At 46.3% G+C, this 135,074-nt stretch overlaps 3 protein-coding genes across 3 annotated transcripts; 2 read left to right on the top strand and 1 right to left on the bottom strand.

Annotated features, from left to right (window-relative positions):
• The first annotated feature begins 28,388 nt into the window (after positions 1–28,388).
• On the top strand, positions 28,389–88,881 carry LOC144270517 (exocyst complex component 1-like). The gene is made up of 18 exons (XM_077827016.1): positions 28,389–28,434; positions 33,587–33,716; positions 36,260–36,390; positions 42,398–42,557; positions 44,433–44,626; positions 51,606–51,833; positions 52,889–53,021; positions 54,711–54,820; positions 58,027–58,176; positions 59,949–60,042; positions 75,076–75,194; positions 76,622–76,732; positions 77,001–77,074; positions 80,454–80,694; positions 81,753–81,936; positions 83,142–83,341; positions 86,334–86,528; positions 87,153–88,881. Exons 2-18 carry the CDS (start codon positions 33,593–33,595, stop codon positions 87,306–87,308), a joined length of 2,604 nt encoding a protein of 867 aa, XP_077683142.1. The 5' UTR covers positions 28,389–28,434; positions 33,587–33,592; the 3' UTR covers positions 87,309–88,881.
• Positions 88,882–95,756: 6,875 nt separating this feature from the next.
• Positions 95,757–99,347, top strand: GLOD5 (glyoxalase domain containing 5). The gene is made up of 3 exons (XM_077827177.1): positions 95,757–95,900; positions 97,125–97,280; positions 99,198–99,347. Exons 1-3 carry the CDS (start codon positions 95,757–95,759, stop codon positions 99,345–99,347), a joined length of 450 nt encoding a protein of 149 aa, XP_077683303.1.
• A 27,659-nt stretch (positions 99,348–127,006) lies between these two features.
• LOC144269752 (cis-aconitate decarboxylase-like) lies at positions 127,007–132,122 on the bottom strand. Its single transcript, XM_077825550.1, has 4 exons — positions 131,856–132,122; positions 130,065–130,157; positions 129,482–129,687; positions 127,007–127,925 (listed from the first exon to the last, which is right to left on the bottom strand). The coding sequence occupies exons 1-4, from the start codon at positions 132,120–132,122 to the stop codon at positions 127,007–127,009; spliced, it is 1,485 nt and encodes a 494-aa protein (XP_077681676.1).
• Between the last annotated feature and the right edge of the window lie 2,952 nt (positions 132,123–135,074).

Here is a 135,074-nt window from a genome sequence, read left to right as displayed (position 1 = left end):
TTAATAAATTGTTTGCCCCAACTCTAACCCAAGCACTGTGTCCATCTGCACCAGAAAGAGCAAAGTTCTACCCTCTAAACACTCTGATCACTGGGTCTGAGTGCTCAGCAGCTTCCTAGCCAGGGAATGTACCTTCAGAGTCTTCTCCGTGGGCCTGATCCTACCATACCCATTAAAGTCAATAGCAAAGCTCATTGACTTCAGTGGAGCAGGATCAAGTTCTATGGTTTGCTGCAGCTTCCACTGTTATTTGCCAGCTGCAGTGTATTACAATGCACTGTTTACATACGCCTGGGCCCTGAAGTCTTTGTGTGAATTCCAACCCACCTCCTGCCTTTAAGGAATCTCAGCAATCATTGCCGAGTCCATGTAATGTATATAACTCGGGGGAAGAAGGGAGAAGCCGGGGAGGTTATCTTACCTACCCAAAAATATGACCAAGTCCTTTCAGGTTCCTATTGTTCTGCCAGATCTCACTCATGTGCAGGAAGACCCCTCACGGGGGATGCATATTTATGGCTGTGTTTAAAGCCCTCCCCTTCTGATGAGGAAAGATTTCTGCAGTGTGTGCACTTCAGTCAGACACTTGCAATCTCCACCATACACATATTAATCTCACTTATGCCAAAAATCACAGGCAGAGAACCCTGTTGTGATTACCATGGGTCTCCCAGGCAGTAGTTCGCGATGGGCTTATTCCAATTTCCATTCTGCTGCCATGGCTGCTTTACCCCCCACCATGCAACAGTAGAGGGAATAGGTGAATATCCAGCTCAACCCTCAAATGAGGGCAGAATGGGACTCACTCTCTAACTCTCACTCTAGTGATCTACTCCCTCTCGAATTAGGTCTCTAATCTGATTGTTTATCTATCTAGCTAACTGATAGATTGGAGGGATAAAACAGAATAATGAGCTGTATGTATTAGATTGATAGATGATGATTATGATTCATTATTTAGATTACAATAGTGTCTACAGGTTCAAGTTCCACTGTTCTAGGCACAGTACAAGCATACAACAAAAAGACAATTCTTGTCTCAAAGAGTTTTCAGGTAAGATTAGAGCTATCTATCTGTCTTTCTACCAGATAGGCTCCAATCACCATAACTTGTAGGTGTGAAACCCAAAATGAAACTAAACATGCAATTATTTGAACTGGAGTCTATTCTCCCTATCCTAGGGGTTAACCACTGTAGGATATAGGAATAGGGTAAAACCTGGTGAGCCCTCTGCTACTGCCCACTGAGTTCTGTGTCTAAGGTCTGGCTTGTACCTAAAACTTTGGTCCATCTATGTTGTTCAGGGGCGTGAAAAATTCAGATGTAGTTAAGCCAACCTAAGCCCTAGTTTATACACCACTAGATTGATGGAAGAATTCTCCCTGGGGGGGAAAGATGTGGATTTACTGCACAAATGAAAAAAACTCCTTCTGTTGCAGTAGCAAGCATCTACACTATAGCAGCATAGCTGCAACACTGCAGCTGTAGCCCGTGTAGTGTAGATATAGCCTTAGAAGCCCCCAGAAACCATTCTGAGCAGCCGTGTGCATGTAGGTAGGCCTCACACATTAAATACACAAGCTATGACTCTTTGGGGACATGTCTGTGTCAAGTTAGGAATTTCACATCATTTTCTGAAAACCCCATTTATGATTGTGACCTTTATAGTGGATTAGAGTATCCATCTGGAGGCAGGGATGTTACACCTAGTGTAAAGCTTATGTTTGGGAAGCTGTGATAGAGCCATCGATGGCCATCAACATTGAATGCTTATACTGTAGTGGAACAAGAGGTTTGCTGCCTGTAGGGGCCATTGTTTTAAACAACTTTCTACTCGGAACACCAGGGAGGGGTTGGTGCCTGGCAATTCCCCAGTGAAAGCACACAGGCAAGAAAGGTGACAGAGACTTTTTTAAAAGTAGGCTGCCTCTCTAAGCAACGGGCCATCCCATCACTAGCAGCAAGATGGCCAGGCCAAGAAGGCCAGAAGAGCTGTCTGGCCGAAGGACTCAGACCAAACCCGGGACTCATCGGGGTGGTGAGATCAGACTAGGATGCATTCAGGAATGCACCAGGGATGCATTTAGGACTGTTTGTTGTTTCCCATCGATCTCTATGTCTCTTGTGCTGTTTAAAAGTACTGGGTTTGTGGTTAAGAAATCCCTTTGCTCTGCCTCTGTTTCCTTGCTTTACTGTCCTGTTGTCCCGGAAAGGTATAATTAGGAACCCAGAGCTCCCACAGCCAGGTGGTCTCTGGGAGGAATGTGTCTAAGCAACTGGGTGTCTCAGGAAACTAAGGCATTGATTTCAGGATCTAGGTGGCAGGACTGCAAGCTTCCACTGTCCAAGAAGGAAGTCAAACACAGTGTCTCATCCGGAAGTGCACTTGAGAGACCCAACATTAGGAACAGTGACCAGTCTCCACCAGGACCCTCAGGACTTAACAGCATATGGGATTCAGCAGCTGGATCCCATCACAACAGACTGGTGTCCTTGCAGAGAATGGGTCTGGGTTGTGACAATGACTGTTCAGGAGTCAGCTGTTCCCCTGTGGCTTCCTCATATAGTGTAAAGAGGAAAGGATTCATCAGCCATTTAAATTCAGATTTTCTCCTCTTCTTCTTTTACTATAATAATTTACTTCACTTCACTACAGAGCCTCCAAATGGTGATCCCGAAGCACTTTACTAATTCTAAATCGTTCATCCTCACAGCCCCTCGATGAGGCAAGTAAATATTATTATTCTCATTGCACAGAAGTGGGAACAGCCACCTGGAGAGATGAAAAGAACATTTGCCAAGTCAAGTTTGACCCCAGCCTTGAGGCCCTGATCCTGCAAGGTGAAGCCAGTGGGGCTCCACATTGAAAAGAGCTTGTAGCATTGAACCGGAAGTGCTGAAAACAAGCTTTGGAATTAAAAAAAAAAAATCTACTGGACACAGATTTTAAACTAAATAAATATTGCCCACCCCAAACCCTGCAATTCTTTGGGAAGAAAATGGGGTTTGCAACCTTTAGCCAAAATACATTTTTTAATTATTTTTTGTCACCCCAAACTGAAAATGTTCAGCCCAAAACATCCAAAACCTCAACTTTTGTTGTTGTTGTTGTTTTGTTTTCAGACAAAAACATTTTGGTTTGGGGGTTTCTTTTCTCTGATAAAAAGAAGCTTCAAGGAATGCAGGCACTTTCCATAAAAATGTTTATTTAGTCAAAAAACCTAGTTTTTCATTGAAAAATAAATTTTGATCTAAAATATTTGATCAGCCCCAGTGAGCCAGGGTTGGAAAGTGAAATTGATTAGAAAATGGCTAGCCTATTTCCTTTATGCAAGCCGAGAGAAATACAAGGAGCATGAAAGGTCAATAGTAAAATTAGGATTCATATTTTTAATACTGTGGAGTTCGCAGAGATGAGGTCACTTGTTAGTCACAAATATGAAGACACATCCTCAGACAGCGTAAATCAGCATGACTTCATCTGAAGTCAATTTATAGCAGCTGACAATCTGGATCCATATTTTTAACATACTTAACATTGTCTTTTTATGTGGCTCTCCCAAGGTCACAGAGCAAGTTAGAGTCAGGGCAGAAACAGGATCCCCAACTCCCACATTTTATCTACTAGACAATGTGCACTTTGGCAGTCTATTGTGTTCAGTTTCAGCACTGAAGATATAATCACACTTGTAGCACAGAAACAAATTCCTGTCACCCCCATGGCCTGCCACAATAGTAACCTATTTATAGAACATCATTAAGGTCAACACAAAAGATAAACTTAATCCTACATTTAAAACACAATCCATCATAGTACAATTATGCTCGTGCTGTGTGTACGAGGAGATAATGATATCAAGATCATGGCCAACCTCCAACAAGACTTGTTCCCAAAAGTGGTCTCAGATATAATCAGCTTTGCTCTGCTCACCTACATGAGCCCAATCCTGTGAGGCACTGTGTGCCCCAGGGGAACTGCTAAGAGCCCACCCGCTGGGGTTCAGTGTGCATATAGGAAAAGCTCTAGGCTGTCTTTGTGGCATTTTATTCATGCTTCTATTTCTACCCTGTGAGGTGTGTTCCATTAAGAGATAAGGGCTATAGTCACGTATGTGCCCTTCCATTCTGGAAGCAAGCAGGGAAGAAAGCGAGGCTCCCAACCCCTTCCCGAGACTTCTTTTTGTATGGCACAACTGCGCACGGCCTCTTAACTAGGGCTAGGAGTTAAGCCCCCATTTAATCTTATGGTGTGAATTCAGGATTCTCGTTTTCTACAAATTTCAGAGTAACAGCCGTGTTAGTCTGTATTTGCAAAAAGAAAAGGAGTACTTGTGGCACCTTAGAGACTAACCAATTTATTTGAGCATGAGCTTTCGTGAGCTACAGCTCACTTCATCAGATGCATACCGTGGAAACTGCAGCAGACTTTATATATACACAGAGAATATGAAACAATACCTCCTCCCACCCCACTGTCCTGCTGGTAATAGCTTATCTAAAGTAATCTTCAGGTTAGGCCATTTCCAGCACAAATCCAGGTTTTCTCACCCTCCACCCCCCCACACAAATTCACTCTCCTGCTGGTGATAGCCCATCCAAAGTGACAACTCTTTACACAATGTGCATGATAATCAAGTTAGGCCATTTCCTGCACAAATCCAGGTTCTCTCACTCCCTCACCCCCCTCCAAAAACCCACCCCCATACACACACAAACTCACTCTCCTGCTAATACCAGCAGGAGAGTGAGTTTGTGTGTGTATGGGGGTGGGTTTTTGGAGGGGGGTGAGGGAGTGAGAGAACCTGGATTTGTGCAGGAAATGGCCTAACTTGATTATCATGCACATTGTGTAAAGAGTTGTCACTTTGGATGGGCTATCACCAGCAGGAGAGTGAATTTGTGTGGGGGGGTGGAGGGTGAGAAAACCTGGATTTGTGCTGGAAATGGCCTAACCTGAAGATTACTTTAGATAAGCTATTACCAGCAGGACAGTGGGGTGGGAGGAGGTATTGTTTCATATTCTCTGTGTATATATAAAGTCTGCTGCAGTTTCCACGGTATGCATCTGATGAAGTGAGCTGTAGCTCACGAAAGCTCATGCTCAAATAAATTGGTTAGTCTCTAAGGTGCCACAAGTACTCCTTTTCGTTTTCTACAAAGCAAACTGTCTTGCAGTATTGCACAGAGGAACCAATTTTTTCTGGCCAGGTCGTTGTTTTCATGCTTTCCCCCATCCAAATATTAACCAAAACAAGCAATCCCCAAATCTGTTTCTCAAAATGCCATTTTATAATGTTTTCAAAGTTATAATGTTTTAATTATGATTTAGAGAAAACAAAGCAATCCTTTCCAAATGAGTATGGAGACACTTCTTCCCATGCTCCTAATGGCTAGTTCCTTGTGGCTCTGTGTTACCACAGAGAGTGTAAAGTGGTGGTAATGCTACTACTGATATGCGTGACTCAGACTTTGCCCTCATATTACCCATTTGAAATGTTCAGCTGTCAGTCCTGCCATGTGTTTAGTTTAGATTATTACAAGAAATGGTGCCACGGTAATGCTAGGCAACCAACACCCTAGCACTGACTGCTCTGAAAATCTGCCACTGATAATAAAAATATTTAGCATTTTCCATCCAAAGATATCAAAGCGCCTTTCCAAAAGCAGGTCAGTATCAACACAGAGGCAAAATGGCACCCACTGAGTCAGCGGTAGAGAACCCAGGAGTCCTGACTCCCAGTCCGGTGCCCTACCCACTGGGGCATGCGGCCTCTGAAGAGGCCACTCTGCTTCTGTAAGATAAGGGAACGCAGATCATTTTATTAATAATTAATACTTTTCTCCTTCCAGCTGAGGTTCTGACAGTGCTTTGCAAACTGTAATTAATTAAGCTTCACTATCAGAGCTGGTCGGGAATTTTTCTGTGGAAAATATCAATTCATCAAAACTGAAACTTTTCAAGGGAATATAACCATTTCGATGCAACTTTCCTCAGGAAGGTTTCTCGGGTTTAGGATGGAATTTCTGGGGAGACAGAGAGAGAAAGCTACATCCAGAATAGCCAGCAGGATGGTGGGTAGGGTTTCTCAAGAATCTGGCTTTGCCACATCCCAGGAGAGTGCCCAGCCCACTCTTGGTTATTTTGGGGTGGGGCTCTATCCCTCTTTTGTACTTCATGAAAAATTTCAACAGTTTTTTGTTTCAGACCGATGCAAAATGAAACCAAATGCTGAAACTTTGAATTTTTGTGTGAAGCAGAATTCTTATTTTCTAGCCAGCCTTACTCACAACACTCCTGTGAGTTTAAGAAGATACACATAGACCTGCATCACTCGCCACAGAAATGCATCTGCTGCTGGGGCAGAACACAGCAGCCGTTAAAGCCCGCAACACACCAGTTATGCCAGTAAATGGAAAAGAGTGCTGTATTGAGCTAAAATTGCCAAGGAAACTTAAGGTGACCAGTGCAATCACTCTTTGACACATTTGAACAAGACATCTGGATGTACACTCCTGTCCTTTTCTTATTTATCTGCCATACCCGCATTTTTCCTCATTGTTTATATTCCAGTAGCAGTCAGAGGTTCCAGATTACATCAAGGCCCCATGGTACTAGGCTCTGCACTCACAGAATTAATCCTTACTCTGAAGAGTTTACAAGATAAAAAGACAAGTCATAATTCTTATTCCTATTTCACAACTAGGAAAGTGAGGTACAAGGAGACAAGGTCATACTGTGAGTCTGTAACAGAGACAGAAACTGAATCCAAAATGCCTGACTCTCACTCCAGTACTTCATCCACCAGACTAACCTTCCCCCAAATACTTGGTCCCTTTGTTACCTCTTTTCTCATCACTGTTACTTTTCTCTGCCAATCAAGACCTGGCAAGCATGGCACCAACAACAGTGCTTACGACAAGCTGAAAATCAAGGACAGAGCAGCCATCTTGCTGCAAAGTGACAATTTATTACACCCTGGCCGTGCTTGGGCCTAGTATCAGCAACTGTGAACCAGTTTCTGTCCAACTTTAATACCAGTTTAACGAGCAGAAGAAAAAGTTTATGGCTGAAATACTAAATCGTTCATGTAAATGGTGAGCAATAAAGCTAATTTTCTGTTGCACCGGTTTTAAGGCATGTTTTCTCTTTTAGTGCTGCTGCTATGCTGTAGATACTGAAGAAAACTCTGCTTAGATTGTAAACTCTCTGAGGCAGCTCTTTGGTCTGTGTTTGTACCACGCCTAGCGCACTGGGGCACTGGTCCATGACACAGGCACCTGGGAGCTATCACGTACAAGTAAATAATAACAACATCATTTCTAATAGGCAGCACGAATACGATGGAATCCCTGTGAAAGGGAATAATCAGGAATGCAGAGGTGTTCACACTATGACCTGCAGTTCCAATGCAGCCCATGGGATTACACCATTCAGCTAAGGTTGCCACCTGTCCAGGTTTTGCCAGGATCATTCCTTTATTGACATAGCTGACCTGGAAATCTGTAAGGGTGCCCAGTGCACACTGCCATCTATCCAGTTTTATGAGCTCTGGATCATCCCAGATGTCCTGTTTTTTGTACCTCACAGGTGCCAACCCTAAATTCAGTCCACTGCTGCCATCATCCTTAATATGGTAATACTATCATAGAATATCAGGGTTGGAAGGGACCTCAGGAGGTTATTTAGTCCAACCCCCTGCTCAAAGCAGGACCAATCCCCAATTTTTGCCCCAGATCCCTAAATGGCCCCCTCAAGGATTGAATTCACAGCCCTGGGTTTAGCAGGCCAATGCTCAAACCACTGAGCTATCCCTCCCCTTATTATGGCATGTGCAATCCAGTCAAGCCAAGCCACAGCGTTCTTATCAAAAATGTTCAAGGCATGAAGATCTCCAGGAAGTTGAGTCATTTTGTAGTGCAGTCCACGGACACTACAGTGCCAGCAAACAATGCTACATCTTGACTAAAGTGGCCAGGTCAGTTTGGAGCTTTGCATGGCCATTATCTTTGAAAACTCATGGCGATTGGGGGAGGTCCCGGGCGACTGGAAAAAGGCTAATGTAGTGCCCATCTTTAAAAAAAGGAAGGAGGAGGATCCTGGGAACTACAAGCCAGTCAGCCTCACTTCAGTCCCTGGAAAAATCATGGAGCAGGTCCTCAAGGAATAATTTCTGAAGCACTTAGAGGAGAGGAAAGGGATCAGGAACAGTCAGCATGGATTCATCAAGGGCAAGTCATGCCTAACTAATCTAATTGCCTTCTGTGACAAGATAACTGGCTCTGTGGATGAAGGGAAAGCGGTGGACATGTTGTTCCTTGACTTTAGCAAAGCTTTTGACACGGTCTCCCACAGTATTCTTGCCAGCAAGTTAAAGTAGTATGGGCTGGATGAATGGACTATAAGATGGATAGAAAGCTGGCTAGATTGTCGGGCTCAATGGGTAGCGATCAATGGCTCCATGTCTAGTTGGCAGCTGGTATCAAGTGGAGTGCCCCAAGGGTCGGTCCTGGGGCCGATTTTGTTCAATATCTTCATAAATGATGTGGAGGATGGTGTGGATTGCACCCTCAGCAAGTTTGCAGATGACACGAAACTGGGAGGAGAGGTAAATACGCTGGAGGGTAGGGATAGGATACGGAGGGACCTAGACAAATTAGAGGATTGGGCCAAAAGAAATCTGATGAAGTTCAACAAGGACAAGTGCAGAATCCTGCACGTAGGACGGAAGAATCCCATACACCGCTACAGACTAGGGACCGAATGGCTCAGCAGCAGTTTTGCGGAAAAGGACCTAGGGGTTACAGTGGACAAGAAGCTGGATATGAGTCAACAGTGTGCCCTTGTTGCCAAGTAGGCCAATGGCATTTTGGGATGTATAAGTAGGGGCATTGCCAGCAGATGGAGGGCCGTGATCGTTCCCCTCTATTCGACACTGTTGAGGCCTCATCTGGAGTCCTGTGTCCAGTTTTGGGTCCCACACTAGAAGAAGGATGTGGAAAAATTGGAAAGAGTCCAGCGGAGGCGACAAAAATGATCAGGGGTCTGGAACACATGAGTTATGAGGAGAGGCTGAGGGAACTGGGGATGTTTAGTCTACAGAAGAGAAGAATGAGGGGGGATTTGATAGCTGCTTTCAACTACCTGAAGAGGGGTTCCAGAGAAGATGGCTCTAGACTGTTCTCCGTGGTAGCAGATGACAGAGCAAGGAGTAATGGTCTCAAGTTGCAGTGGGGGAGATTTAGGTTGGATATTAGGAAAAAAATTTTCACTAGGAGGATGGTGAAGCGCTGAAATGCGTTACCTAGGGAGGTGGTGGAATCTCCTTCCTTAGAAGTTTTTAAGGTCAGGCTTGACAAAGCCCTGGCTGGGATGATTTAGTTGGGGATTGGTCCTACTTTGAGCAGGGGGTTGGACTAGATGACCTCCTGAGGTCCCTTCCAACCCTGATATTCTATGATTCTATGTTGGGATCTGTAGTCTCTGAGTTGCATTGCCATTGTAAACGTGACAGCAGCTGCAGTCTGCTCATATCATGCTAGGAGGGAGGGCCCTTGGGCTTCTAGCAAGTGGTCACTGTGGTTCTAAACTGGGTAAAGTTTGATAGGACCTGATTTATAGTGATGGGAAAGGATAGGAAGGAAATTCTCAGGCGGTTAGAATTTCTCTGACCGTGAAAGAAACAGGATGAAGAGCAGAAAATTCCTCTGATGGTAAATGAGACACGTTGGTCTAAATTTTGTTCTCGGCTACCCACATGGAACTCCTATTGGAGTCAACGGGAACTGCCAGCAAAATCTGTAGCAGCATTTTTCATGAGAGGCAATGTAGAAATGGCCAGAGCTTGCAGGCCAAGTTCCACAGTTATCTCAGTGACAAATACATCTCAGTGAAGAGTAGGAAAGGAACGTGGCAACTGTCAGTGTATGGAGAACTGCATAACAGGCCCGTCAGCTGGACATGTTGGCAGCACTCAGAATGCCCTATCAAACACGATAGGTTTGGCTGCCTGTAGAGAGCCTTTTGGGTGGGTTTTTGAATGGCAGAATGGAAAGGTTCATCAGCCAGTGAAGATCAGAATGAAGATCATAGGACTAAAGAAGTCGGGAGTCATTCGACTACCAGGGGTTTTTTAGTGGTATGTTTTTAATTAAAGTGAGGCAGTCAAGCCCTTATATAAAACCATGCTGTACTCTACAGCAGTTGGGAAGTTTTTAATGTAATGGTTTTTCACTGGAAAATTATTAAACCAAATGCCGATTAATCAAAACTGAAAATTTGCCCAGAAATGTATCCGTTTTGACAACATTTTCACTGTGCAGGTCTCTTGGGTCCAGAATGTAATTTCTGGTCAGAGAGAGCGAGAGAGCTTCACTCCAATACTTAGGGCAGCCAGCTGGGATATAGGGGACCCATGTTTGAGACCTGTTCTAAATCAGCCGGAACAGGAACTTGAACCCTTGTGTCCCACACATCCCAGGTGAGTGCTTGGTTTCATTCTGATCCAAAACTGGGAAAAAATTAAATCTCAAAAACTTTCATGGGACACAAGAATCATTTTCGGCTCAGCTCTGCCCAAAACCATAGCCATCCTGTAGGGGAGAAGGGTAGGCCCTTCTCTAGGCCTCCCTGATGGAGGCTGCCAGGTAGCACAAACTGGGTAAGAGCTGATGCGATGTGAACAGCTTGCAGCTGGAAGCTGGACAGATCCCCATCCCCATTTCACACAGACCTTACAAGAACCCTCAGACAGTAATAGCTGTTGGTCACTAGTCGCCTGGAGGTCTTTGGGAAACCTGCAACTGGCATTTTCCCCCAACAATGCTATCATCTCTGCTTTCATCAAACATCAGTTCCCACCTTCTCCATGCTATGGGCCAGATTCTGCCGTGCTTCCTAACACCAAGATGCACCCTGCTCTGTAATTGCAGCCCACTGGTCATGGGAGTAAGGTACGAGTGAGTGCAAGTAACACTGGCAGAATCTGTCCCAGTGTTTCTAATGGAGTTGAAACTGACCTGATTCTTTTCACTTGCCTCCCTTGATCGTCCATCAGCTTTCACTGAGCTCGGGGAAAGTGTTTCTTCTGCTGCAGAACAAGTACAGGGGGCTCACACTTTGGGTTTTTATAGGGGTCCTGCAAACATGGGTAGATGTTGAGAATGTAGGAAAAAACTGCTCAAGAACCTACACATCCCCAAAATACCCTCAACCACTTAACATGGACCCCTCATCATTTTATACAGCAGTCTACTGGCATCCGTTAAGGAGGGAATAAATTTCTTGGTATACACTGTGCTACAGGCTGCAGTTTTGCTTCAGCAGACCTACTAAGCCAGGAGGAAAGTGCATGTACAGCCCATGGGTGGCTGTGAACCCAGACCCCAGCTCCCCATAACCTGGTTTATTATTCACAGTTGTTTGATAAAGCTTTTGTGGAGCCACAAAATATGAAGGGTGAGATTTGTTCTGCTGTCAGCAGCATTCCAGGGCAGAGATGCAGAGCTCCCTGCGATGGAGATAAATCAGGAGTGAAAGGATGACAGAGAGGGCTTGCAAGGGATTGGAACCAAGGATTATTAAAGACATTGCAGATGGAGCCTACTGGGATTTCCAAAGAAAGTTGTCCAGCACCCTCTACTGGAAGCAGAGGGCTCAGTAGTTGTGCTTAGCATCTCTGAAGCAGAATAACTATATGGGGCTAGATTCTGCCCCCCTTATTCCTGTTAATTAGTACCTTACTGTATGAGTCGTCCGGCTGAAATCTATATCAACTCACATTGTAAAGTACTGGCCCTTAAGCAATAAGAACCTGGCACAGTCAGATGAGTGCTAAGGTGCTGAGCAGCAGGGAAGCACAGCTCAGTGGGCAGGCTGCTAGCTTGGGTCACAAGAGATCCAAGTCCAAGTCCTTGCTTTGCAACAGACTCCCCACGTGACCTCAAGCAAGTAATGTGGTTCCTGATTTGCAAAACAGGGATAACAGCCTCATGGGGTGTTGTGATGGTGAATGCAGTAATGATTGTGAGATGCCTCAGGTATTACAGTAACAGGTACCATAGGGCACTATGTGCCTGAAGCAAAGCTGACCGCCTCTAACATCCATCTCCACTGCAGCAGCCAACCCAGATTGTTACCTTTCACACCGTTGATAGCGAACCGTTTAATTAAGCTATTAACACTGGGTGATGAAGAGCCAGAGAAGTGACATCCCAGCAGGCGATATTTTTTTCCCCACCATCACTCACTTTAGATCCCATTTTTGCTCTGCTGGCAAGTCAAACATGAGACTTTTCAAGCTTTGAGCTGCAGCCGGTAAGTGAGCCTCCAGCTGTGTGCTTTGAAATGTATAGCAGCCACAACAATAAGGCGCAGACCTGAGCCAGCCCTTACACTCGGGGAGAGATAAAGGAAGTGCTCTGAGTGGCTGATGAGTGAGCTGAGTGCCATGTGGTGGAAGTCATCACAGTCACGCTGGGCCTGGTCCTCAGCTGATGTAAAAGGAACGGGCTTCACTGCCATCCGTCTGGTAGCTAACCCGCCTTATACCATGGTCCTGCACTTGTGGGTGATTAAAGGCCCTTGATGTTTGAGCCTCACATTTCACAACACACCTGCAGCTGAGCAGGGATCCAGTATAACTGGGCCACATGCTTATTGCTGGCATCTCCCACTGAAGCTTTAGCAACAAACAGGAGCACACATTGTCTCTTCCCTCAGCTTGTTTACTTTGTCTTGTCAATACCCAGTGGCTCAATGAATTGAAAGAGTTGTGGTGGAGGGGATCTGGGGAGAAGATAAGTGGTGCCCCACAGAAGAGCAAATGTTTTCTGAAAGGTACCAGAGCAAAGTCAGGACAAATTTCTACTCCCACAGAGGGTGGGCCTCAGCCTTGATAGTCCATTCTTGTTCTATCTGTGGAATGCCCCCATGCAGGGATAGCCAGATACCAGACTAAAGCGCCACCGGGGTGGACAGGGTTTTGTCTTCAGAGCAGATGCCTCAGAAAGAAGTAGGAGCTTACTGGAGACGGTAGGGTGGGCTGGCTGAGCTCTGGAAGGTACCAAACAGGAAATGGGCATAAGACAGATTTGAATTTTTCCCAGAGATCGGGATGCTTAGATCCCAGATTTAGGTTCCAACCAACATAGAGATAAGATCCAGCCATCACATTTGGATCTAAACTTTCTCTAAGTTTTGGGGTGTTCAGGCCTGGAGGTTTTGTTCGCTGTACAAAACACTTCAAGAAACTTCCAAATCACATCAAGCGATTGCAGACCCCCAAGCATTTCTGCAGAAGTGAAGGGAATACAGTAGATAAGGTGTAAACACCGGAGGAACATGAAGGACGCGTCCCAGAGACGTCAAACGTGGCACTAAAAAATGCAACCACTTTGTGCTTCAGTGCCCCACCTATAAAACTGGGATAACAATATTGACTTTCTCCAACCTTCTGTCTGTCTTGTCTATTTAGATTGCAAGCTCTTTGGAAGAGGGACTCTCTTTCACTAGGTGCACATGCAATGCCGAGCACAGCGGGGCCCTAATCTCAGCTGGGGCCTCTAGATCCTACTATATTGCAAATAATAATAATTACTATCTATCATCTGATTATATTGCCCCCTCCTGTAGTATGTAGAAACTGTGGGCTCAGATGCAAGGGGTCGGAGGTTGACCTATTAGGGCCCTTCCTGTCTGAAGATTCTATAGTAAAATCTTTTAGCTCAAGCAATTCTATAAAGTAAAATGTTATGAAAATATTTGGACAAAATACATAGCATAAGAATTTCCACCACAGAACAGAACACTGGTCCATTTAGCTTAGTCTCCCTTCTTCACCACTCTTTCCCAGAATGCCCAGATTTTGCAAAGCTGGACCACTGTTTACACTGAAGAGGTACTGCAGACTGGATGCTGTACGTTAGGAGCCAGCCCCAGCTGTGAGGCGCTTACAGTCTAAGGCCCTGATCCTGCACAGAATGACTCACATGCTTAACTTTAGACACTGTGAGTAGTTCCACTGAATTCAGTAGGACTGGACACAGTGCATAGAGCTAAACACATGCATAAGTCTTTGCAGGATTGGGAAATAATTCCTTTACCGCTGTATTATTCTTATAAATTCCTGTACCTACTTTGGAAAGTTACTGAGCCATTTGACCCAATAATACACTTAGGCAATGAGTTCCACAGGATAATTATATGTTGCCTAAAACTAAGTTTTGTTTTCTGCCTTATAAATATTTTGCCTGTTCATTTCAGGGAGTGCCCTTTTGTTCTCGTACAGCAGTTATGAGCACCACTGAAACGCCTAGAAAGAAATAACTTATAGAGACTTTATGCGATATATAGCAGCCTGAACAGCCTCCTCTAAGCCATTCTTTGTTTCATAAATCTCTGTGATATCTCTACTGCCATTCCTCCTTTCCAGCTAAGAAAAACTGCCCTAAATTCAACTGGACAGCTCTCTTCTTTTTAACCTCTTCTCCTGTGGAATTATGCCATATGAAGAATTACAGTACCAAGGCATGGCACCCCCACAGGGGTTCATAGCACAACTGAAGGGTCATCCTTGACCACAGTCACAGCTAGTGGCTGTTGGAGGTCTGCCATTTTGGGGAGCCTGCTGCCCATTCAAGCTCTGCTACCCACAGGCCAACCCCACCTACCTCTCCAGCAGTGGGACCAGAGGAGATAGATGGAGAAATCTTCATGCCAGACTCCCACTCCCTCAGGCAGCAAGACCTGAAGGGAAGGTAGTTCATTGCCTGATTTCCCACTCCAGTAGATTGCAGTCCCACACTTCCTTAGTGTGCTGCTATGGTGGATACCACTGATATGGGTATATTTATGATGTTAACTCCTGATCAATGGGTCAATGGAAAGACTCCTATTCAATGGGCTTTGGACCAGGTGTTAAGTTCAGAAACATACCAGCATCAATGGTAACTGAAGGGTTCATGTAGCGTTCATGCACCTGGAAACAGTCAGGGCACACCCTGACTGTTGTGTAGGAGCAATGCACACATTGCTCTGTTCTATCCAAGGACATGGACCATGAAAACATGGACCATCTGGGAAGTCAAAATAAGGACATCAGCCGTGGGAAGCTTCCTCGGCCGAAGCTCAAGGCCTGAGAATAAAGATTGTAGTAGATAGAGGCTAGTAAATAGGAATATTAATCAAAGTCATATTATTTCCTTTGTTGATGCCTTTTGCGGTCGGTTGGGGTATGTGATGCGCAGGGGGGAGAGAAATAAAAGAGGTGGAAAAGCTGACAGGGGTAATCCCATCAGCAGACCAGCCTGCTTGCTTGCCTAAAGCCGTGTCCTGTCTTGTATTGAACCGCCACAGGTAACCATTGCCCACTGCCCACTGAAGTCAATGTGAGTGTTTCTGTTGATTGCAGTGTCTATGGATCAGCATCAATGGGCTTTGGTCAAGATTTTACCCAAGAGCTATCGGCACAATGGTTTACTCACCAGTGCCTGAGAATGTGGAGCTGACGGGGAACATCCTGGCCTTTTACTTCCTTTATTCAGTCTTGTCCTAGAAAATGGAGATAGCATATGCATAGATCTTTAGATACAACTTATTCCAAGCCTCACATTATGGTGGGTTGCAGCAGTATTCAGGAGTATATTCAACTTGGTCTTGTCTCAGCACAGGGAGCAGATTTATGTCTTTGTTCAAGAAAGCAAATAGAGCTAAAGACAAACAGTCTCCCTGATTTACCAGAGAGATTAAGAGCATGTTAGCAGAACAAAAAGGAGTCTTTATAAAAAATGAAAGAGCAGGAAAGAGGAAGGAGCAGGGAAGAGGACGTTAAATGAGTTATCTAGGGCATGTAAGAGAATCATCAACCCAGCAAAAATGTAAGGAGAGAGCAGGGGAGGTGAAAACAACCAAGACATACTGTTTTATTAATAGTGATATTTTACATTTAAATAGCACTTTCCATCCTAGAGCTCAGGAAGAGATGGATGGACATACACAGATGTGTCTGTCTATGAATGGTACTCAACGCACCACCAGCCATTTCTGGGGTACAGGGCAGTGGCCAAGTGGCACACAGTATGGTTACTGGCCCAGATCCTTAAAGGTGTGTAGGCTCCTAGCTCCCAGGAGTTATCAGTGGGAGTTAGACATCTAAATATCTTTGAGAATCTGAGTGACTATTTTTATTTGAATTACAGTAGCACCTAGAGGCAGCAGCTGAAATCAGCCATCTTTAGTGTGTTAGCTGTTGTATGTGCACATAATAAAACACAATCCCTGCCCTCAAGAGTTTACAATCTAAGTAGACAAGGCAGACAAAGGGAGGGGAGAGGAAGTAGAGGCGTTGACAGGTGAAGAGACTTGCCCATGGTCATGCAGAAAATCCACGGCAAAGCTGGGAACAGAATACAGCTCTCCTGGCCAGGGCCGCTCTACATTTTTTGCCACCTCAAGCAGCGCAAAAAACCAACCAACCAAACAAAAAAATCTGCCCAATACGCAGCTGCCAGAGAGAACAGGACCATCGGAGGGAACTGCCACCGAATTGCCGCCGCCGGTGAGACCCGAACCAGAAGAGTTGCCGCTGAATTGCCGCCACGAGAGGAGCTGCTGCCGAATTGCCGGGGCTGCTGCTGGAGTGCCGTCCCAAGAACAGCCGGAGTACCACCCCTTTAGCAGCGCCACCCTAGCTGGTGCCTAAAGTCGGCCCTGCTCCTGGCTCCCAGGCCAGACCCTACTGCCTTTCTACGTTACTGTGGCCAAGGAGCCTGAAGCAAGGCCGTCCTTTGACAAAAAGTGCAACAGAATCTTTCATTCATTAGTTTTATTCCATACAAGAAAACTAAATTAGAAGAATTTACTTAAATTGGCAAGTCATGCACTGAAAAGCCAGGAGATGCCAGATTTCAGGTTGTCTGTGCAACCTTAATGCAGCCCCTTGTGAGTATGCATTTTAATGAGGTCTTTGATTACATGTTCCCATACTATTTTTAGCCCCAGTCTACTGGCCTCATACAGTGCATGGGATGGATGGTGCTCAGGAAATATTCACAGTTTTCCTCATTGTTGATCACTTAAATTGCTCATCCAATCAGGGAATATGTTTTATATAACCAGCCAATACAGTGCAAGCTGTGGATACTTGCAGCAAACATTTCATGATTAAGCCAAAGGCCAAGAATTTGCTGAAGAAAATAAAAATGTATCTCAAATGATGAATATGTTGGAGATTTTTATGGTCTGTTTAAGGCCAATCTGTGAAACACACAAAAAAAGGGGAAGTCATCAAATAAATTATTCACTCAGCTTTGACCTGAAAGATCCCACACTACTACTTCATGCTACTCAGTGGATCTATCTTGGGATGATGAACAGCTGAGTTACTCCTATTGGATTTGTGGGAATCAAAATATTCCCTACCTGATTCTTAAACTGCTGAGCAAGCAGTTGGGGAGAAAGCAAAGGGAGGCAGGTGGGGACAGAGAGGTCATGTTGCTGATGGATTATTGAAAACAGAACCATTAACTGGGGACATTAGACTAGCAGAGAAGCTTAGTAAAGTTTTCTCAAAGGTATTCCCATGGGAACAAAGTGTTTGTGGCTGCTGGTAACATAACTAAGACAACAGGTCAGAGCCTGAGCTGGTGTAAACTGGCGTAACTCCACTGATTTCAGCAAGGGGGTGAACTTCAGTGGAGCTGTGGCAATTTACACCAATTGAGTATCTGGCCCGATCAGTACTAGCTGTGGGTCTGATTCACCACTTGATTCCAGTTTTATGCCATTGATTTCAGTGATGTTATACCACCCCAAAGCTGGAGCAATTTGGTTGTGCACTGGACCCAAACTAACATTGTGTCTCTAGATAAATGTGTCCCAGGGATTAGTAGCTACGTACTAGCTCACCAAAGGGTGTCATGTAAGGTCTCTACTGAAAGCTTTACTGATCATCATAATCTCTGTGAAATGTGTGTATGGTTACTATGTGAGAAGTTATGTATCTATATTGAAAATTATATTCCTACGGTCTGTGAGTTGGGCCGTCATCAAAAGGTGATAAACAGGTTTCTTTCAGGCAGAAGATGCTTATCTACCTTTCTGGCTATATATAGATTGAGTATTGTATACTTAAAAGTATAGAAATGTAGGACTGAAGGGACCTTGATAGATCATCTAGTCCAGTCCCCTGCACTGACGCAGGACTAAATATTACCTAGACCATCCCTGACAGGTGTTTTGTGTAACCTGTTCCTAAACACAACCTCCCTAGGTAATTTGTTCCAGTGCTGAACTACCCTGACAGTTAGGAATTTTTTCCTAATGTCTAACCTGAGTCTCCTTTGCCGCAACTTAAGCCCATTGCTTCTTGTCCCATCCTCAGTGATTAAGGAGAACAATTTATCACCCTCCTTTTTATAACAACCTTTTACATACTTGAAGACTGTTAGCATGACCCCCTCAGTTTTTTCTTCTCCAGTCTGAACAAACCCAATTTTTTCAATCTTTCCTCATAGGTCATGTTTTCTAGCCCCTTCATCAATTTTGTTGCTCTCCTCTGGACTTTCTCCAATTTGTCCACCTTTTTCCTGAATTGCATTGCTCAGAACTGGACGCAATATTCCATAGAATCATAGAATATCAGGGTTGGAAGGGACCTCAGGAGGTCATCTAGTCCAATTCCCTGCTCAAAGCAGGACCAATCCCCAATTAAATCATCCCAGCCAGGGCTTTGTCAAGCCTGGCCTTAAAAACCTCTAAGGAAGGAGATTCCACCACCTCCCTAGGTGATTCCACCACCTCCCTAGGTAATCCATTCCAGTGCTTCACCACCCTCCTAGTGAAAAAGCTTTTCCTAATATCCAACTTAAACTTCCCACACTGCAACTTGAGACCATTACTCCTTGTTCTGTCATCTGGTACCACTGAGAACAGTCTAGATCCACCTTCTTTGGAACCCCCTTTCACCTAGTAAAAAGCAGCTATCAAATCCCCCCTCATCCTTCTCTTCTGCAGACTAAATAATCCCAGTTCCCTCAGCCTTTCCTCATAAGTCATGTGCTCCAGCCCCCTAATCATTTTTGTTGCCCTTCACTGGACTCTTTCCAATTTTTCCACATCCTTCTTGTAGTGTGCGGCCCAAAACTGGACACAGTACTTCAGATGAGGCCTCACCAATGCCGAACAAAGGGAATGATCACGTCCCTCGATCTGCTGGCAATGTTCCTACTTATACAGCCCCACATGCCTTTAGCCTTCTTGGCAACAAGGGCACACTGTTGACTCATATCCAGCTTCTCGTCCACTGTAACCCCTTGGTCCTTTTCTGCAGAACTGCTGCCTAGTTGCTTGGTCCCTAGTCTGTAGCGGTGCATGGGATTCTTCTATCCTAAGTGCAGGACTCTGCACTTGTCCTTGTTGAACCTCATCAGATTTCTTTTGGCCCAATCCTCCAATTTGTCAGTTGAACTTCACAATTAACATATATTTACAGTTTGAGCAAAATGCTAATCAAGCGATCGCAACATCTACAGGGAAGATTCTAGACTGGAAAAACCAAGCAGTGGGGAGTTATCCTGTTTACAAGGGAAGACAATGGATGATTGGTACTATATCTGGGGGTGCAGAAGTACACCCAGTTATCCTGCACTGAGAGGACAAGTTGCCAGATGGCTTGTCTTATGAATGGAGGATTACAGCCGGTTTGGGTGTTTGATACTGGGAGAGAACCTTTGGGTGAGCTAACCTTTATGAGACAAGGGAGTGGCTTGTTAGGTAAGTTTAGGCTCCAGAAAGTGCATTGTGTTTTAAAATGTAACCATGTGTTCTCATTCTTTCTACTTGCTTCTCAAATCTCTGCTCTTTGTTAAATAAACTTCTGTTTTTTATTATATTGAAGTGCTGTGTGTTAAAGCAGAACTGTGATGTAAGGTGTAACTGGTAAGCTGGGATGCACTGTTCCTTTGGGAGCAGAGGATCTGCCAATTCTGCGAGGGTCCAGTGGATCAGGGGCTGGACACTCCAGAGGGATGCTCAGAAGACAGTGGGTTGGCGTGTGCCTATTGCTAACCTATACAGAGACAGCTGGGCCTGTGGAGGCCTGGAAGACAGGGCTTGTGTTGCCAGAGGCTGGTGGTTTCAGGGAGCTGATCCACAGCAGGCACAAACAAGATTCCTTTGAGCTAAGGGCAGGAGGTAGCGAGGGGCTTCACAACCCTGTCACTGTGCCTGGACAATTCATGCCTAGAATTCCAAGGAAGCCGATAGAGCATTTTCTGAACACCTGCTGAACCCTTTCACCTCCCGTAGACATCTGTGGGAGATGGGAGCGCTAAGCAGCTTACAGGATTGGGCCCTGACACTAGTGTCAGGTTTGTGTATCCCTGACTTTATGAAGAGGAAAAGGTGTGAGTCAGACACTATAGGCCATCTGAACTAAGTTCAGTGCCAGGTAAAATGATGGAGCCTCTCAGGGATAGACTGATGGAGTGGGATGAAGAGACAGCGGTGTTAAGCGGAAGCTAGGAAATCTGTACCAAAAATAAATCATGCCAGTCCAGTCCAGCCTAATCTCCTTTTGTGAATGAAGGGGTCAAGGAGGCAATTGACAAGGGAAATCCTCATAAGGAATCTAGACACTAGATCTCAGCAAAGCCTTTGACAAGTCATCACATAACTACATGGGGCTAGACTCCGGCCTGGGCCACTTTTGCACTGCTCTCCACACCACAGAGCTGCTGGAGAGCTGCGCTGAAAGGAAAATGGGAATTCCTCCTGAGAGAGGGGCATCTTTGCTTGCAATTGAGCCAGCATAGCCAGTTCTATGCCACTGAGTGCCCCCATCTCCACCTAGGGGGCAGGGGAGGGCCAAGCAGGGTTCTGAGAGCACAGTGTTCCCCCTATTCCTCAGGCTGTGCAGCAGGTCCTATGGGACACCTCTACAGCTTGCATAATTCACAGCAGCCTTTAGGATGCTCTAAATTATGCACGGGGTCTCCACCCAGCTCATGATCAGGAGAGTGGAAAGGTAAACTCAATGCAACTGAGGACCTGGCCCTTGAGTCCCAGACCAGCTGAGAGATTAGCTGCCAGGATACAGACGTGAGGCAGTCAGCAGGCACCCTGAGAGCAGAGGCGAGAAAAAAGCGGATGCAGCCCAGCCCAAAGGCGGGGAGGCGATGATGGTGGACCGAGGGGTTTCCTGAGGAGAAACTTCCCAAATGTGTTACACAGTGCAGAAAAGACCTTCAGCACAGAGCAGGGCCACTACTTTACCCTTCTGCAAGAGCAGCGATCCCTTCCTGAAAGTAAGCAGGCAAAATCCTAAGGAAGAGGAAGCCGAGGTACCTCTCCCTGTGTGTGCCTTGCTTGTCATAACCTGTTGCTGTTACTCCTTCCTTTAGTCACTAGGAAAATCCAACTAAGCCATTTACCACTCCACACTGGGCAAGGACAAACTGCACATGTTATAGCTCCAGCCAGCAGTGGTGGGGGTCCAAAGTCTGACTGTGGGGTAATTGGACCTGATTCTTTACCACCACATGCTGTATGGGGAGTGCAGAGTAGGTGAGCAAAGCTATCGGTGGGGTGAGGGAGAAAGGAATTCCAAGCAGTTAGCAATCTGCACTAGCTTTGCACAGCCAGGAAGACCACCACATGGTGCAAAGCGGAGGAGAAGAAGGCCCCAGGGCCCCATTGGCTCACTCTGGCAGTTGTGAATCACTTCTCTTCAGGGACAAACAGGAAAGTACATCTGAAACAGAAATGTAGGGGTTTGATTGCCACTGATGCTCCAAGGTGGGTGTCCTGAGTGCTCCAAATCATAGCACAGGGCCCAAATTTGATGGTCTCATGTCAGTCGTCATCTGTGAACATCCCAACCCTCTCCCTCTTTGCCAAGCACACATTTCGGCACCATTGGCAGTTTCTGTGACTAGATCTGTGATGTCATAGGTCCTGAGGGGACTTTCTTAGAAAAATGCAAGGATTCATCTTTTACCAAGCCCAGCAACAGGGCCTGGGGGTTCCAGTCTGGATGAAGGATCTGCCAAGGCAAATGAAGGATGAGAAGGACAAAGGCTGGCTCAGGGCCAACAGACCTGAGAATCCCATCTGGTGAGGGCAAGCAGAGGCAACTAGAATAACTCTGGCCCTCTCCTGCTGCAACTTCCTGAGAACTTTTAGTAAAAGAGGAAGAGAAGCAGAATGACAGCTATGCATTCTCTTCCCAGCATAATACTCTTATGAAGAGAGGCAGGATTGCCCAATGGTTAGGATGCCAGCCTGGAAATTAGGAGACCAAACTTCAATTCCTTCCTGTGCAAGAGACTTTCTGTGTGATTTCAGGCAAGTCACTTTGGCTTTGCCTGAACTCCCCTCCTGTAAAATGGGGATAGCATTGTCCCTATCTCACAGAGGTGATGTAAGGATAAATGCTGAGATACTAGCAGGGTGGGGACTCTGCAAGTGCCTAAAATAAGATTTGCCACCAACCGTTGACTATGGATGCCTGCAGAAAAACACTACACAGTTTTAATTCTCTGCTGGGACTTGTAGCAAAAAGATCTCTGCATGATCCCTTTTGGGAAGGGGGGAGGGAGAGAAACAGCACTACAGATTCCTAGTCTTGAGCTGGGTAGATGCTTCTGAGACTCTTGGCTGGAATGTTTAGTTTGCAAAGCTCCTGCTGTATACAGTGTCAATATGGACATACATAAATAAATATTTCAGGGTACCGTTAAAACCATGTCTATGTCTTCCCTTTGTTTATTTGGCCATTTGCACAAGGACATAGAGTGAATCAAGGGGCATCTGATAAAATATGGTCCACATTTCAGGCCTGAATGGCTCCACAATGCTTATGGCATCCACGATTGATCTGAGAAAATTCACCAGATTTGCCATCGGAAATATACTAACCCTAAATGAGGTTGGGTACCAGGTTTCATTAGTCTGAAAAGATACAATGTTGCAGTTGCTGGGACAATTGAGGTGAGACTTATGAAAAATGGTCAACATTCTGTAGAGCACACAATTCTACTATAATCAGGAGGAACCAGCCATGTAAGCAGGGTGGCACTCATCTCCCATGCACTCTTTAATAAATCACTCACAATATGGCACCCTATTTCTGATATGCCAGGCTGATGCATTGCCATGGGCAGCTGTCCGTCGTTGTAGCCTACACTCCTACCGAGGAAGCTGGACACTAATAAAAATAAAGTCTATTAACAGCTAGCAGACACAATCTGTTCTGCCACAAGACAAACTTTATTATACTTGAAGATATGAACGCAGCACCAAGTTGTCCCAGAAATGGCTTTAAGGCTGTTCTTGGGCTATTCTGCTCTGGAACAATAAATGACAACTCTGAAATTTCTGTCTTTTTGCGCTTTTCATAACATTACCATCAGTGGCAGTAGGTTCAGGCACTTTGGTATCCACTGGGAACTCTGGAAATTCAACGATGGCTGGATGAGGAAGGAACTGGATCATATATTGGTCTGGAATCGGAGTTTAGGAAGGTCACATCAGATCTGCAGAGGTACAGATGACCCAACAAATACTAACCGTCGTCTCCTCGCTGCTAAAATGGCAATTGTGCCCCCAGATTTGCACGGAAGAGTGCACCTGTAGTGACACATAAGGCATACTGCATCTGTGAAAATTCAGCACTTGCTAACACGTTCTCTGTCACAGTGCATAAAAAAAAAAATCGACATAGAATCAGCTTGGACAGCCATAAGCACAGTTATCTGAGGAGCTGTAGATGCCTAAACTGCAATGCTACAAGTAATGCCCGGGGTTATCTGATGAGACATTTCACATTCTGCAGATGAAACCTGAGACTAGACTGCGCCATGGTGGCACTGAATGTAAACATTTACAAGGTATTTTTCGGGCAAGAGCAAAAGTGGATCGTGACACTTATTTTGAGAACTTGGCAGAAGATGGAATAAGATCTAATAAATTACAACCTTCACTCAAAGCTATTCAATCACTTTGATGCAAAACTGGACTTTGCATGGAGTTTATGCTGATAAACAGGCTGATGGTAAAACATGCTCAACCCAAGAAGTCGTCCTGCAAAGATGGAAAGAATAGTGTGAGACTGCACTTAACCATCCTGAAGTGACTTCATGCCCAAATCTGGACACGTTTAGTTGTAGGAGCTGCAGTCCCTGACCCCAAAACCCATGTAGATGTACCTATGTTGGAAGAGATTCAATCTGCCATAAAGAAACTGTGAAGCAGGCATGATGCTGGACCCAACAGCATAGCACCTGAACTTCTCAGATGCACCACAGAACCCATAAGTGCTGCAGTACAGCACTTTTTGTCAGGGCTTAGATTGTTAGGAAGGTATGAATGGAGTAGAAGGAAGAGATCGTCATCCTACTTTATAAGGGGAAAGACCCATGCACTGAGTACAGCAGCTACAGGCCAATAATTCTGTTATCTGTTCCTGGAAAAGTTTTTACACTTGTCCTACTCGTCTGGCTTCAGCCTCTTCTTGTGAAATGCTGTCACCCAGAGCTATCAGTTTTCACTGCTGGGCAATCTAGAATGGACACTCTACTTGCCCTTCATCTGAGATCCATTGCAAATTCAGTTGCCCCTTGAGAGCAGCATATGTAGACCTAAAGGCAGCCTTTGATTCTGTTGATAGAGCTGCCCCGTGGAAGGCCCTACAAGGCATTGGCAGTCCCAACATTCTCCTGAGGTTAATTCAAGGATCTACATACTGACTCAGGTGTACCAGTGCGATGGGGGACCCATAAGTCTCACATGTTTTAAACTAGATACAGGGTGAAGCAGGAATGTGTCCTGGCCCCAGCCCCGTTCTCCCACTCAGTGGATTGGTTCCTTGAACGTATCTCCGCAAATACCAGTATAACTGTTGGTTCAACCTCTTGTACCAAACTGGGTTATGTGGATGTTGTTGTCCTCATCAGTCAAAATGCAAACAACCTTAAAGATGCACTAGAGAGCTTCTAGCATGTGGCAGCTGCCCTTGGGCTAAGGATTTCTTGGGGGTATAAACAAAAATCCAGAGTTTTGCCACAAAAGTTGTGATATAAGACCTCTGTGCTGCCAGACAAACCATGGAAGTTGTGGATGATTTCATCTATCTAGCCAGTAAACTGTCATCACATGGGCACAGCTAGCCAGACATCCTAAGGAGAATTGCTTTAGCAGCCTCAGCAATGAAGGACCTGCATAGGGTCTGGAGCCAAAACAAGGTGAAATGATATACAAAAGTATGGATTTTCTCTAACTTGTGTGCTTCTGATCCTCTTATATGAATCTGAAACATGAATGTTGCTCAAACAAGACATCAGGAGGCTGGAGGCATTTCATATGCATTGCCAGCGGTGACTACTAGGCATAAAATGGATTGATGTTATCAGTAATAGGGATACATTACTGAGAACTGGCCTTGAGAGGACTGAAGTCATCACCCATCACCACCAGGTGGCACTTTTTGGTCCTACAGTTTGCCTTAGAGATAAAGTCACCGCACATCATGCCCTGAAGATCAGACTTGAGACCAGGAGGGGACATTGCCCAGCTATGGACTGGTGGTGGCCACATGGTCATCTGCAAATAACGTGTCTGTACCAGATTAGTAATAACCCCATGGAACTTTTAAATGCTGGAATAAAGCCATATAATATGCCATGGGCATTCGTTGCTGCAGACCCTCGCTGTCTAAGGGTGCTGTTGTTGAGATAAATTGGGTTAGTTCGTAACTAACAGCTGTTTTCTTCTATCAGCAGACTCAGGCGGGGAAATGTGTGTTGGTTATATTTGGTTGATTTTCTTCACAACAATAAGGGCTCAAATCTTACTCCTGAATAAAATAAAAGCTTAGATTCTACAGCATCTACATCTGTCATGAGGCCCAGATAAATAGCCGAGGGGGCCAGATCTCGCTTTGGGCTCATGTTTGACTGCTCAGCACTAAACAGAAGCTAGCTTTAGCTCCTACAGAGAATGCCTGAATTAACTATTGCTCTCTGTGCTGGCTGCTTCTTTCTTCAATTGCTCAGACTACATGTATTTTCCTTTTAATACCAGACAAATTATAGGGCTTCAAAAAAGCATCACCATCCCATTGGAGTCAGTGCTTGTGTTCAGAGTGAGTTATCCTACCTAACTGTGTTTATAGTAGGGGGGCCTATTCTCCCCTTTATGTGACTGTATGGAACACTCATTCCTGTTAATGGAGTTGTAAGCATGCAGGCAGGGAGAGCAGAATGCTCTCCCTGAGACAGAGGATGTTAAGAAGCCCTGATTTACAGAAAAAAATATTAAATCATGAATGGAAGGCCAACCTGTAGTTTCCTTGCAATCTACCAGTAAATTACAGCACGTTGATGGATTCCTGCTGTGCAGTGCTAGCATATTTTTTGCTATTATGGGTTGCCCCATCCAATTACACACCTCTATGCTTGTCATGTCCTTCGTGCCATGAACTAAACACGTTGTTTTTCCAAAGCACCAAGCACAACAATAATGTGGATTCTGCTTTCTCCAATCACAGGCTGTATATTACCCAACAGATATGACACCACTGGGTTAATGCCCTGAAGCCTTGCAGTCATGATCACCAGCCCACCATTCAGTTCTGATCACAGCCTAACATGGATGCAGGTGGGAAGACATAGTCTCAGCTCATGTGGCTTCTCAAGGGACCTGAGGACCTGATTCTGTTAGCATTTGGGAAATGAAATGGTTAACTAAAAGTCACCCCTTTCCAATGATCATTTATTTTCTTCCTGCCAGTTTAGATTTCTGTTGACTGTGAACTCTCTTGTGGGCAGGGGAAGGGTTGCCACCAATATATTTAAATGATATTCTAATGGATAGGCTTCTGCAGTGTCCACAGAATTAGACCTGAAAGGCTCACTCGGCCTGGAATTCAGTTTCCATCCTCAAAAGGCATCAGGGTGTTTTCCTGTGACCTCCTGTGGGTCATCCATGTTGCAACTGCAACAGCCTGTCAGACCTTTCACAGATGAAAAAGTTACAGGCAGTAAATGTCCTGGAGCATCTGTAGGCATCCTATTGCTGCTGGGCACTAGGAGCCTGCTCCTGAAGAGATCTACATGCACCTTTAACCGCTGTTGCAGTCAATGGGAATTGAGGGTGCTCAGCTTGTCTTTAGGAGACAGCCAACACCAAAATTGTTCAAGGCCTTGCCGCAGTCACAGCTTGGGACAGGATCTAGTGTGAAGTCTCCAGAGTCCTGTTGGACTCCGAATTAAGCCCGGATGACCAGGTTGCATCAGTATCTAAAAACGCCTTCTTTCACCTCCAGCTCTCTCGGAAACTTCCTCCCTTCCTCATGGACAAGGACCTGGCTACAGTGATCTATGCATTTGGTCACCTCCAGGCTGGACTATTGTAATTTGCGGTCTCTGAAGCTGAATGTGTAGATGAGGCATAGGCCCCAGCTGGTATAGAACGTGGCTGGCCACCTTCTCCATGGCTCGGTCACCACAAGAACATCAGGCTTAAGTCCCTCGCCTGGCTCCCAGTCAGCTCTCGATGCCAGTTTAAGGCCTTGGTCCTAATCTCCAAAGCAGTTAAAGGCTCAAGCCCCAGCCACATGAAAGACCAAATTTCAATCTCTGAACCTCTATGACAGCTGCGCTTCTCTGGGACAATGCAGAGCCCAAAACACGTGAGAGCTGGAGCAAAGCATTCTCTGTTAAGGGGATCTGGCTGTTGAACAATCTTCCAGAAGATTTCAGGCCGATCCAGACTCTGACCAACTTTAGGAAATGCTGCAAAACCTTCCTCTTTGAAAAACCTTTCCACCATGAGAATGACTCTCACAACACCGACACCCCCTTCTACTCCAAAACGTCTGCCAACCCACTGACTTCAGTGGGAAAAACACATGCTTACAGATAAGCATCTGCTCATGTGCTTTGCTGAACCAGGGTCTATCACAATCCCATCATTACTCTGTCTCATTCCAAAATCTATAGTACAACAGCCCTGAAATCACCCTTTTATAGGAGAAGAAATTGATGGCCATCTTTATGTGGTGAGGAGAAAAGCAATGTCCTATTGGGAGCTGTTCACACCATACCTCTCTTCCATTCAGAACTTCAAACCTTTTCAAACAAAGAAAAGAAAAGCCAATTTCACACCATTTTGCCTCCTGCCAACAACTGATTTTATCTATGGCTGCTTTGACACTTTGCTTATTCTAAGCCACACCTGCCTTGTGCCGCTCTCCGCTCTGGATGTTCGCATGAGCTATTTCCTGCCCCAACCTCAAGTCTGCTGCTTTCAGCACCATCACTCAGGTTCTTCAGACTTCCTGTTTTGCTCTTAAAGCTTTCATTTCGCAAACGTACCGTTTCCTGTTCTAAAGCTTCCTGCGACTGAAATCCCACAATTTGTCCTCAACAAGATACAGCTGGTAAAGTCTCAATGATCTTCCTCTTGCTAACGTTTATCTTGCTGTTTGTACCCTTTCTGGATTAGTGATCTGGATTTTTGTGCAGATCTCTGGGGGGTTTCAATGAGATCCTGCTACTCTGAAACCTTAAATATTACAGATTCTTTCTAGAACACAGGGGGTTAAAATAGGTAGGTTACAGATTGCTCTTTGGTTACATTCAGATAAGATATTGTGCTTTCTGTATTAAGTTAGAGAGGAGATGATGGTCCCTTTATTAGCTTGACTTTCAATCATTTCCCTTAAGGGGTTGCTTAGATCGTATTATAGGGGGGTGAGGGATAGCTCAGTGGTTTGAGCATTGGCCTGCTAAACCTAGGGTTGTGAACTCAATCCTTGAGGGGCCCATTTAGGGATCTGGGCCCAAAATTGGGGATTGGTCCTGCTTTGAGCAGGGGGGTTGGACTAGATGACCTCCTAAGGTCCCTTCCAACCCTGATATTCTATAATTCTATGTATTAACGAGTTCAAAATAGCAGATGTATATGGTCTGGTCTCAAGGCTGTCTCTTTGTAGGTGAATATCATTAGCAAGGCCTGAAATGGAGAGGATTGAAAAGCCGTCAGGAATGGGGAGGCAAAGAAAACCTAGCTAGAGGATTTGCATTCAAAGTGATGGCAGTAGAATGATTGTAAAGATAAATCTCTTTCTTACTCCAGCACCAGAAAAAAAGTTTAAATAATCATGGGAGTGATTGCAGTCTGTGTAAATAAATAGTTGAGCTGAAAGGTTAATCACTGTCTAAGTAAGATGTACATGAAGGGTTTAATTTATTTGATTTAGCTGCACAATCCCTATTTATGTTAAGAAATTGCTGATGTCTCATGGGAAACTTTCAAAATCATTATTTTAAAATCAATGCTGTTCCTTCAAAATAGTTTTGTTTTTACACGGTTTCTTTTCTGGTTCTTAATTACTAACACATTTGCATCAAACACAATCTTTGCTTCCTGGATTCCTTGCAGCTTATTACTGAAATTGATAGACTGTTTACAAAGTCACAATCGGCTGTTGCCGAAATGATGATACAGTCATTAACTGGCATCCCCTCCCTTTTATTGTCAAACAGTATTTATATTAGAAATACAGAACCAGGAACCTGCAGTTAGAGAGTACAGATGCTCGGGAATTTTCCAGCAAAATATATTTTCGATAGAAAATGCAGTTTACCCATAAGTGCAATTTTCCAGGAGAAAATTTCAATTTTTTTCTGAAATTTTTCAATGTTCCGTCAGGGAAATTGAAACAAAACATTTCCTTTCAAGTTGGGGCAACCCACATCGAAACATTCTGGTTTGTCAACCTGAATCAAAATGTTTGTTTCTGGATCAGTTTGATGTTAATCTGTGTCGGCCTGTGCTGCTGCCACGTCTCTGTAGTCATGTACCCATCTTCGTCTGTGGGCTGGGCTAGGGTGATCAGATAGCCAGTGTTAAAAATCAGGACAGGCCTGGGGGTAATAGACACCTATAAAAGAAAAAGCCCCAAATATCAGGACTGTCCCTATTCCCTATAAAATCGGGACATCTAGTCACCCTAGGCCGGGCTAGCTGTCTGGACTACATCTACCAGGACAAACCACCTCCCACGTTATAGGAATTGTGATTTTCAACCAGCTCAATATCCTCAGTTAATACCAGGCATTCAAGTTCAAGGGATAATGATCCTGACATCCTTTGAAAAATACTTTGAGATCTACTGATGAAAACAGCTATATGAGAGCTATGTATTTTTATTTTGAGACTTGATCACACATCATGTTTCACATTTAGACCTTTGTGTGCTGAGAAGTATGTTCAGGTGCACAATCAACAGTAGCAGATGAAAAATTAAAATGTCTCTCTTTCAGCTTGACTGGTACAACTGAGGATGTCAACGGGGCATGTTAGCAATGTAATTGGGAGGAGAATTTAAACACCCCCCCACCACCATTTTCCTAATAACAAAGATCAAAGGAAGAGAAATACAGAAACAGGGAGGAATACCCAGGATTCCATAGTTAAAGCTTCTACTTTTACTTGATTTTCTACTCCTTTGTTTTTACCCTTTCTAATTTCTGACTGGAGCAGCTGATTTGTTGGCACATTGGGATACTTAAAATAGTATTAGAGAAGATATTTCTCAGCAAGTTTGGAAAGTGACCAGTTACAAGTGTTTATTTGCTAATCAATCAAAAATTGCATGCATGTTAAAATCCCCTACCGGTGTCTCATGATTTTCAGCCCATCCATACTCAGTGGCAGCCATTTTTCAGAGTCCCAGTGTCTCACACAGCCTGGGGGCCTCTCAGTCTCTGCACAGGGCATTTACTGTGTAAGATTCCCCCTACAGGAGAGGGTCTTTCTGAACCCTTCCTCCAGTGGATTGGAGCCATATAATGCTGGGAGGGAGACTAGAGAAGCCCATTTCACTCTCTTGGCAAGTGCCCTGCCTGTTCTCTATGATCCTGGAAGACCTGCAATAGCCCCCAGGCTTGAGGGAGAGGAACCCACTAATTCAGTGGCGGAAGGAACTGGAGGAGAGGAGTTGTGGTGGTGGCTGAGACTCTGTCCCCTCCTGATCCTGCAAGCCAATCCCCTTCACCCAAACACCGACCCAGCGGGGCCTGTGGAGGGTGCCGAGGGGGAGAGCAGCCAGCAGGGGAGGGAAGGAGAAGCAGCCACCGGCCCAGCAGCAGCAGGGAGCCGCTGAGCAAGGAGTACTGCCTTGTATGCAAGGGGCCTGGAGGGGTTATGGGTGGGGGCGCAAACTGAGGGGTTGAGGGGAGGAGGGTTGGGAGGGCATTGGGGAGTGCTAGACTGCAGGGAGCGATAGCATTAATGGGGCAGAACATTAGCAGAGGGGAGAATACAGCCTGTGGGGGAGACTGCTGTGTCTGGGGGAATGGGGGAGTATTTAACCATGGGCACCTGATCTGGGACTTCAAAATTGCCACATAATGCCAACTGGATGCAGCTCTTTCAGAGGTGTTTTGCTAAGCCAGCGTAGGGTAGCTCTGGACAGATCCAGTGTAGATAGGCCTCGGTGGGAGTGTTGGCTTCATTCCCCGACCCCTAAGGGCCTTGGAGGCCCAGTCAGTCCCCAGGAGCCTAGTTAGGCTCACTGAGGTAAAACAGTCAGGTGGACAGCACAGGGGGCGACCCCCAGAAGCCTGTAAAGGCTGCAGTAAGTAGGAAAGCAGGGCCCTTCAGCTGTCCAAGTAGCCCCCACTGCCCAGTATGTGTTCTCTGCGCCCCTCTGTGCCTTATCATTGCCCAGCCTGGATACTCACTTTTTAGGTCAAACTGTAGAATCTCATGGTCTTAGCTCTGGTGGTCCCAGGGTCACTTCCTGGTAATGACCAAGATGACCAAGTCCTCACGTTGCCCGATTGCTCCCAAGGCCCTCCAATATCTAGGACAACCCAGAGGCATGCTGCCAGTCTACATCTCCCCCTGTACTCTACCTCTGCTCACCCTCAGTGCTCTTCTTCTTTCATTATGCTGCCAAATGCCTTTCCTAAGCATTTATTTGCTGCTTAAAAACATGTCCAGAGCCTGCATGTGTGCAGATTCACAGTGCGTTTTTTAAGGTTGGGTTTGGGAATTCTACAGTTAACCTTAGCTGGTGATGTCCACAGCTGTTAATGTTTAAATGATGTGCGTAATGGTAAATGTTCTTTATTACGCCATTCATAAAAACTAATATTTTGTATGAAGGTCGCATCTAAGAGTCCCAATCATGAACCAGGCTCTCTACAAAATAGACCAAATATTTCTGACTAAATATTTTTTTTAAAAAAAATCAACATTTGGGCTTTTATTAAAGGTTGGAAAATAATTTTTTACCAAGTCACTTTAATTTAAAAACCAAACAAAACAAATAAACAGCCCCTATCTTTTGGAAGGAAACTTTACATGGGGAAAAAAAGTAACCTGGTGGTTGTTCTGGGTCTTTGCATTTTGATTTTCCAGGGTTCCCTCCCCCAATACTGCTAGTTTTGATTGGTAAGCTTAGTCACATGGTGGGAATTTTCAAAATCAAAAAGTTTGTATCCCTGAGTCCCCAAGCCTCTTGGAACTATGCCTGGGTAGGTGCAATTTATGCATCATCCCTTGCTTAGGGCTGTATTTAAGGACACTTTCTAGTCCTATATGACTATATACACACTGGGGCTTGATTGTCATCACTGTTATGCAAGTTTTAAACTGGAGTAACTCCATTGACTTTGATGGATTTAATCCTGATTTATACCAGCATGAGGGGAGACATGCTCACAGTTGAAACAGTTTGATATTCCTGGGAATTGAAATTCCTATACTAATGTGAGATAGTCATTACAATGTTGTGCTAGTGAATCTTTTACTCCTTGCTCTGTATTTGAAATATATTGAGAACTGGGAAATATTTAAGATTCTTCTCAAATACTAGGCCTGACTCTCCAGTGCTTTGAATTTTTGGGAGTTATTTACACCAGGTCACAGTGAGTATGAAATACTAAGGGTTGCACTACACTGAAAACATACATCAGCATCGCTACATCTCTCAGGCGCATGATAAACCCCTGAGACTTGTAGCTATGCCAACCTAACCCCTGCTGTAGACAGTGCTAGATCGGGGAGGTGGATTAACTACAGTGATGGCAGAACCCCTCCCATCGCTGGAGTGCATGTCTACACTGAACTGCTACACTGCTGCAGCTGTGTCATATAAGTGTAGCCATAGCCTAACACTCCGATCTGGACGTCTCTCGAAAAGACAATCAGGAGTTATGTACTTGATGCAGGAATCACTGTTAAAGCTATTTTGGTCTGTGTTGTGCAGGAGGTCTGACTACATGATCATAATTGTCCCTGTTGGCTCTAAAAAAATCTATGACAACTTACTTTGCACTCACTTTGAACACAAGGTGCAAGGCACTGAAGACTCAGAGCCATAGAATCACAGTGTCTGTGTAATAATGCATATTTATCAAATGCATATTTATCAAAGTGCATCAAACAGACAGGGCACTTATCTATTTATTTTCATACTCTGGGAGTGGAGGGCCAAAGGGACCGTCACCCAGGTTCTGATGACAGACAAATGTAAGGGGAAAGAGCTCAATTGTTGTTGCTTACTGTCTCATGCACAGCTCACCATGGCCTCTCCCTGGATCTTACTGGAGAAGGATGTGTTTAACCCCCAGAATGAGAGACTGCTGGAAATCGTCCATGTCTGGAAAACAGGAAAGAAGAGGAAGAACTCCATCCTCTGTGTAGTTGGTAAGTGCCTTGGTAGCACAGAGAAAATGGCACACAAAAGGCTGTTGTGATGTGGTCAGGTATTTTGGAGGAACTGTTGATTTAATCTCTGGTGGGTAATTTCCTGGTGGGTAATTTCCTGGTAAGTTTAATTACCGCAGAGAAGGTACTTGTCTTTTTTTATATGATACTTTTAATATTAAAATCAAAAAGTACCTGGACCTTAGGGTGGGAACTTGTGTTTATCACAAGATTTCACATCATAGCATGTTAAGAGCTGGAGATGAAGGAGGCAGGGGTTCGCTTTGGCTGCATAAAGATCTCCCAACAGCCTATAGAAAGGCTAACAATTTACAGGGCTACTCCCTATATTAGTAACTATTATTCCCATTAATGTCTCATTGTGACACTTTGGGGTTCAACCCAGACCAGTCAGGCGTCATCACCTGCCTTGCAACCCTGGAAGCCTTAAATGCTGGGCTACTGTGGCTCACAGCCCTGACTATGCCTGCCAACATACAAGCATGCAGGCCACACCCTGGCTTCCACTTCCCAGTTACTCTTTGCAGGCTGACCCCAACACCCTCCCAGTCCCAAATTTCCCCCAAACCATCTGCCAATATGACAATCCGCTGAGGTTCCCAGAATTGTGAGTTACTGTGTTACCCCTTTCAGCCTCAGCAAATGAGAATTTTGCTACTGCTAAGCTGTGTGACAACTCCCTGACACACCAGCTTGTCTGCCATGCCAGCCAACTCTTCAGGATTCTGCCTGACCAAATCTTGCCTAGCGGGTAACAAACAGTGAATCCCAACTCCCGAGTTCCCCAGAGACATCTCCCTGAAGAGGCCAAGCCCTCTCCTGGAATACTCTCAAAAGTTAAGTTCATTGCTCCTTTAAAGAGACAACAGCAGCTTATTAATTTAACTGGGGTTTGACAAACTCTTACTTCAGTCACTGCACTGAACTGGTTTATAGTAAAGGACAGACAAGTTTATTAAACAACATCACAGGTTTAAGTGATACCAAGTATAAGGAGTAAAGACAGAAATGGTGACAAACAAAAGTAAGAATACTCTAATACTTAATTTCAACAAGTTACAATCTTTGCCTAAGCATGTTCTCACCTATATTCAGTTACCAGAGACTTCAACCCTCTTGGCTGATGGACCCAACATTCTGAGATTTCAAGAGCACTGGCCCCTTGAGTGCCCAGTGATGGATACCAAAACAGCTTTCCGTTTCGGCTTCCATTGTTTGGATTCCATAATGCTTAATTTACATTCGAGATGGGTAGATCGTGGCCTTCCTGTAAGGGAAAAAACCTGTTTCTGCCCATGCTTGGTCAGACTTTAAAGTATAATATCAGGGAGTATCCATAATTCCTCATGTAGTGTTAATACAGATATTTCACGGTAATATTGATCACCAGTGTGCCACAGGCTTACATAAAAGACCTTACCCAATACCCATTTATAATACAGTAACATTGTAAACATTTGGCTGCTTATCATTTGAGGTTCAGACCCTCTCCCCCCCCCACTCATCAGGTTGCTGGCTTTATTTACCTTTTATGTAAATATACTTTCATTGTCTCTGCCAGATAACCAGGAGGATCAGACAAGCAAATACACATTCCTATATCTAGGGCAGACTGGGCTTATGCATTGCTTGCCAAACATACATAATTCTCGCACATATATAACTCTTTGTACACATCCTGTACATACATTACTCAATATTAATGATCAGTGAGTTATTAGTTTTCCAGTGGTATATTACATGCCAACTTTTTGGTAAAGATCATGACAACATGTAACCTGATTTAAAGATCGGTCTGGAGCAAAGAATTTATAACAGGTGCAGTATTGAAGAACACCATAATTCTGTCTCTCTATTACTCTACAGAGAGTTTCAGTAGCATCTAGTTGATTTAGGAGCTTAAGACAGATTGAGTTTCCATAAGATTTGGTCTCCTGGGTGACTCAATCCCACTTTAGGCTGGTCAGAAAACAAGAATTCCATTTTGTGAAAAACAGGCATAGAACACCATACCTTTCGAAAACTCAGTGTGAAAAAACATAAGAGAGAGACCCCACTCTCACATATCCCCCAGAATAGCCAATAGCCCAGTGGCTAGGGACTGATGTGGGAGAAGCGAGTTTGAGTCCCCAATATGGAGCAGGGACTTGAATCTGGGTTTCATACATCTGAGAAGAGTGCCCTAACTGCCAGTACAGGGAGTCTCCATGGCCTAATGAATATTTAATTATTTATACAAAAATTGAACAGCACCAACAGGAGATGTTGTGAGAACCTAACTGATTGAACAACCCAGTGGTTAGGGCACTCACCTAGAATGGGGGAAACCTAGGTTCTGAATCAGAAAATTCATTCAAGTAGTTCTAAGAGACCAAATCCCATATGGTAGCATTCACGGAAAAGCAGTGTCAATACAGTGTTTGTAACCCTACATATCAGCCAGTCGGACACGTACTTGTGCACTTTGAATGTGTATCTCAGGCCAGCAGTAACGTCAGTTTTTTCTGCCTTCTCCCATCCAGTGGCTGCTTGTAGGCCAATGCAGTTGTTCCTAGAGAAGGTAAAGAAGGCGGATCGAGGTGATCAGTACAAGATGACTGACAGGTGGCCCTTAAAGGATCTGAAGCTAGTAGATGGGAAGAATGTCAAACAGGTACTGTTAACCCCTGCTTCCTATCAGGGTAAAGGGCATGAGAGAATACATGATGGTGAACAGAGAGAGGAATGGATGGGCAGAGGATATGAAGCCAGAGGTACTTAGCCCTGGTCTTAGTTTTCAGTAAGAAGAATGCATGTGTGTGTAGGCAGGGGATGGGGATGAGAGAATGGACCCAAATTGCTTTTAATCCACAACGAAACAAGGTGGAACAAACTTTGAGCTCAATAAAATTTTGTGAGAAGAAAATCACTGCAGGAAACATGCCAGCCTTTTCCTTTCCTTGGGCAGGTTTTGCCCAGGGTCTGCCCATTCCCGGGCAATGTACCAACCCTACCGGAGTGCTTTGGACTTTTCTCATGTCTCTTTTGGGATAGGGGTAGGGCTGTTTAGGAGGTGGGGGAGGCGGGTAGCAAGCAGGGAAATGCTCCTCCTTCCTTGACACAAAGAAGTAGAGGGACGAGAGTAGCAGTAGCAGGTTGAATGGAACTCAGAGCGGGTTGAGCAATGAGTGACTGTTGCATTGGCAGAGCCTGATCCAGCTCCCACCAGAGCCAACAGGAGCATCCACTGATTTAAATGGGGGTTGAATCAGGTTCTGTCAGTGCAACAGTCACGCATCGTAGTCATACATAGCCTGCACCCTCCTGGCAAATGAGAGCTTTCAAGCGCTTTTTCTAGCGGTCTTCATACAGACTTTGGAGATGGACTTGGTCCTCAACTCTGCAAAGCGCTCCACTTGAGAGATCACCCACTGTTTGCAGAACCCATTGCAAGACCCATCTGTTTGCCCACACTGATGCAGGTTATTTACAGGCATCTGTCTAAGCTATTTAATACTTAACCAGAGGGTATTTATTGTAAGGATGTTTCTTGGAGAGTGTGGGTGCTGGGTTGCTGTCAGTTTGTGCTTCAACGGTGACATTATGGCAGTTGGCAGAGAGCTCTTGGAAAGAGGTATTTCATTTCTGCCGCCTGTTGTTGGCAGCATGTTAAATTTGTTATAATTAGTTTTTTATTAATGGGACTGTGCCAGGGGCCTTGGCAATGAGCCCATGTTTGTACAAACATAGAAGTAAATGAAAGGAAGTCATCTAAATAGTTTTCCATTCTGTCTCAAAGACATGCCTGCAGGCGCCAAAAAGAGTGAGAAACATAGCCTGTTCATTAGGACTTGCTTAAAAAATAATACTTCCAACTTTGCAGGGAGGTTTTGATCAAAGGTTGCAAGCTGAACTGACATTTCATTTTGTTACGTTCCTCCATGCATAGACAGCACACAGATACTTTCCACCAGCCTGATCTTTAATTTAGATGACAGCCCGGATTCTACTCTCCATTAAATCAGTGGGAGTCTTTCCAGGCCCAATCAGGGCTTAAGAGAACAACAAAACAAGAACGAACAAAAGTAGAGGCTCCACAAGGGAGCACATAGTGTCTCCTTTGTAACAGTCTGCGCTGACCTGGACAAAAAATGGCTGCCTATCTTGGCAGACAGCCCAGTATTTGGAGATTTAAGAGGGACAGTACACAGAAAACAAAGGCATAGCAGTTACATACCCGTAGCAAAATAGACCACGCTTTTCTGTGATGATAATCTTGAAGAAAGAATCAAAATAGAAATTTAAAACATTTTGCTCCAATAGCAGCAGGCATTATGAAATGTAGACATTGCCTATCATTTGAATTTATTATGCAGGGTGTAATAATCTCACGAGAAGGCTGCACTGGTATGCTGGGATATGTCTGCATCATGATGTCACCTTGGCTAGAGACAAACTTTCATCCTTACAAATGCAACGCCACCACGCTGACATACTGACAGGGCATCACTGTACAAAGTCACACCACCACCAGACTGTAATTCCTTTAGACTGGGTGATGTAGCAGTCTCTCCTCACCTCACACCCTATGCCAACAGTGGCTCCAGCCCTGCTGATCTGCCTCTTCTCATTATTCAGCCCTCCAGCCAGGTCACTTGAAAGTCTCTCCCCTTCAGAGGTACTAACGGCCAACAAATAGGAGTATGTATCCATCCATCTGGACTTCAGTCCTCAACTCGAGGCCCACGGTCCCTAGTCCCTTTTCTTCAGGGCTCTCAGTTGTCCTCTCCTTCTCAGGGGATGGCCATCACCTTCCCTGGGACACCCATCACCTTCCCCGGGACACCCATCACCTTCCCCAGGCCCTTGTACTACACTGGGTTCCAGTCCAGGGACCCCATAAGCAAAAACCAAGGTCAGCTCTATCAGACTCCTCACTGTTGCCTTCTGGACTTCTTCCTATCAAAGACTTTTTGCAGGCCTTGCTAGGTTCACCCTTCTCCCAGGGCCAGAACTCACAGGGCTCTCCCCTGAAATCCCCCCCATAAAATTCCAAACCAACAGAACAAACTTAACCCAACTTCTGCCCTCCTGGAGCTTGTTCTTTCATGTCTCTCACATTTGCCCTGCTCAGCTGAACACCTCCCAGAGCTCTCTCCCTGGAAGTCCAGATCCTGCCCTACTGTCCAAGCCCATCACCAGAGCCTGCTCCACATCTCTCCCAGCCTCCCACCAGACCTCACCGCTCAGGAGAAATTCCCAGGACCAACTTTCCCCCAGAGCCCCTTCCCTGACCACGCCAGTCTCTCCACCCTTCAGTACCCACAGACAAACTGCGGAGTTCCTTCCCTTTCTCCCTGCAGCCTCTTTGTGTACCACACTTCCTCTCTTCATAGCACCAACCAGCTCCTCCCCAGCTGGGTTTCATCTATAACTAGACCCCACCATAAGTCCATTCAGGACACTTGAATTGTCCTGTTAGGACAGCTTGTGGGATGCAGAGACAGGCTTGTGAGAATCAGCATGGGTAGCCTCCCTGCTTATATGGGCTGGGTACTGCGCCTTCAGCTATACCAGTCAAAGTTTTGTTATTGGGTCTGCTGATGGGCCAACCTTACGAAAAAGAAATACTGCAAGTCCACCCCCTCATGCCCCTAGGAAGGACACTGCAATTCCACCCTTCCCTGGAGAAAAGCCCAAGTCCCCAGAAATGATCCCTCCATCACCTGTTGTGAATCAACTACTAGAAACATACAGAAACCTCCCTCTGCTACAGAATGAAAGTGAATGGTCAAACACCAGGCAGGGTGCAAGGATTGTTCACGGCTTATGCTCCATCCATTGAGCCCGTTCACCTCACAGCCTGCTCCTGTACTCTGAGCGTGTGTTTCATGAGGAACCTGCCCTCCCCTGGTGCTGTCAGAGCCCTGACATTGCAGATTCGGCTGCGCTTTAAGTTACAGCTCCCTTGAGAAAAACTGTATTAATATTTATGAAACGATTCCTGGGTAGCCCCCTCCTTTAATAACGCCTTATAAGGCGTGCTATAAACCAGGCCAGTTGTAAATTCCCTGCAGATAGCACAGCTACAAGCTGTTCCAGAGACTGCTAGTGAGCCTATAAAGCCACATGGGTGCGTGATGGATCACTTTCAGGTGTTTAGAAAGCACCCTGTAAAGTGTCATAAGACTGAATAAATCATCATGAAGTCTGAGCCTATTATTATTATTAGGATCAATAATAATAAATGCTGCCTCCAAACTTTCCGGAAGCTGGGACAGTGCAGTGCTAATGAGCTGGCTGAGGAAGCCGCAGGGCTGAGTGGAATATTCCAAGCTGATCACTCGGTATCCCCTCACTCCGTTATGCCCCAGAAGCAGTCAGCCTTGGCCCTATAATGGAGCGAGCGAAGTCCAGGCCTGGACTTCAGGAGACCCCTGATGGTGACAGTAGGCAGAACAGGCTGTGTTAGGCTGAGAGCTAGAAATAACTATAGGGCTTGTCAGTGTGCAACAGCCTCAGTGAAGCATCCCCTTTATGTTGATTACAGAGCAGTCCTGTTGCATCTATACCACAAGGAGGGCTTCAGACACAGTCAGGGACAGGAGCCAGAGGCACCCCGGTCTGTGATGGATTGGCAGTTCTTCTGTTCTTCTTTCTAATTGTCATTGAAGGGCTAAAACGGGGTGTAACAGGGCTGGGCACCACCTAAGCACCCTCTTGTGGCCTCTGTTTTCCCCTTCTTCAGGGATCCTCAAACACACTCAACAGGAAATTAAAACATTTCCCTACCTGGGGTTCACTTTAATGTCCTCAGATATATACTGGGCTTCCAGGCTCCAACCTCAGTTCAGTGTCTCTCTTCCATTAGTTTGGGGGTTCCTAGCCTTCCTTCAGTAATCAGGCTTGGCTAGCCCTAGGCCCTCCAGCCATTAAGGGGCAAGCCACCCCATTACAAGGGGGAACTGACATTTTTTTCTCTGGTACCCACGGCTTCCCTTTTTCAACTTGCTAACCAGTGAAGCTGGGGTAAACTGCAGGGTTTGTTTTTTAAAAACTGCCTTTAGAGCTTTCCTCTGCTTTGGACTAGAGGAGGGGGACAGTATATACAAGAACCGGAGCAAATAAAGACCATATTGCACTATTTGTTTCTCTTTCAGTACCACAGCAGAAGTTCAAGCCAAATTAAATGCCCATAAAGGAGATGTTGGCTTGCTCCTCACCCTTTCACTGTTGCTGGAGTGTGCTTGCATATTTCCACAGAGTGTCCTTTCCTTAGCATGAAGCAGAGAATGTCAGGAATGTTCCAGGATGCTCCACAGAATTGTACATGCTGCAGCATCATGGCAGAGAGAGTTAAGCACAGGGATGGGGCAAACCATTTTTGGAACTTCTCTCCAATGATCTGAACTGCTGGGGAAATAGAGGGTTCAGATTTCAGGCCTGAGTTAGGACCAATAAAGGTATTTCCTCAGTGGACAGATACATTCTGTGTTTACTCTGTGGGCTTTGCCCCAAGCATAGTTCTAAAATCACAACTCTCCAAAAATATCCCTGTGTCTGCCACACTCTCACTGTCTGCACGTTGCTTATAATTATTCACAAAGTCATGTGGCTATGCCTGTTGGATCCCATCTGGTGCCCTCTGATGGGAAATGAAGTACTATAAAAGGGGGAACTCTCCCAACAAAAGGGTACCTCAAGGAAAAATTGCATCTGACTACCAGCCAGAAACTGTATGAACACATGCCAAGAGCTGGCCTGAGTCTCTAAAGGAGCATGAAATATACCAGAGGACTGATTCTGCCAGGAAGGTAATAAGACTTCTAGCTAACTTAGTCCAACAGATATGCCTCTGCAGCTCCATCGATGCTCATAGAATATTTGACATGACACAGCTAGTAGTGGGTAACAAACAGTAGAGGAGGTAGCAAGATGAGGATGAAAATCTGGTTCATAATAATGCCTAGCTCTTCTCAGCTGTAGATCTTAAAGCACTTTATGTTATCCCCATTTTACAGATGAGAAAAATGAGACACAAAGAGCTGAACTGACCTGCCAGGATCACTCAATACCCAAGCAGGGAACAGAACGCAGCTCCTTTAAGTCCTAGGCTACAGGACTATTCATTAGGCTACACTACCACTCCACAAGATATCAGAACTTTAGCGTCAATGGGCAGCACCTCCACTGGCACAACATCCCCTACCTGCAAGCTGAATCACCAAGACCTACAGCAGCATCTGAATTTTCCTTAGCAAGCACCCCTCTGTTTGCTAGCCAGGCCCAACACAGCTTGGATTATGAGAGCAGACACAATCAGCACCCAAGGTGGCATGGATGCAGACATGATTCATCGCTATTGAACTGTTAAAATCAAGTTACTCTCTGTATCAGTGAACGCAGTTCAGATTAACTCCATGTCAGACTCTTCATTTGCAATGTGACCTTGTGGTAGCATTAAAAATCCTAATCTCAGAGCTACAGCCCTCCAAAATTGCTCATCCCATGCTCCATTAGCTAAGCAATCAGTTTGACACTGGAGCCTGCTGCATTAGCTACATGGGATGTCTTCTCTTTTACAGTATTGAGCACATTTGTTAAATTGTGTCACATAGCGTAGAATAAATGCCTTATAGCCACCAATGTGATTAATTGCAGTTCTTGTAATTGGTGTCTAGGAATGTCTGGAGTTTGAGTTGCAGTTTGATAAGGTTTACAAGTGGACAGCTGTCAGCGTTGATGAGAAGAATGCCTTTATCAGATGCTTGTGGAAGCTGAACCGCCGATACCTCTCCAGCAGCATTGCATTTGTTAGCATCCCCTCCTGCATACTGGAAGGTAATTATGGCTTCTTGTCACACTTGTGCGGAGTGGCTTTCTCTGCCTTGATCCCTGTAAGCTTCAGTCCCTTATTTCTGTCACGCTTTGTGGGACCTTGGCATTTTTTGTGACCCTCCTGACTGGAGTCAGTATTGGGGGCTGGGGGAAGGGATTTTTTAATGGATTGCCTCAACTGTGCTCCAGAACAGGTACCATTTTCTCCCTGATTGTCAAAAGGCTGCCTTTCCTTGAAGGGCATACCCAATGACTTCACCTCAAAGCAATCTAAGGCATGCATGGTGTAATGAAAAGAACAGAGGGAATGTCAGGATCCTGAAAAGGGCAGTCACAAGCAGCATCAGACCCAAGGCTTAGAGTAGCAGAGGAGTTTGTAGTCAAGTTCCAGACCGGGGTTGATGCCGAGGATCCGGATCAACCTCCAAGTCACATTTCAGGCAAGGTCTGAATCAAGCCAAGGTCAAAGGCAGGAGTTCAAGGGCAAGAATAGGAATGGTAGCTACAGGAGAGTTACACTGCTGCCTGGGTACTTCCTGGAATGCCCTGTGGGTTTATACAGGGTGGGGAGCCAATCAGGAGCTATCAGGCTGCTGCCTGTCAGACCCCTTCAGTTGGGACTTCCTGAGGTCTGTGCTGGCAGCAGGTTCTGGATAGTGGAGTGCAAGTTGGTTTCAGCTGCTATTGGACGGTGTTTGCTATCTGCCAGCTCTGCAGTCCTGGGTTCACAAGCTGACACAAGCCTGAGAAATCAGATTCAGACCACAGAAACAGTCCTAGTAACAGAGCTAGTCTTGGCCAGCAAGAGTGAAGCTAAGCAGGATCTTTAGTTACAATTACAGCAATATGAGCACGTGCTTTCTCCTTTCCTACCCTCTGACCCTTGCACAGTAGCCCTGGCTGCCAGAGACACACATGTCCTTTATGGCTGTCTTTTAGTTAATGAGGGTTGTTGGTTGGTCAGAGGTCAGATAAATGTGCCTCTGCTGGATATACTTTGGCTGCTAAGCCACTGCAATTGTATAGGTGTGGATAGTTAGCGGGATCTCCTTCTTCCCCTTGGTGTCACGTTGTTAGTTTGGTGGAAAGGTCAGATTGGGACAAAGCTCATTTTATTCCCAGTGACAGCAGGGAAGAGGGAAGGGGAGGCTGAGGATTGAGGGCCTGCTGCATGAAATGTGAGAGACAGTCACAGACAGAGAGAGAAGGAATCACTCATCCAGGGAGTTCAGGCTTAAGAGAGTATTTATAGAGCAGGCTAATTTATTCCCGTGACTGTTGCCACATGGAGAAAGTGCTGGGCTGGAGTGAAAAATGGACAGTTTATCTTGCCTCTAATGGCTGTATCAGGGCTGGGCAAGGTATGGAGGTGGGGGAACAGCATCAGCTTAAAAAGAGGCCATCTACCTATTGGGGGAACGCTACCAATCAGTGCGTCTATTGAGATACATGGGGGTGCATCTGTCTCTTGGATGTGTCTGTCAGTGTATCTGAGGATATTGGAGTGGTGGGGGCATCTCTGGGATCCCGCAGGAGCCCTGCAGATACCTCATCACCATGTGGGTTTTCCCTTGCTTCGTGTGGGAGCAGGCAGGGGCACAACAAGACTCCAGTTTGCCCACATGTCTTAGGCCTGACCTGCAACAGTGCCCTGCTAGCCCAGCCCTGATCCTTGCCTTCCCAGAGACGAATGGTAGTAGGACATGCCGTGATTTTCTTCCAGTATAAATAAATATCACCTGGGAAGTAGGCTAAGAGTGTTGTACCCATGTCACTTGTGAGTGACTGGAACTGATTAGACTCCGCAGAAAGGAAAGGTTGATACAACAAAGTAACTAGAATGCTGTGGTCATCCATGAATCTCCCCCATGCATGCAGGGAAACAGAGTCTACAAGAGGTTGGAAATGCCACCGCAGAGGCTGGGGACCAGGCCGAGCACAGTGCCTACCAAGAGATGACACCAAAGGAAACAGTTGACATGCTGAAGCTGATGGAGGAGAATGAGCCGATAGTGAATAATTCCATGGTCTTTGCAGAGAATTTGAGCAAAGACCTCCAGGTGCTGGATGAGGTGAGGGGCTTTCTGACATTCATCTTGTGTATTTGCTTAGGCCCTGGGCCAACTCCACCTAAGTCAAGGGAAAGAATCCCGTTGACGTAACTGCAAATTGGATGAGGCCCATAGAGAGCTCTGGCTCTTTTATTTGAGCTATGAAGCCAATTGTTAGGATACACAGCAATTTAGGGCCAAAAGCTTGCCCCACTGCAGTCAGTGGGAATGTTGCCACTGCCTTTAATTGAACAGTGCTTTGCACTGCACTAGGGCTCTCTTACACTGGGTGGGAGAACAGGTAAATAGGCCCCCTTGGAAGCTGCCCTCAAAGTAACAGAGTGTGGCTACACTGCAAAACAAAGTGTGCTCTTAACTCAGATCAGCTAACCTGCGCTAGCTATCTTGGGTTAAAGTAGCAGTAAAGATAGGGCAACTCAGCTTTTAATGGGTTAGCACCCTGAGTTGACATATAGGCTTGAAGTCAAGCTCCTGACCTGAGCTGAAAGCTGAGTTGCTGTGTTTGCACCACTACCCCAGCACAAGGTAACTAACCTGAATTAAGAACCCCATTTTCTGCAGTCTAGACACAGAGATCAGCTGTCAGAGGGTGTTGCTGCAGTAAATACCTCTCCCCTTCCTCTAAAGAGTTCAAAGACATTGCTTCCCCAGCGCATGGCAGTGCTGCCAGGGGAATGGGGTGTATCATAGAATCATAGAATATCAGGGTTGGAAGGGACTCCTGAAGGTCATCTAGTCCAACCCCCTGCTCGAAGCAGGACCAATTCCCAGTTAAATCATCCCAGCCAGGACTTTGTCAAGCCTGACCTTAAAAACCTCTAAGGAAGGAGATTCTACCACCTCCCTAGGTAACGCATTCCAGTGTTTCACCACCCTCTTAGTGAAAAAGTTTTTCCTAATATCCAATCTAAACCTCCCCCACTGCAACTTGAGACCATTACTCCTCGTTCTGTCATCTGCTACCATTGAGAACAGTCTAGAGCCATCCTCTTTGGAACCCCCTTTCAGGTAGTTGAAAGCAGCTATCAAATCCCCCCTCATTCTTCTCTTCTGCAGGCTAAACAATCCCAGCTCCCTCAGCCTCTCCTCATAAGTCATGTGTTCTAGACCCCTAATCATTTTTGTTGCCCTTCGCTGGACTCTCTCCAATTTATCCACATCCTTCTTGTAGTGTGGGGCCCAAAACTGGACACAGTTTTCCAGGCAACAGTGTATTTCCAGGCAACAGTCAAATGACTTGGGGCAAGTTATAAAGGGTTAATACATGGCAGGGATCAGCACCCACCAGCTTCTGTTACCCATGGTTTTCATGAGACATCATGGTGATGAATGTATTTCCCAGGCCCATAGAGATAGCTCATGCATACAGGTCCTTTGGTTTGTTCGGAGTACCTGGAAGAGAGGCAACAGACTGCCGCCCGCGGTGCTAGCACCATCCCTGGAATCAAAGTCTCCCTGTCCATTGGGCTCCCAGTGCCGTGAAGGAGGCGAGCGAAGAGCTAGCATGGCTGCAGGCAGATGGCACAAGAAGGACAGAAGAACAAGGGACCCACTCTGCACACTCAGCAGCCCCTATAGGGGAGGGGGGATGAGGCAAAGGAAGAGGGGGAAATAGGCATTCAACAGCCCAGCAAGGGGAGAGGGGACGAAAGAAACTATGAGAGGGGTTACAATGTCAGAGGGGCAATGGGGGGAGGGGGAACCTGAAGAGCAGAGCACAGGAGAGATGGAGTTCTTTGCGACAAGAAAGGGAAGGAGGTGGGGACTCTTAAGGCCTTGTTTTCACTGCTCAGAAAAGTGCCATTTTTACCTTGGGGGCGCTAGCATGTATGAACTTCCCTGAGGTAAGAACCCAGTGAGGACAAGGCCTGAGAGACATGGAGAGCGGGAAGGCTGGGAGGAGAGGACCAGGAAAGAATGTAATTGAGGGGGAGACGAGAGGATGAGGTAGCATGTGAAAGAGCAAGGGAATGATTGACAGGTGAGAGGCTCAAATAACAGGAGACACTGCATGTGGAAAAGAAAAAGCTGCTGTGTTTTATTCCATTTATTTAATGTTCCTGTATTTTATTACATTTCCCTGGAAGACATCTTATGTCTCTAAGTACTGGAGGGAACGTGATGAGATGCTTGTTTAGAGCAGCGGTTCTCAAAGCCGGTCCGCCACTTGTTCAAGGAAAGCCCCTCGTGGGCTGGACCGGTTTGTTTACCTGCCGCGTCTGCAGGTTCGGCCGATCGCGGCTCGCCACTACAGGCCAATGGGGGCTGCGGGAAGGGCGGCCAGCACATCCCTTGGCCAGCGCCGCTTCCCACAGCCCCCATTGGCTTGGAGCGGCGAACTGCGGGCAGTGGGAGCCGTGATCGGCCGAACCTGCGGACACGGCAGGTAAACAAACCAGTCCAGCCCACCAGGGGCTTTCCCTGAACAAGCAGCAGACCGGCTTTGAGAACCGCTGATTTAGAGCACTTACAATACAGCAACATTTCTGGTTCCACTGGATTTTATAGTTAGATAACTAAAAAACCAAAAAACAAAATAGAAGAAATAACCTAAAATTTATCAGAATCCACAAAATCCTGAATCCGTTTTGCTTTGTGTTTCTTTATGTTTTCTCTATTCCAAACCTGTGTTTCTATGTCGCTTCATACCAGTGTGCCTTCTTTGTACTTTGGTATGTAGTCCTTAGATCTGAGAAGCAGAACTCCTGAGATCTGTTTCTAACAGCAAACAACATCTGTGTGCTCCTGGGCAAGTCACATACTGCTCTGTGCCTCAATTTCCCCATCAGTAAATTAGGGATAGCAATACCTATCTTCCAAGGGTACATAATAAATATTGGTTAAGTTCTTGGAAATGAAAGGTGCTGCAAAGTGCATTATTTTAAAAGGACCATTAATTGATAAATAATTATTAACACTTATTTTGATAAATATAAATGTGGCATTTATCAAAAAGTATTAATATTATTGTGTACAACTGAGTCATGCATATGCTCATATACTGCCTACAGCATAACAACAACAAACACTGTTCTTCTTAGAGCACCTTTCATCTAGGGATCTTGAAAAACTTTGCAAACATTAACAAAATGTTGCTAAAATTTTGTGGCGAGTGAGACGGTGGCCATTGTATTTGTGAGGCCTGGAGCGCCAGTTTGTACCTTGATACCTAGTTCACTCACCGATTTCCAGGGCATTCTTAAATCCATATGCGTTTCTGAAACTCGGAGACGTCTCATGCAGTAGAGTTATTATCATTACCTGAGCAATATTTCTCCAGAGAGCTGTCCCTTCTAGCAGTTCTTCTGCCAGTTTGATTGGTGCCGCTTTGCTAAAGGCAAAGTCCCAAGGCTCTGAAAAGCCCTAATAAGAAAATCAGAAGGGACAGCAGTGACAGGCTTGCTGGAGGTTTATGGCTATAATTTAGTAGCACTTAATAAAAAACAAAATGTCAGTTGGAATCTTTAGGAGCGTAGCCTGGAGCCACTGCAGTGAGGCTGGAAATCTGAGACACAAAGGCAGCTGAGCAGCAATGGGGAAATTACACTGGTTTGTAATCCAGCAGCTTCCAAGAACTTTCAGAGAGGGAGGAAAAGTTGCCTGCCTTAGTTTTTGTGGGTCTTTGAGATAAGAACCTGCATGGAGCCACACACAAAGCCCCAAATGCTACTCAGTTCCTTCTGAGCGTGGGTAGGGGTGTGGAGGTTGACCAAGCAGAAGCTCAGTGGTGTCTGTCATCACTCCCATCAGGTGCTTGTAGGAAAGCTTGCCCTTTCTTCTCTTTATACATGGCTTTATTAGAGTTCAAGGGGCGAGTGGCAGGCTCTTTGCCCAGTTTTCAGGTCTTTGTTTTCTTTAGGGATCCACTGAATCTTCCCTGCTCCATTGTGGGTCTTTGTTTTTGGCTGAGGCCAAGCCCACCAGCTTCAAGCAATGCCTCTCCTAAAATGGCACCATGTGTGGGACAGACAGGTATGCGCGGTGCCCCTATGGCAGTGGTGGGCAACCTGCAGCCCATCAAGGTAATCTGATTGCGGGCCATGAGACATTTTGCTGACGTTGATCATCCGCATACACAGCCCCCGGCAGGTCTCAGTGGCTGCGGTTTGCCATTCCCGGCCAATGGGAGCTGCAGGAAGTGGCAGCCAACTCATCCCTTCAGGGGAGCAGCAATGAGGTCTTCCTTCAGTGAGGCTCTGTAGACTAACCTCCTTTGGGTCTAGGGCAGCTTGTAACAGAATTCCCTCACCAGAGTGGCACTTCCTACCCACCATCACACAGATTAGTTTTCTCAGCCAGCACGCCCTCACCTGGTCGTGCCGCTCCCAGCGCTTTCTCCCCCTACAGACTCACCTCAGTCCAAGAACGGCAGTGTCCTCTTCATGACTCAGCCCTCCAGCCATGTCACCATCCATGTTTTCCCCTTTGCAGGGGGGTGCGGGAGGAGTATCTCCTAGTTCTATTGTCAAGCCACTCCCGCAGTGGTGAGAAGAGGGGACCTGGGCCCACCCACTACTCCAGGCCCAGCCCAGGGACCCTGGCTATAGAAGCCTCCTGCTGCCTCTCTAACTTCTCCATCAGAACCGCTTCAATTCCCTGGGCCACTTCCCCATGGGCCCCAGCACCTTCTTTGCACTCTTCTCAGGACCTCCAATCCACAAGTCCCAGCAGCCAGCCAGCACCTGCTCTGTCCAAGGTGCTACCTTCCTGCAGGCTGTTAGAAACACAATCCTCTCTCCTTAGGCTCGCTACAGCAACTGACCCTGCTCTGCCCAGCAGCTCCTTTTTACATCAGCCTGCTGGGCCCTGATTGGCTGCTCTGTACAGCCTCTCTCTGATTGGCTGCTCCCTGCACTGCTTCCCTAGGCTGCTTTTAACCCCTTCCTTTCTGGTATGGGGTGAACACCCCATCACACAGTCCCTTCTAGCTTCTCTAAGAAGCCAGGCCTGTGGTCGATTTACAGAACCTCTGTCTCCTTTCCTTTGTGGCCTTCATGATTGCAAAGCATTGCTTGTGTTTACTGTGGGGGCACAGATGCTTCTGTTGATGTTGCTTTTTATTTAATAAAAAACTCACCACCTAATTTTAATATTAATAAAGACAAACTCATTTAAAAGAGAAAAACAACAGGCCAGAAACCTCAGTCCTCCCAGGCCTGTATCTATCGATTATCTTATTTGATACCCAACATGGTGCTTCAACCAGTGGCTATGATACAATTACCATTTCAAAACCAGTTAATCTCTAACAGATCTTGTCAGTGATGATTAACAAGCAATTATAACTCCATGCTCTGTCAAAGCAAATGTCTAAGACCTCTTGAGGCTAATAGTGCCTCCCATTTTCTTATATATATGTACATGTCATGCATGATTTAACTTCATTAATTCCACCATCAGAATAGGAAGCCATGTGTGTGGCGGCTATTGGCTCGGAATTTGCGTGCCTCCTCATGATGGCCTGGGTCAGACACTTTTGTGGGAATACAGAGAACTATGGCCATGGGTAAAGCTGGCTATAGGGTCACGTAGTGCCCTGGAGTCAACACTCACCCTTGGGAAGTGAAGGGGAGCAAGAGCTCCAGCAGAGCAATGAGCCAGTCATCACTGCTGCCCCCAGTGTGTCCCCGCCACAAGGAGCAGGCAGTAGCAGAGCACCCATGGCCCTGTAGGAAAACCAGGTGCCATCACCAGCCCTACAGCACCCTTCTTTCTTCTGCTCTTTGTGGAGTCTACTTGAGGAGGTAGCTGTGGCGGTTCCAGCTACTCTGCTGGAGTTGCTATTTCCTTTTTTCTCCTTGGGCTGGTAGTGGCTGGGGCTCTTGCAGGGCCTCCTGTTCTCCCCCATCTCTCTGGGGCAGCAGCCAGCTCAGGGGCTGTGGGGCACTCTGCAGCAGCTGCCTGGAATTGGAGGGCCCGGGGAGCTGCATTAAGGAGCAGAGGCATGGACAGGCTGGAGAGAAAGCAGCATAGAGCCTTCCTTTGTGTGTCTTGGGGTGGGTGAGGCTGAGAGCACACGTGTGTGTGATGGATATGCCCTTAAACTGCATATACAGAAGCAGAACCTCTCCCCTGCCTGAGGAGGAAGGTCTGTTCACTTCCTCTCTCAATCCAATGGATCTCTCCAGTGCAAGACCTGGCTATCTAGGCTGTGCTGTTGGGACAGCGCGTGACCCTTAGACAATGTGTCAGATTGAAATTATTATGGGAGTGGACCTACTTTGTGATACTTCATATCCCTGGATGGCACAGGTCCCATGAAATCTCACAGCACACAAATTGAGATAGCCCCACCCATGAACTGCCATCTTGGATTCCCTCTGGCAGCCCCACTGAAGGCGGCAGGAAAATTCCTCAGAGTGGGAAGGAAGGTGGCTACTACAAAATGCCGTGGAGCTTGGCATCCTGTATGAATACACAAGGAATGTGCTTCACCCACACCCAGCGGGCAACATTTCCCTGGCATAATATCACTTCAAGGCCCTCAAAGGCTGTATCTAGGGAAGGGTCTTGTGTTTGCATGAGTGGTTCAGAAGCTGCCATGCCACTTGCCTTCATATTCTGAGCTGGTGCTGTGGACATGTCGGACCCTCAGTACCTTGCAGGGCACACAGCAGAACCCCATGGCATGGCATGGTCTCCAGAAATCTCTGCTGCTATGGCAGTAATGCAAAGGCGTTTTATTTTAGCTGGGTATAAATAGGATACACTGACAGAGAGAGAGAGAGAGAGTGTGTGACAATGTCTACCTCTAGGGGTGGACCCCAGTCATTTTAACAAGCTGTTGCACATTGCCACCAAAGGAGTTCTGCTTTGGCCCAAGTGGCAGAGGCCTGGTGGCTTTCTTGCAGACGTCCCTGTGTTTGATCCTCACTAGTGATCAAAGTGTCTGCGTGTATGTGAATGTAAGCCGACCACAGCACCCATCACTGCACTGGCATTGTGCTGTACCAGAGCACTCTGCTTCTCTTGTTCACAGACCAATCTCCAGGCCATCATCTCTTCCGAGAAGCAGGTGACACTGCTGATGGGCTCCATCGACGAGGCCCTGGCAGAGGTTGCCAAAGTGGAGGAGACCTTGCAGGTTTACGATGAGCTGCTGGGGAGCGTGAAGCAGCAGATGGATCACATCCAGCAGGGGAACTCCTTGCTGCACCAGATAGACTCCAACCATGAGAAGCTGATGAGCGAGATTCTCTTCCTCATGGTAGGTGAAGTCACAGAGGGACTGATGCATGGCCCACTGAAGTCAGAGGACAGACTCCCACTGGGCTTAGGGAGCCTGATCCAGACCTGCCTTCCACAGGGCTCCCAGCCTGTCTGGCTTAGAAGTGAGGGAGCAGGGCAGTTCTTTGAGGCCTAGATACTATGGTGATGGACACACTGCTCAGATTTAAAATGAGGGGGGTGGCCCAGGTACAGCAGAAGTGACATGGCTGGAAGCAGAGGGTCTCACAGAACACAGACAGCTGGATGCGTCATGCTGCTAGCTGACTATGCAGCCGAAAGGAGCACAGAGAGGCCCATGAGTTCACAACAAAGACCAGTGCTTTATCAGCAATGACATAGATCCTCAGCACTACACCTGGGCATACCGACAGCTAAAGCATTAACTCTTTAATTGCATTGCAGCACAGGATGCAGATACTATCAACAAGGGTCATATTTGTGGTAGGGGGAGGGAGAGAAATGTTTGATTTTTCTGGACCATGTTTGCCTGAAATTCTTCTTATCTCCTCACCAGCCAATCAGCTTCCAGGATTGTGCTGTCTCTCCTGTTATAAATAGGTCACTCATATGGTAAACAAGAACACTGGCATGCTGTTTTTGCACTGTTGCTGAGGCAGCAATCTGATGCTAAAATAGTTGCCCCTGGCTTCATGGACTCCAGCAATCCGCTCTAACTTGTAATCTCCTGGGAGCAGGGACTGTCTGTGTGTTATGTGTTTGTACAGCCCCTAGCACTGTGGAGCCCTGCTCTGTGATTTGGGTCCCTAGGCTTTCCCTTGCCATGATCCCATTTGGGAGTTCTGCTGTTTTTATGGTGCACTATTATTTTTGAAGGGGAAATGGCAGCACGATGCATTTGACTGAGAATGCAGCCTGGCAGTTTAATGTAACACTGTGCCACTTAAAACAGTGAGAGTACCCATCCTTCATATGTGCACACAGGGTATAGGACACCAAGCTCGGATGCTGGTGAGGGGAGGAGGGATAGGGAGGCAGCAAGCATTAAATCAGTTCTCTTGGGTTTTTGATTAGAGTAACCTGGACCTTAGTGAGACGCACCGCCAGGTTCTGAGCCAGGGCGACCTCTCTAGCCCCAGCAAAGTGAAGGCCTGCATTGCAGCAGCGGAAGCTCTCTCCAGCTGCATGAACGTTCAGATACAGCCCGGTGAGTAGGAGTAGAAGCTAACCGCCACCTTTTGTGCCTTATCAGCCCCATTGGCTTACAGTTACGTGAGCTGCCACAGAGCACAGCACTGTATTGTCCAACATTTGCATAGGCTCACTGAGTCACTGGGCCATCAGGTGCTCCTCTGAACCATGGCCTTCTGGATTTCCAGGGACTGTCCCAAACCCTTCACCTGCAGGTTGGCTGAGGCAAAGCTCTAAAACAGAAGGAAGCCCTGAATTCAAACACTCAACTGGAGCAAAATCCTGGAAGGAATGAGTATGAGATCCCAGAGTCATTGTTCAAGTTACTTCACCTCCTCGGACCTCAGCATTCTCAGACATAAAACTGGCTACAGCGCAGGAACCTCCTGTGTTTGACCTGACCTTTCCACCACTCCCAGGCTTCACTTGACTTGTCTGTTCTCCTCCAGTCCCATCTGAAGTGCCATGCACTCATGGGACATTACTTCACTTTATTTTCTGATGTGAGGGATGCATATCCTGCTTTCTTACTTCAACACAAACCCGTTTTAGACTGGAATCAAAACCTCAAACTTTTCTCTCTGCACCAAATTTCATCTCCCCACATCCTTAGTGAGCTCTGTTCTCAGTCATTTACTTGGGCTGCCAGTCAGTGGTATTCCACTCATGACTGGCCTTGACCTGCCAGTTTGGGGTGTTGGGATCTTCAGTGGTATAGGGCTGATGCCCATGGAGAGCTGAATGTGGTTAGAGTGGTGGAGGTACATGTTAAGAACATAAGCACGGCCATACTGGGTCAGACCCATGGTCCACCTAACGCAGTATCCTGCCTTCTGACAGTGGATGGTACCAATGCTGGATGTTAGCTGGGGGAGCTACTTGTAAGGGGTAATGCTCTTCTAGGAGACATGCTGGAGGTTACTCTAAGACCTTCAGGATAAACCTCCAACAGACCTTACAAGCACACTCTGGTGTTGTCTGTCATCCTGAACTTGCTGTTTTCACAGCCAGGGAAAAGGTTGGGATTGCCAGGGCAACCCTATCAGTGCATATTTGTGAAGAAAGAAATCAGAAGGAAAGGGTTCTACTCCTCCAGGTCATAGAATTAGCCAGCCCCCTCTCTGTCTGTATATGTTATGGGGTAGGGGAAAGCATTGCTAAAGCAAGCTTAAGTTAAGCTTTAGCTCCCTTTTCCCTAAATACATTGGAACAGTGTGCAGCCAGGAGCCATCTATATGCTGACTGCTTATCTGGTCTTATATTTAGGAAAAGAGCTAACAGAAGCTTGTTTTTAACACAGAACCAAGAGGCAGCCCAGTTGTATTTATACGAGTGTTGGGGAATTATTTGCTCCTTTAGAATAATACACTGTGGGTCTGATTTCAAAACCCCATGGGTGCAGTGATATGCTTCATTTGTGCAGGAAAGGGCAGTGAGCGCATCGTACAGAAACTGGATATTTGCACATGAAGACGGACAGCTAGCGGTGTACTGTGAATGCATATTTTTTTTAACTCAAGCTCTGTCCTTATTTTTGTGCTGCAGTGAATATTTCACTCCTTTTGGGTTTGGATGAGAGTATTTCTTCAAAACTGCACGTCTCTGAGACCTGTCATATTTGTCACTTTCATGACTGATGTGTCTTTGGGCACAGTGCTGTGTGTGCAGTCTCTCGTTATGTCAGCCTTCTCCTCCTTAACTCAAGGTTACCGGAAGCTGCAGGCCATAGCAGAACAGTTGATCATGTTTGAAACGCTGAAGCAGAACTTTGAAAACAGTTTCATCAGCCATATTACAAGCATCTTTGAACTGCAGGTAGGTTAACCCCAAGCTGGCCGTGGTATGTGTTAAACACTGAAAGGAATTACTATTTTGGCAAAGCAATGTTGGAGGTATAGAAAGTGCTACCCTAAAAACGGGCACAGAAAGAGTTAAAAGACACCGGTGCCTTCCCCAGCTCTTTTTTACACACACCTAAACAAACCTTCTTTGGACTGAGTCTTTTACAGGGGGGCAGTGTTGCACATATTTATTGATCTGGAGAACTGTCCTCCCATGCCACTGTCTTGCCACAGTCAGATTTAAAAAAGGCTTAACCCTGAGCGACACTTTTTTTAAAGAAGTGATTGTCCCTCCCCGATTTCCTATAGACATTAGAAACTTAGGTCCCAATTAGCTTGTAGGACTCTACGTTTACTGGAAACTAATGAAATGATAACGTCACAAGAGGGAAGAGACTGAAAGCTGCGGCCAGGGGTATGCGCAGTAATTTAAATTTGACCCCTTTTGGAGAGACACATTCTGTGCCCACCCCCATCCCCGGGGAGTTCGCTGGTCCCCACCACCCCAGCCCTGGCAGGAGCTCTCTGGGGCCAGAGAATTTTTGTGCCCCAGGCCAATTATGGGGGGGGGAGGGGCACGTGCCTCTGCTTGCCCCTCCTTGTGCATGCCCCTGGTTGCGGCAATTGAGAAAGGAAGGGATATTAATCAGCTTGTTTATAGCTTCGTTTTTGTCCACAACCATTTAACTTCGCAAAAAGAAAAGGAGTACTTGTGGCACCTTAGAGACTAACCAATTTATTTGAGCATGAGCTTTCGTGAGCTACAGCTCACTTAATCAGATGCATACCGTGGAAACTGCAGCAGACTTTATATATACACAGAGAATATGAAACAATACCTCCTCCCACCCCACTGTCCTGCTGGTAAACGGTGGGAGTGGGAGGAGGTATTGTTTCATATTCTCTGTGTATATATAAAATCTGCTGCAGTTTCCACGGTATGCATCTGATGAAGTGAGCTGTAGCTCACGAAAGCTCATGCTCAAATAAATTGGTTAGTCTCTAAGGTGCCACAAGTACTCCTTTTCTTTTTGCGAATACAGACTAACACGGCTGTTACTCTGAAACCATTTAACTTCGGAGCCTAATGAATGCTTCGGAGAAAGTATGTCTTTAAGTCTCCAATTACTTGCACCTTCATTTGAAGTGTGAGACTCCTGCTATTGCTAGATTAAAAAATAAGCAGAAATCTCCTGTTTTGGTAGGGGCAGGGAAAGGAAAACAACACCTTTCTCGCTTTCTTTATATATGAAGAGGGGGGAGCACAAACCCAAATCCCTTCAAAAAGTCACCTTAAAACATCTACATTAGATTCGGGAGGGGATTTACTCGGCTGGGACTGGACAAAGCAGAGGTTTGTAAAGGAGAAGGGGTCAGTTCCAGGAGAGCATAGACATTCCGTTCAGGGCTTTCTCTCTGGAGGGGGACTCAAATTCCATTCCTAAGAGCACAGAAATCTGGGTCACGTTTCCTCCTTCTCATGCCTATTGAAAGATTAAAGTAGTCCTTGCCACATCATTATTGAATATTGTTTATCAGAAACAGACTTGGGTCCTGATTCTGGTCTCACGCAGCTGTGACCATATTGAGATGAGACTCCATCAGGCCCATGGCTGGATACTATTTTCTGCAGAGAGTGGATTCTAAGTACTCTACTGCAGCGGCTCTCAACTTTTCCAGACTACCATATCCCTTTCAGGAGTCTAATTTGTCTTGCATACCCCAAGTTTCACCTCACTTAAAAACCACTTGCTTACAAAATCTGACACAAAAATACAAAAGTGTCACAGCATATTATTACTGAAAATTTTCTCCCTTTCTCATTTTCACTATATAATTATAAAATAAATTAAGAATATAAATATGGTACTTACATTTCAGTGTATAATATACAGAAGCAGTATAAACAAGTCACTGTCTGTATGAAATTTTAGTGTGTACTGACTTTGCTAGTGCTTTTTATGTAGCCTGTTGTAGGCAAACATCTAGGTGAGTTGATGTAACCCTGGAAGAGCTCTGTGTACTCCCAGGGGTGCACGTATCCTTGGTTGAGAACCACTGCTCTACTGTGCTGTTGGAAATAGCTGTGTTAACTATGGCTCACTGCGAAATGGCCCATATCTAGTTTTCTAGATTCTGAGTGTGACTAATCACACACATAATGCAAGGATTTATGCTTGGAGTCAATACTAAGGGTTATTTTATTGAATGACGTCTTGCTTTGCCAACGCCCTGTTTTCTCCCCTCCCTTTTAAACTTCCCTTTGGAAATGGTGAGGGCCAGAGATTGTAATTGCCCTTCAACTTCTCCTCCCCCAACTTGTCTCCCTAGCAGCCTGAGAGAATGCCTTGCAGTAGCCTGCACTATGCTATCCTGGGCCTGCAGTCAGGTCCACCTATCCAGATCCTTGTACCTGCGCAGATCTGATTGCGCAATGTGGGTCCTCATAAGTAGACGCTGAATTTAAGATGAACAAACTTTTCTGTTTCTCCCGCTAAGATCCAGCGTCACAAATGGGGCTTCTCAGTTTAGTTTCCCACTGCAGATTGACCAGACATTCCCAGCTTATCACTTTGTTCAGCCCTGTTCCCCTACAACTGGATGCAACATAGGTCACATCTGCAGTACAGACTTCTACCGGCATAGCTACGTCGGTCAGTGGCGTGAAGAGGTGTGATCCCTCACCAACATAACTATGCCAGCAAAAGCCTCTAGTGTAGATGCAGCTATACTGGCTATACCAGAATAGCTTATTTCCTTGAGGGGTGGTGGTGATGGAATAAGCTATCCCGGAAATAGCCCAGCTTTGCACCAATAAGCTGCATCCACCCTGCTGTCATAGTATAGCTATACTGTTGAAACAGTAAGTGTAGATACATGGCCATAGTGGTTTTTAACATTGCTCTCCCAAGTAACTTATGGCTTCTCAAATGTTTTCAGAACCATAGGTCCTGGAAGTAGGGGCATGGCCGCACCCCTTCTCTTAAAGCAGTTTCCATTATATTCAGGGTTTACAGCTTGGTTCAATGGCTCTCAGCACCCCCACTATACAAATTGTTCCAGCACCCCTGTTCAGAACTGGAGCTTCGCAAGCAATCCAGAAGAGATTCGTTTAAATTTGCCAAGTGCTGCATATGAATGATTTTATTGAGCTAGGCTTTGCTCTTTCTGTTGTTTCAGGGAAATGGTCAAGTTCCTACTCAAATGCAGCTGGCTAGCAAGCTAATTTCACCCACCCATGGGCCCTACCATGATGACCTGCTACCTTACACTCCACTTATGGCCTGGCTGAAGAATGCCAACCCGATCCTGTTCAATGATCTCCCAAAGGTACGGCCTCACAGCTGAAATATCCAGTGCAACATCAGCCATGGTGGGGTAACAATAAATAATCCTACATTATTCCACTTAAGTGGGATGTTTTTAATTGGGTTGGCAATCTAAGCTGTGGTCTTTTAATATAGACATGGCCATATAGAGATCAAATGAAGAAATAACCATGAAAATATCACTTTTATTCACAACAGTATTTTATGTAAAGTCTTTTGGGCTTTGGCTTAAAGCTATGCCCTGTTTTCTGAATCAGGACACTATTCAAGAATAGTCATCGTTATCTGAATTTCCCCAGCTGAGATCAGAGCCTCATGATACCAGGCCATGGGCACATTCATAGTAACAGACAGACAATCTCTACTTAGAGACGCTTGTAGCATAAGTAGACAAGACAGGCAAAGGTAGCGTTATCCCCATTTTACAGTGAACTACCCAAATTTGCATAGGCATCTATGTTAGAGCCAGGGACTGAACCCAGATCGGAGTTCCAGCCCTGCAGCATAGCAACCATCAGAGTGGGATAAAAGAATGCCCGATGAGGTTTAATCCCTGAGAGTATCAAACACACAAGGGCCCCTCAGTATTCAATGAAGGCCAGTATCTACATCTGATCAGAAAGACAGCACCCCCTCATACCATGCTGGGGCATTCCTCCATTGCTCAGACTAAAAGAACAGTAGCACCTGCTAAGTCACTAGCACAGCTCCCTGCTGCTCCCCTTTAGAGCAGTGATCCTCAGACTGAGGCTTGGGAGCCCCAAGTGGCTCTTCAGTGTGTCTCCTGTGGCTCTTTGCAGCACATGGTATTAAAACACTGCGTGATTTCATTATTAACCAATCAGGATGCTTTTACTGTGTTATTAACCAGTTATAGAATGCTTGGTCAGTCATTTTGCTGTGAGAAGCATATATATAGGAATGAGTTTATTTTATTTATATTAAATGAAAACAATGAATTCACACTACAGTGGTTCTTTTGGGCAATGTTGATCGTTGACTTGGCTCCTGATTCACTGAGGTCTGAGTATCACTGCTTTCGAGGTTTCCCATCGAAGTACTGTCTGTCTCTGAGGCTACATAGCTTGTGAAAGCCAAGTGTGCAATTGGAAGGCAGATAGTCCTTCAGTGACAAGTGTGCTGCTTACCGTGGGACTGTCTTGTTTGCCGAAAACAAGAGCCGGGAAGGATGCTGGAAGCTGTGCTTTCATGTTTAGGGGTAGAGCCACTGTTCCCTCTAAGCTGTGCGCGCGCACACAGATCCTAAACCCCGCGCACACGGCAAAACATCGTGCACACAAAAATTTGCCCAGAAGCCCAACAATTTGCACAGAAGAAATTTTTTGCACACACGGCCTGTCAAAAATTAGAGGGGACATTGTAGCTCACCCTCATGGAAGACAAAGTCCAAGCCGATGCTATTGTCCACGGCACAGTGTGCTTGCTGTGGCATAGTCTGGGTGCCGGAGTCTTTGCGATTCAACAACCCTGCTCGCTGAAGCTAGCGAACGGCACGACTTTAGAACGGGCTTCAGTGCGGAGCAGCTGGGTTCTTCCCTTCCCAGGTTTTTATGAGCAGTTCCACAGCTCTCCCAAAGGCCTGCTCCAAAACCCATCGAGGTCCACAGGAATGTTTCCACTGACTTCAGTAGGCTTTGTATCAGGCACAGTGTAGAGACTGCTGAGAATGGCTCGCTAGTGATTGAGATGGGGAGCTGCACAGAGTCAGGAGAGAGACCCACTGGCATTTCCACCCATTCCTTCCTCTTCCAGGTCTATGCCTGGAATCTTAGCAGACTCTACAAGAGGGAAATCAAAGCTTTTTTCGAGCTGGCCAGAATGCTGTTGCTGGGAAAAACAAAGGAATGTAAGTGATTCAGTGCTGCGGGATGGTGATTGATTTGTAAGTGGGATACACAGAGGAATTGTATCCCTGCTCCCTTCCCCAAACTATCAGTTCCTTGAGTGGGTTTTCCCCTCTCATCTGTGGGCCAAGTCCTCAGCTTGTGCAAACTGGCAAAGCTCCATTGCCTGTAGAGGAGTTATGCTGATTTACACCAGGTGGGCATTGTATCACCATTTGCTGCAGGTTTTATTCAGTACTGCTTAGTCACTTCTGAGCTTTGGGGTCTTTGTGGCTTCCCCTCAAGGAATTCACGGATAAATCTCTGCTGTGGGGAGGCATAGGCATTTCTGCAGGCATCAGAGAGCCGGAGATGCAATGCTGCCTGTTTGTATGGTAGTGCAGGTGAAGCCTAGAAACATTCTGTGATACTGGTTTTTCCCTGAAGTGTGCTAACGTTTGCCAACCCTGCAAACACAAATGTATGCATAACTTTACTTAGGTGAACAGTGCATTGATTTTAATACACAGCTGATCAAAAAACTACAGCGTCCATAAGGCATGGGAGAGCTCAGGCAGATGCAGAGATCAATATCAAAATGACTCCAAAACAAAGTGTTTCATTTAGATTTTCCCCAACAGAAAAGAGGGGAAAAAAAATCCAAGTCCACAATGTGTGGGGAGGAGTGGAAAGGAGCGTTGGGTGAAACCAAGAGTGTTGTGTCATAAATTGCTCCCTGCAATGGGAGGAAGTTGTTTGCACAGTGCTTCATATCGGTCTGATGGTTTCAGTGACTGCTAAGCCATGCTGTTTCCCATTGCTGTCAGGGGCATGGATAGTAAGTAGTAATCTGCTGCGATGGAGCTAAAGTGGAATGAAAGGCACTTTCCATGGCTGTCAGATCTGTTGGTCTACATATATTTTACAAAATGCATTGAGGCATTAGGAAAAAACATATCTCCCACAGCATGGTCTGAGGGTGGAGGAATAATTCGTTCCCGAGCCCCACTCCAGGTCCTTTGCACTGTTCTCACAATGATGGGCCAAAAAGCAGCCCCTCTATGGCTGGCAAAGAGCCGGTGTGGCCCCTTTCCAGCCTGCAGCCCCTGGTGTAAAGGGAATTCCCCCAGGGGAAAAGTTAGGCATGGCTGGAATGCCCTGCATCCCAGCAATCCCTAAAGACCATAGCCAGTGGGGCTGGGAATGCTCTAAATTACACCAGGAGGTAAACTGGATCTAGGATCAGGTCACCGCAATAGTTTTAAACTCCTCAGCTGTTCCTAGGGTCCTCTCCATTAACATCACTGATACAGGCCATGGGTAGGTGCTCGTCTTCCCAGTCATCATTTCCTCTCTGTCCCGTGGTCTGTGATGGTGTCTGTAGGGGCCAAACGGCAATAAGGACTGTCTAGTTATGTAAGAGCACGCTACCGAACGTGTGAACCAGTACTTCCTCCTTGATTTTCTCCATCTCTTGAGGGTTAGTGTTTACTGTAAAATATTCCACCTGTGTCCTTTTGCTCCTGATTAGTCAGTGTTGTATTCTTTGGATAGGATCATTAGTGTAGTCATGCTCTGGTGTGGTCGTCATCACCCAGAGACAAAGGGATAGAACAGTGGCTAAAACCACCAACACAATGGCTCTGCTAGTGGAACTCCCGCTGGATCAGCCTGCTGGACATCAGCCTACCCACGTATACCTTTGCTGGTCTCCTGTGGTGTGAAATCCCCACCTCCGGCTCCCTTGGGTGGGCAAATATCCCATCATCCCTTCTGAATGCAAGTGTGCTCCTGCTTTCCTCTCTATACATCCTTGGTTCCCGAGTCACGTTGGGGTTTTGGTTTTCTTCCCCAAAGCATCACTTCCAACTAACCCCCACTTTCCTTCTGCTGCAGTCACCGTCTCCTTTCCATATTTCCATTCCCTTTAAACAGCATCCATTTGACACTGGACTCATTTGGGAAGACTTGGCAGAACTACATTGTTCTTGGCTTTGTTAGATCATTCCCACCCTCTTGATTCCCTGCCACAAGTCCCAGCTGCAGGCAGCAACCCTCTACCCTGTCTTCCAAATCTGCGTCCATGGCACCTTCAGTCTACAAAACGTAACTGTCTGCACCTTGCCAGGTCTGTCTTGAATTGCAGGAATCTTTCCAGGCATTTCCTAGCAACACATGGCTTCAGTTATTTCACCTGCCATGGCTGCATCAGATTGGTTCCCCAAAGCTGAATGAATTCTTCCCATTTTATGCTCAGCTGAATAACCGTGTTTTGATCCCAAAGGCTTTGGCGAAGTGATTATGAAAAGCACTTGTGTGCGCAAATGCAGACAAGGTGGCTCACCCATGCAGCCTGTGTCTCAGAGCCTCCTCTCTCCTTGTGGTTACTGTTCTCTGTTAGCTCACAAGCTCCTCAGTGGCTCTCCTTATCCTCCCATTGCTGGAGAGCTGTCCTCCTTATTCCACTGCACACCAGCGACTTGTCTCCTGTTGGGAGATCCTCACCCCGCTCCAATCCCAGAGCAGTGCATGGTGCACCACAGCCTCATAACCAGCAGAGGGCGGATTCTGGCACAGGCCCTGTGGAAGACTGCTATAAGGCTGCTTTCCTAGGACACCCTCTCCAGTCCCACCTTAGAGAGGGTGTCCAGGGTGCAGCTGCATCATGCAACACACAGGAGATTCTGGGCAGCTCTTTGACCCATAGGGCACCTTAGGGGAGTTGCTGTAAATTAGCCCCCAAGGACTGTCTAAATTATTCCAGGAGTCTGCAGCCCCTGGAGGAACCCAGGATTAGCAAAACTCAAAGGTGGTTTAAAGCCACTTTAGCCCCCTCTCTCCCCAGACTGCAAGTTCTGTGCTGTGCCTCCTCAAGGAGCTGCACAGCATCTCACCCCAGTTCCCCATTGTCTCTTAGCATCCCCTCTCCCATGTAACGTACAAGAGGTGTACAAACTCTGCCAGATGATCTAACAAGGACTGGAGCTATTTCATGTGATCAGCAAAACTGGAAGGGGAAGTTGAGATTGTAGAGTTACTTGCTGAACTCAATATAGCTGTTTAAATTCATTTTTGGGGTTACATCAGTACAGCATGTTAGGCCTTACAGAATGAGGACTTTAACAATCTGACTAGAATTAATGTTTATAAATAGTCCAGTGTTGTTAGAGCACACTAGAGCACTGCCTTGCTGAATATACCCAGGTGAAAGGCACTGCCGAAATAGCTAAGATACACCCAGGCCAGATCCTGTAACGGGACCCCATGCAGACATAAGGGGCCATACAGACGAGGATCTTTCTATAGAATGGGGTCTATGGAATCATGAAGAGTAGCATTGTAAATGTACATGTAGAGCCACTTTGAAAAAAAAGTGTGTGTCATAAAAGATTTTTTTGAAATCTTTTGTTTTATGATAGAAAATTTTTGTATTGGTTTATTTTGTTAGGAGGAGGAGGAGGACGACATTCCCCATTTCTTATTTTTAATGTTTAACGAGGGGGAGTAAAAAAGGAAGCAGAAGTCCTTCTCTCCCTTCCCCCTGGCTTCCAGTTTTAATTCCCCCCCCCCCCCCATTTTTGGGACTGAAGGAGTAAGGAGGAGTGGTGAAATGAAATTTGTTCAGGTGTTTTGTTCCAGAACAGTGTTGAAAAGTGAAAACATTTCAATCACTGTGAAATGTTCCTGTGCAAAAGTGTCATTGCCCTGGAAAAGCCATTTTTCAATGAAAAAGCTGTCAAAAAATTTCAACCAAGTCTATTTACATGAAACATTATGGGGGGAGGGAGGTGGTGGTGCTCCCCAACAGGACCAAGAATTGAGAGACACCTCACCCCTACCTGCCATTAGCATGAAGGCATGTTTGCCATGGATCAGCTCCCTGAAACCACCAGCCTATGGCAGCACAAGCGCTGCCTTCCAGGCCCCTGCAGACCTTGCTCTCTGAGTACAGCTTAGGGGTGGTGGGCGCACACCAACCCAAAGTATTCCGAGTGTTCCCTGCACCATCCAGGACCTTAATCACTGAACAGACAGACTTATCAGGCTGGCTATTCCTAAAGGAACAGTACCCACCAGCTTGTAAGATTCAACGCAGAACCAGCACTTAAAATGTATTTATAGTGAAAACAAGAACAAGTTTATCAAAGTAACAGAAAGTAAGATTATTGAAAAGGAGCACTTACATGTAAAACAAAATTATAAACACACTTTCCAGAGACTAAATTTAACTAGCAGGTTAACCTCCTGGCTAAAGAAGTTTTATCTCACCCAATGTTCTCGTTAACCAGATTTGCTTGAAAAAAATGCTGAGACCCCACTTTCATGAATGCAGAGGTGCTGTCCTTTTTCTTCCTCAGTGAAGGGGGCCAGGCTGTCTTCTTTGTCTTCTAGAAATACACCCAGAGTTTGTCATCTTTACCTATGGACAGGTTAATGTCCCATCTCCCCATGGCTTGTTTGTTCCTGTATCTTCCTTTCCTGTTGATTTCACATCTGTTTCTTTACATACAAAGTCAAATGTTAATAGGCATCCATTGTGTTAACTTACAATTCTTAATTTACTTTCCGGACAGAGAGAGAAATGTTTCTTGACTCCTGTCTGCAGGAACCGGTCTAAGGCATATCTGGTGACCTGCTTTTCGATTACATGCTTAAGAACATAATTTTCTGGAACAGATACATAACTCCTTACCTGTACCTGTACATACTTTTCACAATGATATTGATGACTAGTGAGACACCGGCTTTCAACTGAGACCTCATATGACACTCTTTGGTGAGCCAGCATGTACAATCCAGAATCAGGAGAGTCCTGTAACCCATCTGCACCCCCTTGTCAGTTGGTATTAAGGGGTTCTTGGGTCACAGGGTGAGCGTGCCAGACAGTGAACAGAAGCACCTGCCCACAACTGCTGGCAGATATCTAATGAGAGACAGGATAGAGGTATATAAAATAACGAACAGTATAGAGAAAGTCAGACACTCCTATTTACCCTCTCTCATAATACAAGAGCAAGGTGACATTCAATACAAATTGAAAGGCTACACATTTAGAAATCAGAACAGGAAGTCCATTTCAGACAATATGCAGTTATCTGTGGATCTCATTGCCTCAAGACATTATGGAGGCCAAGAAGTAAGCAGGGTTCAAGAAAGGCAGTGCTACTTATATGCAATATCTATAGTTACACTAGGAAGGATAAAAATTCATAGGGATTGTAGCAGGGATGCCCCTTCCTGGGGTGCCCTCCTATAGCCAGCTGCATCATGACCAGTGTGCCTGCCTCAGTTTCCCCTTCATTCACCCATAGAAAGGAATATAGTCTTTCAGTGTCCAATTCAAAGACCCACCTCTAGGCAGAGTTTATTTATGTACAGTAAGCTGCAGAACCCTCATGATAAAACCATTCTCCCCCAACCCCCAAAATACAACATGTACAAATCACAGCAGATTTCCATGCCCTCCTCCAGGGGCATCATTTCCAGACCACCCACCCACGAGTCAGTTTGAAGTCTGTTCCCAGTTCTTTCACCCCTATTCCAGGCTTCCATTCTCCAGGCCATCCACCTGAGGGTCACCCAAGCTGCTTCTTTCCCATGACTCTGCTCACCCACGTCAGGTCTTCTGCAAGACAGCTCCCCACCGTGTTCCACTCCCCCAGTCCACTCTGCCTGTGGGTCCTACCTCTGCTCAGGAAACGTGCCTCCAGAGTCAACCCTCTTGTTTCTGGGTACAGCTTCCCACAGCCCTCCATTCAGGCCTGCAGCAAGGGGGCCTCCTAGCCTCTTCCCTCTTAAAGGGGAGTCAATGACAAGAGTATAAAGGGACTCACACAGTAATGTACCTATGGGTGGAGAAAGTGTCTATCATGAAGGTTTCACACCTTCCTCTGAAGCATCTGCTACTGACTACCATCAGAGATAGGCTGTTGGACTAGCTGTACTGTTGGTTTGATCTGGTGTGATATTCTTTTCAGAGGAGCAGCCGTGTTAGTCTGTATTTGCAAAAAGAAAAGGAGTACTTGTGGCACCTTAGAGACTAACCAATTTATTTGAGCATAAGCTTTCGTGAGCTACAGCTCACTTCATCAGATGCATAAAGTGGAAAATACAGTGAGGAGATTTATATACACACAGACCATGAAAAAATACACATTGTAAGGAAAGTGATCACTTAAGATGAGCTATTACCAGCAGGAAAGTGGGGTGGGGGGAGAGAAAACCTTTTGAAGTGATAATCAAGGTGGGCCAATTCCAGCAAATTTCCAGGAGTTAACAAGAACGTCTGAGGAACAGTGGGGGGCGAAGGGGGGCGGGAAATAAACAAGGGGAAATAGTTTTACTTAATATAATGACTCAACCACTCCCAGTCTCTATTCAAGCCTAAGTTAATTGTATCCAATTTGCAAATTAATTCCAATTCAGCAGTCTCTTGTTGGAGTCTGTTTTCGACTTTTTTTGTTGAAGAATAGTCACTTTTAGATCAGAAATCGAGTGACCAGAGAGATTGAAGTGTTCTCCGACTGGTTTATGAATGTTATAATTCTTGACATCTGATTTGTGTCCATTTATTCTTTTACGTAGAGACTGTCCAGTTTGACCAATGTACATGGCAGAGCGGCATTGCTGGCACATATCACATTGGTAGATGTGCAGGTCTTTTCTTTGAGCCTCTGATAGTGTGGCTGATGTGAGTAGGCCCTATGATGGTGTCCCCTGAATAGATATGTGGGCACAGTTGGCAACGGGCTTTGTTGCAAGGATAGGTTCCTGGGTTAGTGGTTCTGTTATGTGGTGTGTGGTTACTGGTGAGTATTTGCTTCAGGTTGGGGGGCTGTCTGTAGGCAAGGACTGGCCTGTCTCCCAAGATTTGTGAGAGTGATGGGTCGTCCTTCAGGATAGGTTGTAGATCCTTGATGATGCTTTGGAGAGGTTTTAGTTGGGGGCTGAAGGTGATGGCTAGTGGCATTCTGTTATTTTTTTTGTTGGGCCTGTCCTGTAGTAGGTGACTTCTGGGTACTCTTCTGGCTCTGTCAATCTGTTTCTTCACTTCAGCAGGTGGGTACTGTAGTTGTAAGAATGCTTGATAGAGATCTTTTAGGTGTTTGTCTCTGTCTGAGGGGTTGGAGCAAATGCGGTTGTATCGTAGACCTTGGCTGTAGACAATGGATCGTGTGGTGTGGTCTGGGTGAAAGCTGGAGGCATGTAGGTAGGAATAGCGGTCAGTAGGTTTCCGGTATAGGGTGGTGCTTATGTGACCATCGTTTATTAGCACTGTAGTGTCCAGGAAGTGGATCTCTTGTGTGGACTGGTCCAGGCTGAGGTTGATGGTGGGATGGAAATTGTTGAAATCATGGTGGAATTCCTCAAGGGCTTCTTTTCCATGGGTCCAGATGATGAAGATGTCATCAATATAGCACAAGTAGAGTAGGGGCATTAGGGGACGAGAGCTGAGGAAGCGTTGTTCTAAGTCAGCCATAAAAATGTTGGCATACTGTGGGGCCATGCGGGTACCCATAGCAGTGCCGCTGATTTGAAGGTATACATTGTCCCCAAATGTGAAATAGTTATGGGTGAGGACAAAGTCACAAAGTTCAGCCACCAGGTTTGCCGTGACATTATCAAGGATAGTGTTCCTGATGGCTTATAGTCCATCTTTGTGTGGAATGTTGGTGTAGAGGGCTTCTACATCCATAGTGGCCAGGATGGTGTTTTCAGGAAGATCACCGATGGATTTAGTTTCCTCAGGAAGTCATCTTGTGTTCCTTAGGGATTAGCATTGCCACGAGCTGGGTATCTAGAAGGCACTTTTTGGTCAAAACAGACACTGATGTTTAGGTGGGAGTGAGCCATAAAATTTATTGACACAAGATTGGTATGAGCATGGTACTGAGGATCAGTAGAGCAATCGGTGAGGTGCAGGAGTCTCTCTGGACTGGAACCACAATAATATACCATAGCACTAGTTGGTTTCTGCTGCACTGAGGTGTGGATCGAAAGCTTTACCCAGTCTCCACACACCTGCTCTGGGAATGGGTTAGGCAAACATAACACACCCATACACAAAATAGAACCTGTGTACTCCATATGCCTCTTACCTCCCCACTGGGCCGTCTGGGCTGCTGCAGAACGTTTTTAATTGTGAAGGGAAAAACCCTCAGTGGCTGTTATCCCAACGCAGTCAGCGAAGTCGCTGTGGCTTCCAGTGCAATCCCCCTTTTACAATTCCATGTGCTATGTACAAGCCAGCCACTGGCATACTATCAGGTTTCAGAGTAGCAGCCGTGTTAGTCTGTATTCGCAAAAAGAAAAGGAGTACTTGTGGCACCTTAGAGACTAACCAATTTATTTGAGCATAAGCTTTCATGAGCTACAGTTCACTTCATCGGATGACTGTATTTTCCACTGAATGCATCCGATGAAGTGAGCTGTAGCTCACAAAAGCTTATGCTCAAATAAATTGGTTAGTCTCTAAGGTGCCACAAGTACTCCTTTTCTTTTTGGTATAATATCATCCCAATGCCTGGAGTTACTGTACATCCAAATTGACCTATGCCACATTTGAAACCTTCATTATTTGTATTCCAGTAGCATCCACAGGCCCCCCAAGTGAAATCGGAGCCCCATTGCACTAGGGTTATGGATACACATAGTAAGAGATGGTTCTTGCCCTAAACAGACAAGGCAGACAACGGGTATCATACAAGAATGGACTCACCATTGGCATATGCCCTCATGGCTGGGCTGTCCTCATCTAGCACCTCCTGCAGAGCATTGCTCCAGTCCTGCAGGTTCTACCTCTTCTCAGGTCTCAGCTCTCTAGTCAGGTCACTTATAGCCTCACCTCTTGCAGGGTATCAACATCCCAAATCAACAGTGTCCAGCACAAAGCTAGTCACTCATAAGAGCCTTCCTGCCCTCCTAGGCTCCTCTTCAATCCCACGCTTCTAGGAACCTGCTACCCTGAAAGGCTTGTCCTTAGCCCACCATGGCCAACTCCCACTTCCTCTTTGGGAACACTGACCCACAGCACTGCTTCCCCTAGAGCCTTGCCCCTGTTTGAGGGCCCACCACAGGACTAGCTCCCTCCGTAACTTCCCCTAGTACCCTTTTCCCAGCAAGGAGGAACCCTAGGCCCCATCTCTTCTTTATCTCTTCCCTAAGCCTAGAGCCTCAATTCCAGTCTACCTCCAAGGCCATTTACCTGTGGGTTGGCCTTCTTTCAGACCCCCTCCAGGGATTGCTTTTACCCCTATTGCCCCCTGCAGCAGGATGCAAACTTCCTCCTGAAGCCATTTGTTACCTAGTGAGCACTCTCAGCCTTTTGTGCAAACCCTCTTTCAGCTGGGTCCCATCATTACTCAAGGCCACCTGATCCCACATCAGTTAGGATCAGCTGGGAGGGCAGCTGATCTTCACAGGCAGGGCTAAGCCTGGCTTCTCTTAAAGGGCCAGCCAGCCCATGATAGGCCTGGATTTCTCCCCGTTTCACAGATGGATATTGTGACTGAATGCACCCCTACAGTCACACCTTGCACAGTACTGTAATCTTTGTACAAAATATGCCTTGTGAGGTAGCATTTGAAAACTAATAATTCCCTGGCCAATAATACCTTGGTAAAATGTACATAGCAACATTATATGTAAAGTTATGAATTCCCCCTGTATGATGTTAGCACATGTTCAAACCCACCTAGCCCTGGCTATGCAGAAGTTGTTAAACAACTCTGTCCTAACCAAAGAAATGTGTGTTTACCTCAATTTACATATTACATAGTAAACAGGGCGCTTGGGCACCAAGAGGGGGTAAACCTGCTAAAAACAAAGGACAAGCTAATACCTCTGGCCAGGTGTAATCAAAGTTGATTGGCAGTCACCTTAATGCAATGTATGTTCAAATAGATGGATCATAGTTTCTTAATGTTTTTTCAGTCCATCCAATACAAGCCCAGCTGAAAGCATTTCGCTAATTTACCCTTTGGGTTTTAGGTCTTTTGAAAAATCTGGCTCCAGTTGTGATTTGCCTGTGGCAGATCTGGGAATAGAAGCCCAAATCCTGGTGCACTTTTAGCCATGTGCCCCTTACCTCAGGGACCCAGTAACCACCCCTTTGTCAAGAAGCCAGGCCGCACAGCTCTCTCCATTTTGTTTATGCAAGAGTGTTCCACCAATGTCACCTGTAAGGTGGAAAGGTAATATTCTGGTCAGATCCAATTTACCTTGCTGCAGCTCGCATAATCCAGTGCAAACTTTCTAAAGCTGTTCTGTGCGTCACCAAGAAGGAGCTAGATTTATCAGCTGCGATTCTGCAACCAGCCAGTCCAGGAGAGCTGGGATTCTGCTTTGGCTCACTTGAGTCACATTGTCTAAAGTATGTAGTTAAAAGGGAGAGAGAACTTGCCTCTTAGTGACTCCAATACACAGCCACAGCATTTCCTGAAGAAACTTGGCCCATTTTCTCATCCAAAGAAGAAATTCTGCAAAGAAGCGATGAACATTCTGGTAGAGAGCCATGAGAATTAGCAATGGGGACAGCAAACAGCACGAGCCGAGGTTTACCAGATGCTGTAGTCAGATTCAGTTTCCTGAAGAAAGGCAAACGCACTTATTTAAATAAAAGGATTAGCAAAACCAGTCCAGAAGGCAAAGAGACCGCCATTTCCAAGCAAGTGCTTTTAATGCTGTGGGGTAATAATAGAAAGCAAAGCTTGTCTTTGCCAGCAGCACTGCAGCTATTAAAAATGGAGAGACCTGTTGGGTGAGGAGTTAGCTTTATTATTTAAGAAGTCCTTTGTGAAAAGAGACTCATTAAAAATAATAAAGGATGGTATCGGTTATGAGTAACAGCAGTGCTGTATAATCCTGGTTTTGTAATTTATATCGGTGACTTCCTTTTAGCGGTTCGCCGATCTTTTTTTCAATGGCTGTATACATGTAATAAAAAGCTAGTAATTAAAATAATAACAGGAAACAGAGACTCTGGGAAACCAATTGTGGTTACAGCAGGAGCCTTTGAGGGCTTTGTACCTGTCATGAGGCCGCAGGGAATCATTCACGGGTGTGTAGTTCATCTTGAGGCAAGATGACCTCATTGCTAAGGCACTGGCCTGGGAATCTGTGCTCTGTTCCAGCTCCACCAGAGACCTTCATTGTGAACATGGGCAAGTCTATAGGCTGAAAGTGGCTGCTGAGTGGGGTGCACATTAGAATGCTCCAGTTGTTGTTGGAATAATTGCAGTACACATCAGTGTGGTTCAGTCTCTCCTGTCTCCAGGCATATATTGCTAAAGTCCTGTCTACACTAGGGGACATTTTTTTAAAAATCTGCTCTTGCTGGTGCAATGCTTAAAATGGCAGTGAGAACTGGCAGCGTATCTACTGCAGGGCTCTTGGCATTGCTGGAACTCAGCTCATGTTAATGATGGTGTGAATTTTTAGAAAAAAAAGGCTAACTTGGCTTCCAATTCTTTGCCTGTTGTATCTATCTGCTTCTGAAGAGGGTGCATCTCGTACTTCACCCTCTGTTGCTCTCTACACAGATTTACCCAGGATATCTTGGAAACGCTACAGGAGCAAAAAGGGAGAAAAAAAATTAGGGGGGCCGTGTCTCATGCAAGCTCATGCTCCCGTATAATTGCTTACAGAGCTCAGAAACTACTCCCAATGTCTGCATCTATATTACTAACCTGTGCTTGGCTCAGAAAATCAGGAACATACTGCCTCAAATAGTGGCTGACAATAATGGATACCATAGGAGAAGTCAACCAACCTCATCACTTAGAGCTAGTCAGAAGAATACTGATGGAACTTTTTTTTTTTTCTGGAATACGGTGAAATTGATCTGTTTTGCGGAGAGCGTTCGATTTTGACAAAGTTCTGACGAAACCCAGTTAGCATTCCATTGGAAACCTGCCTGGCTTCCTGCCAGCTTGCCTGTCTGGCTCCTTGGCAGCCCATCTCATGGGTTAATGAGGAGCCGGAAGCCTGGAAGCCTTGGGAATCCTGATTCCAAGACTTGTGGCTTCTCGGTAGCACTGGATCCCAGGGTATCCAAGGTCTGAGGCTCTGGGGCAGCCTCCAGGAGGACTGCCCCAAAGCCAGGGCCTTGTTCCCTTTCAGGCAGAATTTTGAAATGTTTGGTTTTCATCCCAAATGGGATCAAAACCAGATTTCAAAATACTGGAATCCTTTGCAACACAGAGTTGCTGTAGTCTGTACAGCACTGCTCATTCCCAGTGTAGCTCGCCGTTTGTGCAATGCTAATAGATCAGTGGCTTCATGTGGCGTGATCTGACATTGAGGAAGAGAAGGTGGCCAGGGAGGTGTGACAGAACTTCCCCCCTCCCCCGCCCCCACACCCCCCCCAAACAGGGATTAACCCACAAAGGCATCCATATTTTGTCAGATCTCCTTTGAGATTCCTTCGGTAACAGCAGATTGCACTCTGCAGAGTGGTGTCCCCGAGTTTCCTGTGCACTGCACTACAGAGATGTGGATCTGGGTAATCTCTTATTGAAAGTACTATATTCCCCCAAAAGGGAGAATCCCTCCCAGTGTTGTGGATTCACAGGAGAAGCCAGCAGTTCCTGCTTACAGCTGGGAGTCCCCATTTTTGAGCAAGCCTGGATGCTTGCACTATGTAATACAGCACCATACAGGGGCAGCAATGCAGGGCTGCAGTCGCCCAGTGAAATGATTGAGAACCTGAAGTGCTAGGTTATACTTTCCCTATTCCTTTATTTTCCTTGCTCTTCCCTGCCCTCAGTAGGAGGGTGTTGATTTCCCTTGGATTGCAACAAGAATTTTTCAAGACCGGAAATTCAAGCCTGGAAAAAAGAATCGATAGAAGACTGAACCCCAGCATCAATCTGCAACCCACACCTACCACTCCACATCCATAAGTGATGCGGTGATAAAGCAATCTCCCAGTCACACCCTATGTCTCACCATCTGTTTGTCTCAGCTGGCTCTTGGGGCAGTGAATTCTTTGGGCTGACTGCATGCTACATAAAGAATTCTAAATGTACTGCCCTTTGATTTCAAGCATCCCCTTGTTCTCATGTTATGGAATAAGGTTAAAAGAAGGAACTGCACAGTTTTCACTTAGCTATCACTGAATAGTTCAGTCTTCTATCCATTCTTTTTTCCAGGCTTGAATTTCCTGTCTTGCTCTTTTTTTTTTTTAATGAAGTAAAATGTCATTCCTTTATCATCCTCTTTATGCAGAGATTAGTTGAGAAGCTTTTGTGTTGTGTTAGAAAATTCTTCTGGTGATTTTTGCAAAACTGAAATAATAGGGTTTGGGGTTTTTTTGTTATTTCTTGAGACAGAGAGCTAGATAAGCAAGACTTGCCCAGATCTCTAATCACCTTTGTTGTCCTTCTCTGAACATTTAGAACCTCAGCTAAATCTTTTCCAAAGAAAGGTGGCCAAAAGCTAACACGGTCCATCCTGTATGCAGAAAGAGTAGGACTCTGAGATGGTTACTCTAGGTGTCCCAGATTTTTAAAGCTAGCTCCTCAGCTGGCATAGCACTATTGACGTCAGTGGAGTTGGGTTGATTTTTTAGGGCTGGCTGGAAAGTGTTCATGTTTATTCACGCAGAAAGTTTCAGTAAAAGCAAACCGGTTTTTGTTTGGGTTTTTTGTTGAAATTTTCAGCAGAAAATTTCAACTTTTTGTCCCAAAATGGCCAAAACAATGTAAATTTAGGGCCAAAACCTGAAAAGATGTTCAGTTTTCAGATGAAAATTTTTGGTTTTACGTCGATCAGAAAAAATTGAGGAAAGCAGAACTTTCCATGAAAATTGTTGTTTGATCTAAAACCCTATTCTCCATCAAAAAAAGTTCTGATGGAAAATTTTCAACCGGTTTTACTGATTTATACCAACTGGAGGATCCATAGCATCCAGGATTTCTCATTCCCAGATTTTCTTACATCCGTATTACTGCTGAGTAGCAAGGGGATAAGTAAAAAGAAAAGGAGTACTTGTGGCACCTTAGAGACTAACCAATTTATTTGAGCATGAGCTTTCATGAGCTACAGCTCACTTCATCGGATGCATACCGTGGAAACTGCAGCAGACTTTATATCTGTGTATATAAAGTCTGCTGCAGTTTCCACGGTATGCATAGTCTGCTGCAGTTTCCACGGTATGCATCCGATGAAGTGAGCTGTAGCTCACGAAAGCTCATGCTCAAATAAATTGGTTAGTCTCTAAGGTGCCACAAGTACTCCTTTTCTTTTTGCAAATAGAGGAGGTATTGTTTCATATTCTCTGTTTCATATTCTCTGTGTGTATATAAAGTCTGCTGCAGTTTCCACGGTATGCATCCGATGAAGTGAGCTGTAGCTCACGGAAGCTCACGCTCAAATAAATTGGTTAGTCTCTAAGGTGCCACAAGTATTCCTTTTCTTTTTGCGAATACAGACTAACACGGCTGGTACTCTAAAAGGGGATAAGTGGCACTGGAAGGAGAGCAATAGAAGAGAAGGGTGATAACAGGAGAGAGAAAGAGAAATGAGTCCACAATAGGACGTCCACCGGAATCTGTGTCTTGTGTCAATCAGACAGTAAGGGATGGCTTCCGTAAAGCCAACTGGGCCATATGGAAGCAGCAGGTTTAACAGGGAAGGGCTAAATCACCTAACCGTAACGTCAGAGAACAGATTAGGTCTGTGAGAGCTGAGAGTTAAGCTTATGACCATAGGTGAAAGCCTTGTGCGGAATAGGTGGGAGATCCCTTCTTCAACTTTTTACTCCCTTGTTTACATCCCTTTCAAAGTTGCAGTAAGACTTATGCATTCTCGCTCCTGATCCCCCTTGACTTTTTTAATATGGCTGTCCCACTGCGTATAGTACTCTGATTCAATTCAACTAATACCCAGACCCTCCCATCATGTGTGCCTGGTTGGCTGAGTGAGTGGATGAATAGCTATAGGTGGTCATCTCTATGGTTGACATGTTGATCATCCATGGCTACTGTGTCACAGCTTGGAGATGGAGAGAAGCAAAGAGATACAAGTAAATACAAAAGAAGTTATGTCTGTTCCAGGTTTTCAAGAAGTTCTAGACAAGCAGGTGCCCTGTGGGAGTAGACAGCACCCTCAGTTCTGTCTCGCTGACAACAGAGAAGGGGAAGAGGATGAACTGGACAGAGGAAATGTTGTTGAAGTAAGGAACTAAGAGTTAATAGAAGACGATGGGACTTGTGTTTTAGAAAGGTGGCTATGGAATATGCAGAAATCCAATACTGGTTCCTCTCCTCCCTTCTGTCCATGAATTAATGGAGCAGAGTTGTTCTCTACCTGTAACAGGCGCAGATTGCCTAAGCACATACTTCAAGCACTTGTCTCCTAGGCACTACATGGAGTCTACTTCGAGGGAACACAATCAAATTTAGGGTTTTTTTGGTTGTTTAGGGTGTTTTTTTTTTAACTGAACAAAGAGAATGAGGCAACCTGCTTCTTCTCCGACCCTACCTCAGTATTTGTGAGAGAGCTCTCTGATTGTGACACCCACCTGTAGATTTCAGGCGGGGATTTCCCAACATAGGTGTGTGGAACGATAGAGTCGGGGCTCTGAGCTGAGCTCCTGCATGATGGCATACATGTCTGGGGGCAGCACAGAGGAGGATTAATCAAGAGCACCTCCTAGTTACTATCAGAACATGCAGTGGGTGTGGCATCTTAAAGAGGGACAGGGCCATGAATAGAGCTCTACTGACCTGATCAGGTCACCTAACATAGAGTCACTTGAGAATAGAGCTGGGCAAAAAATTTCAGCCAGAAAGCACAGATCTGATGGCACCAAAACATTTTGCCAATTTCATGCAAGTTTCACCCAATTGTTTGTCAGAAAGAAAACCTAAAAAATCTCCCCCTCCACCCCCCCCCCAAAAAAAGTCAGAATGTTTCATTTTGACATTTTCAGAATGAAACATTTCAATTTTTTGGCTCAAAAGGACTTTTCGTTTCCAAGTTTCCTTTAATTTTATATTTTGTAATTAAAAAATGTTTAAAACTGAAAACATTTAATTCAACCCCATTTTTTTCCAATTTACCAAAAATTCAGAAAAAAACCTCTTTTCAGTTCAACCTAAAACAATCTTTTATAACTTTTCAGAGTTACCAGCAAACTGAAAAAATCCATTATTCACCCAGCTCTCCGGGAGAAGCACAATTCCAGACTGGAGATGTAAAATGGGGGCAGGCCCTCAGGCACACAGACGCATGGAGAACTTGCTGCACTTTGGGCCTCCAAACCTTTGCCTGTGGTTTTTCCTGAACACCCTCCTTGGCCTGAAGCAGGCCACAGTGTTTTATTTATTCCATGCTGCTGAGATCAAACAGGGTACCACAGTGGCCATGTGTACAGATCCAGCCGCAGTAAAACTTGCTCCAGATTAAAAGGCTTCATGTACAGTAGATCTGGGAATGCCAAAACAGTGTGGCAATTACCACAGCAATACTCTAAATGCTCCTGCTGTTGCCTGGGAGTAGTGACCTTGAAGCTCTGAGGACAGGAGGAAAGACTGAGGCATGCTAGGTGGGAGACAGTATTTAATGGTGTGTGTAATGTGTCTGATTGTTTCTAAGCAGATGCTGGAGCAGGTGTTGAGGGAGCTGCAACCCCTGTGCATTGCGGAGCAGAGGTTTATTGAGAAATTCTTTATGCTGAGCCAGGATGCTGCAGACCAAGAGGAGCCAGGAGTAAGTCAGCTAAGTGAGCCATTGATCCTACCATGAGAGAGTTGACTCTTTGGGAGCAAGGAGCTGAAATTAACCTGATGCTTGAGTAATTTCTTATCTAACTTAGCATCTCTATGACTGTGTCCCTAAGCTTGTATATGGAGTTGTAGTGTGAGGCACTACTGCTTCTGCTGAGTTGACACACAAAATTTATCTTCTACCCTCCAAGTGGGAGAATGGAAGTCTCCCGAGGAATGGTACTCTCCCTCCCCCCACCATTCTTTTTCAGCTACCTGCTGCAAGCAAGGGAGGAAAGGATGCAGCGTTTCCTGAGAAGTCTCATTGGCCCAAGACTAAGACCAAGTACGTGGATAAGTGTGATCTGTCGTTTGTGTCTGAGGAATTGGCTGAACATGACAAGAGGGTTTTGTCTCATGACTGTGGTGATTTCATACCTCTCCACCCTTCATCAGGCATTTCAGGAGACACACCCCAACAGCACGCATCTTTGCAGCACCTAGCACAATGGTCTCCTAGTCATTGATACATTTATGGAGGGCATGGTATGATGAGATTGCCTACAATAGCATATGGCCCATCCACGACTGCTATTAGCATATATTGCCAATGGCTGCTTATGGGACACTAGATGGGGAGGGTTCTGAGAATTCATTCCCAGGTGTCTGGCTGGTGGGTCTTGCCCGCATGCTCAGGGTCTAACCAATCACCATATTTGGGGTCAGGAAGGAATTTTCCCCCAGGTCAGAGTGGCAGAAACCCTAGGGTTTTTCACCTTGCTCTGCGGCATGGGGCATGGGTCACTTGCAGGTGTGAACTAGAGTAAATGGTGGATTCTCTGTAACTTGAAGTCTTTAAATCAAGATTTGAGGACTTCAGTACCTCAGCCAGAGGTTATGTGACTATTACAGCAATTGGTCAATGAGGTTCTGTGGCCTGTAATATGCAGGAGGTCAGACTGGAGATGGTCACGGTAGTCCTTTCTGGCCTTAAAGCTTATAAGTCTTTGAGATTAGAGCTCCTAAGCACTACTGTAATACAAATAACAGACAGACAGCCTGCATCTTAATGGAGTATTTGGACATGTAAAGTAGATCTATCATTTTTTTCCCCTCTGTGGCAGTGACCTGGGAGCAGAGCTGGTTAGAAAATGGAATTTCTCTTCCATGGGAAATTGACACTTTGAAATTTGCTTTCATTCTGAATCGGAACGAAAGTTGAAATTTACCACACAAATTCCAAAAATAATTGTATTTGGAATGATCAAATGTTTCATTCCCATTATGTCAAAACATTGTAATAAAAGAAGAGCTCGGTGTAGATCAAAAGCTTGTCTCTTTCACCAACAGAAGTTAGACCAATAAAAGATATCACCTTGTCTCTCTATTACATACAAATACACATAACATTAAATATAATACAGTACAGTCCCACTTATCCAAATGCCCTTTATCCAAAAATCCTAATTATCTGAATCCACAGTGTGTCCCCCAGGTAGCACCATAATTAATCATACACTCATAACTTCTCAATTAGCCTCTTAGCACCTGTTAATGCTGATCAACAACTTTGTATAGCAGCTACCTGCAGTTACTGAGGCCACGTCTACACTACCCGCCAGATTGGCGGGTAGTGATCGATCTATCGGAGATCAATGTATCGCGCCTAGTGTAGACGCAATAAATCAATCCCCAATCGCTCTGCCATTGACTCCGGAACTCCTCCACGGCACGAGGCAGAAGCGGAGTCGACGGGGGAGCGGCGGCCGTCGATCTCGCGCCGCGAGGATGCAAAGTAAGTGATTCTAAGTCGATCTAAGATACGTCGACCTCAGCTACGCTATTCTCGTAGCTGAAGTTGCATATCTTAGATCGATTTCCCCCCATTCCCCCCAGTATAGACCAGACCTGAGATCTAATCCTGTTTCAGCAACAGCAGCAGCTTGGCAGGACAGTTATGACTAAATCAGAATTAAATTATGACCACAATGGTTTTAATACAATTTTGGTGTTTTAATAAACTCAGTAAAGTTTGTAATTTATTATAGAGTAAAAAAACCAAGTACAGTATTAAGCCAACATCAGCTTTACACCCTTTGGTCTACATATTTCCACATCAGTGATGCTGCAGCTCAACAGCACTTCCAGTTATCCAAAAGTTCTGGCTGTCCTCCAGGGCGTTCAGATAACCAGATGTGTGCTGTATATCAGTAAATATCAATAGTTCATCTCATATAAGAGTCAAAACAAAATGAATCAAAACACTAAAGTAGAAACAAACTCTTTTACGTTATCAAAATAAAGGAAATCAACTTTCTCCCATCAACACAATCCCATGTTTTGACAAAACTGCATTTTCTAACCAGAGTCAGAAGATCTGCCTAGTGCAGTATGGACACATCAGCACAGCTGAGAGACCCTGGTCCAGCAATTATAGGGTTACTATGCAGTGTGGACTCTTAAGCGCAGACTTGGAAACACCAAGTCCATAAGCCAGGGTCCCACAGACCTGGCTAACCTTACAGTATGGACATACCTACTGTGTCATTCAAAGGCATGTACTGTCCAGTGCCCACCAACAGAGGAAGGATGCTCTAATGGCAGGGCACTGGCTTGGGACTCAGGAGACATGGGCAAGGCAATGTTCTGCCACAGACTTGCTGTGTGACCTTGGGCAAGTCACTCAGCCTCTTTGGGCCTCAGTTCCTGGTTATAAAGTTGGGATAATGGCACTGCCCTACTGCACAGGGTGTATTCAGGATAGCTACATTAAAGATTGTGAAGTGCTCAGATGCTATGGTATCAGTGAACTTATAACTACCTAGGACATATAAATAGGGGACTGTTGCTAACTAATATCACAAGAAGAGAGCTGGGTAAGATTTGGCCCTCAGTCAATCCAGTACATGAAGTCAGTTGGATAATGAATGAATGAAGTCAATGGGACAAAAAAATGTTGGCTTGTATTCAAATCACATTTACACTGGTGAAAATCAGGAGTCACGCCCATGGCTTACATCCGCGTAAATGAGAGTGGAATAGGACAAAATTTGGGTCAAATTGCCTGTAATGTTACATGGGTGCTTAGCCTGCTAGTGTCACAGGACTCAGGACAGTGCTGGTTAGTACCCAGTGTTTACTCAGCAGAGTGATTTTGTGAAAGGGTTCTGTATCACTGCTTCTAGTCTGCTCACACGGGGAAACAAAGCACAGAAATAGGAGCAAATATATTATCAAAGTAACTGCAAGAATTCGGATAGTATTGTATCTTGGGACAGGATAGGACACTGTACTGGGGGGTCAAAAGTGTGCCCAGAGCTATTCATTTCACTGGGAACTGGGCATCCAAACCTTGACCATCGCAGTGTTATTGTTATGTCACTGGTCACAGTAGGGCTATCACTTTACACAAATCACTAATACCATGGTGTAGAACTGTAGTACATGACTTGCCAATGGTCTTTGGCCCAAATCCTTAAAAGGTATTTAGGCTCCTAACTCCCATTGGAATGAAGGGGAGTTAAACACCTCAGTACCTGTGAGATCTGGGCCTTTGTGTTTATCTGGTGTCTGCACTCTTAGCTCCCGGTTTGTGAGGCCGAAAAGGATGTGTTTGAGCTTCACCTTTCTGTGTCTTTCTGTCACCCTGTCCATACCTCTCTGGCTGGCCCACTTCCTGAGCAGCTCTGTCCCAACCCCCTATCTGTTTGTGACACTTATTCTAGACTAGAAGAGCAGCCCACCCAGCTGCTGTCTGAGATCTTCAGGTCCCTGGAGCCAGAGCTGAGAGGATTTATAGATACCTGCAATAAAGTCCAACAGTTTAGCTGCCTGCAGGTCCTGGTTACCCTGAATGACTACATGTTTGAGATGCAGGGCCCTTCCACAGCCTCCTCCTCCTCCTTCCTCAACATGGTCCTCAGCAACGTCCTGCTCCTGGCCAAGAACAACTTCAACAAGTGCATTGTGAGTCTCCATCCGTAAGCAGAGATGCGCCTCGGAGCGCTGGAGCCTCAAGTCAGCATTTACCCTTTGTGCGAATAATTAGAGCTTCTGGGCCTGATGCTTAGCTGGAGTAAACGAGCATGGCTCCATTGAAGTCAGCCTCCCTACCCCCCCAGTGAAGCCAATGCCTGTGTGAATGTGGCCCTCAGTTCTTGTGAGAATTAAAATTTCCCTGCATCATTCATTGCTAGTGCGTACACAACGATGTCCCCACTTGTATGGGCACACTGCGTAGGCCGTACTTTCACACAGGGCTGGGAGGCCAAGGGATTTCAAACAGCACATTCCTAAAAGCAGTGGCTGAAAATGCATCACTAGGAACTTTCCTGTCTCGGTGCTTTTAGCCATGGCTGAAAGTGAGCTGCAGGTTATTGCCAACTGGTCATTGTTCGGCCATCTGCGTGGAGCGGTACACGGCTTTCACACTAGCTGCTAGTCGACAGGCGCTCATGTCACAGAACCACCACAGCTGGAACTCATGCCTGCCCTTCATGGCTGTCTCAGCTCAGGCTGAGTGATAGATAAGCATTATAAATATTATTTTAGCATTATCCCAGGGATCAAAGATTGAATCATCCCTGGAGACCAAACTCCACTCTCCTTTAGAAGTGGTCCTTCAGTGGCACAGTGCTGGGGCATTGGAGGGGAAGCTTGCCCTGCCAATGCCCATGTGGTACCAGTTCTGGGGCAAGCGGATTCGAGGGCTGTCATTCTGGGCTGGAGGAAGGCAATACTAGTGAAGTTTGTTGACGTATGCCATGCAGGAAGTCAGACTAGACGATCCCAATGGTCCCTTCTGGCCTTAAAATCTGCAAGCGTATGAATGAGAGTACTGAAATTAACCATTTTATCATTCTTGATTCATTCCTGTGGGTTACGAGTACAGGGTTCAGCTAGCTGTGATGCTGGCATGCAGGCTCTAGTGGGGTTTGCTTGCTGACAGGCTCTTTGGCATGCCCACCCCAGAGCCAGGGACTGGCCAAGTCTGAGAGTGTTCTGTTTTATTCTATTGCTCCCAGTGTGTCCTGTGCAAAGAAATCGAGGAAGCGAAGGTGCCTAGCAGGGCTAAAGGCGGGATCCTGCCTTTCGTCAGCCGCTTTGAGGAGTTCGTGAATTTCTCGGAGGATGTGTTCAGATGGGCTCAGCGGAGAGGCGAGCTGGACAAAGCTCACACCAAACTGGTGGGCAGTGTCTTCAGCAGCAGTGAGTAGAGAGCCAGCAATGGAGTACGCTCAGACCTGAATCACAACATTCAGATCTGGAGCAGTATTTCAAACCCCCTCTTTTAAAGCCCAGGGTGTTTGGACCGGGATTCTGGTTCTGTTAGTGGCACAGAGAGGCCAGCATGAAATGTGGATCTTGATCCATGTTGGAACACTGAAATCCCTCACACACACCCACACACATATATGCAGCCACCCATGTGTACGCACTATGCACAGAAAAACACACCCACACACAAGAGCTTGTTTGGGGTCCCAGAGGGGTGGCCTAGAGTCACTCTTCCTTCCTTCCTGAGCTGCACCAAGTGCAAACCCAGTACAGCTGAGGGCTGAGAATGCATTTCCTGGCTGTAGATACACCGAAGCAGAGAGATCACAGGAGCAATATTAACAGTCTCAGGAGGTGCAGAGTCATTGGAATAAGTTGTCAGAAAGAAGGTCTCCCCCCAAAAAGCACTGCTGTACATTGCCAAGAGAAAGAGGGGGAGATTGGTAGTTTGCAGGTTGCACTCTGCATTGCCATGCAAGAGATCCTAATGTGGGTCTCAAAGCTGGTCTCTTGCTTCCGAGCCTGGCAGGGGCTCAGGATGCTGTGGAAGCATCCTGAGCCCCCCCTCCACACACACACACACACACACACACACAGAGAGAGAGAGAGAGAGAGAAGGTTGAGTTGTAGATCACTCAGAGATGCCCAGACTTTGAAAGCTGGAAAGCTAAGTTAGCACCTTTCCCTGTTGCAGAGGGCGTAGCCTTCTTTGCATATTATCCTGGATGATCTGCCTCACTAATGCAATCAGTACCAGGTCCGTCAGGGCACCATCTGCGTTTATTATAAAGCTACTGAGATAGGAAATAAAAATACATTACATGAAATCATTATTTACATTACGATGTTATTCTCCCTCCGGTATTGGAACCAGTGAGCCATTCAGATGGGACAGGCTAAGAGCCATTAGCTCCAAAGCATGAGCTATAGGCAAGACTCTAGGGCTAGGAAGATTGAAGCAGTCTGTGGATTGGACTGATAGGACTTGCCTAGACTCTCTGGAAAACCCTTCTGGGTTTGTGCATGGTGGGCTTAACTCACCCTGTCTTTTCACCTTGTGTCTCCCCTTCCTTCCTCCCCATCTTGATTATCAAAAGATCCCTCTAGGCCTATGTGCTTTCTCCCTTTCTTTTTAGTCAATGGTCTGGCCTCAGCAAACCTGAAGGTCAATACGGACATGGTCATGATGGAAAACTTCCACCACATCCACTGCTTTTTGTACCAAAAGAAGATCCACTGCTTGGAAAGCAAGAGAAAGGAAGCCAAGCAAAGGTACCATGAACACCTGGAGAGATATGTCATTAAGTACCTGGGACAGCCACTGGAGAAACTCAACGTAAGTACATTATAAGCCACAACCTCCTCTGTCTATAGTATATATAGGTCACTCCTTACTATCCTATCTGAGCACTTCACGGTCTTTAATGGATTTATCCTCACACCGTGCCTGTTAAGTCCTTTTTACAGATGGGGAACCAAGATGCAGAAAGGCTAAGTGACTTGCCCCCGGTGGTAGAGCAGCAACTGGAACCCAGGGCTCCCATGTGCTAGGCTAGTGCCCTAACCACTGAACCATTCTACCTCCAGCAGGCATGACCCAGGAAGTCCCAAGGCTAATCTGAAGCACCCTTTTGACACTGCAAAAAGAAAAAAAAGCATTTTAACCAGAGCTAGCTCTTCCTGGTTAAAATAGCAGTAAAGACACAGCAACTCAGGTCAGCTGCCTGAGTTCAGTCCCAGGCTGTCCTATAGGCTTGAACCCAAGTTGCCCTGTCTTCACCATGATCTTAATCCGAGTTAGCTGAGTTGAGAACGCAGCTTTTGCTGCTGTGTAGACAAGTCCTTATTTTGCTCTCACCTCATTTGTCCCCATACAATACTATTGCTATCTAATATCCATTAGCACAAATCTTGTGCTTTATATGTCAAAAGTGCTTCTCAAACACTGGCTGAATGAGATCCTTTTTCCCTGTGGGGGATAATTCAACTTCTGCCCTAGATCAGGAGAGCTTCTGACCTCTAGAAATTAATACAGCCCTTCCCAAAATGCCAAGGATACACACTCTGCAACTAAACCCTCTATTGGATTCACACACCCCATCCAAGAGACAGTTGGAGGACAGGACTGGAAGGGGTTCCCCTGTTTGTGAGATCAAAGCCAGAATTACTCTGGTGAGACTAACACTCACCATGTCTGTGCACCGCTGCCCTCTCTAGCTAGCGTCGGTGGGTAACACAGCCTCACTATTGTACGTGAGCGAGCAGAACTGCTTGTGCAGCTCACCTGAATTGGCTTTGAACTGAAGGGACAAATTTCTATCACTGCTTTCTCTTTTGGCTGCATGTCTGTGGCTGGCTGATGCCAGTTCTTTCTGGATGGCTGCTAGCGCAGAGCCTCCTAACATAATTTCAGGTTTCCCAAGTGATTGATTTGTTAACTGAGCTAAAAGCGTGGCTCCACTCAAGCGGACATTCAGCCCTTTCCCGTAGTTCCTTACCACTCCACTAACCCCTTGCTGTTCTGATTAATGCTCACCCACCTGCTCATTGGCCTATAACGTTTAATAAAAGCTAGGCCCAGCTGGACTTAATTGAAATGCCTGTTGGTTTTGATTTGCTTCTGGTCTTTGCTGTCAAATGCCTCCTGCCCCTGGAAGATCTACTCAGCTATGACACCAGCCACAGCTTCAATCAACTCACTGCCCGTGCTAATTGTTTTATCTTCCATTGATGAGAGCGGAGTGGAATTCATTGTTGGTGGCCAGGGAAAATGACGACATTTGTGGTGTCCATTAGCAGTGCTCTGCTCAAGGAGAGGAATCCTGAGCAGCGGCTTTGCTGCCCACAGCTGCTCCCCATGTGACTTTTCAGTTATGAGCTGCTTAGTTGACTGACATGGGGTAAAAATTTTCAAAAGTGACTAGCTGAGTTAGGAACGTAAGTCCCCTTTTCACTTAGAAGGTGTAAGAGCTTGTCCATGCAAATGCTTCGTTCACATCAAGCTGGGGTGCTGGGCAACTAACCATCCATGTGGACCCTGCTGCCATGCGCTAACAGCTCCCTCGTGTACAGCCGCTTGGTGTGCTGCAGGCTAGTGTGGGTTAGATTTACACCCCAGCTTCCCACCAAGTAAGTGTTTGTGTGAACAAGCCCCAAGTGTCACTGAAAGTCTGGGGGACGTAGGAGCAATGGGACAGCAGAGGAGTCACTCAGCGGTTGGTGCACCCCTCAGGACCGGGCATGGTGTACCAACCTCTTCTACTCTAGCGCCCCCTGTCAGTGGTCACTCCAGTCCTGGGGTGATTTGCCCCTTTTCATGTCTCTGCTCTCTGCCCAGCTTGCTTATAGTCCCACCCCTTCCAGGGGGAGAACAAGGCCAATGAAGCAGAAGCCTAATAACCCTTTCCCAAGCCTTCAGCCCCACCGTGGACTCAATAGTCCTTGTCCCCCTTTGTGTCAGGGCTTTTGCCTCCCCTTCTCTGAGTGTCAGTCGGGGAACTCAGGCCCCCCACCTCCAGTCCAGGGACCTTGCATTAAGCAGCAGGGTCTGCTCCCATAGACTCGCTGTTGTTTCCCTGGGCCACTTTCTTCAGGCTGATGCCGAGTCCCCTCAGGCTCTCTGACAGCATGCAGCCACCCATAGGCTGGGCCTCCTCCTTCTCCAGGCACCTGGGACATCTCTCCCTAAGTGCCTTCTCCTGGGAGCTCCATTCCTCGAGTATCGCTCCCCGGAAGGCTGGTCTTGCTAGGAGAAGCCTTTTAACTCAGCTATAGTTGGTCAGCCACTTAATCACAGCTGGGAAAGTAACCGTAGCTGCCTATTAACCCATGTGTGGCTGCTATGGGAACGGGGGGGGGTTGTATGCACCCCATGATAGAGACAAACTCCAGGAGCTAGTTTTTCCTACTGCCAGCACTGTGGAGCCAGTATCCTGGATCAGCAGAAGAGAAACCTGTGTTCTGTTCTGCTTTATGCAGCCTGTATAAAACCACCAGCTATATTTGGATGCCAGAACCTTTATAGTTGATGAGGTATGTGGAGCAAAAAGAACCACAGGTTGCTTTTCAAATATCAGGTAGCATCAGTGTTGCTGCTACAGGATGCAGATGTCTACAACAATCTCCTTGCAGAGCATGGAGTGCGGAGAGCTAAAGGCATCCTCCTCTGCAGAACATAAAGACTCTGGCTCTGCACGAACGGTCAGATCTGCTCAGTCAAAACCCAGCAAGAGGCAGGACAAAAGGCTTCTGGAGTCAGCCAAAAAAGAGCTCAGTAGAATCACACCGTGGAACAGCTGGTGCATGATTTGTCTCCTTTGCTTCCCCAGCATTTCTTCGAGGGGGTGAAAGCCCGCGTGGCTCAAGGAGTGAAAGAAGAGGAAGTGAGTTTCCAGCTGGCATACAGCAAGCAGGAGCTGCGGAAGGTGATAGAAAAGTACCCTGGCAAGGAGGTGAAGAGAGCTCTGGATACTCTCTACAGGAAGATTTACAAGTATCTCTCCCCCGAGGAAAACCTCCTGCCGGTAAATATGGCCTGGGCATCGCTCACAGGGTGCAATGCAGTGGTAGCTTCATGTGTTTTGGGGGCCAAGCTTGCCAGGCAACAATAAATGGCAGAGAGAAGGGGACCTCCTAGCTTCATCTCTCTGACCATCACTCCCACTGCATTGTCTCCCTCTTCATGCCCATTGTTTCATCTCCTCTCTCTCTCTCTCTCCTCAAACCACCCTCTCTTATTTCTCTCCTCCCTCTTCCCAGTGACCTGTCTCTGCTCCCTGCTTCTCTTAGTAGTTTGAAAATTAGTGGGAATTCCTTTATCTCCGCTCCCTTAGAGGGAACTCTTACTAGGCAACTTCTGGGGCCTAGAGCCCAGTTCCTCAAAGGTATTTAAGCACCCAACATTCATTGATTTCAGTGGGAGTTGGGTTCCTAAGTGCCTTTGAGGATGTGAGCCTAGAAGCTCCGAGGTGAGCCCCGTGCATGTCCCTTCCTCTTGGGCTGGTGGTTGCACTTGTGCAGCAGGCGGTGAAGACCATGTGCCTCTGTGGGTGTGCATGGTTACGTTGCACTGCAGCAAGCCCCTGAGGGGAGCAGGATAGGATGCTCCCAGTAAGAGGGGTTATTGACTCCAAGTGTTTTACCTGCAGGTGGTCTGGCGAGCCATGGAACAGGAGTTCATACAGCAGTACCGAGAGTTCGAGCACCTGATCCAGCGCTGCTACCCAGGGTCAGGGATCACAATGGACTTCACCATGGAGGACTTGCTGAACTATTTCATCACCATCACTCAGTCTAGCATGTGAAAGCAATCCTTGCTGGCTAGGCGCGTGGTGACAACAGCTCCTGCTGGTGCCAAGAAAGCTCCATCGGCAGCCAAGGAGCCAAAATGACCATGTGAAAATTTATTCTGCACTGACATTTGGCACAAGAGTTCTCAGCCTAGGTTTAACCCAATATGGGGATCTACTGAATTAAAGGGGAACTTTCTCAGTCATCAGCCTAAAAATCGGCCTTCCCTGAGAGGGAAGCTTTGGGATTCCTTTTCCCCCAATGGAGCCATGCACAGCTGATAATAAACCCAAACTGCTGGGTTTCTGTGACTCTCAAGGTGAGTGCTGTCATCTCCTACAGCACTGCTCTGTAACGTCCTGTCAGAGTGAGCGATCATAGAGCAACCCATGCTCATTAGACCCTTTCTGAGCACGCACTTCAGCTTCTTTATGCTGAGTTACACAGCATTGATCAGATGGGGGGGAGAAGCATGATATATTTGCAACTCTGAACTTATGAATTTATAGGAGGGTCCAAGTGGGAATGTAATTTTTGGCCACTTTGACTAATTCCGGTTCATCTCTCTTCCGCGTTCAACATACCCGGTTTTAAATAAAACTAGAGATGGATCCACAGTTAACAATTTGGGTCTGGATTTCAAATGCCCCAAAATGCCAGGGAGTCCAGATCTAGGGGATTGGAGCAGGCCATTGTAAAACTAAGGATCATTTGTAAAATCTGGATATGGGTTTGGATTTCCAACACCCCTAACGTTTATGGTTGTTTGGGTTTGAGGTTTTGGTTTAGGTCTGCCTATACAAAGCACAAAGTTTGTTTCCTTTCCATAGCTCAGCGTCTCCCACAATTCTGGTATGAATGGGCTATTCTCCTCCTGTCTGCAGTTTCCACAGGCGCTTCAAAGCTGCAGCAGAGCCTGTGCTGGTCATGTCCCTTTCTCCTGCTTCTGGCCAGCTCTTCAGTTTCCGCAGCAGCGGGCAAATGGTGGTTCACTTCTCTCCTGTCCCTTTCTTTTAGATGTATCTGTAGCCATTTTGATGGCAGTTATAGTATTTGTATTTATTTTCAAGTCTCCTCACCTCCTCCCAGTCAGGATCTAAGCAGAATTGGGGTCAGAGACACCCGGATCAGCCTCAGAGTCCAAAACCAGAGCAGCCCGTTCTCTCTTTGATATGTCTGAAATGAACCATCTCTCTGCTCACCAAGATAATTTCCACAGGCTTGCCCAATAGCAGCTGGACATGCCATAAGGGGTGGTTCTTGTTTCTTCCTTTGGCTGCATTGAAACAATTGGATCCATGCTTATGAATGACGCACTGCAACATAAAGGGCTTTCCATCGCACCTGTATGCATGGTGTTAGCCATCTCAGATGTTGCTTAATCTATCAATTCTGCTGCACAAAGAGTTTAAAAATAAGAGTTATTTTATGTGACGTTGTTATAAATGTTTCATTTCCTAGGATGGGGCAAAAACTCTTATGCAACCTGGAGCAATTTCCCAGGGATCTTTCCACTCTTACCTAATTTAGCTTGTCTGCCCATTGACAGTATCACAAGACAATAAAAGGCTTTCAGTGTTGGCCTCATTGCTTTGACCTGTTCTTGTATCCCAGCGTGGTCACCTTGTGTTGTATGGGATGTCAACTCAGGCAGCTTTGCCTCATGGCACGGGGACTGGGATGAATCTGAAGCTCTTGGCTCAATACAAAGTAAAATCTTTTTTAAAAACCCTACCAAATTTTGTATGAATTTGGTGATTGAAAAAGACCTGCTCTTTCCCCCACTGAAGGGCATGCGGGCTCTGCCATTGACTTCAGAGGGAGCAGGCCCAAAGACGGAAAAGGACAGCTGTAAAGCCTGGCATATCGTGGGCAGGGGTTATGCTAGTTTCCTCCCAACAGCTACACCTCATCCAGGCATGCAGCACTCTCCTTTCTATTCTAGGCCTGAGCTTGTGCTAAGCTGAGACTTCCTCTTGGGACAAACTGCAAGGTGGTGTTGTGAGAGGAACCAGTATCCACACAGCTCTAAAATGCTAACACAACTATACACAAAATCATCCTCCACCTTCAGCTAGATTTCAGCCCTGATCCAACAAAGTCCAGATTTCCTGAGCTCCAGGGCACATTGCCAGGCCTAGCTGTTTTCCCAGACTGTCCTTGATGACTTAGGTTGTCGAGATATGAGTGGGTAGAAGGAGGGGTCTTTGTGGGAGGTAGGAAGTTCATCCTGGATAGTGGTGCATCTGAATGTTGTGCTTTTCAGAAGGTGCTTAGCTGTTTAGACAGGCACTTCCAAAGCATTGGAATAGATAAGTACCTTGGAATTCTGCTCTGTAAGGATGAAGGGATAATGCACCAGTCACTGGCATCACCCAGTCCCTGCGAATCTGGTTATTATACATGTGTGCTAGGCACTCTACAGTCAAAGGAAAAGGCAAGGTCTAGGCAGTTCACCATTTTCCTCCGGTTTAAAAGTTCTCTCTCCTAGTCATAACAGTATCGTCTAAGAGGTAAAAAGAAAAGGAGTACTTGTGGCACCTTAGAGACTAACCAATTTATTTGAGCAGAAGCTTTCGTGAGCTACAGCTCACTTCATCGGATGCATCATTAATGAGCAAGCCTTAAATCTTCTGCAGGGATGTCGCAGCTCATAATGTTGTTCTCTGTTGGTTTTACAAAACATCTTTCACATGTAGCAGGTGCTGAAGAACCAAACTATCAAAGAAGATGACAAGTGCAGGACGTGAGACCAGCAGTAACTGGGTGGAAGTGCAGGGTTTCAAGTCTGACCTTTAAAAGGCTAACAGAGTCAGTGGCATGAAGGTCAAATGGGAGTGCATTCTGCCAGCTTCGGGTGAGCGAAGAGAAGCCCAGAGAACTGATGAGCTGAGAAGTTGAGAATAGCACCTCAGGCATGGCACACAAGTTTGTCGCTCCAGTTTTAGGCAGGGGTAGTTCCACTGACATCATTGGCATGGAGCTGGAGTTACGCCATGATGAACCATGAGCTCAGAGGGCAGGGAGAGCAGCATGGATCAAATCACACAGATAAGGCAGAGCCCGAGAGTGGAGAATCTTGAACAAAGTGGAGAAAAGTCTAGAGGTTCTACTCAGGTTAATCGGTAGCCAGTGTGGCTGCTTGGAGAGGGATCCTGAAGTCCATGGACATGGATGCCACACCCAGAAACTCTAAACTCAGTAGTACTCACTCAGGCTTTGTTGAAGCCCTTTTAGCACTGCCACTGGGAACAACGTGTGGAACTTACAGTGGACAGGACATCAGCAAGTGCCACCATGAACCTGCTTGACTGCGCATAATTGCAGGGATGGGGCAATTCCTTCCCACCTCATTGATGCTCTAGTGTCCCTGGGGGGCACTGTGTGTGCACACAGCCTGATGGGGCAATATGGCCTTTGCCTGTCTCAGAGGCACAGAGCGCCCCCTGGAGGCAGGGAAGGAGTAGGATGCACCTGGTGATTCCCAGGCAGGCATATCCTGCCCAGCTGGGGTAAGCCCAAGAACTGCAGCTGTGTGCCCCAGTTTCTGTTTTCCGGGAGCGCCCTGTAGCCTGTGTTATTTCACAGGGAGCCTGTATTCTTTATTTTAGAAGCAAGTGTGTGTTACACATAAAGCTGGGGAAATGGCTGAGATCTTTGACCCCAACCTGGTCAGCTGCTTTATGCGAACAGAAACCAAGGTCTTCACGGAGGGGAGGGAGCAGCTTTCAGGAGTCGGGCTTTTATTTCTACTCGCTCTGTCTCTTTTCCTTGGGAACTCTGCTCCCAGCACAGCTCAGCTCTGGGGACCAAGAAGTGGTTAGCTGGAGGGGACAGTGTTCTTTCAGGCTGTTTTGCTGAGCTTGCCTGTCTTCACTGCGTACAGGTACTCTGCCTTTTTTTCCCTACCAACATTTCACTCATGTTCATTTGCTGAGAGCAGACACTTAAATATTAACTCTAGAGGCGCAGACAGTGACTCTGCAAATGGTTCTGAGGCTAGGGCTGGGGGGAAGATTGCAGAGACAAGCTGTGTCTTCAGACAGCAAACATCCTGAGTGCTTGCTCTACTGAAAATCAGCTCTTGCAAACACCAGAAAGCAAAGCCAATGTATCAGGATTCTGAGTGCTACATACGCAGGGCCACAGGCATGCATGGGACTTTGCAGAGACTGCATTCAATCTAAAGGGTGTTTGATTCAGCATTTTCAAATGCCAGCTCAAGGAAGTGTCGGTGAATTTTTAATGGCAGTGTCACACAGCTTTTCACTGTAATTGGTGCAAACAGCAGGAGAGCCACAGATCTGGATAATTCTGAAGCCTTGCGTATGTTATTTGGGAAATTCTTTCTGCCTTTGTAACTCTGGTGACCTCGGAATATCGGCTCCAGATCCCAGACTGTGACTTTGACATGAACAAAGAGGAGACTTGCCCAGGTTTGCCTTCTGGGAATCTGGGCCAGGTTTTACAGTCAGCTCACGCCAGGCTGGGCAGGACTTGGAAACCTTATCTATGCTATACAGGGCTGCTACTCTGAAACCTGTCTATACTAGCATTTTTCTTAAACTCAACTCACTGCTGGAGCTGCACCAGTGGGAGGGCTAGCATAGGTGGGCTACCAGGACTTTTACTATGGTGCAGGATAACCTTGAGACATGCCAGTGTACTTATAAAACGGGAGTTCAGTGAGTGTGTATAAAGAGTCACATACTGCATAAACGATCAATATAGTTCATAAGGCAATTATATCATCCCCTATTGTGTCTCAATGCCTTGATTTATTTATTTCATGGCTGGCCCCAGATAAAAAGTTATGGGATTATTGGTGGTGTTTTTGTCACTGTGTAATGGAAAGGGCTGGGAGGGTTTACTTTCCCCCATTGTTGTTTTTTTTAACCTTAGAAAAATCAGAAGTGTCGTGTCTACTGCATGTTGGTTTTGCTGGGGGACTAGTTGAGGGCCTCAGAGAAGAGGATTATGACTTGTGTCAGAATTTAATTCAAGTGTTGGACCTTTAACAAAGAGCACTTTTTTCCTGACTGTTAATTGAGTGTTTGAGTTAAACAGATATAAACACAAAGAGTTTAGCATTTTGAATTAAATCTATTTCCCCTTTTGATTAAAGAGGTTTCGCTTATATTTTATGGATGCTGGCATACTCTTCCTGGTTCTTCAGTGTCACATAGAGTCTTCCACACTAGACAAGACCTGAATATCTCCTGTAAAATCAATCAGAAAATGAAATGAAAACCTCTCAAATCCCCAAAAGTGCTATTTTCCTTCTGCAGGTTGACTCAGAAGCATTCCCAGTCACCGGAGAAACAAACATTTTGCTTTACTGAGTCAAGTAACTTAAATCTGCTGTTAATCTATTTTTCTCTAAGCGTAATAGGGAGCCCTGTGCTGTAGGGCAGTGGTTCACAACCTTTTTGAGCTCAGAAGCCATTTGTAAATGGCCTGTCTCTGGTGTGCTAATGCGCCTTTGTCTCTGAGAAAATAGTTAGTGGGCGTTACCAAGAACTACAACATATTTCAGTAACAATCATATAGCGAAATCTCATAATTTTACATGCAGTGAGTTTACACACATTTCAATGGGATGGTAATATTCAGCAGATTATGAGTTTGCAAATGATACCTCAGAAGGCATACTTTGTACAAAATAGATCATAACCTTACAAAAGTGGTGAACATGGTGGTCAGGGGGTCATATGCGGGACAGGGTATCACCGGGGGTTCCCAGTAGGAAGAGCAGAGTTTCAGTCCACTTGGAAAGGCTGAGGTGGCAGAAGGACAGAAGAAGACTAATAGAGAGTCCAGGCATGGTTGAAGGCAATGAGAGGTGTTACCAGATTTGCCCGTGACTTTGGGGTACACTTATTTATTAGGGTTACTCTTTGGGAGGGGAGGTGCCGTAATTCTATCAATGTACTGCTTGTGTCACTTGTGTGTTCATATAGAGCTCTACTTCTCCCTTCTGCAAGTCCCCTCCCAATGGAGCATCCTGCAGGACCTAGGTTCCCCAGGGCCGGGTTCCTCCAGCCCCAGAATCAGATGAACACACACACACATGAACAGAGCCCGTCTGAGCAGACTGGGTGAATCAGCACTTCCAAGCTGACCCCTTATATGCCCCTGGACTCAGCAGCCTGGGTCAAGTGGCACTTCCAAGATGCCACCCTGATATGTCCCAGGTTCCGCACGTCCCTATCCCCACTTTCACGTTACAATTGCTCCGGAAGTAACCCACTGGATGAGCAAACCCCACAGGAGTTTTGGGCACTACAGGGATCTTTAGCTTAGGTAAGAGGAGTGTTGCTGCAGAGTAAATGGGGAAGCCAAAAACACAAGAGAGAGAGGGAGAGAGAGGGAAAGCAACCAGCTGAACCATAAAAGTTATTTATTGCCAGATAATAACCATCCAAAGAGAGCCAAACAAACAAAACAGTTACAATATTAAATCTAGCTTAAATTTTATTACAAAAGTCAGGTTTAGAACACTATAACTGATCACACAAGCCTGGGTTAGAAAGCTATACCTAGAGTAGAAAAAAAGCAGAGAGAGAGAGAGCTGGGTTCTCACCACTCCGTGAAGCTTGAACTGGTTGGGGTCCCCAGGTGGTGGTGATATCTGAGAGTCCAGAGTGCTGGAGACAGGCAGAGCCCCCAGCACAATCAGTCAGGAGAAGATGAAGTCCCAACGGAACTGATGCAGAGTTTGGATCTAGGCATCAGAACCCTTACTTGCGTGTGAGTAGGGGTTTTTGTAGGGAAACAATAATAGTTCAAGGGAGAACACTATGTTTGTTTATGGGTAACTGATGGCTCAAGGGAGTATACCAAAGTTGTTTTGCTCAGGCTAGACCAGTGGTTTTCAAAGTTCAGGCCGCGACCCAGTACTGGGTCATGGAATGCAAGGCACTGGGTCACCTTGCTCTGCACCCAGGGACCCTGGCAGCTGGCCAGTAAAAACTAGTAGTAAAACCAGTAGTAAAACTAGTAGTCCCTACCCAGAAGCAGCCAGCAGCAGGTCCAGCTCATAGGCAGGGGGACCACGGGGCTCTGTGCACTGCCCCCGCCCTGAGCACCAGCTTCACACTCTTCCTGCACCCCAACCCCCTCATCCCCGGTCCCACCCCAGAGCCCACACCCCCAGCCCAGAGCCCTGACCCCCTCCCACACCCCAGCCCCTGCTCCAGCCCTGAACCCCCTTCCACACCTAACCCCTCATCCTCAGCTCCGTTGGGTCACAGGCATCAACAATTTTCTTCAACTGGGTCGCCAGAAAAAAAGTTTGAAAACCACTGAGCTAGACAATAGGAACTGATCATTCCTGGCTATGGGCGGTGTTCTTTCAAGGGAGCTCACAATGCAATTAGGCAGCTTCAGTATTTTGGACACCAATAAAGGATTTATTACTAGAATGGGTCTGATAACTACTGAGCTGGGTGTGTGCAGACGTGGGTTCATTAACATCTGGAGCAGAGATCCCCCATCATGCAGTGCTTCCCTGCTTTTCTGGTCCCAGAGGTCCGTGCGGTTCTTGCCTTGGAATCTCTGTTCTCCATTCTGTATGCCAATGGAGATGCCTCCCTGACCCATCTTCGATGCAAATGAGGCTAAGGGAGCTTTCTTTATCCTGTCACCCTTGTCCCAGGGGTTTAGGTGTGTCTCCCACTGCCTTTTCATTGCTCTTTGTAAGTCTTTCTTCTGATCGGTTTCGGTTCAAGCAGAGGCTGGGGGTGGGGGGCGGGTCCTTTGTGAATCAGACAGGCTGGGTACTGTGCCCTGGTTCCCCAAGAACACAGAGCTGACAGGTAACAGGGGTGGTATGTGGGGCAAGGGAAGAGACGTCTTGAACTTTCATGACTGCTTGCACTGGGGTGAGAAATGGACTATATGGTTTGGATTTGTGTTATGTACTGCATTGCACAAAGCTTTTATAACAAACTAACCCAAAGGAGGGTATTACAGTGTCAAGAGAGCCTGAAGTGAAGTTATTGGGTTAGCTGAGAGGGGAAACTGAGGCAGACACAGTTGTAGTGCCACGGCCTGCCTCAGGAGCATGCTCCAGGCAGGATTGCCTCATTACTGTATCATATGTTGATAGGGTAAGTGTCAGCCATCCCATCTGCCCATGTTCCTAGCCCTCACTCACTGGCTGATTCTTCTAGGGACTGACTCTAAGTCCATTGACATCAATGGAAAGTCTCTCATTAATTTCAGTAGGCTTTGGATCGGGCATCACAAGACAGGTGGGTCTTGAGGAAGCATCTGAAGGAGGAGAACATATTTTTCATGTGCCAGACACAGGCCGAAAGAAAACCAACTTTGGCTTCTGCTTCCATTTAATTAGCCCCATGTCCCCAGCCAGCCCAACTAGGAAATGACCTGGTAGCTTGTCCCTGCATCTCACTAAACTTATTTCTACTCCGTTTTAGTCTCTGGTTCCTGGCTCTCAGATGATGTCCTGGCAGGAGAAGCGTGAGGGCCCCTTTCCATGTCTTATCCAGCGACTGGATCATCTGGTGCTGACTGTGAAGAACATTGAGGACACCGTAGGCTTTTATTCCAAAGTCCTGGGTATGGAAGTGGTCACTTTCAAGGTAATCTGAGGAGCAGGATGGAGCTGGGATATGAAAAGTCCTGTGTTCTAGTCCTGCTTCTGCCACTAACTTATTGAGTCACTGTGAGCAAGGCATCTCTATTTTCCCCATCTGTAGAGTGAGGATTGTAGGAACTGTCAGCCCATGGCCCATCTGACTGAGTGTCCTGTCTCTGACATAAGTCAGCAGCAGCTTAGTCAGAGGCAGGTACAGAAGACCCTACAGCAGGAAATAATGGAAGAACCTGCCCCTAGAGCAGAGGTTCCCAAACTTTTCTTATTGCATCTACCAGCTGTCCGCATACCCCTACCCTTCTGCTCACTGACACTTGAAGTGTTCTTCTTTAACACTACCTGTCTTTAGCCATCTCTCTATATTTCACTGTTACATACAGATATAGTTATAGTGTGACGTACACAACTGAAAAAAAACAAACCCTGACTAACTTCTGAGCTCAGTTAGACCGGACAGTTGTTGGGCAACTGAACCCACGCGGTACGTGATTGGAGGTGAGGGCTCTGTACATCAGCGACTCTGTGTATCTGTTCTCATTGGTACATCTTGAAGTAAATTAACTACCGTATTTTACATAACAAATTCCCACAGAGTTTTAAAACTTTGTCTGAGTAGCCTATTGGGACAATGCAATAAATAAAATAATGAATAAATAAAATCCACCATTACACAATTTCTCCTGTGTATTCCCCCCAGTTCTAGAGCAGCTTGCAGTGCTTTGAAGTTAGACATTTCAGCAAAGTTCCAAATTTGGACCAAAAAACTGAAATCCATTTTTGTTTGTTTGTTTAAATTCACTTTTTTTAAAAACCAGCTTGACCTCACAGAGCCACTGGGAGGGCTGGTTAGTTCCTGGGTGACATTTCCAAAGACATGTGTAGCAGCAGTTAGGCACCAAACTGTCATTTGGGCCTTTGAAAGTCTCCCTCTCCTCCCATGTCTGTAAAGCTATAGCAGTGCTAAGATCTCACTCCTGTGTCCCTTGTTGTGCTATGGAACAGAAGTTCCACTTGCTTTCCACAAGGGGGTGACATTGAGTACAGAAATGGAACACTCCTCCTACCTGTCAAGGGAGACTTTTCCTGTTCTCTCAGAGCAGCATCCCTGGTGGCTCGCTCCCCAGCCCAGGGTTTTTCTTGCAATCCTGGCGTTCAGAGAGGCGGGTCTCTGTGTGGCAGTACATTAATCCTCTCCTTCCCTTGGTGACAGGGCAACCGGAAAGCACTACGTTTTGGGAACCAAAAGTTTAACCTCCACGAGGCTGGGAAGGAGTTTGAACCCAAGGCTCACAGACCAGTTCCTGGTTCCATGGACGTCTGCCTGATCACAGACACCTCGCTAGACCAGCTAGTGGGACACCTGAAGGTTGGGCAAACTGTGTTTCACCCAAGTGGCCACATGTCTCATGGGATACTGCCATGGGCCTGATCTGAATGAATAAACCCAGGGGTGTGGTAGGGTAAGGGCTAGCGAACTTCCCTGTCATCTTGGAGACCTGGTGCCCAATTCAGCTTGTGCTTACAGCAGTGTAAATCAGGAGTAATTCCACTCAGATCAATGGGGTTGTAAGGAAGAGGAGAACCAGACACCTGGAGTTCAGTGTGTGAGCATGAATCTCCTGGCTTTGTACTGCTCTATATCACAAAACCTCAAATTTGCAATCTCTGTATAACATTTGAAACGTTACATTTGAAAATCTCTGTATAACAGGTTCAGCGCTGGGGTAGCAGGAGGTTTGGGGGCAGGGCAGGGTCTATGGGGCAGGATTGAGGGGCATCATCAGAACTGTGCGTGGGAACCCCAGGCCTGGAATAGCAGATGGAGCTGCAGGTCAGCAGCAGAGACGTGCCTGGGGAACCCCGGACTGGAATAGCTGGGGGAGCTGTGAGACAGAATTGAAGGGCATCCGCAGAGCTGTGGTGAAGGGAGACTAAGGGCAGGACTAGAACAGTGGTGCGTATTTCAGGTCAGGGATGAGGTAAGGTGGCAGAGCCATAGAGAACCCCCAGGCCTGGGAAAGAAGAACCCAGTACCTGCCAAAATATCACTAGCCAGTGTTGTTTATTGCTTGCCTTCAGAACACCAAACCCATCACCTACTAGTCTATGTAATTGGTCCCTTCCTTCTGTCCATACACCATATGTCCAGCCCCATCCACCCACAATGCTTTGCAGTCCAACCTAGCTCAGTTGTGTGTCTCTTTATCTTCTCTGCTCGACAGCACAAGGAAGTCATAAGGAACAAGGAGTCACATCAGCAGTGCTGTGCTGTATGGATCACTGTCAGGGGCAACTGACGGCCTAGCCGGTTGCGCAGGTCTGCAGAGCATTTGCCACTGAACTCAAGGGGATTCTCTTCATTAGGGGTCCAAAGTCCATGGAAGTCACTCAGAGCAGAGAGCACATGAGCTTGAGCACATGAGTAAGATGAATTTAGATGTTCTCAAAGAAGTCACCATATGGAACTGGAGATTGGGAGATTTCAGATTTTCTTACTATCCAGCATGAGATCTGTCACCCAGCCACCCACCTGGGAAATCCAAGACCCTACTCTAATCCAGTATGGGATCTAATCTAAGCAGTATGGGAGGGGCAGTTATACCTGTGTCTTCTTGAAGGTCTATTTCATTACCTGTGTGGTGACAGGTTTCAGAGTGGTAGCTGTGTTAGTCTGTATCAGCAAAAACAATGAGGAGTGGGTTTTAGCCCACGAAAGTTTATGCCCAAATAAATGTGTTAGTCTCTAAGGTGCCACAAGTCCTCCTCGTTGTTTTTTCATTACCTGTGTGACTCTCTGCTTCCTACACCCACACCCCCTGCCCATGGACAGATAAACCCAGGGACTTGGCAGAATAAGGGGTTAATGCAATAATAGCCTTAATAGAGACCTGGAGTCAAAGCCTGGCTTAGCTCACCAGTGAACCTGAATCTATGGGTTGTGTCCTGTTCCCCTTTCTAGTGCTGAATGCTGAACAGTTTGTCTGCCAGGAGGTGCAGCCATCGAGTGCCACAGGCTGGGATCACAGGGCTGAAGAGCAGCTAGCGCCCTGCTTGGCAACACCTAGTGCTTTTCTAGGTCCTCTTCACAATCTGCCCCTCTCCTTGGGAAATGCACGGCAGCACTGTTAAATCAGAACAACCATGGCCAGAGAGGTGCTTGGACAATGGCTCCACCATCTGCCTGGGGGCAGGGGTGGGGGGGAAGGAGGGAGGACTGGGAGCAAGCCCCTTAGAAAACCATTGTTAATGCTGAAAACCAAACATACCTTCCCTCTCCTTCCAGGCCTGTGGTGTGACTATTGAAGAAGGCCCAGTGCCCAGAACCGGTGCCATTGGGCCAATCACATCCATCTACTTCCGAGACCCTGATGAAAACCTGATTGAGGTTTCCAACTACCGCACTGACTTGGCTGTCAACAGAGTGAAGCATTAGTCACACTCCTTTTTCCATCGCCCCCCAACCCCCTCAACGCTAGAGGCAAGCAGAGGAGGCCGTGATTTTGCTTTGTTCATTTGCAATGTATTGTAGGATGGGATTTGGGGTTTGCAAACTGAGAACACATCAGCTTGTGTCTATGTCCATTCTGCCAGGCTCCTGATATAGTGGGACATACCAGGCTTCATCCTCAAAGGAAACCTGCACAACACATGGGAGCTTAAATTCATAACTCTGCTAGACACTGAAAAATCAGGGACTGAACAGAGACACTATTTATGGCTTATTACAACAATCTGCTACCCATTAACCCCCCCCACACACACACACTCTTTGTCCTATGACTGCAGAGGTGTTAACGGGCCACTCTATCTTGAAAGGTCCCTTGCAATATGTGCTAACTACTTATGCTAAACAATCTGTTCCACTGTTCATTTTGCTGTGAAGCTGGGAGCACCTTTCTCAGCCCTGAAGAAGAGCTCTGGGTGGTTTGGCAGCCTGTCTCTCCCAACAACAGAAGTTTTCCTAGATGGTAAATTCTCTGGGACAGGGACCATCTTTTTGTTCTGTGTTTGTACAGCACCTAGTGCAGTGGGTCCTGATCCACGAATGGTGCTTTGAGGCACTAATGGAGTGCAACTAATAAAGCAATAATCATTAATAATAAGTAGGGCCCCACCAAATTCACGGTCCTTTTTGGTCAGTTTCACGGCCATAGGATTTTAAAAATCGCAAATTTCATGATTTCAGCTATTTCAACCTGAAATTTCACGGTGTTGTAATTGTGGGGGTCCTGACCCGAAAAGGAGTTGTGGGCGGGGGGGGGGGGGTCACAAGGTTATTGAAGGGGGTGTTGCTGTACTTTTACCCTTTCTTCTGCGCTGCTGCTGGCGGCGGTGCTGCCTTGAGAGCTGGGCAGCTGGAGAGAGGCGGCTGCTGGCCGGGAGCCCAGCTCTGAAGGCAGTGCAGAAGGAAGGGTGGCAATACCATGACTCCCCCTCCCCCCCCAAAAAATAACCTTGTGACTCCCCTGCAATTCCCTTTTGGGTCAGGACCCCAATCTGAGAAATGCTGGTCTCCCCTGTGAAATCTGTATAGTATAGGGTAAAAGCACAGAAAAGACCAGATTTCACGGTGGGAGATCAGATTTCACGGTCCATGACTTGGTTTTCATGGCCATGAATTTAGAAGGTCCCTAATAATAAGGGCAAGAGTATAGGAAAATCAAGTATGAATCAACCACTAGATGGCAGCATTGCTTAATGTGGACTCTGAAAGTGACAATAGCTGCTGAGCTAGCTGGAGACCAGAATCAGCCCATCAGAGGAAATTATATACGGCCAGATCCTCTGTTGCTGTAATTTGATGTAGCTCCAAAGCAGGATCTGGCCCATTAACTGGTCTGCATGGCTCAGGATACGGGCTGGATGGACCTGGGATATGGAGCTTTTCCTCTTGGTTGCTCTTTCAACTCCATCCCATTACTGAATGCTGTATGGTGTGTATATCAAATGCTTTGGTGGATCTCCGATCTGTTCCCTTCAGATGGGAGAGACTGCACGGAAAGTGTCCCTGGGACAGGAAACTATTGCTTCCTGCTGCTCAAATCCCCACAAGGTAAGAGAATCCCTCCCTGGAGGAGATTTACAGTGGCACATGGCAGTACAGAGATTGCATGCCAGATAGCCCTGGTTGGGAGACCAGGTTTCAAAGGGTAAGTAAGTGGCTGACTTGGTTGATATGTAGAGGCATGAAGGAGAAGGAGATAGGTGAAGCATGGAAAGGAGGGTGTTTGCTTCAAGCAGAGCAGTCTCTATTTAAAATAAAAAGCCCTGGCAGTGGTAGCAGGGAAAGGAAGACCTGAGGATTGGGAAGAGCACAGAGAACGAGAGCGGGTGTTGGGGGAGGAGAACATAAACAAGGCCTCCAAGGATTGGCTGGGCCTGGACTCTCTTGCTGCCTGGGAGTGAGACACTGATAGAAAGTGCTCAGATCTCCCTGGTAGGACAAGAGCAGGGGCCTCAAACAAGTGTATGCTTAGTGACAGCCACTGCCACATGCAAAATCTGAGCCCCCAAGGCAAGATTTCAGGTTCAGAGGGAATCATCAGCCTTGTCAGGCTGAAAGGAAATTGCTAAAATTCTCATTTTGGCCGACCAAAAACAATTATGCCCAACTTGGCCTGTTCATTAGTCTCTGCTCGCGACAGGCTTGGTGCTGGAATAGCAGCAGGTGCCTGAGGCCAGGACCGAGGGGCATGGCAGCTTTTGGGGGGGCAGCACTTCAATGGTCAGGGTGGAGGTGCACTGGCAGAGCTGTGTGAGTGGAGCCCAGGGCTGGAAGAGCAGAGGGCGCTGCAGAGTACAGCTGTGTGGGAAGCTTGCATGTCCCCTCGCCAACCTCTGCCTGACTCTAGCCAGCACTAATGGTCCTTTTGTATGAGCATTAACTTCAGAGATAAGGTGAGCGAAGAAATACCGTTTATTGGACACTACTTCTGTTGGTGAAAGACACAAGCTTTCGAGCTCCACAGTACTCTTCTGCCTGTCTGGGAAAGGTAATCAGAGGGCATGCCTACATTACAAAGTTAAGTCGATGTAAGGCAGCTTACGTCGACCTAACTATGTAAGCAATGTGTACACATTACCATGTTCCTCCTGCCACTGTAACCAGGGGCGGTGAGTTGTATGGGCCCGTGGTGTCCGGGCTCCAACAAATTCAGGGCCCGGGGGGCCTGGCACCACCGATGTTCGGGGCCGGCCTGCCCCTGTGCGCCTCCCCGGAGCGTCCCTGCCTGCCATAGGCCGCGGGCAGCTGCCCCCTTCAGCTCTGTGCTGTGCTCCCTTGCCAGCTGCTGGGGGAGAGGCGCTGGGAGGCAGAGTGAGGCGGCTGCTGCGCCTGCAGAGGGAGGAGGGGAGGAGGTGCGTGGAAGCCACCCCCTCTCCCCCCCGGCAGGGGACTCAGAGGGGTTGAGGCTTATCCTGGCTGGACCTCCTGAGATGCAGCGGGGGGGGGGGGGGGGCCCTTGGGTGAGTGTTGTGCCTGGGGTGGGGGTGGGGAGGGGCCTCCTCCTCCTCCCCCAGAGCTCACTGCTGCCAGTGGGGAGAGGGCTGGGAGGAGTCCTCCTCTCTGGTCCCAGCCCTGGTGCAGCCTGCCTGCTGCACCCCAAACTCCTCATCTCTGGCTCAGATCCATGCCTCGCACCCCCTCCCACCCCCCAACCCTCTGTCCCAGCCCAGAGCCCGCACCCCTCCTGCACCCAAACTCCCTCCCAGAGCCTTAGGTGGGGTGGGGGTGGGGGGATGGGACTTGGACCCGTTCTGGGCACCACCAAAAATTATACAAACCTGCCACCTCTGACTGTAACTTGCCCGCTACGCCGGCCTAGTAAAGCCACCTCAATGAGAGGCATAAGGCTTAGGTGGACTTAGTTCAGGCGATGCAGTGTCTGTAAAGACACTGCGTTCCTTGAATTGCCCGTTGGCTGTTAGGGTGACTGACAGCAGGAGCTGTGAAACTGAGTGAGGGGCGGGCATTCCAGCTGTGAGCCCCAGCAGTGCCGACAGCTGGAACCTCACTGCCTAGCACTGATGACCCAGGCTGTGGGCTTCCCACAGAGCTCCCAGCGGGAGCCCAGCTGCTCAATACACAGAAGTGTCACAGCTAAATACAATGTTAAGCATAAGGAGTTGCAAGAGACCATTCAAGATGGAGCAAGCAGTTAGCACCTCTGCAGTCATAGGACAAGGAGAGTTAGTGTATCACCAATTGTTGTAATGTGAGATATGTGTCTGTATTGAGTCCCTGCTTTTTGGTGTCCAGCAGAGTTAAGAATTTGACAGGTTTCAGAGTAGCAGCCGTGTTAGTCTGTATTCGCAAAAAGAAGAGGAGTGCTTGTGGCATCTTAGAGACTAACCAATTTATTTGAGCATAAGCTTTCGTGAGCTACAGCTCACTTCGTCGGATGCATCCGAAAGCTTATGCTCAAATAAATTGGTTAGTCTCTAAGGTGCCACAAGTACTCCTTTTCTTTTTAAGAATTTGACGGGTATTATTCCACACTGCAAACATTAACGTCACACATATTCAAGAAATCGATCTAACATTATACACGTGCTGGTGTCGCACTGTAAGCCACTACTCACCTTTCATGTGGGTGGATAAGCGAATGCACGTGGCTGCGTATTCCTTCTAAATCCAGCTTTTTACACAAGCTGGCCATGCCAGGCGTTGATGATGTAGCTTCTTATTTTATGGAGTTTTGCACATGGGAGCAGTTCTTGAGTTTGCCAGAAGAAGGCAATGTTGTCACCCACAAGGGCGCAAATAAAAGCTACTTGGAGGTTGGAAAGACTTGCGAGATAGATGCAGTTAAAAATCATCTCTAAAACCCAAACAAAAAATGTAAAATGCTCAGATTGTTTGGTTTTCTTTCCTGCTGCTATCTATAAGAAAACCCTGAATGTATGAAGGTTGTGGAGAGACAACGTTTTAGTGAAATCGGAGTTTCAGCTAAACCAATGGCTGCTATTGATACAGATTCATAGATTTTAAGTTCAGAAGGAACCATTATGATAATCTGCTCCAACCTCCTGAATAGCACATGCCATAGAACCTCACCCAGTGATTTCTGCATCCAGCCCATAACTCCAGTTTGAGTTAGAGAAGACGTCCAATCTTGATTTAAAGACAGAAGTGATGGAAAACTCACTATATCTCTTGGTCAGATGGTCCAATAAATCACCAAAAAGAAAAGGAGTACTTGTGGCACCTTAGAGACTAACCAATTTATTTGAGCATGAGCTTTCGCTCACAAAAGCTCATGCTCAAATAAATTGGTTAGTCTCTAAGGTGCCACAAGTACTCCTTTTCTTTTTGCGAATACAGACTAACACGGCTGTTACTCTGAAACCAATAAATTACCCTCACTGTTGAAAATTTGCACCTTTTTTCTAGTCTGAATTTGTCTAGCTTCAGCTTCCAGCCATTGGATATTGTTATGCCTTTGTCTGCGAACTTAAAGAGCCAGCCAACAAATCTCTTCCCTGTGTAGGTATAATTTTATTATACACGCACTTCTCTATCTAACCCAGCACCCATCATTATATGTGAGATTCCTTTGCCGCTAGAGCCCCGGAGGGCAGCTGCCATCTGTGTGCGTAGGATAGACATCAAGATGAAGTTTTATATGTAAAACACTTTGAGATCGACTGATAAAAGCACTCTATAAGAGCTGGTTATTATTATTCCACAGTGCAGATTTGCTGGTGTTTATCAACTTTTGTTCAAGCATCTCACTGGCAGACTGAAACACAGTCTATGGACTGCAAACATTCATGAAAACCAATTCAAGAGCTACGTTGCAAGACAAGGAACTGGGTTTCATTTTCAATCATACTTGTGTATTTCTGGAATTTGCACCATTGATTTTTCTCTTGATTTGCACCAGTGTAACTAAGAGCACAATTTATCCTAAGGCACCTAGGTTGCACTCACACAGTGATAGGCTACATGCAAAATTGGGGCTTGTGGACAAACATAGCCCTGGTGCATGATGTTCCCATTTTGCACATGTCTAGTGTGTGCTTTGGCAGTGAAGGGTAGGCACTTAGACTGGAATTTTCAGAAGGGCTCAGCCCCCATAATTGGGGCCATATTTTCAGAAGACCTGAGTATCCAACTTGCACCACTGGACACTTTGGAGACTCTGGGTCTAAGTGTCACAATGGAATCTGAACGTGTCTGAAAATCTGATCCTTAATCAGGTGCCCAAGTGGGAGCCAAGCTGAAAATCTGGCCCCACATTTTGAAAATGTGGTACAAAGGTGCTGGAGTTGGGTGATAGAATGAGGAAATGCCTGGTACAGGCATCTCTACCTTGTAGCTAGACACGTGGATCCCCCCATCTATGTTCTTGTGGCTCATTCTTAGACCTAGCAGGAAATCAGCTCTGAATACCTTTGCAGGTTGCTCTTTATTTACAAGGGCAATGGACTGGTGTTCTGACATCTTGCTTCCTTAGAGAGCTTGTCACTGCCATCAGCTGGTCAATAAATGTTGCTCACCTGTAAAACTTCACAGGGCAACTTAACCTTTCTGTGTATTCTGCACTGGATGGGAGTGACTCACATGAGTGGCAATTTGTTATGACTTCAGGGTATTAGGAAATTGCCTTATTTATTGCTCAGAATCTAAACTCCACATTTCATTGTGGGTCGCATGAACCTTTCACTCAACCCAAACTGAAACTATTTTCAGTTCACTAAAAAAATTATTTTCAGGTTGACGCAAAATGAGGGGTTCCCTTTTTGTTATGGTTTTCAGAACTGCCAGCAAGCCGAAGTGTTCATTATTCGCCCTGCTCCAGTCATGTGCTCTAGGCTCCCAGCTCAACTGAGATCTAACAGTGTGGAATTGGCGAGTGCCCCACCCCTGGGATCACATAAAGCTGGTCTGGGTGTATCCTCACAGGGAGCAATCCCGCTCTGCTTCCCATCAGATGGACACAGAGCAACCTAATAGATTTTTCCCCATCTTTAGTTCTAAGAGATTAATATTTTCCTGGTGTGGCCCTGGGGTTTGCTCAGCCAGAAGAATGGGCAGCCCCAGAGCCCTGATTCCGGGTGTGCTGTTAGTCTAGCTGGTACCAGACCTCAGGAAACATGGGTGGCACTTTTCCAAGGAGCTAGGTGCAGTGTATTCACACACCTGATCTGCTCCAGCCACAAGGTAGACAGTGTCCTCATGGCCTCACGTCACTCATCCTCATCAAAGATGCCTGCACTTGCAGTCTCGCCTCAGGCATCCTGACTTCAAAGTTAAAACAAACTCCCCATGCCCAAGCCTCTGGAGGACTTGAGTGGAGTCGGATTTCACCCTTTGTGTCCCCTCCCCGTAATAAGTGAGGCTTGCCATTTTGTTGCTCAGCGCTCAGGAGGCTTGCTAATTCACAATGTACTCTGGGAAGCTTCTGTTTCCACACAGCTTTTCTCCCAGAAGGATCCCAGCATGCACTGCAAGCTTTTACCAACAACATGGTCTGTAGCAATCACTTTGGCCACCCCTGAAATGCACCCATCTCTGGTATGGGACACAACCACATTTAACAGCCAGCAGCAACAATACAGACCAGGGGGTGAGAGGAAAAGTGGTTTGCATCTGTCATAAATATAAAGGGAAGGGTAAACCCCCTTAAAATCCCTCCTGGCCAGAGGAAAAATCCTCTCACCTGTAAAGGGTTAAGAAGCTAAAGGTAACCTCGCTGGCACCTGACCAAAATGACCAATGAGGAGACAAGATACTTTCAAAAGCTGGGAGGAGGGAGAGAAACAAAGGGTCTGTGTCTCTCTGTATGCTGCTTTTGCTGGGGATAGACCAGGAATGGAGTCTTAGAACTTTAGTAAGTAATGTAGCTAGGTATGTGTTAGATTATGATTTCTTTAAATGGCTGAGAAAAGAACTGTGCTGAATAGAATGACTATTCCTGTCTGTGTGTCCTTTTTGTAACTTAAGGTTTTGCCTAGAGGGATTCTCTATGTTTTGAATCTAATTACCCTGTAATCCTGATTTTACAGAGGTGATTTCTTTACTTCTATTAAAAGTCTTCTTGTAAGAAAACTGAATGCTTTTTCATTGTTCTCAGATCCAAGGGTTTGGGTCTGTGGTCACCTGTGCAAATTGGTGAGGATTTTTACCAAACCTTCCCCAGGAAGTGGGGTGCAAGGGTTGGGAGGATTTTGGGGGGAAAGATGTGTCCAAACTACGTTTCCCAGTAAACCCAGTTAGAGTTTGGTGGTGGCAGTGCAGATCCAGGGACAAAGGATAAAATTAATTTGTACCTTGGGGAAGTTTTAACCTAAGCTGGTGAAAGTAAGTTTAGGAGGTTTTCATGCAGGTCCCCACATCTGTACCCTAGAGTTCAGAGTGTGGGAGGAACCTTGACAGCATCCAATCGAAATCTCCAGAGGGAATGTGTACGGGGCACAGCAAAATTACCCACCTGCCTGCAAGCCATTGGGACGAATGCTCCTGTGACTACCATAGATTCCCCTCTCACTGCCAGAGCAGGGGTCTCCCACCTCTCACGTATGCTCTCTAACCACAGGGCTAAAAGTTATAAAGATGGGCACCTCGCCACCAATTCCTTGCTAAAATGGCATCAGGCACTCACTCTAAAGAGGGTCCCTGACTTCACAGCTAGGTTCCTCCCTGCAGCCAAGCATCAGGTGCCAAGCTCTGAGAGCGGGGTAAGATTTAGCATCTCCCACTGGCTATCTCCACACCTAGTGGGCTGGCTTTTGTGAACTGCACTCTGATGTGCCTGTCTGTCCCCATCCATTGGATAGGAGTTTAGGTGACTAATTCAGGTTTCGAGAATCAGCTCTTTTTCCAGGTGCCTAAAAGTTAGGTATTGTGATCCTGAGTGTCATGACCCCTAACTCCTTCTGAGCGTTCAGCGCTTAATTATCTGCTTTAAAACCAAGCCAACCAGATCAGCTATCACTTTGTTTATTTCCTCCCTGGGGCAATTTTGTTGTGGTTCTGGAATCACTCTCTTTTTTATCAACTCCTTTTCCCGTTTCCGTGAGGTCAGAGAGGCTCAGGATTCTTCACTGCTCCTTCCAGCCTTTGCTCTCCAACTTTCTCTTGATGGAGTCTTTGCAGCATATCCTCAGTCTTCCACATCCTGTCTTGCTGTCCTTTTCCTCCTCTGCTTTCTGGGCTGGTTGTTCTTCTCTCATTCTTCTCACTTGTCCAGCCCACATCAAACATGCGCTTTCCAGCCTATCTAGCACTGAGCACCCCAACTTCATCTTTCCCCTAATTCTTTCCATGCACACTGACTACCCTCCGCTCACCTGCCATTCTCCTCGGTATAATATTTTCTACTACTTGCATCTTCTTTTTGCCATCTCCGCAAGATGCATTCTTTCCAAACCATAGAACAGGCAGGGACAAACACTTAATTGCCAGTCCCACAGTACTCCTGCGGCCTTTGATGTGGTTCTGGAATAATAATAATAATTAGTAATACGATAGCATCTAGGGGCACCAGTCCTGGACTAGGACCCCATTGTACTGGGTGATGTCCAGACCCAGGAAAAGAAAGACAGATTGTAAACTCTTTGGGGTAGGGACTAAGACAGGAGAACAGATAGCTACAGACTGACAGGGGAGTACAAGGGAAGTGTAAGACAATATTGGTCAGCATGATGGGCCCTGGCCTCTGCACACCAATAGTCTAACAGTTGTCACATTTTTTATAGGCATCATGGCAAAGGAGAGCTTGAAGGAGAACAGTGATGAGGTTTTGCAGCTGTTTCCAGGGAGCACCTCCTAAATATGAGGGCAGCATGGGGGAAAGCACAAAAGGCGTTTGTTGGAAATGACACTCTGGCCCAATTTGCCATTGTTCCCTACCCATATTGCAGCCCTGATCTCCAGTGCAGAAAGGGAGTAAAGTGCTGGTATTATCCGAGTCTCTTAATATGCTGAGAATTGAATGGATGTGATTGTCATGATATGTTGACAATCTATTCAGCCACTAGACATCTCTGTGCTCAAAGGGGCCAGTGATTGGTCCACAAGGGTGACAAAGGTGGAAGTCAATTTGCGTAAATGCCTGTTTGTAGCAATTTTCTGTAATAAACATCTCCTATTTAAGGACTCTGATTCCATACAGCATGACACAGACAGAACTCCTGCAGCTTTCAAGCTCTTTTCACCTATCCATCTCAATGCACATCTTAGTACAACAGAGAAGAAAATAGCTGGAATTATGCAACATCTCAGTTTTGTCTCAGGCCGTAATTCTTCTGCAATGTGTCATCCTTTCACACTGTGCTCCCCCGGAGGCCGAAAGAGCATTCCAAAAATAGCCAAGAAGAATACACCCCTGGGGCTTTGGAGACAGAGCCACGCACAACAAGCCTCACCTTTGAATGAACCCCACTGTGTTATGGAAGGAAAAGGAAACATTATACAGCAGGCAAAAATCTGCTCCGGAAATTGCTCGGGATTGGTTCTGCTTTGAGCAGGGGGTTGGGGTTGGACTAGATGACCTCCTGAGGTCCCTTCCAACCCTGATATTCTATGATTCTATGATTCTAAAACTTAACACAAATCCACTGTTGGCACCTAGGGGTGTGTCTACGCTGCAACATAACACCCGTGGCTGGCTCGTGTCAGCTGACTCGGGCTTACAGGGCTGGTGCTAAGGGGCTGTTTAATTGGTGTGGACACGTTCTGGCTCAGGCTGGAGCCCAGGCTCTGAGCTCCCATGATGGAGGTAGGTTGCTGCACTGCGCCAGGAGGCCTGAGATTCAGAACTCCTTCCCTGCTCCCTGTTCACTCTGCAAGGGAAAACATTTACTGCAGCCCTCCACAAGATGCTATTTAACCCACTGTCTGGTGTGCAGGGAAGGATGGAGTCAAGACAGCCCACTCCTGGCTCTGCCAGGAAGGGGTGCGTGGGAAGGGCTTACTCCAGTGGCTAGTCCTACAGATCAAGCCATTGGTGCCTACAGTACATTTTTTACTGCTTTCTATTCCTGTCAGCCCAGCAGAGCCAGTACAGTGGGGGAGCTGGGCTCTGTGCTGTCTTCTGCACCACCCTCTGAACTGTTTGCAGGAGGCAGCAGGTTTGCACAGGTGTCCCTGAGGGGATCATCTGAAGCCAGTGGGTTTGCTCAAACCGGAGTGCCTCATGCTCTCCCATTCTCAGCCACTGCATGGTCAAGAACACCCGATGGAATAAAGCATGAGCAATTCACCGCCAGGCCTCAAAGCATAAAACCCCTTCGCATGCAGCTTGCAATGCCACGTTGGGTTCAGCCGCTGGAATATGAACCATTGGATCTCGGTGCAATGGGGCGTCACTCACCTCACTGCCTTCGCTCACTTACACCAGGGAGGGATCAGGCCAGGTGTTCTCTTTTTAATGTTGTGGAAATCATTACCCCCCCTCTTGGCTTTACCAAAAGAAGATGAATTCGCAGGAAAACTAGGAAGCCATCCCAGAAACGTTCACATCCTGAGGGGGTAATGCTGGATTCCCTTACCTCGTCCCCATGGCCCTGCAAAGACATAGCCAGAGAAGACGAGTGGTCTTTTGGCTTGTTTTTTTCCCACACTGGTACTAGGCAGTCATCTCTCTCTTAGTAACACAGGTGCAGAGTATGCTATTGGGGATACACTTCTTTGCTCTCCAGTGAAGAGGGGCAGTGAATAAATCCATCCTGGTGTGGCTTTTCTGTACTTTTTACCCATTATAACTAGAGACACGTGGGTGGTGGATTCTGCTGTAGCTGTAATCGTGGGACAAAGGGAGTTGGATAGTGGGTCCTCCCTCCCCCCATCCCCCTGTGGAGATGGCAGGAGTGGGGAAGAATTTATTTGTGGAGTCTTCTCTTGGTAGAGTTGGCCTCTCTTTGCACTGCCACCATGAGACACCTACCCAAGCAGGGCCGGCCCACAACATTTTGGCACCTGAGGCGGGGAGCTCAAATGACACCCCCATGGCCCCTCGCTTGGGCCAAAACTTTGAAAGGTCTCAATTCTGCCTTCTTCCTGTTCTACTCCTCTCATGGTACTGCTCTGCTACCTACCCCAATAAAGGAGAACTAACCATTTAAAATGCCTTGATCACTTAACTTTCAAATGCCTGAACAGCAAATGTAACTTTTCTTGTCTGCATTGTAAATGCTGGCATTTTTATCAGTTTGAATAATCAAAGCGGTGCTTTCCGTGCCTTCTTGGTTGTAAAGGTTTGAACTGCTTCCTGCTGAAGGTCCACAGTCCGGGCCAGTTCATGCTCTACTGAGATGATTGCAAGGCTGACCCGCCTCTCCTGTGTCATCGTGGAGCGTAGGTGTGTTTTTATTAACTTCAGCTTGGAGAAGCTGCGTTCTCCACTGGCAACTGTTACAGGAAGTGTTAGAAGTATGCGCAGAGCAACAAAAGCATTTGGAAAGAGGGTGGTCATCTTATTTGTGCACATATATTCCAGAACAGCCTTTGGAGTTGATCCTGCTGCAATGTATCTTGAAAGGGCTTTCAGTTTATCACCTAAATCACTCGCATGAATATCACGCATGTCATCATGTGTCAATGCTGTCTGTAGTACCCTGCATTGCTGGTGTAGATCTTCTTCAGCTACAGTGAGGAGTTTTGGAATATCATACAACTTCCCAAATATACTGCTGTGTTCCTTGAGCTGCATGAAACGTTCTTCAACTGTATTGCACAATCTAGCACCTGGTTAAAGCATTCAACTTTGAATTGTTGTTTGGGGTCTCTTATGGGATTATCCTGTGCCTCGTAATCAAAATGTCTTCTTCTTCAGTGACTCTTGTATTCTTGAATGGGTGGGGAAATAGCTTCAGTGTGAAGTTCCTCTGCCAACTTCTGTGCACTCTTCAGAACATTTTGAAATCCCTCATCTGACTGGTAAGACTGTAGGTATGACTTTGCTTTGTCCAGTTGTTCCATTGCTCCAGATATATCAAGGTCAATACCTTGGAGTCTCTTGCTTACAACATTTATTTCAAAGGGTATGTCATGCCACCACACTAAGCCACACAGAAATTTGAAGTTATGTATGTTTCTGGTGATTCCATTTCCCTCTGCCACTGTTCTCCCATGAACAGTTCCTGTCATAGCATTATCCTCCATAATGGCAACTATGGCATCATCTATCTTCCCAATTTGGTGTTTGATAGGCTTTATTGCCTCCTCTCGACTTTCCCATCATGTGGCACTCAGTGGTTTCAGTGTCAGAGAGGATGTTCCCAGATGTTGCTTCAAAATTTGCCATCGATGAGCTGATGCAGAATAAAATACACAGATGCTTTGAATTACATTAAAAAATTCAGCAGCCTCACTAGAAGCTGATGCTGCATCACTGACCACCAAGTTCAATGAATGAGAACTGCATGGGAGAAAAAAAGATCAAGGGTTTAACTCTCGGATCTGTGGTCTGCACTCCTCTGTTCTTTCCTCTCATGTTGGCACCAGTATTATAGCCCTGACCTCTCATGTCAGCTATCGCAATTCCCATCTCTTCCAGCTTTTTAAGAAGCATATTTGTCATACCAGCTCCTGTAGTATCATCAATGTCAATAAATTCTAGAAAATGCTCTCTGACAGTCACCGTTGCAGGGACATTTTCACTAGGTTCCGCTGTTGTTATAAAACGCACCATTAAACTCATTTGTTCAGTATGGCTGATGTCAGGTATGCAGTCCAGGATAACTGAGTAATATCTTGCTGACTTCAGATCTGCCACAATCTTCTGTTTGACTTTTGTTGCCAGTAACTGTATGATCTCATTTTGAATTGTTTTTCCAAGGTAGTGGTGTGTGTACATTTCTTGGGTGGTGACTCTTCTTTGATGCTCCTGGAGTACAGCATCAAACTCAGCCATCAGTTCCACAATTGTAAGGAAGTTTCCATTGTTTGGCACGTACAGCTGATCTGAAGTGCCACGCAGTGCAAGGTTTTGGGTAGCAAACATTCTCACAGTGTCAATGAGCCTTTTCAGAACATTTTGCCAGTAAAGAGACTCTGATGCAAACTTCTCTTGATACTGATCATCTATGGTGGCCTTTAACCTTAGTCTCATCTCAAGCGCTTTCCACCTATGGAATGCTCTCTGGTGATTTGCTGCCTTCTTATGGCATGCCAGATTTCTAGCCAGATTTTTCCAGTCCTTTGTTCCTGTAGAACCCCATGTGGCTGGAACATTAGACTGTTTGCAACAAAAACAGGATGCAGCACTCTGGTTTTTTGAGTATGTAAGCCATGGGCTCTCCACTTTGTCACCACTGGGGATTTCACGCCAGTAATGTGTTGGATGGAAACTTCTATTTTCATTGTCTTTGGGGAACATGAAGTTTTTCACTTGCTGTGGCCCATGCAGTACAAGGAAGTCCCTCAGGCTACTGCTCAAGTGGGTCCACAGTCCTGGATCCTCTAGACTTAAGAAACTAAACTCAGCAGCAGCTGTTTCTTGTGCCTCCACCACACTCTTCTCTGATCTACACTTTTTTTCAGGAATGTGCATGGCTACATCCATTTGAGATGGAGATATGGATGCTGGAGTAGCTGCCAGGTCACCTGCACTCTGACTAACTGGAGGATCAGGCATCTCCTCACCACTCACATCCTCACTGGGGCCGGAAGGCTCACTGTGAACATTTGTGTCTATGTATCTCAGGAAAGCTCCTTTCTGCTTAGATAGAAAAGCTTCCTTTCTTTTTCTGAATGCTGCCCCAGAGGGGCGTTTTCTTCTTTCACTCATGACTGCTGTTCTGTGCCAGCTATAGTGGCTCTCAACACTCAATTGAAGGGGACAAATAAGCAGGCTGGTAGCAGGGCCTGAGTGAGAGAAGGTATCAGCATCTTAAGGGCCTAACTGGCTCCTACTACTTCAGTTGACTGCCTGTTCTCCTCAAGTGGGTTCAGGAAAGCAGCAGGAAACAGGAAGCTCCCTGAGAAGCTGGTGTTAATCAATCCAGGCTCCTGGGGGTGCTAGAGAGGTACATAAGAGGCTCCTCCTCCTCTCTCTCCCTGCAGCTCCTGCTGCTTTCTGTTATTCCCTCTCACCTTTTCTCCTGCCCACCTGTTATGTCTCTTGTGCCCTCCTTCCTCCAGCACAGCACTCCACCATCTCTGTGCATCTAGAGCAGAGAGAATACATATGCCCCAGCAGCAGACACAATTTTCTACATTCTGGGTCCTAGTGGCACCCCCCACAGTCTGGCACCTGAGGCCTCCACCTCAGTTCACCTCATGGTAAAGCCAGCCCTGTATCCAAGCCCTATCTGGAACCCCTTTGTAAGACGTCCCCTCCATCCCTGGGCTTCTGCCTGAGTGCTGGCTGGGTAAGGAATGGCCTGGGGGCTGGAAGTTCTGGTAGCTCCGTAACTATCCTGATCTCAGTTCATAGTTTTAGGAAACAATGCACCATGGGCATTTGCTTGGCCCAGCACTGTTTCAGATGAGGTGTTCCTGACAGTCTGTTTCCTTAGCCTTGAGGCCTGCTCTGGAATGGCAAATGGGCATCAATGGGGCTATATATGGGTGAAGTGGTCTGCCTGTACTGCAGTCAACTACTGGATCAGGGCCATGGCTTGAAATCTCTACCCTATTGAAATCCCTAACACACCTGTAGGCTCTTGACATTTCCAGACCAGATATCCAATGCCACTATCCAGCATTTGAAACTCACTCTGCTAAAGCCAGGAGATGTGTTTATAATGCACATGGTAACTAGCAAGGATCTAAGGGGGCTGTGCTCAGGTCTTAACCTGGCTTGGGGTTACTCTAAGGTTTGGATTTGGTACAGGGGCTGGGGGGGTCACAAACAGAGCTGAACAGGAGATCAATCAATGTACCACAACCAGGAAGAAAGAGCAGAACTCAGACCAGAAATATCGGACTGCCTGATCCCCCAGTATTGAACTGTTGGGTGGAACAGCCTTCCATGGATGCCTGGGAGAAGGAGACAGTGGCAGCAGAAGAAATCAGAGCTAAGAAAGGTCATCCAAATATTGAGGTAATACCCTCCCTCCTCCCTTTCCTGGCATGTCCCATTGCCAGACACAATAATCATAATGTGTAACGAAAGAGAAAATCCCACATGACATTACCCGTTAGACATGGAGTTATCAAAAGATGGTTGGGTGTTGAATGGAGGAAGCAGTGATTTCGATACCCTGGCATGACACGGAATTTTTTTTTAAAGGCTGGCTGTTGAAGGAAACTAGTTAGGATTAACCAAGGAGGGTTTACTGGAATCTGTGTTGTACCTCTTTCGGCCTTATGTAAATGTTATTTTATGTTATTTTTACTCCGAAACCTGTTATTTTATGGCATTACGTGACAAAGCACAATGTGTTTGAGCAGTGGATGGCTTTTCTCTTTATAGTTTATCAGTAATCAAGTTGCAATAATAGAAACTCAATTTCTTAAAGATCACTTCCTTGTTTGGAAAAGATGCAATCAATTTCTAGACACTTCTAGGATGGGCTGAGGGGAGTGAACCAAGTGCAACCGACAGCCAGCTATTTCAGTCACAGTTTAAAATTGGCCAGGATGTTGGAGAAGGACGCCCTCCCCAGCCTCCTAATACACTTTAATATCAGAGCCGTGTGAGTCTGTCTGTCTGTGATTCTGATACTTTGCTGCGTCACCCCTTGAGGTTTGTTATAAACTTTCCAGCCCAGATCTTGAGAATTGGCCAAGGAGCTCTCTGCACAACTCAGGACAGGGGAGAGCACAAAACACTTATTTTTACAATTCTCCAATTCTGTGGCCACCCTGACTCTGGCGTGGTCCCATGGCACTATAATGTCAGTTGAGCATCAGCCAGACATCAGGTAGCCCTGGAGTTGCCTCTTTACCCCCCAGCCATGCGCCCTGTGCTAGCCAAAAGGAAGGGATTGTATGGAGGCCACAACAGGTGGTTGGCTGCCTGCTTTAGGGCAGCAGTTTTGAGCCAGTGGAGTAGCACAGGGCTGCCCTAGTGAACCTGGGAATCGGGCCCCATCTTGGCTGTTCAGTCCTGTGGGTATGCAGAGTATATTTGCAGGGAGTTAGGTGTCCAACTGCAGGTAGGAATCCATCTGCATGTCAGCGACAAAATAGATGCCCATAGAAAGTAGGCAGAAAATGTGGCCAGCTAAAAATAAGCAGCTGGGCAAGTTTGGAAACTGGTTTGAGAGCCCTTTGAAAAAGCTCTTCCTTGGAATACAACCCTGAGAATGTGGCCAGCTGGAACAGGAATGTGGCTGCTGTCCATGGTGATGAAGCCTGTCTGAGTTTTTGATTTGGATTTTGCACACGCAGAGCATGTTCCTTGACTTCACTGCAGGATGTTATCCCTGCGCCGTATCCTGCTTTTCCCCATCTATCTGATTATGGGTTGCAGACAATGGCTAGGCCAGTACATGTTACTAATACAGGACTGAACAGAGTGCTGTTTACCTTATAGGTGTGAGGTGGGGGCAGTGAAGAGTTGGTCAACAAAAAAAGTTAATGTTTCTAATCAAATATTTGTTTCATTTCTTTGTTTTCTCTCTCCCCTTGCCCCTTTGTCTAATGGGAAAAAAATGAGAGGGAGAGAATTAAAGGGGGGGGGGTTAGAAAAATGAAGTGAAACAAGTATTTCCAATAAGCGTCAAAACAAAAGGTTTTGGTTCCAAATGAAACAAAATGAGAAATCACATTTCCAAGAAAATGAAATTTTTGTCCAGTTTTTTCACAGAAAACAATATCACTAAAACATTTTGACCCACTCTTATGCAGAGTCATTGCTGTCCTTATTCTGATCCTTGGCCAGACACACCAGTACGCTAAGTGTGACATCTGGCTTTGCACTGGTCACTTAACCTTTCAGTTAAGTGGGATAGCAATACCCACCTGACTGTGGGGCTGTGAGGTTCATCTCATTAATGTTTCCATGGTCCTTTAAGAACTTGATCCTTCACTACTGAAGGCAATAGAAGCTTTGCTACTGATTTCAGTGGGCACAGAATTAAACCTTAAGATACTCAGGCAGAGGCCTTAAAGAAGGGCAAAGTATCAGTGCAGTGGACGGCTGGTGGGAGGCATCCCAAGATGTGACCATCTCTATGATGCTGCAACAGTGACTCAAAATGTGGAAGACTCAGGAAGGCGCGGTGCAGGGCATGGGGCCTCAGGGGGAGGGGTGGGACTGGTGGCCTCCCCCACTTCTGCTGCTCCTGCCTCGGGCTGCTGTGTTAAGAACTCTTTATATTCCCATTTTAGGGCATGGTACCTGGAGACTCACTACTCAGAGGAGAACTGGACATGTCTATTGACAACAGGAATATCCAGACCTGTAATATTAAAGAAGATTTAAAGCCCAAGAACTTGGGAAGAGCTATAAACCTCCTGCTCCAGGGCATAAACCAACCTCCAACCTAAGGGATTAAGGAAGGAACTTTCCCGGGGAGCAGGTTATCCCATAGCTGCCTTCTGCAGGCTTTCGTGCACCTTCCTACGAAGCAGCTCATGCTGGCCACCGTCAGAGCCAGGATCCTGGATTTGATGGAGCCTGGTTCTGATTTGGTCTCACGATCCCTGTGTTACACACTTCCTTCCTTCTCCTGCAACCTTTCCCTGACATTAAAACCATCTTTGGTTAGTTCTTTACAGCCTCCATTCTGCCTATATAAAATTACACATGCACCCATTCCCATACACTGTGCCAGGATGTAATTCCTGCAATGTCCGCTTGCCTGTGCTTCACTCAGGGTGACGTTAACCCCTGTGCAGAGGGATATCGGGCTTCAGTGGTGACTGGATCTCATGCAGGCTGTCTGCACAGGGTTAAACTTCACCCTAATTGCCTTCATGGCTTTACACAGACAAAAATGGAGGCCCTGTTGAGCCTGTATTGAAAAATCCACCCCCTGAAAATTGCACTGCCTCATTCTAAACATGGGGTTAGTGCCTCAAAATGGTGTGATTTGGTGTATATTTGGCAATTTACACCCGATAAGCATCTGTTTCAGTTGTATCCAGTTTTCTTTCTTAGAGCGGGGGAGAGATAGCTCAGTGGTTTGAGCATTGGCCTGCTAAACCCAGGGTTGTGCGTTCATTCCTTGAGGGGGCCATTTAGGGATCTGAGGCAAAAATTGGGAATTGGTCCTGCTTTGAGCAGGGGATTGGACTAGATGATCTCCTGAGGTCCCTTCCAACCCTGATATTCTATGAAGGAAAGAGCGGCTGGTGACCTGTTAGAGATTCCCCGGACACAGTCTACAACAAGAGATTCTGATCTCAGTTTCACCCCCTATACATGACATCAGAATCTCACCCAACATGCTTTCCTGTTTGCACACTGCAAGCAGAAGTGTCCTGGTGAAACTGGATGGGAGTGGAGACAGTGAAAGCAGCCCAGTCATTCTCACCGTTATGGCGATTCCTTATAGAAACAATGCACCTCTTGAAACCTTCAGAGAGAAGGCTGAAGGGCTGTTTCAGCTCCCTCTGGCTCCAGTTTCCAGATACAGAGAGTGACTGGCAACACCTGAGGCCCCTATAGCAGCTGATCATTAGCTCAATGAAAAGGAACACTTAAGCAAAAGTAATTACAAATTCTCTCCTATTCAGTTCCTTAGGCTGCCCTCAAACTTATAGAAACATTAAGCGTGACTAGCTTTTGTCTTGTATGGTTCTGTCTTTCTCTCCTACAGGGGAGAGCTGCAGGGTAGGAGCTAAATGAAATCTATGACAAGTACGCTGTGCTCTGCATTTTTCTTAGCAAAGGTGAGGTTTCAGAAGTGAGCCTCGAAGCAGAAGCTGGTGAGGTTCATGGTGGTTTTTAGGGCCTGCAGGAGTGTGGGCCACAGTCTCAGACCAGCTCACGAGCAACCTATGTCTGCTGAACAGATGAGAACATAAGCTTTGGCCTTATGGTGAACAGCTCCATTGTACCTGAGGAGGCAAGTTGTCAACCCTGGTTCTCATCAGAGAGCTGCAAATATGCCGGGCCCAGGCCACTGAGCACCTGGGTGATAAGAATCACCACCCAAAACCAACATAGTTCACTACTTCTCATGACACAAGGAGATCTTTGTTTAATTCTCTTTAAGAACATGTCATAATTCTAAATTTTTAAAATATTTCCTATTGCAGGAAGCATATACATGAAAACACTGAATTACTAAGAAGAATCCAATTGCATTAAGGTATACAATGGAAACACTGAATTACTAAGGAGAACAGACTTTTAGACAGTCAGATGAGTAGATTTCTACCTCAGATATAAAGGTCAGGAAAATACTATTGACAGGAAAACGTATGAACAATGGGAACAGCTAGCGAGATTTGCTGGCTTATGACAGCCTATGCACAAGCCTAAATTCAATGGGACCCCTCTATTGAGTATAGTTTTCTCAGCTGAAGGATGCAAGTTCTGGTTGGAAGAATGACCTGGGGGATAAGGCATTGATGTGGGTCTCAGAAGACCTGGGGTAAGGTTCTGTGGAATGCCTCCACGAGGTGCAAAACAGCACTCACAACCTGCAGGTAGGGAGGCTAACACAGCTTGAAGCTAACTTTGTACCCTCCCAATCCAGGGCTGTTTTGCAGCCCCAGTGTAATTTAGACAGCCCAGGCTGTCTCTGGGTGCCCAGAATTGCCACTACTCTGCATGATGCAGCCCTGCCCCCGTCATGCCCCATCCCACTTATCCCCAACAGGCCCCCTACACCTGTGTCTTGTGATGTCTTCCTCAGTTTCTGCACAGAAGGGATACCCCTGGCCAGATCTGGAGCTTTTATAGCCCCTTTACATCATCCCAACCCTATGAAGGGGCCACAACTGGGGAGCTCACCCTGGCTTGAAAGCTCAGCCCCAGGGTTTCTGCATGACCTTGGGCAAGTACCGGGATCAAACCTGTGCTTTATCCCCATTTTACAGGAGCTAACACTTCCGGGAGCATTACAAGGATAAAATCCCTTCATGAGTGTAAGGCACACAGATATTGCAGTAACAAGGGCGGTAAGAATCCAGTGGAACCCAAGATCTTCATATATATTAACTGGGGAAGGGGGGCGAATAAGCAGAGCCAGCAGGCCGATTCCTGTGTGGAGTTATAGAGCTGACCCTTGCATCACTGAGGTCAATGGAAGCTTACTATTGGCTTCAGTGGGAGCAGGAGCATAATGCAGGAGGCCATATGCCAAGTGGCAGCACTTAATGCGAGAGACGTGTAATAACAACAGCCCCAGAACACATCCCCTGGAGAGTCTTACAGCAGCTATAAAATGAAATGCAGACATGCAATAAAGGGAACCAGACACTTCTCCATCGCATCAAACAAGCTGCTTGTCTGCACCTCCAAGGCCCTTCGAGGCCTACCGCCATCTTACCTATCATCTCTCATTCACTGATGATAACAAGATGATAACAATGTACTTTTCTGCTGTCTTCCTCATAATTCCTGTCAAGCAAAGGACCCGGCCTCAGGCAGACGTGCCCTCACTGCACTCTTCCAGGATTCTCAAGCTCTTGAGCAGGCTGAGTTTTCATGCTTTGTTTTTAAGTGAGAGAACAAGCAAACAAAGTGTGACACTTTTATTCCTCTCGGTTTTCTTGGGATCCTTGGCCAGAAACCCTCTCAACCTGAGCCTGTATTTACTACCTTTACTCACAGCATAAACATGCTGTGTGCCCAACATGGAGCCACATTGTAAAAAGCCTTTCATTCACCGCACTCGGTGCTGTAAACATGTTTGTGAGGAAACATTAGGTGCCAGCTATCCTGGACCAGAGCATCCGAGAGAGGAACAGGGGCCCTGTTCTTGTTCCATGTGTGATGGGCAAACAGGGGACTTTGGTGGCACGGTGTTCATGACTTTATTTTCAGTGCCACGCAGGCCGGCTTGCTAGTTTTCTCTGGGTGTTATTGCTTCTCTTCCACAAGCTTCACTTCACTCGGTAAGAGGTTTCGGTGGGGGCCAGGGCAGTGGCTATGGGTGGTGAAATGTTACACACTCTGAACAGGAAATAACAGCCTGGAGCAGAGCTAAATAGTTGGATGACATCTCAGGGTCCCAAGCTTGAATGGAAACACCAGGAATGAAAGGGAAGCTTATGTCACCTTTCGGCCTTCTCTATGTTAATGAAAGTCTTACTAACTCCCAGCACTGGTTCAGCAGATAGAAATCCAAATACAGAGGAGGCTCCCACGCTGGACTATGCAGCCACTCTTCCTGATTAGATTTACTTTGCAGCCTGAAATAGCTCTGCCCAGCTGTTCTATGTCCTTGAGAAGCCCGAGAAATCCCCTGGGTTTTCACGCCTGTGCATGAGGGGCTCCTGCATGGGAGACCAGAGTACCCAGTCAGAGTCTGAGGGGGTCACCATCCTACAATGGTCCAGCCCAGCCTCCTCTTTCATGCCCAAACATGCCGTCTTCTGCAGCTCATCAGTAAAGCAGAGTTCTGAGAGGGTGACAGTGTGGAGGGAAGAAGTGCCTAGCAGCCATCCCATCAATCAACTGTGGATCCACCTATTGCTCCTCCAACCCAGGACAAGAATGGTCCAATGGGGGACAGGGGATGGATCACTTGAGGATCACCTCTTCTGTTCATTCCCTCTGGGGCACCTAGCATTGGCCACTGTCAAAAGACAGGATACTGAGCTAAATGGACCTCTGGTCTGACCCGGTGTGGCCACTCTTATGTTAATGGGGAGTGTGGAAACCTTCCCTAATCCTCTGCTGATGCTTATCTGGCCCCCATAGCCTCATAGGTCCCCACCTCTTGGATGGTAATACAAGATGATGATTAAACTCTGGCAAATGTGACATAGCGACCATCCCTAAATCAGGCCTAGTCCAGCACCTATAAGCAGCCTATGAATGAGCACCAGCATGCATGCTGCCTGCAATAGCCTGAGACAGGTGCATGGAGTCTCTGAGAGCTATAAACTCACAGACCGGTGTTGCAGGACTGATACACTCCACCATCCCGTGGGGGTCAGGGAGAGGTGCATCACAGCCCCGCAATTGAATTTGAAGGGGTGCCCCAGGTGTCAGGGCCGTGCAGCTCAGGGGCCTCAGCCCTTAATGTGGCCCTTGCTGTCAGGGCAGTGCGTCCCAATGGCCAGAGTCAATACTACAGCTCCTGCTGTCACTCCAGTCTCTCCACTCTCCGCACTGTCCAAAGCCGATATGTTGGGGTCCCTCTCCAACTGGCTGGCCTCCGTGTCTTGGCGTGCAGGTGGTCCTCCCTCAGGAGCTAGTGATGCATCTCTTTCCCTGCCGGTGGTCAGCCCAGACTGAGCTGCTCTGCTGGCTTTTATACCCTGCTTCCAGCTGGAGCATGCCCAGCAGAGCTGAGGGGTTGTGGCCTCCTCCACTAAGAGAGAAGGTTTAACCTCTGCTGTACCAATGCGGGGCTGATACACCCTGTCACACCAAACAAATGCGCTATTGGCTGAGTGGGAGTTTATGTCTCGCAGTACTGAAATTCACGGAAGGGGACAGCAGCTCCATGGGGAAGCTGTGGCCATGCTGAGGAACTGAGTATAATATCCTGACCCTAAGGCTCCAGGGATTGCCATATGCTCAAGCGTCTGCTTCCCAGGGAAGGACGTATTCAGTGCAGCGGCATTTGGACGAAAAAGCCACTGCTGCACAATTCACGCTGTTATCGGCACAGAGTGCCTGAGGCAAGCAACAGCTGGGTTCGTTGCCCGGTGTGCGTCGCGCCAATGACCACAACGGGGTGGAGAAGCAGAGAGATTTCTTTGGAGCTTCAAACAGGACGCAGGGAGACTGAGCTGTCTCAAATCCTGCAGCAGTGCAGCAGATTCCAGTATACATTTTATACCTTTTCCTATTTCACTACACAAGCTTATGCAACCAATTACCTGTTGCCCCGTACAATACCGTAGCCAATCAGCTAAAGCAGCCAGTTGTGTTTTTCCTTAGTAGCTTTGCCCGAGCCTTGCCTTATTTGGTCCTATTTGTTACTGGTTTTTGCTAAACATTTCTGCCTTATCTATCTGTTTCCCAGGCCGAAGCTGGCCTTGGCTGGCGAGCCGTGTGCAAATCTGTCTGTGTGCTAGCTTCCTCAGTGTTATGCAGGATCACAGACAGTTCAAGGAGCAAAGGGGCCTTGGTTTATCCGGGCCTAGAGCAGGAGGGCTTCCTCGACACTCGTGGTCTTCCACCCTCCCGAGTTACCTAGTGTAGTGCCCAGTGTCCCCAACAACGCTAAGGCTGCAGGAGACACAAGAAACCAGCCAGAAAGACATGTGCCCATTCTGGCCTGTTAGCAGTGCCCTGCCAGATCTGCCATAAACACAAGTTCAGAAGCCTGACCCACTCACCTTGCATCAAACAGCCTTGGCCCATGGGAATCCATGCTCGCTTTTGCCTGAGGTTGTTAAGCATCTCCCTGGAGCAAGAGGAACCTGGACAAAGTGTCTTCATAATCACCAATGCTTGCCATGGGTATAGCTGGCTGGAGAATGATAATTCTGTTTCATGACAACTTCTGAGGTTTCAACATTTGTTTCCATTCCACACTGCAACAAAACTAGGCCCAGTTGAACATTTGATGGAATTGTGTTGAAATGACCATTTTCGGATTGAAAAGGTAAGGTTTTGGATTCAGGTTTCTGGGTCTCTCTCTCTCTGGAAGTGACCGAAATCCACCCTGAACCTCAGAAACCTTCCCATCAAAAACGTCATTAAAATCACTACAGCTCTACAAAACGACGCAGCTTTGACAAAGGTAAAATGTTGCAACCAGCACCAGTCACAGGCCTTCTTACAGCCATATCAGCCCAGACTGATCACAATAGGGATCTTAAAGGCACAAGGCAGCACCTAGGGGTGTGTATGTACTATATATAACCACTCCTGATGCCCCTTTAACCACGTGTCTCACTTACACATCTCTCACTACAATGCCTTTTTATTTTCCTCTCTGCTTCATATTCCTCCTGTTCATACATAATTGGAGATACTTTCACTCTCATCCCTCACTTTCTGCTTGCTTGATCCTGTGGAAACCTAGCCACTTGTTTCTGGTAGTGCAAAACAGCCTATCTGAGACACAGTGATATTTTAGTCACCAATGTAGGATCATCAACTCTAACGTGTGGCATTAGTGTTGTGAATGTTCATGGAAGTGGTCACATGGTGAATTGTAAAGTTCTCTATGGAGGAGACAGAAACAAGACCATGTGACTTAGTTGACCAGTCACATAGTGTGAATTATTATAGAATTATGAATAGCAAAGACTCAAAGTAACAGTCACAGGGTGAAAATTACCCCTAATGCATATGGCTAGCACAAAGCTTATGGGCTACTTGAGGGGAGAGGGGGAATCAAACATGTTAGCAAATAGAACCAGGTGCTAATTTTCATGAATGCATTGTTCTCTGCATACAGTTCCCCCAGCTAAAAAACTCAGAGGCTCAAAAGGTTGTGTGTTTGTTTTTAAAGGAAGCATTAAAAAAAACAATTAATATTTACGGAAAATCTCTACAGAGCTCCGCAGAATTGGATGGGAGTTGCTGGCTTTCACAATCTTGCCGGGTTCACCCTCTTACATGACACTAAAATTGTAAATATTAACAATTCAGAGCCTTATCTTCAGCCAGTGTGAGCCAGCGTCTCTCCTTTGTAGTCAGTGGAGATATGCCAATATACATCACCCTGCACCTGGCCAGAGCTCAATTCTGTGCCTTCCCCAGGTTTTGTTGGCTTCTTGGTAACTACTGAGCAAGAGATGAATTTGTTACCAGCTGTGATCCCCCTAACAAGAGCATGAGGACAGTCTATTGCCATCTTCAGAACAGCTTCAGGGTTTTAAACCACTGTGTGCCCATCAGCAGAAGGAAGCAGAAAATGAAATACAACTTACAGCAAATAAATGTCCAATTTAACTGAGTTTTATTATGGGTGAGGATTGTTATTTTGTTTGGGTTAATGTTTGCTTAGCAGTGGCTTTGAACGTGTAATCAATGTGAATATCTGGGTGATTTTGCTGTAATATCTGAAACTTTTCTGGTAAGCTAAGATAGGCATTTAACCAAATAAATTCCTTCATCTGGCATGGAAGGGCACTAATTGTAAACCAACTGTATTATAGACAAACTCTTGGCAATTTATTGGAGATCATATTTGGCCACTGTCAGATCTCAGTGACTAACAGTCAGTCTTGTCATCTGGATACTTCAGCCTGTACTTGACAACAGAGATATATAGTTTCTCAACAGATAAACATAGGCCAAATCCTCAGCTGTTTTAAATCAATGTAACATCATTGGGGTAGCTATGCTGAGAGGATCTGGCCCATGAGATTCCAACATATGGACCAATGATTGATCTCAGTGTCAGATTCCTAGCTTGCCCTCTTGCAGAATTATGTGCGTTGTACTGCCCCAGCCGTGGGTGTGGCCAACGATTTATTATAAAAGCCGTTATATGCTTGTATAACTAAGGCCCTACTTAACCTGCGAAATTGCAGAAATTGTGGATTCTGCAATATTAGACAGCAGGGGAACCCGCTCTCAGCCCCAGGTGGCCAACAGCGGGAAAATCACCGGAAAGGAATCATGTAAATAAGGTCTATTATTACTTTTCTGCCATTTTCCATGGTTTGCCTGCAACTGAGCTGCAGGGTTTGTGACAAGCACCCCACGATTCAAGCAGGCCGTTATTTAGAAGTATTCAGAATAAAGCAAGGGTTCCTTGTGATGAATCCCTTGTAGCAATAAATCTTTCTGCAAATAAGCTTGTACTTCGAGTCTTTATTTTGAATAAACAAAATTGTATAAACAAAATGACATATAACAGTCTAGATTAGCAGCAATGTAGACAGTTGAAAAACAAATTAGTGGCGGTGAAATTCTTTGTTTCCATGAAAATCCCCCCCGTGCTGGCAAAAGCACCAGTTTGGAACCAGCCCATGTCCTGAACTACAGCAGAGAATCTAGCTCTGTCAAAATCTTAGGTCTGCTAAACAACATCATCACCAAGTAATAATATGCTGAACAGGTAATTTCATTCAAGTGATATCAAATGTGCCTGCATGAAGAGCATATTGGAAACATGTAACATTAATCAATAATCCCATGTCTGTTCAATAAGCATGTTGTATACATTATATATTCCTATATCTCCGTATATAAAGAGTGGTGTATGTCTTACCATACAGCATATAACAGTAACCAGAAACAATGCAAGATTGTTCAATCAAAGTTTAAATCATCATACATGACACTGATCGATAGATTTACAGATCATTTGTTGGGTCTAGAATACCTGGCTGTTGACCCTAATGCTGCCATATTTTCTGTTTGATCAGCAGAACTAACTAATAATGATCTAAAAGATGACTGGAAGAGCAGAGGTGAACATTAAGAGAAGTGTAAGAACATAAGAAAGGCCATACTGGGTCAGACCTATGGTCTATCTAGTCCAGTATCCTGTCTTCTGACAGTGGCCAATGCCAGGTGCCCCAGAAGGAATGAACAGAACAGGTAAGTGATCCGTCCCCTGTTGCTCATTCCCAGCTTCTGGCAACAGAGACTAGGGACACCATCCCTGCCCATCCTGGCTAATAGCCATTGATGGACTTATCCTCCATGAACTTATCTAGTTCTTTTTTGAACCCTGTTATAGTCTTGGCCTTCAGAACATCCTGTGGCAGAGTTCCACAGGTTGACTGTGCAGGTGTACATTAAGATAAGCACAAATTTTGGTGTTGAGAATCCTCACTGACTAAGATAGCATTCTGAACTGAAAGAAGTTTTAATTACTCTTTTGGGGGAAAAATACTCTGCCCCTATTGGGAACACTGGTTCACAGATATCCCAGAATGCATCATTCTTGGAGATCAGTGAGACTTCTGGGTATTTGTAATGGAATGTTCTGGGATACCTTCAGCAAATCAAGCAGCACCAAGTATTCATTAAAACTTATTTCTCTTACACACACACACTCTTTCACAGCCTGGCTAACGGGGTTATTAGGCACTGAAATCTGTGTTTGGACTTCATTTTTGCTCTGCAGTTCACTTTGAATGATAGATAGATTCTGTCCTTGAAAGAAGGGAATTAGTGTTCCAATGTGATGATGCTTCACTCAAACATCTTGCTCTTAAAGGCTGGAGGCCAGCTGGGAGCTGTCTGGCAGGTTCTCCAGGTTGTCCACTGTCGTGATGATGCTGTTCACCTTGTCCTCTGGGAGCACGTGAGACACATTGGATTGGAATTTCTTCAGGAGCGATTCTCTGCTTAGGGGCTTCCTCCAGTGCCCATAGAAAGTGTCACATCTGCCTGTCAGCACATCTCCATTCTCCAGGACCAGTGCTACCTCCCCATACATCTTGTCGAAGTTGGCTACGTTGTCTTCAGGGTGCTCCACCAGCACCTTGTCCAGCAGCTCTGTCAGCTCCTGCCGATGGAGGCAGCCATCAGTGAAGGAGTTGAGGCCCACCTCGCCATCCAGCAGGGCAGTGCAGGCATTGAACTGGAAGGAGTGTCGAGCCTGGTGCTCAGACTCTGGGAAGGGCCTGTTGATGTACTTGGACACCGGGATCCTCAGTAGAATGGCACGGATCAGAGAGGGAGAGAAGGAGCCGGAATAGTTGATGAGCAAGTTTCTGACTGACGCGGCAGCATCCACAATCCAGTGCATCCCTAGGTGGGCTGGGAAACGTTTGAAAGCGACGTCTTGCTTCTCCAAGAGGAACTCGTGGCTGTTTGCTGGCAGGGGCAGCAGTTTGGGCTGATAGTCACCATAGAACGCACTGAATCCAGAACACCCGGGGATGTCATCCAGGATGAGGGGGCTGGCCTCCATCCCCCGAGCAGCCAGAAGTGCCGCTTCCAACCCCAGGCGGGTGGCATTGCCGATATGCAGGGGCTTGGCTTGGGTGGCTGCATTTGCCATGGGTGCTCCTGCTAGGGAGGCAGCAATTGCTAAGGCATGAGCACACTGGGTCACATTCAGAGAGAGGAGCTTTGCTGTGGCGGCTGCGCTGCCCATGGTGCCCACCACAGAGGGAGGATGGAACCTGAAAGGGAAACCCCAGCAATGATCTCACCACAGCAGGGGGCTGGAAAGCCCTGCCTGCGTCTTGCATAGGAAGCCCCCAAGTGCCACTGAAGGGCATGCCCATGGCACCAAGGCCATTGCAAAACAGCGGGCCAGACCCTCCGCTGGTGTAAGCCGTTACTCCACTGACATTGATGCTGATTTACTATGGGAGAGGGAAAACACCAGAGTGAGCCTAGGCATCCCGTTTTTGCTTTGAGTCATAATAATCTAAATACGTAGGGCCTGATTCCCCGCTGTCTGGCACCGGCTATCATCGCTCACACCAGTGCACAGTGGATGTCAGATGCTTCTGTTCTGATCTGGTGACGTTTCACACCCACGCTGGGCAGGTGCCAATGACGACACATGGGAGGAGACCAAGCCCCTGCTATCTCATGGTGGATGTGAGTGAGTTGGCAGGACAGATCTACTCTGACAGAATCTCTGAAAACATTAAACAACAACAACAAAAACGAGGAGTCCTTGTGGCACCTTAGAGACTTACAAATTTATTTGGGCATAAGCTTTCGTGGGTTAGAACAACGGACAGGCAAACTATAGTGAATGGAGTGTGATTTCACCGTGACCTCGTGTTTGTTCCTCAAAACTAGTTAGCTAGCACTTGCCCCATCACAGAGGACTATAGTGAGGTCATCAGAGGTCATTAAGGTGCAACACTGGATTAATGATGCCTAACCACCAGCAAGTGTGTGGGCCAGACCATGAGTCCTTACTCAGTGTCAGCAGTTTGACTTCACTGGGAGTTGTTATTGATCGAGGATTTGGACCTAAATTTGTAGAATTCTCACTGACTCCTTTTATAAGCCCGCTAGCCCTTGTTCCACACACTGTAGATATTGATTAAAGTAGATCTGGGGTGAAATTTTCACCCCAAACTTCTTTTCAGAAAAAAAAATGCAGATTCAATGACACCAAAACATTTTGCAAATTTGTGTTTTTTGCCAATTTTTTTTTTAACAAAATGAACAAAGTCAAAAAATTCAAAATATTTGTATTGTTTGAATTGAAATGACTTTTAGTTTCCTTTAATTTTATTTTTTAAAATATTCAACAAATGTTTAAAAAATGGTCAACACAGAAATGAATCTTTCCAGTTTTGTCAAAGCAAAATGTTTCATTCAACCTAAAACCAAAACACAACTGACTTTTTGATCAGCAGAAAATTTCAAAAATGTTTGGTTTTGGGCTGACCTGAAAAGAATTTTTTCCAATTTTTCAAAATCACCAACTAACTGAAAACTCTGTTAGTCGTGCAGACCTATAGACAAGAGGACTCTTTATCAGACTGTCATTTACTCTGAGAGAGACTGGCTGTTTGGGGCTAGTGTCTCGCTTTTGCAGATTCCTGAAGAGTTTAATAAGGTAGCCCCTAGACTGCAGTGCTAAGTGAATCACACATAGGATGGGTCTGGCTCTACTCCAGAATTTCTGATTTAATTTTCTCTGCCGCATGCTAAGTCTTGCTAAGCTGCACTGCCCTGTGCCCTGTTTACTGAAGCACGATAGATTTACCTCTTAGGAATATTGTGAGCCTCCGTGGAGAAACGCATAAGCCTTCCTTGCACCTCAATGCCCACATTGAACGCTAGCAAGAAGTCCAGGCCATTGGGTTTGGAGCTTGGAGGTAGCATCTGTGAAGCTGCTAGAAGAGCGGGCAGCACAGCCCCTGAGGGGTGAGTGGCAGGGTGCCAGGTGTCATCAAAGTCCATAGAGTGAGCCTGGCACAGGGGAGAGGCAACAGCCAGGTGAAAATCATGTTTGTACAGCACCTAGCATAATGGAGTCCAGGTCTATGACTGGGGCTCCCAGGTGTAACCACAATACACATGCAGCTTCTAATATTAATAATGAATCTCATAACGACATCCCTGGGTTATTGGTGCTCACTGGCACTGTGATAAAAGTGCCACTGACAGGAATGCAGAGCAGAGACACATGAACTTTCACCTCTCCTGGTCCCAGTCACAAAAGGCCCACACCTCAGTCACATGACGGGCCAGTACCAGTGTTTGCTGATTCAGGTACATCAGGGGGTGTGGCTATCCCAAAGCATTCTGTACCATTAAACAGCATCTTCTGGAAGAGAAAGCCTTACCGCAACTCCATTAGTGAAGGCAGCCAGGGCAGGGGACAGCTTTAACCCTTTCCTGCCATAGACAGAGCTAACGGCATTTGAAGCATACAGCTGCTGTGGAAGGGAGAGAGTCCAGTAAGAGAGAGCAGGGCACGGTTGCGTTCTGAGAGTAGTAACCTAAAGCAGTTGTGCTGCCTCGGTGCTATTTTCACCACATGGGATTCCAGGCAACGGGCACCTCTCAGATACACAGTGTCATCGTAATACAAACACAATAAAATTTCAGTTAAAGGGCTTAGCTACTTCTCCCTTTACACTAACCTGAACATCTGAAAGTACGTGGCTAGCGAAGGAATTTGCTACCAGTTTATGCAGGGAAGCCTGTAGCCGGGGCGGGACTCACCCCTGCGGCGCCTCCTCCTGGTCGTCCAGGGAATTAGCGTTTCCAGCCTCCGAAGCGCTCTCTGCAGACTGGTGTCCCACTTGCCGCTGGGCTCCGAGTCCCTCCCGGACCCTGGTGCCCCTTTTATGCTGGGGTGCTGCCCCCTGGCAGTACCCCCACAGATCTGGGTCTCCCCATTCCCGGGGAACCCCCACCCTCTATCCCCGCCTCGCCTCAGTCTTTGGCTACTGTCAGTCACCATCTAGCCCCTGCTCCCTGGGGCGGACTGCAGTATAATTGCCACTCATCATCAGCAAGGAGGGTCTGGACCTGCTGCTTCTGCCTACCCTTGGGCTGTCCTCTGCAATCCCAGAACCCTTTTCCGAGGCCTTCATCAAGGCCTGCAGCCTGGGGGTTTCTCAGGCCAGAGCTCCCCAGCTCCTCTGGCCTTGCCCCAGCCCTGCTCCACTTTAGGTACGCTGCTCAGCTCTGAGCAGTCAGGCCCCTCCCTCTCAACATCTAGAGAAAGACTGTGTCCTCCTGGCCCACTAGCCTCTTATAAAGACCAGCTGGGCCCTGACTGGGGGAAGGCCAGTGGTGAGCTGGAGCCAGTTCGCACGAACCGGTTGTTAAATTTTGAAGCCGGTTTAGAACCGGTTGTTAATAGAGTGGGCAAACTCCAGCCTGCGGGACCGTCCTGTCCGGCCCGCCTGAGGTCTCAGCTGGGGAGCTCCCCTGAGAATCCCTTTTTAATTTTTACTCACCTGGCAGCGCTCCGGGTCTTCGGTGGCACTTTGGTGGCGGGTCCTTCACTCGCTCTGGGTCTTCGGCGGCACTTCAGCGGCGGGTCCTTCAGTGCCGCCGAAGACCCGGAGCGACTGAAGGAACCGGTTCCTCAGCTTTTGGCAGCTCATCACTGGGCGTGGCTGCAGCTGTGGCTATCTCCCCAATCAGCCAAGGCTTGCTGCTTTCCCTAACAGCAGCCCTCTCGCAGCCTCGGGCCTCTGCCAGGGCTGATTTCAAGCCTTTTAGGGCAGGAGCAGGTAACCATCCCGCTACAAAGTCAAAAACAACAATGGCTCTTTCCAGTCACTGATCTCTAGGAATATAATTTCAGCCAGCGCTTCCTGTTTTCTCCCTCCCAGTGTTACTTGGTGCTGTTCTGTACAGAAGAGCTGTGATACATTTTTTGGCAGCAAGAGCTTTGGTGTCAGCTCTCAGCATTTGCCAGGGGAATGCACTCATGATTGTGACTTTGTGCATTGAAAGCAAAATTCACCCTGCTGCAAGGGCTATGCATGATTACATCCTACTTACGCCATAAAATAAGAGACTGAAGCACTGCATTGACTTTGTGCTGGTTCTCTGCCCATGGAGCACAGCAGTACCATATTAATGGCAACAAGGGCATGGTTGGGTATTGCCCCTACCTGACAATACCGCAGGGCAATATTGAACACACGAGTTGTGCTGCCCACGAGGCCAACCCCAATGCTGTCAAGGATCATCCTCTTGCTCCGGTGACGAACAACTTCAGACAGATGCTCTGGCCGGACTCCATGGATGAAGGATGCAAAGCTGCTGGTCACAGTCTCCTCTGCAGCACTACTCTCCAGCACTGTGGGGATAGGTAGAAAGAGGCAAGGATCAGCCAAGTTGCGGGACAGGATCCAAAGGGTTAATACGTAGGGCCCCATTGTGCCACCCCTGCTCCCATGAACTAGTAACCTGCTTGTCAAAGAGTCCTATTGTTTTGAATGGACCTGCTCAGGGAGTGAGTCGCTACTTAACGTGAGCGAATGTGGCTGAACCTACGTAGCCCTTGTTTTGAGAGGAAGGATTGTCTAGTGGTAAGGAGGTAAGCCTAGGAGTTAGGAGACCTAGCTTGTGTTTCTGCCCTGTGTGACCTTCAGCAAGTCACTTAGAAGCTCTGTGCTTAAGTTTCCCATGTGTAAAATAAGGATAACAGCATTGCCCTCCCTCCCCGGGGTTAGGAGGATAAAAATTTTAGAGATTGAGATTAATACAATATTCAATGTATTATATATGCAAACTTACTATTATATTGAAAGTAATATTTTATTTTAAAATTGTAGGGATTTTATTTTGAAATACTGAAATTTAATATTTTAATATAAGATGAAAGTCAAAATGAAATGGATCTAAACGAGAAAGTCAAAATGAAACATTTCAACATTATTTAAATGAATTGAAAATTTCATCAAGATTGATACGTTCCCATAAAACATTTGGATTTTGACAAAATTGCATTTTTCGACTGAATCCTGTTCTGTCAAAATGTTTTTGAGCAGCTCTAATGAGAAGTAAAGTCACATTTGAAACTTTCACTTTCAAATATCATGGCAACTGACCCACAATTTGTCTAAAAATGTGTATGAGTCTCACTCAGGTCCGGAGGCTCATATTCCACTTGTGAAGACAGCTGTGAGTCTCATCAGTGATTCATACATTTACAGAGATTGTATAAAACATTGCAATATGACCCTACCACATGCAGCAGTTTGCAAACCTCTGCCTTACAAATTTGTATCTCCTCCATATATCTAGAGTACATCCCATGCATGGTACAAATAAAGCATCAGTTCATTAAAGGGCAGGGAAGCAATGATGCACAGCAACGCTGTAGATATAACAGAAAAGGTATGACTGCAGCTGCATTTCAGCAGAAATTTCTGACAGCTTCCTTCACCACAGGGTAATTCAGTGTAAAGTAATATCTATATACCCGCCCATCAATATATAAATATTTACAGCAGCTTCCCCCCCCATCTGTGATATGCGCTCTTTAAAAACAAGAGGTTAATAAAAAGGCCTTATAGCTTAGACTTGGCTAGAGTCAATGGTTGTGCATGGATTATTTTTAATTACTGTATTTTTTTATTTAGTCACTTTCTTTGATCAACATTTGTTACATCTAGTGTAAACATGAAAAAGGTAAAATGACCAACTATGAGAATCTCTAGGACTTAAAAAAAATAAAATCTATACAGCAAAATTCTGCTCTCTGACATTAGTGCAGGAACTCTGGATTTATACCACTGGTATAAATCTAGCTGGGACTAGAACAACAGCAGCATACAGTGCATAGGCCCACACAGTGAATTATTCTAAACAATTTTAATAACTAGCCTTAGATTAAATATTTAATAAATGACAATGCAGGTGCATAGGAGAGGATAGTTACCATTTAAACATTTAAGTACATGGTTATAGTACAAGTGAAATATTCATAAGCCTTTCTCAGACAAGATTCCCTATGACGTCAGTGCGAGCTCTGCCTAATTAAAAGTTGCATAAAATAGGTAAATGTGTGTTTTGATACAGGGCCAATAATCACCTTTATTTACCTATATGTTATTTTGTTCCTGTTCATTCAGCTTGAAATGTAATAATAATTTACTTAAGCTGGTCTTTAAGTGAAATCATAACAATAATAATCATCATAATAATACATTTTGTCTTCCAAGAATTTAAGAGACTTTTCTAAGTTTAACCCAGTTCCTATCAATTATTTTTACATATTGACATATTGGAAGACTTTAAAAAAGAGAGAGAAAGAGAAATGTTTCTTTAACTGAGAGATACAAACCTTGAGCAGAAATTTTGTGTACCTGTCGGGAAGCTGCTAAAACCTTTTGTGATCTCTAGAGACAAGAGAAAGATACTGTTTGTCATATAAAGCAACCAGGCATTTTAAGAACACTTTCATTGCTTGCACTGAAAATCCTTAGTTGTAAAAAACTGACAGTTAAAACAAGAAGTAGGTAAACTGAACCCTGTTCCAAAGCTGTTCGCTAACTAGAAACCAGTCCGGTAAGGGTGCCAAGAACAATCCAGGGAAAGGAAGCACTCTGTTGGAATTTGCAGGATAAAGTTTTAAGATTCAGAACCGCCAGGCAAGCCCATTACAACTGTGAACAGGACAAATTCTGAATAGATATTAAGAATATGAAGTACAGATCATTCATTAAAACATTATAGCTCTATACAAAAATACATGGAATACATTGAAGAAATAGATAAAACATGGACCATTTTAGTAGGTCAAAAAGGAGTCAAAGAAAACCGGCTAATTTTTTAAACATTGGGTCAGATCCCCAGTTAGTGTAAAATTAAATGATCATAGATCCAGTGAAGTCAGTGGAATTATGACAAATTTAAACCAGCTGAGGAGCTCCCCAAAACCTAATTAAAATCAAACAACCTAAACCACTGAATGAGCTAGGGATAGATTTTCAGCATGAAATAGCATTACCTGTAAAGTTGAGTAGACCATTCTGATGGTTCTAAATGTGTCTGTTGATTTCTCTTGAGCACTGGGAAGGTCTCCTCAAGCAATGGTAGAGGTGTCTGTTTGGTGTCAGTGTTTATATACCCTTCCAAAGCCATTTGAATTTTGCTTTGCATTTGTCTACAAATGAATTTCAAGACTGGTGACATCAGCAGCTGGGCTGGTAGGGCACATATGGTGTTTTTTTCCAGTTGTGGGGCAGTAGATTGAAGGAAACCCCCTTTCTTTTCAGGAAATACTAAGGGAAAAAAACAAAGGAGTGACCGAAGTCAAGGAAAACTCAGCTTCTAAAATACCAAAGGTGCCAATGTGTGAAGTAATCTCTCATGAGCTCCTC

This window comes from Eretmochelys imbricata, chromosome 9, assembly GCF_965152235.1.
Source record: "Eretmochelys imbricata isolate rEreImb1 chromosome 9, rEreImb1.hap1, whole genome shotgun sequence".
Lineage (NCBI taxonomy): Eukaryota > Metazoa > Chordata > Testudines > Cheloniidae > Eretmochelys > Eretmochelys imbricata.
Note: the sequence above shows the minus strand (reverse complement) of the source record. Positions and strands in the feature narration are given on the sequence as shown.

Bases quoted from the DNA above. Each gene is read 5' to 3' on its own strand.
- GLOD5 (XM_077827177.1), top strand. From the start codon at position 95,757: ATGATGTCCTGGCAGGAGAAGCGTGAGGGCCCCTTTCCATGTCTTATC. The intron at 95,901-97,124 runs GTAATCTGAGGA...CCTTGGTGACAG, and splicing joins TGGAAGTGGTCACTTTCAAG to GGCAACCGGAAAGCACTACG. The intron at 97,281-99,197 runs GTTGGGCAAACT...CTCTCCTTCCAG, and splicing joins AGCTAGTGGGACACCTGAAG to GCCTGTGGTGTGACTATTGA.
- LOC144269752 (XM_077825550.1), bottom strand. From the start codon at position 132,122: ATGGGGCCCTACGTATTAACCCTTTGGATCCTGTCCCGCAACTTGGCT. The intron at 129,688-130,064 runs GTAAGGCTTTCT...CCCCTGTGCCAG, and splicing joins CCTTCACTAATGGAGTTGCG to GCTCACTCTATGGACTTTGA. The intron at 127,926-129,481 runs GTAAATCTATCG...TTTCCCTTTCAG, and splicing joins GCTCACAATATTCCTAAGAG to GTTCCATCCTCCCTCTGTGG.
- LOC144270517 (XM_077827016.1), top strand. From the start codon at position 33,593: ATGGCCTCTCCCTGGATCTTACTGGAGAAGGATGTGTTTAACCCCCAG. The intron at 77,075-80,453 runs GTACGTGGATAA...CACTTATTCTAG, and splicing joins TGGCCCAAGACTAAGACCAA to ACTAGAAGAGCAGCCCACCC. The intron at 80,695-81,752 runs GTGAGTCTCCAT...TATTGCTCCCAG, and splicing joins ACAACTTCAACAAGTGCATT to TGTGTCCTGTGCAAAGAAAT.